General features: G+C 43.3%; 6 protein-coding genes across 7 annotated transcripts in view; 3 read left to right on the forward strand and 3 right to left on the reverse strand.

Moving 5' to 3' along the window:
- The window catches only part of LOC310876154 (retinal guanylyl cyclase 2-like), a 36064-nt gene extending 34493 nt beyond the window's left edge, over positions 1-1571 (forward strand). The window contains exons 25-26 of the mRNA XM_083789599.1: positions 319-407; positions 1442-1571. Coding sequence (XP_083645725.1) covers positions 319-407; positions 1442-1532 — 180 coding nt within the window. The 3' untranslated portion in view covers positions 1533-1571. The remainder of the gene's footprint in view (positions 1-318; positions 408-1441) is intronic.
- Positions 1572-4871: 3300 nt separating this feature from the next.
- LOC310876155 (V-type proton ATPase subunit H-like) lies at positions 4872-7235 on the forward strand (the record flags this gene model as incomplete). Its single annotated transcript, XM_083789600.1, has 3 exons — positions 4872-5838; positions 6648-6878; positions 7216-7235. The coding sequence occupies 3 exons, from the start codon at positions 4872-4874 to the stop codon at positions 7233-7235; spliced, it is 1218 nt and encodes a 405-aa protein (XP_083645726.1).
- A 6178-nt stretch (positions 7236-13413) lies between these two features.
- Positions 13414-20433, reverse strand: LOC310876157 (E3 ubiquitin/ISG15 ligase TRIM25-like). The gene is made up of 3 exons (XM_083789602.1): positions 20159-20433; positions 18686-19818; positions 13414-14059 (listed from the first exon to the last, which is right to left on the reverse strand). Exons 1-3 carry the CDS (start codon positions 20406-20408, stop codon positions 13595-13597), a joined length of 1848 nt encoding a protein of 615 aa, XP_083645728.1. The 5' UTR covers positions 20409-20433; the 3' UTR covers positions 13414-13594.
- A 25888-nt stretch (positions 20434-46321) lies between these two features.
- On the reverse strand, positions 46322-52363 carry LOC310876158 (tripartite motif-containing protein 16-like). Its single transcript, XM_083789603.1, has 3 exons — positions 51911-52363; positions 47098-48021; positions 46322-47002 (listed from the first exon to the last, which is right to left on the reverse strand). Exons 1-3 carry the CDS (start codon positions 52158-52160, stop codon positions 46434-46436), a joined length of 1743 nt encoding a protein of 580 aa, XP_083645729.1. The 5' UTR covers positions 52161-52363; the 3' UTR covers positions 46322-46433.
- Positions 52364-57134: 4771 nt separating this feature from the next.
- On the forward strand, positions 57135-105952 carry ctsa (cathepsin A). 2 transcript variants are annotated; one of them, XM_083788478.1, is made up of 15 exons: positions 57135-57188; positions 60049-60221; positions 64221-64332; positions 65095-65145; positions 69060-69146; positions 75490-75645; positions 78034-78210; positions 84262-84353; positions 89061-89139; positions 89345-89445; positions 90987-91034; positions 91690-91765; positions 99426-99515; positions 101849-101950; positions 104703-105952. In XM_083788478.1, the coding sequence occupies exons 2-15, from the start codon at positions 60055-60057 to the stop codon at positions 104784-104786; spliced, it is 1422 nt and encodes a 473-aa protein (XP_083644604.1). In that variant the 5' UTR covers positions 57135-57188; positions 60049-60054; the 3' UTR covers positions 104787-105952. The 2 variants fall into 2 exon arrangements, with proteins under 2 accessions (XP_083644604.1, XP_083644603.1); XM_083788477.1 differs by having other exon boundaries at positions 57135-57183.
- Positions 105953-111633: 5681 nt separating this feature from the next.
- Positions 111634-117500, reverse strand: part of LOC310876159 (E3 ubiquitin-protein ligase RNF182) — a gene marked incomplete at both ends in the record, with an annotated part of 12416 nt that continues 6549 nt past the window's right edge. Inside the window, 2 exons of the mRNA XM_083789604.1 lie at positions 111634-111816; positions 116323-116582. Of these exons, the coding sequence (XP_083645730.1) occupies positions 111634-111816; positions 116323-116582 (443 nt within the window). The remainder of the gene's footprint in view (positions 111817-116322; positions 116583-117500) is intronic.

Here is a 117500-nt window from a genome sequence, read left to right on the forward strand (position 1 = left end):
AAAGGTAAGAAAGATAAGAAAGCATTCTAGCATGGAATTCTCCTTTAATGTAGTCATTGGCAGTCTCTGAAGTCTGAACGGCATGTTCACAGCACGGTATATGTAACAATGTTTTGCCGTCTATGCACTTAATTTGTAACTGTCTGTTCTCTTATTGTCTGACTGCACTGGCAGTGCTCATGTTCATTGTACAAGTTATTCCTGTACTTCTGATTATGTGGACCTAAATAAACATTCCGTGTGTGTGTGTGTGTGTGTGTGTGTGTGTGTGTGTGTGTGTGTGTGTGTGTGTGCGTGTGCGTGTGCGTGTGCGTGCAGGTTCTTTCCCCAACAGAAGACACTTACTTCCTGGTTGGTAGAGATGGATTCGACAAAAAACTTCCTATTCCTCCTGATGTCCTTGGAGGGTATGTTGTTATGTATATTTTGGATACATATTAACTAATTATGAATATTAAATAACCCAACACAATAATGTCAGCGTCATCACTGCTTTATAATGGAAGTAATTAAAGTAGGATACTCTAAAACCCTTCCGGCGTACAAAGCCATGAATCATGAAGGTAACGTTTGAATTAGGAGAACATAAATCTAGTTGTATAGAGACCGCTGTAAGAGGAGTTGACCAGCACCAGCGTATGATTCCAAAGGATTATAATCACCATAATATTTTCGTGGGAGCAGAAAAGACGTCCAAATACAAGCATCGGAAAAGTACTCCCACGGACAAAATGTCCGTGCACATATTATATACCATGTACAGTAATCCTACAGTCTTTGACATGGGAAGTAGTACATGTATCTGTGAAAACATGTTTTCATACAGATAGGCTACATGGGAGAAAACAATTCTTTATCTAAACGCTACGGGAGAAGAAATACAGGACATGGGGCATATGTAGATTTATAATCATGCAGGGCACATGTAACACTCCATGCACAAACAATTAAAGTCTTAAAATATTATCCATCAACAGTATTATTATTATTATTATTGGCAGGCTTCCGTCACCTCATAGCTGTCAGTGCTTTTTTTGCATGACTGTGTTGTTTAACACACTATACTAGTCTTGCGTTACCAGACTGTTGCCTCTCGCAATTTCCAAATGCTTCCAAAATACATCTATACAGTATCCGGAGATTGTGGAATAGTCTGCCTACAGTACACGATACTACAATAATACTAATCACTGTATTCGTAGTAGTACAGTAGTCTTACCGTGCATTCCTTTCGGTCGTAAGTTGATTGATTCGGATACGTGCCCCCTGGGCCCTGGCGGCCTCATTCCGTTGAGCCGCCCCTCGCGTCTGAAACCGTCAAAGAATGACAGAGTTACAGTGTGGGGGTCCCCGGGACATCCCGTCCCCCAGGAATGACCTTTCTTTACACACCATTTCTAACCTGTCTGTCTGTCTGTCTGTCTGTCTGTCTGTCTTAAAGGAAAGCTACCCATGGTATTAGTGTCGATGAAATTCCTGTGGACCGGAGACAGAAGTTCCTGGACCGACAAGCCAAGAATAACGCGAAATAACGCACGCACACACGCATACATACACACACGCACGCACGCACGCACGCATACATACACACACGCACGCACACACACGCACGCACGCACGCACGCATGCATACATACATACATACACACACGCACGCACGCACGCACGCATACATACATACACACACACACACACGCACGCACGCACGCACGCATACATACACACACACACACACGCACGCATACATACATACACACACGCACGCACGCACGCACGCACGCACGCATACATACATACACACACGCACGCACGCACGCACGCACGCACGCATACATACACACACGCACGCACGCACGCACGCATACATACACACACACACTTTTGGACTCATTTTAAATATAGGAAGGTATTGCGGGCAGGGATTTTTACCAAAAAGCCCCCCCCCCCCCCCCCCCTTTTAAAATACACACACACATACATACCTACATACATACATTTCAGAAGTTTTAGCAGTTTTTAAGGACCCACTTTTAGGCCAGTGCACCAGAGCAAATTCTTGCCTTTTTTTAAACCCTACCCATTCCAACCAAATACATACACACACACACGCACGCACGCACGCACGCATACATACATACACACACACACACACACACACACACGCACGCCCACACCACACACACACACGCAGGTCTATATATTTGCTTTAGAAGTTTATGATACAATTAGAATGAGACTATAAGACAATGTATAGAGATACCAATTATAATGGGACTATCAAATGACTTTATTTTGCGTTGATAACTTAGTTACATATGAATGATGCTTATAAATGCATATGTCTTGTAACCTTGAAGGGGGAGGGGGGGGGGGGGATTTGTCACGTCAAACGTTTGATGCATCTCCCACTGTGTCAGGGTCCCCGGCGCCGCTGTGTCAGGGTCCCCGGCGCCGCTGTGTCAGGGTCCCCGGCGCCGCTGTGTCAGGGTCCCCGGCGCCGCTGTGTCAGGGTCCCCGGCGCGGCGGCGCCACTGTCATATACGATGGCGGTAGCAGCCATAGAGTTATTATTATTATAACTCTATGGTAGCAGCCTACATTTAACGGCAGCTGTCGTAAAAGCTCAGCTCAGCAGATACTACGTATGATGGATAATGATATGATATGATATAGTACTTTATTGTCAGTTCACACTGAAATTTGTCTTGCGACACAGCAGCCAAGTATGCAGAAACACATAACAAAACACAAACGGGACAATTTACATACATAAAGACATGAGCAATATCCAGCGCTTAGATTATCCTGTGGCTACTACAACTCCTGATTAAGCCTCAAGGTCGACTGGTAGACAAAGGACCTCTTTAGTCTGACCTTATTGTATGCTGGTACACCATATCTCCTTCCTGAAGGTAGCAACCTATATTCTCCATACATCACATGCTTAGTATTAGAGGTGATATTCCTTGCTAACCTTAGGATGCTGTTATCATACGTGGATGTATAAAGTTTCTGAAGTTGTTGTCCAACAATCTTTGAACAAATGTTCAGTTGTTGCAGCAGTTGTGACTTTAGGGCTGCAGACAAACATCCATACCAGGTGGTACTACAGTACTGATTAATAACAGTAGTATACAGTACAGTACTGAAGAACACTCATAATATCAGAAGTGAAAAACAAAAGAAGAATCCGTCTACTAGCACAATGTAGCGGTCTGTATGTTATCTGTACCTTAACGTGCATCGAGTGACGACAGCTGGACAGCAACAAACCCCAGAGCAGTGGACACAGGGGTGGCTTTGCTTGTCCCCGTTGGAAGGGACATTTAGATTTAACCCATTCTGACCTGAGATCAGATTCATACGAGGTTTTCCACTGGACACACGCTTGTCTGATGAACCCATTCTGACCTGAGATCAGATTCTAAAAATGTCAGTCGTTCTTCGATTTTTCAAAAATAGCAGACCTACAAGCTCGTATCGCGCCACTCGGTGGCGCGATACGAGCTTGTAGATCTGCTATTTTTCAATAGCTAAAGCATAACATGATGCTGACACCAAAATGGGTGCCCGGTCAGAATGGGTTAAAGCGGTATCCGATGGAAGCGTGGATGAAAGCACGCTTGTGTGCAAATTATGCAATAAAGAATTTGCTTATCATGTCAAGCCTCCGGTATCACCTTAATGCGTTGAAGCTTAGACTGGTTTCCAGTCTGCTTTGCTATAATGTTCCGTGAATTTGTTTTTGTCACTTGAGTAGAAAGGTGACCAAACGCTGGAAAGTGGAAACCAGGCTAGTGGAGTCTTTCTAGGCCTATTATGCTGAAATGTTGGTATTGGTAAATCTGTTATGGATAGAATAGATAACATCACACCTGCTAGTGATTACATCCACAAACAACTCTGTAGCTCAGCTACTGTGTAGGCTACTGTAGGCCTACATCTATAAACTCAATGAATATTAACCCATTCTGACCTGAGATCAGATTCATACGAGGTTTCCACTGGACACACGCTGGTCTGACGAACCCATTCTGACCTGAGATCAGATTCTAAAAAATGACAGTCGTTCTTCGATTTTTCAAAAAATAGCAGACCTACAAGCTCGTATCGCGCCACTCGGTGGCGCGATATGAGCTTGTAGATCTGCTATTTTTCAATAGCTAAAGCATAACATGATGCTGACACCAAAATGGGTGCCCGTTCAGAATGGGTTAATTAATGAATGGATAGAAACCCCAATTGAATACTTTTAGTTTTGATAAATAGTTTTGATATACTGTATGTCCAGCGTTGATGGTTTGTGTAAGAACAAACCATCACAAACCAAGAGGGACCTATAACCCAGTTTGGGTTATAGGATTCTGTCCAGAAAGCCACATTTAGTAATATAGGAGGATGGGTCCCTCATGCACATTTTTGAAACCAACCGCAGTCAATGTAGTCAGGGAGCCAGTCACCCCAAATGTGAGAGGTCCTGTGATGTCATGCCGTACTATTTATTTGTGTTTTTGGGGGGCGCTAGCCCCTCCTATATTCAGCTATACTGTATCTTCGTCTTACACAAACATTAAATTCCCATTGACAATGAATGGACAATTTACGTCATATGTGGACGTAATATAGAGCCTGTTGAACTCCATATTTGGACGTCAATATGGCACTGTACTGATGACACCAGATTCTCTGGCAGAGATATACACTCCACTGGGCATCACTTTTCTAGTTGTAAGTGTTTTTATGAAGATAAAGTTCCGCATGGGCACATAAAGAAACCTCCCAACCTTGAACAATTTTCAACCGGTCACTCAGGGAAGTGGGTGGCGTGACATTTCTATCGGGACACCTTGTGTCAGTTGACATATTCAAAGATGGACGTTCGTGATGCTGTGGCCGCCGCAGCTTCCTCAAACAGCATCGCGGCAGAAGTAAGCGAGGTTCGAAACGCTGACATCTACTGGCAGTCCTACAAGGGTGAACTGTCCGCGGAGGACGTTGAGTTCATCACAAGGTTCGATGAGGCTCGAGCTCAGCCTGACGTGCAACAGGAAATTCTGAACAACGAAGGACAAAAGAGTGTGGAGACCTTTCTGAACCTGGTTACAAACATCTCAGATGAGAAAACGGTCCAGTACATCCTGACTATGATTGACGACGCTCTGGATGAGAATTACCAAGAGAGGGCCAACATCTGGATTGACTATGCCAAAGAGACGGGGAATATCGCATGGTCCTACTTCCTTCCCACGCTGAACCACAAGGACCCATTCATTGTCCACATGGCCGCAAGGATTATCGCCAAACTGTCAGCCTGGGGACGTGACACGATGCAGGGAGGCAACCTCGACGACTACTTCTGTTGGGTGAAGAATCAACTTGCACCAGAGAACATAGTTCAAGATCCAGAAACGGGTGACTGCTCTCTTTACGTCCAGTGTGCAGCCGGGTGCCTCCAGCTGATGCTCAAGGTGAATGAGTATCGTGCTGCCTGGCTCGAGGCCGAAGGCATCCAATGCATCAAGGCTGTTCTGAGCACCAAGTGCGGCACCCAGCTTCAGTACCAGATGATCTTCTGCATTTGGCTCCTGGCCTTCAACCCCCAAATGTGTGAGCAGATGAAAAGTCACGACATCGTGCCAGGATTGGCCAACATCCTAAAGGAGACCAACAATGACAAAGTAAAACGCATCATTGTGTCCGCCTTCCGAAACGTCCTGGATAAGTCTACAGAGCAGGAGACGTGCCAGGAGTATGCCCAGGCCATGATCAAGGGCAAGGTGCTGAAGACTTTGGAGAAGTATGACAACAACAACGACAATGTCAAGTTCTTGCTGAAGCGTCTGGGAGAGCATAAAAAAAAATACAAAAGATAAGTAGCCTTCGGAACTAATGGTTCAAGTACACCATTGGGACATTTGTTCGTATATCATGGGGTCATGTCCCCAATCAAACCTTTGGTGTTGAGTGGCAAGCAGGGACGCATTTGGTACCATCCTTATGGACGCTCTAACCACAAAGCCACATCTCGGATAGCACGCTGGACCCTAACTCCTTCATTTAGTAGTCTGGTCATCTGGAAGGGAGTGCACGTCTGAACAGTTCTGGGTTAAGAATGTCTTTAGAACTATGAACTCCTTAAGAAACCAAGCTGTTAGCGGCGTCAGATGCCCCTCATCGTGGTGGCAGCACAAGACATTGGCTAGTCTGTGTGACACTATCCCCGTGATTGAGCACCTGACCGGAGCTCAAGTGCTGATGAACTAGCCTGGTTAATAAACCAGACCGAATCAGCCGTTGGCAAAAAAAAATTGCCTACCAGCGGATTTCGGTCTGGAGAGGCTCAATTTTATGCCCATTTCCTACACAGGAGAATGTGTGCGCCCAATAGGGACACGGTATGCAATATGGGCGGGCTTTGGTACAGTGACGTTCAATGCTTGAGACCTTTGACTGACAGTAGCTCTGACCAATTGCGTCAAAGAGAAAATGTTTCCCTGGAAATGAAATCCAAGCCGAGCCTCCCCAGACTAATATCCCGCGGATCCGTGCGATATTTGTCTGGTTTATTAACCAGGCTACTGATGAACTACATGCGCCATGAGGATCAGATGGTCCATTGCAACGCTGCCCCCTGCTGGGCTGTGCAGAAACCCCTGGTCCATACTCGGAACATCTGGAAACAAGTTGTCTACTGATCGACAGCGACCTAAAGCTGTGTCTACTGATCAACAGCGACCTAAAGCTGTGTCTACTGATCAACAGCGACCTAAAGCTGTGTCTACTGATCAACAGCGACCTAAAGCTGTGTCTACTGATCGACAGCGACCTAAAGCTGTGGCGGCCGGAAGCCAAACTGTTCTTGTGCTCGATATGTCACCGTGTGGATGCACGTTGTGCCGTATATGTTACCGTGGTTACTGCGTCTAGACATCGTCGTCATAATTTTTGTTTTTATCTTTTTAATACATTATGTTTATACGTACGCATTTATTTATTTCCCTTTATGTCCAGCTTTCAGGGTTTTTGGGTAAACGCAAGCATTGCATGCCATTGACAATGAAATGGCCAGCTTTGAGGGTTTGTGTAAACGCAAACATTGAAGACAAAAGGTGAGGACACAAATTGTCATTGGCCGGAATGAGATGATGATGATGATGTATGAGGATAAGAGCGCCTTCACTTCACACAGGTGTGATTTTATTTATTTTGTTTCAGGTTTGTTCAAGGGCTTTTGATGAGAAACAAAACTTGGAAATTGCTTCATGGTATATGGTGGATGTGCGTGTCCGGTATTAATACATCCTCGGCTTGTGTACTTAATATCTACGAGGGGTGTAATGATAGCCTATATACATTCGTTTTTAACCCTTCGGTATGAGGCTGCGAGCACTATGAACTGAATGGAACACTCTTTTTGTTTTAATCAACTATACACTCAACCAGACCTTGTAAGAAAGCCCTCCCATGGCTAGCCCTGGTCCAGAGCGTTAGCGAGTTGGCGAGACATGGACAGAAAGATTCCACTTCCGTGCAGTGGTTCTCGACCTCTTCAGGCCGTGGCCCACCCAAATCATATTTTATCCGGGCCACCCGACCCTGACAGGCATTTGATACAGCTTTTTTCCCCCCTCACGTCTCATATTTTGCCATTGACAATGAAAGGAGAAATTAGGTCATTATGTCTGTCAATTATGATGTAAATTTGTGGCAACACCAACATTAACGTCATATGTAGACGAGCAAATTGGCTAACCAATCACATAAATTCAGTTCATGAGGTGATGTATGATGATTTATAATGATAAGACCGCCCCTCACTTCACACGGGTGTGATTTTTTTTTAGGAATTACCATGGCCTAAAATTGTCACTTCACTGTCATCTGGGGACCCCCCCCCCCCCCCCCCCAAAAAAAAAAACCTTGTGTGGACGACCCACAGGTTGAGAAGAAATTATTTTGAGGTAACAGAGTGAGAGATTTTTACCTGTGCTTTTAAACAGAGGGAGATTTTTACATGTAGCTGTTATGTCTCACTGACAGCTGACAGCTGACACCAGAATGGAATTTCAAGTAGGCCTACTGTACTTTTAGGCAGACATACAGTAGCAGAATAGTACAAGTCAACAACAACTAATTTCAGTAACAATGGAGTAGGCCTACTGTACTTTTAGGCAGACATACAGTAGCAGAATAGTACAAGTCAACAACAACTAATTTCAGTAACAATGGAGTAGGCCTACTGTACTTTTAGGCAGACATAGAATATACAACAATAGTACAACAACAACTAATTTCAGTAACAATGGAGGAATGGAACACCTTTCCAGAAAGGAATTTCCAGAACAATGGCGGGAGTGAGCCATTCATTATCCATGCATCATTTTCATTTGACCAACAACAACAAACTGGTTATAAATGTTCTCCTTTGACAAACATTGATTCTAAATGTTCTAATATGAGAAATAAGGTAAGATAAACATGGGGCGAGATATCCGTGCTTTGGGGCGATCGAGATATCCACGCTGTGGGGCGAGATATCCACGCTTTGGGGGTGAGATATCCACGCTTTGGGGGGCGAGTTATCCACGTCTTGGGATAGCCGTCTTCACTTTTCGAAATTCCTGGGGCGAGCCGTCTTTTCGCGGGGGCGAGTTGGCAAAGGGGCGAGATGACCTGTTACCGTTGAGGACCACTGCTTTAATGGACCGTTATGCTAACTGTACAAATGATATATGCACATTGAAAGGTACATTTGAATTAAATAAAGTAGCCTGTACAAAGTCCTTTTCCCTGAGCAATATTTGTGGTGGATTTGGAGACCAATTTAAAGGTATATTCAGTGATTTCACTTAATTCAAATATCACTTATTGTTTTGTTTTGTTGTGATAATCCTCCCTACTATAGAGTGTGCTGACCATATAAGGAGTTCCTCCCTGTCCCCAGTTAACCCCTGGGGGTCAAAAAACCTTAGGTTTCGTTTTTGACTCTCTATCCTGATTGGACGAAAGGCTGGGTCCCACAGCCAAAAACGAAACCTAAGGTTTTTTGAGTGAAATCACTGAATATACCTTTAAAGGATTTGCAGACCAAACCCCAATGCACAGAGACGGCTTGTGTTCTGTCCTGAAGAAGGCAGATTTTCTGGTGAAACGCATATACATTAAGTTTGAATTGCAATTATGAATGTGTGATATGTAGGCTACAGCCCCAGCAAAATGATCCAAGTCTAAAACATACAGTAGACCCAGTTGCAGCCATTTTGTAAATGATGTGTGCCCGGGGTTGATTATCAATTACTGTGGTATAAAGGTGATCTGTGCCAACTGTTGATTAACCATACATTTATGCAATTTATCGGCAGCCATATTGGAAAACATGCTGCCATATTGAAACCTAATGTTAATTATCTAATGTTACCTAATGTTAATTACCTGCTATATAATTACCTCCAGAACATAATTATGTTATATCAAAATGAGGGGCAAATCAAATATGTACAGCACCAGCAAAGTAATATCCTTTATATTCTCACAAAGACTGCAAATGATGGAGCACACACAGGCAAAGAAATAATAATCTCGCCCACTTCTAAACCTGTGATGTTGCCAATAAATATGATTCTATAATAATAATAATAGCTATAATACTGGACTACTCGCCCCGGTGCTTGCCCGTTTTTCCTCCCGGAATCTTCCCCAGTGAGGGGGATAACTTTGTAACATGCTATTGGCTGTTTGTATTCTTTTTGGAAAAATATAAAAAGATACTCCTGTGGAAAGGCTATATTATTTGACTTATATTGAACCTATAAACAATTTAGTATTATTTAGTATATGTACAGTAAGGTTTTGCCCCCTCAAATGGTACCTCGTCAGATAATCCCCACATATCCTACAACAACTTCTGTGAATAGACTTCACTGTAGTAGCTTTTCATAAATTATATTTGTACTTATTTGTTCTGCTGTCATGAAAGTTTATAGTTAGAGAAATTCAAAGTCCAGCCGTCTGCTGTCCAGCCTCTCCCACCCCTCACTGGGGAAAATTCTGGGAGGAAAACAGAAACGGGGCGAGTCTTCTTGTTACCCGCAATTCCCCAGGTGGCGTAGTAGGCTACCTTAAGCAATACCACCTTAAGCAATACCACCTTAAGCAATACCACCTTACCACGCACGCACACCGTGTAGTTGGCATGTAGTGGATTAATAAATTTTATGTAGCGTGTTCTACCATGTAACTAAAGTTTTCAAATAATTGTAGTAATATTTGCCTTTGAGGTGTATAGTGGAGTAGAAGTAGGCCTAAATGTAGGCCTACAGAACATTGAGGTGTATAGTGGAGTAGAAGTAGGCCTAAATGTAGGCCTACAGAACATTGAGGTGTATAGTGGAGTAGAAGTAGGCCTAAATGTAGGCCTACAGAACATTGGAAATGTAAGTAAAGTAATTAAAATACCTGAAAATTGTACCCATTAAGGACAGGAACCACTTTTTGGTGTTTTATATTAAGCATTATGTCATACTTTAGATGGCAGATTTACAAGCTCGCGGCACTAAGCTTGTAGATCTGCTATTTTTGGAAAATTGTGAAATGTTGCAAGAACCTAGATGCATTCTTTCAGAGCGAACGTTTTGAACTCAAATCTTTGCTTCCTGGAACAACATATTTTCAGATGGGGTTCGGAGGCCAATTACATATAATTCTGGGGGTCGTTGACATCAAAACGTTTTTTACAACCACTGTCATGAACGGTACAATTATGGATGGACTATAATGTGATTATGTGAGTCAGAGTTGTAAACAGAGGCAACGCTGCCCCCTGATGGTCAAACATCTCAGTGCGTCATGTTTCTGTTTGACCTTGCATGCACGCAGCCATCTGTCAGGGTGAAACCATGATGCATGCGCACACGCACACGCACACGCACACACACACACAATCTACTAAAGTTATACGCTCAATCGATTGGCTGGAGTGGAGATGTATATATATATATATATATTTAATTGCATGTATTAAATAATAAAGTATTGTTGAATCATAACTTAGATATAAGTCTGTTGAGATGTGACACGATCATGTAGGTTTACTAGGAAGACTGTTAGTGCCCCCTAGGGGTCACAACCAGATGTTTTTACATGGAGAGACTTCACTATACTCACTAGACAGGCAGGCAGGCAGGCAGACTTTCATCTTTTGATGAATTGAACAATGTGGACCCTGTTGTAAACAAGTGTAATGCTTAATTGGGTCGTCCACTCACAGTTAACAGTCTTTGTATTGAGTTTGTGCTTAAAATGTACTGTAAATTCTACAAACTGTTAATAAATATTTCAATCAATCAATCAAAGACAGACAGACAGACAGACAATATCATTATACTATTTGCTTCACTTTTGAGAGAATGTGGATAGGCTAAGCCTAACCAGGTGAGCTATGCATTTCATTAGTTTAAATAAATGGTAAAGAATAACACTAATACAATAATAAACATATTATTTATGCGACATGTTTATTGTGAAAATTGTGCCAGGGAGATCATATAACACATGTTTGATTATAACAAAAATAACGTTAATCTTAAAAAGTTACACATGATTACTGTTATGATGTAATGGTTAGAACACCTGGTCTCTGGTTGCATTCCCATAACAACCATGTGCCCTTGAGCCAAACTCTCTCTGCACTAAACCCTACATCACTACAAAAACAGACATACATACATTTTACAAATAGCTCAAAACAAAGATGCCAGATTAGCTCTCCAGTGTTCCAACAGGACACACATTGCAGAAATGCACAGAAATCTATCATGGCTTACTGTTGAGAATAGATTACATTCACGTATTCTTACGTTTTTCAGAATTGTATTAATGGACAAAAAACCCACAGTATTTCTTTGAACAGGTAGCACATGTAAGAGACGAACATAACCATATGACTAGACAAGCCAGTTGGGGTGTTTTGGTGGCACCTAAACCAAGAACAAATATTCTTAAATTTTATATTATCTATAGAGCAGTAATAGGTTGGAATGCACTACCAAAGTGTATAACCAATACAAATACAAAATTCATCTTTAAAATCAAGTTAAAAGAACACCTTATGTAAATCATAATATATAATGCAGTAACCCTGGGAAAATAATAATTAAAATGTATAATGTGTTGAAAGTGATTTTTTTGCTATGTTTTTCTTTGTTTTTGTATTTCTCCTATGTTTTTTATTTTCTTATTATTATTTCTTTTTTTAAGATATTTTTTTGTGGCTTACGCCTTTTATTGATTTTTGAAGGGACAGACAGTAGGCTGACAGGAAACGGGAGAGAGATGGGGGGACGACATGCAGTAAAGGCCGTGTCGGGTCCGGGAGTCGAACCCGCGGCACACTGCGACTGGATTACCAGTCCGGTGCCCAGACCGTTACGCTACGGCCTGGGCCTTTATTTTCTTATTTAATTTTTTATTTTACTATGTTTTATTTTGAGTTAGTGTTTGTAAACAATTGTAAGTATTGCCTTTGTTAAATGTTAAATGTTTGTCTGTGTCGGACCCCAGGAAGACTAGCTTTTGTCAAGGCAAAAGTTAATGGGGATCCTTAACATAAACAATAAACATTAAACTACAAGAGTGTGTATGAATACAAGAGGAGAACGACACATTAAAATAGATTATTAACCACTTTAAGAGTGTGTATGAATACTTGAGGAGAACGACACATTAAAATAGATTATTAACCACTTTAAGAGTGTGTATGAATACAAGAGGAGAACGACACATTAAAATAGATTATTAACCACTTTAAGAGTGTGTATGAATACAAGAGGAGAACGACACATTAAAATAGATTATTAACCACTTTAAGAGTGTGTATGAATACAAGAGGAGAACGACACATTAAAATAGATTATTAACCACTTTAAGAGTGTGTATGAATACAAGAGGAGAACGACACATTAAAATAGATTATTAACCACTTTAAGGCCCATTATGCCAGGGACGTGCACACACAGACATCAAAGGGGGCTTCAGCCCCTGCCCTTTTACCCGTCTGTAAAACCACTGCCCTCTCCAGACCGAATGCAGCGTTTACTACATGGTGAAAGAGATGCAAAACGCCCTCCTTTCCTCTCCATGCCATGTAGGAAGGAAGGCAGCGTTCTAGGAGAAATGTCTCCTGAACTTGAACACAGTATTTTACTATTTTGCGTTGAACGAATTTGTTTCTAAATCCATGTCGTCACACCTGCATCTCCACTAGCTAAAGTGCTAAGTGCTGGGTTGCGCCCCGAAAATAGCAGATCTACAAGCTCTCAACGCGTCGCAGCGCGACGCGTTGAGAGCTTGTAGATCTGCTATTTTCGCTATGTTTTTGGTCAAAAGTGCCCTCTTACGGGATTTCAGCCCCTGCCCCTCTGACACTCTCTGCACGTCCCTGCTATATACTTTTATATACTTTTATATACATCATACGACGCACCATCAAACATAGCTGATCTACAAGCTCACAACGCAGGCTGAGAGAAAAACAAGAACATTACAATGAAACTATTCTGCATGCTGACATGAGAGACTAAAAAAACAAACGTGTGATCTACTTGAGGTCACACAACTCAGCAGTGGCTCCAGTGTCATAATAAAGCCAAACTCCAGCATGGAGGTTGTGTGTGAACGTGGTGCGGACGGTGTGGAGGAGAGTCATGGTGTCGTCAGACACGCTGTAGAAGGACAGAGTACCTGCACTGTGGTCCAGGTACACTCCTACTCTGGAGGAGGACACACGGCCTGGGATGGGAGTATCAATGCCTCTGTGTCTGAAATTATAACCTCTGCTGGTACGGTCTAAACACCATGATTTATCATTGGATCCAAATCTACATTCAGGACCAGACCCTGTTCTGCTGATATCTTTATATGAGACTGCTGCATAAGCAGATCCACTGATCTCTACCTCCCAGTACCAGCGTCCACTCAGAGCCTCTCTACTCAGAACCTGCCAGTAGACAGTGAATCTCTCTGGGTGATCAGGATGTGATTGTGATTCGTTCATCCTTGTTACTTTCCTTTTTTTTTTTTTTTTTTTTTTTTTTTTTTAATTTCCCCTCCCATGTGGAGTCCTTATACAAGTCATATACATTTGTTGATACAGTATGTACATCTTAAGGCACCCCTCATTTTCCTCCCGTCCACCCACTGAGCCCACCCACTCTTCCCCAATGCAGAGACAATACAGCTGGAAAAGGGGAAAATTACAACAACAAAAAAAAAAATACAGAACAAAAAAAAAAAAAAGTAAATTAAATTAAAAGAGGAGAAGGGGGAGGGGAAAAAGTAGAAAGGAGGAGAGGGGGGGGGGGGGGGGGGGGACCACCTGTGTGTGCGCACAGCCACCGGTTTGCACGACGCATATGCAATGCATAGGCATAATGCGTTCACCATTATATAGTTAATATTAGTAATATTTATAGTAATAGTATAGTAATAGTAATAGTAATAATATAGTAATATTTCATATATCGCTCATCTCTGGGACAACTGTCAGGGTTCTTACGTGTTCAACAAAGGGCGTCCATGTTTGCTGGAAAGTTGTCATGGAACCATTAAGTGCGAATCTAATCTTTTCAAGTTTAAGATAAAATAGTACGTCCTTTATCCATCCATTATGTGTGGGTGGGGAAACTTGTTTCCATTTCAGGAGTATGAGACGTCTGGCTAGAAGAGAAGTAAAGGACATTATTCTTTTAAGGTGTAGGGGAATGTTGGTCCCTGGGGGAATACCAAACAAGGCCGTTAACGGGTTGGGTGGGATAGGTACACCCAATATGTCAGAATATGATTGAAATATGGCTGTCCAAAAGTCCACCAACCTAGGGCATGACCAAAACATGTGTGATAGGCTAGCAGCGGGTTGTCTGCACCGGTTACATGCGTCATTAATGTCTGGAAATATCTGTGCTAATCTTGCATTTGTATAATGAACCCGGTGGATGATCTTGCATTGGATGAGATTATGTCTAGCACAGATTGAGGAACTGTGAACCAGTCTCAGAGCTGTCTTCCATGTCGGGTCGGGCAATTCTAGCCCCAGGTCCTGCTCCCATGCCGTTCTAAGATGGTTGAGAGTTTCTGGGTTTATTGAGTTGAGTTCATTATATATTGTTGAAATTAAGCCCTTTGTATTGGGGTTCAGAGAAAGTAAAGAATCCACTGCAGAATGGTTGGGTTGGTTTGGAAAGTTTGGGAATTGTCTTTGTGCAAAGTGTCTGATCTGAAAGTAGCGAAATAGGTGAGAGCCAGGTAAATGGAATTGCTCTGTTAAGTATGAGAATGGTGCCATAGTCCCGTTGCTGTACAGGTCTTTAATAGTTCTGATCCCCTTATCAAACCAGTTACGGAAGACAGGGTCCGAACATGAGGGCTCAAACAAATGATTCCGGTATATTGGAGTTAGGTAAGATAAGCTTTTAAGACCGAAATGCCTCCTGAATTGTGTCCAAATTTTAATAGTGTGTATGACGGAAGGCATGGAGCTGACTACAGGGATAAGTGGAAGGCCTGAGCATATTAGTGAAGAAAGAGAGTGTTGACTGGAGGATAACTCCATTTGGGTCCACAGAGAAGTATTATCTGGGTTGACCCAGTGGATAATCTTTAAAATGTTGCATGCCCAGTAGTAATTGATGACATTTGGAAGGGCCATCCCACCCAGCAGTTTAGGCCGTTGAAGATAAGACTTCTTAATGCGATGTGGTTTGCTGCCCCATAGAAAAGATGTTATCATCTGATCGAGTTTTATAAAAAAGCTCTTCCGAATAAATACTGGGATATGCTGAAAAAGATATAGGAATTTAGGTAGGACAGCCATCTTGACAAGGTTGATGCGGCCGGCTAGTGACAACGGCAGAATAGACCAACGATTTAAATCTTTCTTACAGCGTTCTAGTAGTGGAAGAAAATTTTCCTTAAACATGTGCGGGAGTGAATTAGTAATAAATATACCCAGATATTTAAACCCAGTGTCCACCCATTTAAAAGGGAGGAGTGACTGGGGGATTCTTTTAGCTGCTGGAGTTATTGGGAATAGTTCACTTTTTTGAAAGTTAAGTTTATACCCTGAATATCTGCCAAATTGCTCCAGTATGGACATAATGACAGGAATGGAAGACGTTGGGTTTGATATGTATAGAAGTAGGTCGTCTGCGTATAATGATACCTTGTGAGTGATCCCGCCTCTCGCAATACCCTCAAACCTTGCTTCAGTGCGGAGCCAGATAGCTAAAGGCTCAATGGCGATCGCAAAGAGCAAAGGAGATAATGGACAGCCTTGTTTCGTACCCCGTTTAAGGGGGAAGAAGTGTGAGTGGAGGTCATTTGTAATGATTGAAGCCACTGGAGCTGCATATAAAAGTTTAATCCATGAAATGAAGTCTGAGTTGAAACCCATTTTCTCCAATACAAAGAAAAGGTAGGTCCACTCGACCCTATCAAAGGCCTTTTCCGCGTCCAACGAGAGGACAACTTCAGGGAGTTCAGAAGGTGGTGTTTGAATTATATCCAGCAGGCGCCTGGTATTTGAGAAGGAGTGCCTCCCTTGAATGAAACCAGTTTGGTCGTTTGCTATTATTTCAGGGACCACAGTAAGTAAACGGTTATAAAGAACTTTAGCTAGGATTTTTTGGTCCACGTTTAAGAGAGAAATTGGTCTCCTACTGCCACAGAGAAGTGGGTCTTTGTCTTTCTTAAGTAACAGTGAGATAGATGCTTGATATAGAGTTTCGGGTAGTTTGCCTTTCAGAAATGACTCCTTGTACATACTTTGCAGTTCCGGACAAATAAGGTTAGAAAATGTTTTATAAAACTCTGCAGTGTATCCATCGGGGCCTGGGGATTTTCCGTTTTGCATTGATTGTATAGCTTCTTGGATCTCCGACAAAGAAATTGGGTTGCCAAGATTCTGGGATAGTGTTTGGTCTATTACCGGATAGGGTAGATTATCCAGAGGGTTGTCATTTTCCCAGAGAGCTGGAGGGCATTCAGAAGAGTAGAGTTCGGAGTAAAATTTAACAAAAGTTTCATTTATGTCTTTTGTGTCTGAGAGGACTACACCTGTGGCAGATTTTATTTGGGTAATTAATCTAGAGGCCGCAGCCGAGCGGGCCTGGTGTGCCAGGAGTTTACTGGCTTTGTCTCCCATCTCAAAAGTGCGTTGTCTAGATTTAAGCAGGAGGCGTTCTGCCTGACTTGTTGAAAGCATGTCAAATTCTGCCTGAAGTTGAAGGCGCCTATTGTACAAAATCGGCGTGGGAGCCATTGCATATAGGTTGTCTATTCTTAAGACTTCTTCAGAGATCTCGGAAAGTTTCAAAGTTTCTGACTTTCTGGCATGTGAAGTATAGGAGATTATCTGGCCGCGTAAACTAGCTTTGAGTGCTTCCCACACTGTGGAACAAGAGACGTCTGGGGTTTTGTTAATTTCGAAATAGGATTCAATTTGAGATGACAGGAACTCTTTGAAGTCATTGCGTGCAAGCATCTGAGAATTAAAGCGCCATTGTCTACTTGGAGTGTAACTTCTGGATAAATTAATCTCCAGAGAGGTGGGAGCGTGGTCTGATATTACAATGCTATGGTATTCACATGTTTTAACCTTGCCTAAGAGTCTGTTGTCCATAAGAAAAAAGTCGATTCTGGAAAATGTATGGTGTGGGTGCGAAAAAAATGAGTATGCTTTGGCTGTAGGAAAGAGAAACCTCCAGGGGTCAGACAATCCCATCTGCTCCATGTAAGTAGCGAGAGCATTAGCAGAGGTAGAGGGGATTGCAACTCTGGTAGACGACCTATCCAGAGTGCCATTTTGGACCATATTAAAGTCACCACCGATAATTAAGAAACTGTTATCAATAACTGGTAGTTTGGAAAAAAAGTTTGAGATAAACTGAGTGTCGTCCCAGTTAGGGGCGTACACACAAGCTAGAATTACAGGAGTATTATAAATTAAGCCTGACACAATGACATATCGGCCGTTGGAGTCTGCAGTAACATTATGTGGGTCAAAAGAAATGTTTTTATTAATTAAAATGGCCGCTCCCCTGGCCCTTCCATTGAACTTTGAGTGAAATAGGTGCCCGACCCAACCCTTTTTAAGTCTTAAAACGTCACCTGGCTTCAGATGCGTTTCCTGAAGGAAGGCTATGTCGGCCTTCAGATGTTGTAAGTGAGATATTATTTTGTTTACTTTAGTGGCCTTGTTTGACCCTTTGACATTCCAAGAGATGAAGCGAATATTATTTGGAATGGTATTTAAATTAGTCATATAGGATTTGGATGAAGCAAGCCATAACGCATTGATGTTGCGACCGAACCAGTGATCGTGTTGTGCACACACAGGTGGGGGAAAGGTGAAAAAAAGAAACTAGGATAGACAAAACAAAAAATAAATAAAAAGGCACACAGGTCTCTGCCCCAGGGACCCTCCCACCCTCCCCGAATGCCCTCCCAGTGAAGGCATGTCAACCCCAAAAACCTATCACTATAAAGGACTGCGTTGATATCACAGTCTATCATGGAACCAACAGAATACCTTTCCCCCCATTTGAATCTTTATCCATATTCTAATCGTTTGTTTTGTAGTGGAAAATTAATTGTAATACCCATTCTTAAACCCAAAAACGGTAGGCAGCCGTACTTTCCTGTTCCCTTTAGACAGAGACAGCTCTTGATGAGCTGTGTTTGGATCCAGTGTGATCGGACGCGAATACTGTAAGAACTCAGCTCTGGTCTTGGGTTCTGCTGGTGCTGACGGTGAAACCAGTGGCGGATTTACCAATCTGGGGGCTCCCGGCAAAGCTGAGGCGGGGGGGCGGAGGGTGGGCCGCGGGCGGACGGCGGGCGGGCGGCGGGGGCCCCCCGCCTCGGGGCTCTGCTCAGCCGCGCGGTCTGCGTGGTGCAATAAACTGTCCCGGAGTGAAACATCCACTCTGTTCACCGTCTCCGAGACCTTTGTCCCTTCCTCTGTGAGAATGTCCTCCAGTCTGTCCCTCATCCTGGACACGGCCACAGTCACATCTTCAAAGTGTCTCAGAGGACGGACATGGCTGCTGACTGGGTGTGTAGAGTCACCGGTGGTGGAGAGGGAGGAGGTGTAACGCTGTAGGAAACGGATGTGATCCTCTGTGAGTGAGAGCTGCTCCAGCTCAGCATGTCTCCTCCTCAGTTCAGTGACCTCCTGCTCCGCACGCCTCCTCAGTTCTTCGGCACGACTCACTTGGTGTTCCTGCTGGTCTCGGATCAGCTGCCTCACCTCAGACCGTCTTCTCTCCACGGAAGAGATGAGCTCAGTGAAGACGGTGTCGCTGTCCTCCACTGCTCTGTCGGCACCGTGGTTAATGGACTCCACCTCCTGGTGAAGCCCCTTCACGTCTTTCTCTCTCTCCTGGATTCTCTGCCGGATGTTCTGCTGACTCGTATCGAGCTCTTTCTGTCTCTCGGCCCGTTCTGCTGCAGCTGAGATGGTATCGTGACCTTTGTGTTCGTCCATGGAACACAGAGAGCAGATAAGCAGCCGATCGGTACGACAGAAAACCTTCTTCACCTCGACGTGACGAGAGCAGATGTTCTCCTGAAGCTCTCCGGAGGCTTGGACCAGCTGGTGTCTCTTAAAGGCAGGAGACTGATAGTGAGGCTGGAGGTGAGCGTCACAGTAAGAGACCAGACACTGAAGACACGTCTTCACAGCTTTCAGTCTCCTCCCAGTGCAGAAGTCACAGGCCACGTCTCCAGGTCCAGCGTAGCAGTGATCAGGAGGAGCAGCTTGGAGTCCTGTTGATATCGATTGACAAACATGCATTTTTCAATCTGATAGAAATGTATTTCATTTGTATGTGCCTGTACCCTCATATTTGGTAGCCTACTGTAACAGCATGTCTCCGCTGCCTGATAACTATTGTTTTTGTTACCGCCTATCTTTGTTACCGTCTATCTGCCTTTCCATCAATCTGTGTTAGATTATTATTGTTTCCCCTCAAAATATCCTGACACACTTGTTGTTAGCCTTCAATATTCTTGTAATAAGACATTTCATCTCTTTATTGGTTTATAAATGTACATCTGACAGACAGTGAGTGAGCTGTATTTACAAGATAACTTAAATCAGTCTCACCTGTCTTCCTCAGGGTCTCCACCACCTCAGCCAACATGGTGTTTTTCTTCATAACAGGTCTTGGGTTGAAGACCTGTCTGCATTGTGGACAGCTGAACCTCCCCCTCTGGTCGTCCTGGTTCCAGTGTACCTCGATACACCTGCTGCAGTAGCTGTGTCCACAGGGAACAGTCACTGGATCCTTCAATAGATCCAGGCAGATAGAACAGCACAACTGTTCCTGATCCAGTTGAACTCCCTGCTGCGCCATTTCTGTCTTTCTGTCTGTCTGTCTGTCTGTCTGTCTGTCTGTCTGTCTGTCTGCCTGCCTGCCTGCGCCTGCCTGTCTGTCTGTCTGTCTGTCTGTCTGTCGACTGACTTAAGGTTGGTTTAACACATGATACGAGAGATCAGATATAATAACCAGAATATCTGGTTATTGGTTCCTCAGAGGTCACATGAGATGAGACATCCTTTCTGATTGGTTCGTACGGACAAAACCACACTGAACCTTGTCCCTTGTATTTCTATTGCGCTGATAAGAAAAGGCTTGTCAGGAATCTGGTTCAAGGTTCATCTTTATTTCCTTGTGTACAGCAGGAGATTATAACACATGCATTATATCTTGGGTTCAGGTACATACGATTAAAATTCAGTCGAATTCAGAGCCGGATGCGAACAAAAATAATAGCGTGGGTACCGAGGGCGAACAGGGTGTTATCCTCGGGTTGAGTACAGAGTGACGTAGAGGGTGTGCTGTGACTGGCCAGTCGCTGTGATTGACAGCCTACACCTAAACCTAACCCTAACCTTAACCTCAGTAAAACTATACCTAACCCTAACCCTAACCTTAACCTCAGTAAAACCATACCTAAACCTAACCCTAACCTCAGTAAAACTATACCTAAACCTAACCTTAACCTCAGTAAAACTATACCTAACACTAACCCTAACCTTAACCTCAGTAAAACTATACCTAACCCTAACCCTAACCTCAGTAAAACTATACCTAAACCTAACCCTAACCTTAACCTCAGTAAAACTATACCTAAATCTAACCCTAACCTTAACCTCAGTAAAACTATACCTAAACATAACCCTAACCCTAACCTTAACCTCAGTAAAACTATACCTAAACGGCTAATCCTAACCGTAACCTTAACTTCAGTAAAACTATACCTAAACCAGTAAACTATACCTAAACCAGTAAACTATACCTAAACCTAACCTCAGTAAAACTATACCTAAACCCAACCTCAGTAAACTATACCTTAACCCAACCTCAGTAAACTATACCTTGGCGTTTCCAAGAACCCGAATCCGAGGATAAAACCCTTTTAGCGTACCGAGGCTACAAAACATTTGACCTGGAGGACTTTGTGGTCGAGGTCAAATGTCAGACTGCTATTTCCTTTTACGTACTTTTTTTAAAGGCCAAAGCTAAAATAAAGAGGCTTTCTTTTCCTGCGTCGCACTTCATTTCCAACGGGAGTCAGGTGGTTTTGACGAGACAAGCTTGCTCCATGGCTGTCTTCATGCCCTCCTCCCCCCCCATGGAGCAAGCAGGGAGCAAGCTTGTCTCGTCAAAACCACCTGACTCCACGTGACACCAAAGTAGACTTTCTTCATCACAAAACCCTCTTTGTATTGGTGAGTAGCGAAATCACTGTTTTTATTTAAAACCGTCTTTGTATTGGTGAGTAGTGAAATCACTGTTTTTATTTAAAACCGTCTTTGTATTGGTGAGTAGCGAAATCACTGTTTTTATTTTTTAATATATTTTTTATCCCACGATTTTGTAACCCATTATTTTTCACCCCTATGTCAATCATCTAATGTGATCCTGGGCTCTACACACCCTCCACCAACCTGGGGAGAGCAACGGACTTGAACTCATGCTTCCTTCATGCCTGAGTGTCCAAGTTGCTCCTTTACACCTGACAGGGGGGAGTGTCCCTGGTTGGACGTAGCGCGTGGAAGGAACACGTTATTCCAACCAGTTCCTTTCCCCTCCATCAGGCGCCCCGGCTGGCCAGGGGGAGGCAGTTTAGTGACCAGGATTACTGCATGTTTTTGTGAGGGTACCTACCCTATAGGGGACACGGGGAGAACATGCAAACTCCACACAGAAATCACAGTTTTTATTCTTAAGTGGAGAGGCTGCGCTGCATTTCATGCGAGGGCCGGAGGCTATAAGGATATTGAGACTCCCATATAGCCTTATAGTCTATGGCCTACAGAGCTACTTCTGGAGCCTGGAGTAAATAAATAACTGCACACACAACCCATAAATGACAGCTAGTTTACAGCAGGGTGTTGGCAACCTTTGGCACCGGTGGCGACATCGGCACAAAGGAGGAGGGTGATCGCTGGCAAGCGCATGTGAGAGAGAGGATACTTGGTTTAAAATAAACTATTAAAAAAATATGTAGTCAAATGAAGTACCTTATATTTGGACCATAGTAGCATAATTTATTCAGATGAGACACAAACCAGTGAGACTGATAATTGCACACACACACACACACACACACACACACACACACACACACACACACAGACACACACACACACACACACACACACACACACACACACACACACACACACACACATACACACACACCTATAGGGCTCTCGTATCTGTGGGGTTGGGAGAGTTTTTAGGGACACGGAGACAACGCAGTGACCTTAAGAGCACTGCAACACTTTTCATTTCAACAGATGTGATTTATAAATAAATTCCCATTGACTCGATTAGTTGCCTATAACTGAGTCCAAGGAATTCCTCTAATATACTTATACTATATACTACACAAGAATGAAACCGTGACGGACATCCATTGGACTGGGAGCATGTATAACATTCTTAAATAGTTGTATTTTCTTTTTTTAATACCCACATTTCTCACTGATTACAACGCCCTATATCAGCGGTTCCCAAAGTGGGGTCCGCGGACCCCTAGGGGTACGCGACGCATAGCCAGGGGGTACCCAAGCCCCCTCAAAAAAAAAAGGGGGCTAGTGAATCATGGTGTGTGTGTGATATGAAATGTCCAGTACCTCCCCAGTGCCTCCCCAAGTGCCACCCCAGTGTCTGCCCAGTGTCTGCCCAGTGCCTCCCCAGTGTCCGCCATGGTGCCTCCCCAGTGTCTGCCCAGTGGCTCCCCAGTGCCTCCCCAGTGTCCCCTCAGTGCTGCCCCAGTGCCTCCCCAGTGTCCCCCTGAGTGCCTCCCCAGTGTCCCCCCAGTGCCTCCCCAGTGTCCCCCTGAGTGCCTTCCCAGTGTCTCCCCAGTGCCTCCCCAATGTCTCCCCAGTGGCTGCAGTTTCTCCCCAGTGCCTCCCCAGTGCCTTCCCAGTGCCTCCCCAGTGTCCCCTCAGTGCTTCCCCAGTGCCTCCCCAGTGTCCCCCTGAGTGCCTCCCCAGTGCCTCCCCAGTGTCCCCCTGAGTGCCTGCCCAGTGTCTCCCCAGTGTCTCCCCAGTGTCCCCTCAGTGCCTTCCCAGTGCCTCCCCAGTGTCCCCTCAGTGCCTTCCCAGTGCCTCCCCAGTGTCCCCCTGAGTGCCTCCCCAGTGTCTCCCCAGTGTCCCCTCAGTGCCTTCCCAGTGCCTCCCCAGTGTCCCCTCAGACCCTTCCCAGTGCCTCCCCAGTGTCCCCCTGAGTGCCTCCCCAGTGCCCAGCCGAGTGCCTCCCCAGTGCCTCCCCAGTGTCCCCCTGAGTGCCTCCCCATGCTCCCCAGTGTCTCCCCAGTATCTCCCCAGTGCCTCCCCAGTGTCCCCTCAGTGCCTCCCCATGCTCCCCAGTGCCTTCCCAGTGCCTCCCCATGCTCCCCAGTGCCTTCCCAGTGCCTCCCCAGTGTCCCCTCAGTGCCTTCCCAGTGACTCCTCAATGTCCCCTCAGTGCCTCCCCAGTGTCCCCCTGAGTGCCTCCCCAGTGTCTCCCTGAGTGCCTCCCCAGTGTCTCCATGAGTGCCTCCCCAGTGTCTCCCCAGTGCCTCCCTGAGTGCCTCCCCAGTGTCCCCCTGAGTGCCTCCCCAGTGCCTCCCCAGTGTCCCCCTGAGTGCCTCCCGAGTGCCTCCCCAGTGTCTCCCCAGTGCCTCCCCAGTGCCTGCCCAGTGTCCCCCAGTGTCCCCCCAGTGTCTCCAATAGCAATACAAGAGCAATAATACAAATTAATTAATTATTGAATCAAATTAATTAATTCATCAAAATGTTCGACGCAAGAAGGCCCCCCTGCGGCCTGCGCCCAGCACCATGCCAAAGCTTTTTCCTGCAGGAAACACTGCGTGTGGTTGTAAATATATTGTTATCTGTGTTGCGAGGATGAGGGGGTACCTGGAAAAATATCTACCCCAAAAGGGGTACCTGGTCCAAAAAAGTTTGGGAACCCCTGCCCTATATATAGGGCCCCTCCATGATATATATATTTTGTTTTATTCAATCTTTCCCATGTTGAAATAATAAAGAAGAGTACCTCAAATTGCCATGTATTGCTGCACTTTAATATATTTTGATGAGACACACACACACACGCACACACACACACACACACTGCAGCGACCAATATCATCTAGCCTGGGTAAACCACTCCCCCTGCTGGACAACATTTCATTCTGCCCGGAGGGTTTGCAAATCTAAATGCTAAATATATCATCTATAATCCATTGCCGTGGAGAACTGTGTGACCCATTGAAATACTTTAGGCTACTGCTTTCCACAGTGTTGCATAGCCCTGGTCCAGTGCTTACAGCGAGGCTCTAGCATTGGATATGTCTGTGTTGCACAGATAACTGTGACCCATTAAAAGTAGTTACTTCTTCCCAACATGCATTGCACTGTTTCAGACAGACAAAAAAAAAAAAGAAAAACGGGACTAACTTTTCTGGGAGTCGATGGGCACTGATGCTCATTCCACAGACAAACAGCGGCGTCCATTAGCTTTAATTAGCTCTGTTACAGTTAGATTAGTTTAGCATTCAGCACTGTTCTAACTTCTGTTCTCTGTTGATCTGGGAGAGTTTAGTCAGGAAGCAACACAACATGTCAGCGAGTAAAGTCACATCCCAGACGGTAAGAGCGGACCTCAAACGGACTGGACCGTCAGAGCGGACCGAAGGAGGAGACGAACTATTTGGGCTTTTTAAGAGAGAGATGTCGGAGGAACAGATCTACCAGACCTCCATGCTGAAGCAGCCTGTGATAAAGTTACACAGAATAGAGAAGGAACAGATCTACCAGACCTCCATGCTGAAGCAGCCTGTGATAAAGTTACACAGAATAGAGAAGGAACAGATCTACCAGACCTCCATGCTGAAGCAGCCTGTGATAAAGTTACACAGAACAGAGAAGGAACAGATCTACCAGACCTCCATGCTGAAGCAGCCTGTGATAAAGTTACACAGGATAGAGAAGGAACAGATCTACCAGACCTCCATGCTGAAGCAGCCTGTGATAAAGTTACACAGAATAGAGGAGGAACAGATCTACCAGACCTCCATGCTGAAGCAGCCTGTGATAAAGTTACACAGGATAGAGAAGGAACAGATCTACCAGACCTCCATCCTGAAGCAGCCTGTGATAAAGTTACACAGAATAAGTAAGTGCATGTTTACATGTCACTGTACACTACTACACTTTGATTTCATCTTCAACAGAACGCACATGTACACAAATGTTGTCGCTACGGAGTAATGCTTCCTCCTAGTCCTAGCGCTAAAATGTATAGTTATTCTCCACCAGGCCAGACTAAAGTGGACTAAAATACAATAGAATATAAAATAATACAGACAAGGCATTGAAAGTTACAAAAAAATACCTTTTAATTAATCATTGCTAATATAACAGTGTACACTTTCAATGGAAAGAAAAGGTCATACAGTTTGCTTACGGTGTTTCTCATTCACTGTCTGTTACACAGAAGAAACATTCACTCTGCAAAAAAAGTTTCCAAATCCCTACAATATGTTTTTAAACGTAATTTGTCTTAAGGTGGACTGAGAAGCTACTTGAATAGTTTAGTAGTCACAGATTTGATCAATTTACTGTATGTGTGTGTGTGCATCTGTGTTAATACAGCAAACATTATTCAAACGCATGCAAAACATGCAAAAACTACAAACGTCAATCAGTGCAAACGTCACAAAAAAATTCAAAATGATACTAAGTGAAACGTACCTATAAGTGCATTTGATGAATTGAACAATGTGGACCCTGTTGTAAACAAGTGTAATGCTTAATTGGGTCGTCCACTCACAGTTAACAGTCTCTGTATTGAGTTTGTGCTTGAAATGTACTGTAAATTCTACAAACTGTTAATAAATATTTCAATCAATCAATCAATACATTACTCAAATGTATAAAAAGTGAAGACGTGCAATGTACCAAGTGCAAACGTTACTCAAAAGTATAGGTCGGCCTACAACATGCAATGTACCTCAATGCAAACATCACTCAAATGTATAATATGGTACCATTCTTTATTTATTTTTGTCCAGTGTCCACTTTAGTCTGGAAATGGGATGTTTTTTTACCTTTCACCTCGCTGTATTGCTTGCCAATTATTTTTTACACCTGTGCTGCTTAGCTGAGGGTGTGGTGTTGTAGAGGAGGTCTCTGCTGCTTAGCTGAGGGTGTGGTGTTGTAGAGGAGGTATCTGCTGCTTAGCTGAGGGTGTGGTGTTGTAGAGGAGGTCTCTGCTGCTTAGCTGAGGGTGTGGTGTTGTAGAGGAGGTCTCTGCTGCTTAGCTGAGGGTGTGGTGTTGTAGAGGAGGTCTCTGCTGCTTAGCTGAGGGTGTGGTGTTGTAGAGGAGGTCTCTGCTGCTTAGCTGAGGGTGTGGTGTTGTAGAGGAGGTCTCTGCTGCTTAGCTGAGGGTGTGGTGTTGTAGAGGAGGTCTCTGCTGCTTAGCTGAGGGTGTGGTGTTGTAGAGGAGGTCTCTGCTGCTTAGCTGAGGGTGTGGTGTTGTAGAGGAGGTCTCCTCTGCTTAGCTGAGGGTGTGGTGTTGTAGAGGAGGTCTCTGCTGCTTAGCTGAGGGTGTGGTGTTGTAGAGGAGGTCTCCTCTGCTTAGCTGAGGGTGTGGTGTTGTAGAGGAGGTCTCTGCTGCTTAGCTGAGGGTGTGGTGTTGTAGAGGAGGTCTCCTCTGCTTAGCTGAGGGTGTGGTGTTGTAGAGGAGGTCTCTGCTGCTTAGCTGAGGGTGTGGTGTTGTAGAGGAGGTCTCCTCTGCTTAGCTGAGGGGGTGGTGTTGTAGAGGAGGTCTCTGCTGCTTAGCTGAGGGTGTGGTGTTGTAGAGGAGGTCTCTGCTGCTTAGCTGAGGGTGTGGTGTTGTAGAGGAGGTCTCCTCTGCTTAGCTGAGGGTGTGGTGTTGTAGAGGAGGTCTCCTCTGCTGCTTAGCTGAGGGTGTGGTGTTGTAGAGGAGGTCTCCTCTGCTGCTTAGCTGAGGGTGTGGTGTTGTAGAGGAGGTCTCCTCTGCTGCTTAGCTGAGGGTGTGGTGTTGTAGAGGAGGTCTCTGCTGCTTAGCTGAGGGTGTGGTGTTGTAGAGGAGGTCTCTGCTGCTTAGCTGAGGGTGTGGTGTTGTAGAGGAGGTCTCTGCTGCTTAGCTGAGGGTGTGGTGTTGTAGAGGAGGTCTCCTCTGCTGCTTAGCTGAGGGTGTGGTGTTGTAGAGGAGGTCTCTGCTGCTTAGCTGAGGGTGTGGTGTTGTAGAGGAGGTCTCCTCTGCTGCTTAGCTGAGGGTGTGGTGTTGTAGAGGAGGTCTCTGCTGCTTAGCTGAGGGTGTGGTGTTGTAGAGGAGGTCTCCTCTGCTGCTTAGCTGAGGGTGTGGTGTTGTAGAGGAGGTCTCTGCTGCTTAGCTGAGGGGGTGGTGTTGTAGAGGAGGTCTCTGCTGCTTAGCTGAGGGTGTGGTGTTGTAGAGGAGGTCTCCTCTGCTGCTTAGCTGAGGGTGTGGTGTTGTAGAGGAGGTCTCTGCTGCTTAGCTGAGGGTGTGGTGTTGTAGAGGAGGTCTCCTCTGCTGCTTAGCTGAGGGTGTGGTGTTGTAGAGGAGGTCTCTGCTGCTTAGCTGAGGGGGTGGTGTTGTAGAGGAGGTCTCTGCTGCTTAGCTGAGGGTGTGGTGTTGTAGAGGAGGTCTCCTCTGCTGCTTAGCTGAGGGTGTGGTGTTGTAGAGGAGGTCTCTGCTGCTTAGCTGAGGGTGTGGTGTTGTAGAGGAGGTCTCTGCTGCTTAGCTGAGGGTGTGGTGTTGTAGAGGAGGTCTCCTCTGCTGCTTAGCTGAGGGTGTGGTGTTGTAGAGGAGGTCTCCTCTGCTGCTTAGCTGAGGGTGTGGTGTTGTAGAGGAGGTCTCTGCTGCTTAGCTGAGGGTGTGGTGTTGTAGAGGAGGTCTCCCCGGAGTGGAGTGTGCGTATGTCACACTAGTCGATACATAGAAGGCATTTCTGTCCAGCGTCCACATTATAAAGTCCATGCACTCCAGTGAATAGCATTTATCCATTTAGATAACTGTTTTACGTTATTGAATTACTTATCTTTACACAGAAACATAATGTGTGTCTTTACAATAACTGTAATGTAATAATAATACTAATAATGTAATGTAATAATGATTTAATTAACGACACTTTTATTCTGAAATCAAATGGATGTCTTAAGCTAAATTCCAATACCGCAACTTTCACACTCGCTCACTCTCCTCGCGTCCTCCACTCGCTCCTCGGCTCCGCCACCAGCGAGGAGGAGAGGATTCGATGCGAGGACAGAGTGGTGGTCGAATTTTCCTCTAGAATCGGAATGTACTACGCTGTCATTTCAAAGCGACGGCACATTCCGCGATCACTAATGACGTGTATCAATTCAATTAAATTCAAAGGGCTTTATTGGCATGGGAAAACATACGTTAACATTGCCAAAGCAAAAGTGGTGGAACAATACAGTGTCACACAGCTGGATCACTGTAGCTTTGATTGATTGATTGAAATATTTATTAACAGTTTGTAGAATTACAGTAACATTTCAAGCACAAACTCAATACAAAGACTGTTAACTGTGAGTGGACGACCCAATTAAGCATTACACTTGTTTACAACAGGGTCCACATTGTTCAATTCATCAAAACATTTAGAGACATACAAATAGACACTTCTATGTAGTTAAGCTCTGATCCATATAAGCCTTCTACTGCTTCTACGATTCTTGCCCTCTGAACTCCGAACAGAGCCGTATAGTCTACAGAATAGACAATTCATCATTTGGTGCATGTAACCGAGGCCAATGTGTATGTATTGGTAACATGTGCAAGGCAAGGCTATTTATTCCTGAAATAGTGAATAAGCGCCAGGATGCGCACACGTATAAATCACCCCCCCCCCCCCTCCGACAGTCAGTCCTCCTCCGACGGTCTTTGCAAATAACGGACACTATAACAGGAATTAGGTATAGTCTCTCGGACTTACATATTCAGTTCAGTCCACATATAAATAAATACATTTTTGTCACCCATTCATAGCAGTCTGTGCATTCAGGGGGGGGGGGGGGCATAGTATCGGGTTTCAAGCAGTGTTTTTGTGCCCATGTGGAGGAGGCGGACTTATGTCACTGGAGAAGGAAAAAAACATGTACACGTGATGCGGAAATCCGCTGCGAGGAGACAAAATACCCCACCGAGCCTGTACCTGATGTACACTCGCTCTATGCGGTCTCGGAGAGCCCACTCGGCTCCTCCACTCGACTCCACTCTCCTCCTCGATGGAGCACTTTAACAAATGGAACGTTAACCATTTCCGGGTCACGCTGGAATGACCCCGAGTGACCGAGTGGGAGTGAGCGAGTGGCCGAGATTTTGGGTATTGGAATTTAGCTTATGATTTGCTAGCTCTCAAACAGGAGCAGCAAGCAGCCTCAGGCTTGGTTACCACCACCACCAGCAGCAGCTGCTAGCAGCCCTAGACTGGGCCACCTCCAGCAGCAGCAGCTAGCAGCCCCAGATTGGGCCACCTCCAGCAGCAGCAGCTAGCAGCCCCAGACTGGGCCACCTCCACCAGCAGCAGCAGCTAGCAGCCCCAGACTGGGCCACCTCCACCAGCAGCAGCAGCTAGCAGCCCCAGACTGGGCCACCTCCACCAACAGCAGCAGCTAGCAGCCCCAGACTGGGCCACCTCCACCAGCAGCAGCAGCTAGCAGCCCCAGACTGGGCCACCTCCACCAGCAGCAGCAGCTAGCAGCCCCAGACTGGGCCACCTCCACCAACAGCAGCAGCTAGCAGCCCCAGACTGGGCCACCTCCAGCAGCAGCAGCAGCTAGCAGCCCCAGACTGGGCCACCTCCAGCAGCAGCAGCAGCTAGCAGCCCCAGACTGGGCTACCTCCACCAGCAGCAGCAGCTAGCAGCCCCAGGCTCCAGGTCAGAGTCGGTGAAATGGCCAAGACAAGAAGCGACGATGCTATTACCAAATCAATGGTTTATGAATTACTCGATCTACAGAAGTCTTATTTTAAAGACTTAATTGATCAGCAAGAAAAGAGCTTTAAGGCATGTCTACAAGTTTTTGTGGACTCCACAGTCTCTCGTGTTGATAACCTGGTGAGGGAAGTGGTAAACATGTCTAGGAATGTTGATGATTTAAAAGCTAGCCTTCAGTTTTCTCAGGCTGAGCTTGATGGCCTAAAAATCAGTAATGCAAAATGCATGGAGGTTGGGAAAACCATATCTGAAAGGCTGTCGGCCTCTCTTACCTCCACAAATGATGTGTCAGCAAAGCTAGATTACCTGGAAAACCAATCTAGGCGAAGCAATGTGATAATTGACGGCATTCCTGATGTGAAATCAGAATCTTGGTCTGAAGCTGAGACCAAGGTTAAACATCTGTTTTCCAACCACCTTGAAATTGAGCCTAAACTCATTGAAATTGAGAGAGCACATCGCGTCGGCAAATATGATCCTACAGGACGCCCAAGATCAATAGTGGCAAAGCTCCTCAGATTCAAGGACAAGGAAGAAATCTTCAAACGTGCTAAGAAACTGAAGGACACAAACTTTTATATCAACGAAGACTACTCTGAAAGCGTCAGGCAAAAACGAAAGGATCTGTTGCCACAAATGAAGGCTGAACGTCTGAAAGGAAACATTGCCTACTTGAAGTTTGATAAGTTGATTGTTCATCCCCCTCGCGAAGCTTAGATCCTTTCTATTGCTTGTTGTTTTTTTTTTAATTTTAGCAGTCTCTCTAATTTGATTTTTCTTTTTCTTTTATCATGACTGATCATACTTATGTGCCTTTACAACCCATATCTAGTCTACCAGCATTTAATCCTTTTGAGTTATGTATTGATAAGGATAGCATTTATGATGAGTTCTTTAATCCTGATTCAAATCATGTTGACCTGAAAAATGTAAAATTATCTTGTGAATATTACACTGAAGATCAGTTTAGTAAATCTGCTCAAGTAAAAGCACCAAATACATTCTCTTTTTTGCACCTAAATATTCGTAGTATACCTCAACATTATGATCAATTAACAGATTACCTATCTATCCTAAACTTCTCATTTTCAGTAATGGCCTTTTCAGAAACATGGCTTCACGATAATATTACTTGTCTCTATCCTTTGGAAAATTATAATGCTATTCATTCCTGTAGAAACACCACACCAGGTGGTGGTGTTTCCCTCTATGTTTCAGATCAGTTTAATTTCAAGGAAAAAAAGGAGCTAAACCAATATTTTGATAAGACCTTAGTGGAAGCTGTGTTTGTAGAAATTCCATCTTGCTTACCCTTTAATGGGGAAAGCATTATAATTGGGTGCATTTACAGACCACCTGAGTCAGATCTTGCCATTTTTAATGATGCCCTTTATCACACGCTTGAAATGATTTCTAAGGAGCGGAAAAGGTGTGTATTATTAGGTGACTTCAATGTAAACCTTCTCAACAGTAAACAGTCAGCTACTGTAGATTTTCTTAATGTTCTTTATTCTACCTATTTTTATCCTTCAATTCTCAGACCCTCCAGAATAACTACTACTTCAGCCACACTTATTGATAATATTTTATTAAACTTTTTGAACCTTGAAATTACTTCTGGCCTCTTGTTAAATGATATTTCAGATCATCTCCCAGTTTTCCAAATAATTCATATAAATGATAATGCACTTAGTAATAACTTGGTACAAGAGGAAATTAGTTATCGTAAATATTCCAAAAGGAATGTAGAATTCTTCATATCTTCTATAAAGTGTGTTTCATGGGATGGTGTTTTAGGGCTGCAAGATGTGAAGAAAGCTTACCAGCTGTTCTTAATGTTTTTTAATCCTGTCTTTGAAAAATGCTTCCCAATGATAACTTCTATAAAAAAGAAAAAAGCTCATAAAGCAAACCCTTGGTTCACCACAGAATTAAGAAAATATTCTCTTCTAAAAAATAAACTATATAAAAAATCTATCCTAAGTCCCACGCCTCTTAATGTGGACACTTATAAGAAGTCCAAAAATTCTTTCACTCAATCTTTAAGGAATGCAAAAAAGAAATATTTCTCAGATAAATTCATCCATGCATCTAATGACATTAAGTCCACGTGGAGTGTCATTAATCAACTGTTACAACGAAAAAAACTAAAATTAATTGTTCCAGTTGAGGTACTAGGAAATGAAGGCTCTCCTCTCAATCAGAGAGAGATAGCAAACGGTTTAAATGATTTCTTTGTCAATATTGGCCTCTCGCTGGCAGCGAACATAAATGTTTCTGATGAAATACCAGCTAGTTTGATTAAGGGTCAGTTTTCTCCACTCTGCAGTTTTCATCCCCCTAGTATTGCTGAAGTGAGAAGCATTGTCTTAAACTTAAAAGATTCTGCTGAAGGGCATGATGGGTTCAGAAGTAGTTTCATTAAAGAAATAATTGATTTTATTATTCAACCTTTAACTCATATTTTTGGTTTATCTTTACTATCTGGTGTCGTTCCGCATGAACTCAAAATAGCAAAAGTTGTGCCGCTACACAAATCAGGAGACTCAAACAATTTTAGCAATTATCGTCCTATATCAATTCTTCCCTGTTTTTCAAAGATTTTGGAAAAACTTATTTACTCCAGAATCTCAGCTCACTTACTTCAGAACAACATCCTCTATTGCCACCAATATGGATTTCGCAAGAAATACTCAACTGAACAAGCTCTGTTACAGCTTGCCAACAATATCTCTTCTGCTCTAGAAGACGAGAAATTTGCTCTTGGGGTTTTCTTGGATTTAACCAAAGCTTTCGATACTGTTAATCATAAAATTCTTGTTTCTAAACTTAATAGATATGGCCTACAGGATGTTGCTCTCAAGTGGTTTTCTAATTATCTAGAAGACAGAGAACAATACGTATGTATCAATAGTTGTATATCTGCAAAGTTGAAAATATCAGTCGGAGTGCCACAGGGCTCCATACTTGGTCCTTTATTATTTTTGATTTATATTAATGATTTAACCATGAACTGCAATAAGTTTCTTCCTATTTTATTTGCAGATGATACTAATCTCATTGCCTCACACAGGGATTTAAACACTCTCGTTAAACATGTTAATGATGAATTGTTGGATGTCTTCAAATGGTTTCAATTGAATAAGCTTACCCTCAATATAAAAAAATGCAACTTCATGATTTTTAGTAATATAAACAAAACATTTCCCAAAGAAAAACCTAGAATTTTAATCAATGGCTCTGAAATTTGCCAGGTTCGCCATACTAAATTCTTGGGTGTCATTATAGACGAACTTTTAAATTGGAAACAACATATTGATGCTGTATGTATGAAGTCTATGAAGATGCTTGGTATATTGAGAAAAATCTGCCCTTTTGTTCTTCCTTCATGTCATTTAACACTCTATTATAGCTTAATTTTCCCTCATATTAATTACTGTAATATTGTCTGGGCTGCTACATACTCATCACATCTCACTAAATTACTGATCATTCAAAAAAGGTTTCTGAGAATGATTTCACTTTCAAATCGGTATGAGCCGTCTGCCCCGCTCTTTATTAAATATTCACTATTACCCATTGACAAAGTAAACGTTTTTCAGACCTGTTTATTTATGTTTAAATTCAAAAAATGCATACAAGACATTCCGTCTTCTTTTCACAATTTCTTCCGTGTTACTTCTGACATTCACTCCTACCCCACAAGGCAAAGAGATCATTTTGAATTACCCTATTGTCGCACATCCAAACATCAATCTTTCATCAAATTTAGAGGCCCTCATCTATGGAACTCCCTAGATGATTCACTTAAATCCTCATTATCCTTGCCAATATTCAAAAAACATCTAAAGAAATATCTTATTTTTTCCTCTCTGTAGATTACATGTTTTACTTTGATGCGTTATATTTTCTTTTGTGTGTTTGTTGTTGTATTGTTTATTTCTTATAACTCTGTCTGTGTTTTTATTTCTTTACTGCACAGCTGCCCCCCTTTGCCAATTTATGTACTGTACTTTATGAACTTTTAATCTTTTAAACCAATGACCTCTTCCTTCAGGAAAGGATTCCATATAAGCCTTCTGGCTTCTTCCTTTCCTTGCATTGTATTTTTGTTTCTTTGATATGTTATTGTCTATTTTTTGTACCACATGCTAAATAAATAAACCTAAAACCTAAAACCTAAAACGAAGCTCTAGGTGTAGCGTAGTAACTAAAAGTATTTTTTTAATTGTAGAGAGAGAGATGCAGTCATCAGGCATGCCATGAATCAGCCTGAATGTTCCAACTGCCATCCTAAATTCAGAACATTAGTTGCTAATACAATTATTTCTATGGATATGCGGTACTTACGATTTATTTTTTGGTTCCTGTATACTTGGAACTAGGGATGGATATCATTAAGATTCATGAGTCCGATAACGGATCCGGTTCTGCTCATCGATTCCGGTTCCTAATGGTTCCCTATTTCAGTTGCAACTACCAACCATGTGTTCATTCGGTTCCTACTTGGAACCGAATGTCAGTACCCAATAACAATCCCTAAATACAACACAGCTTGCATGTTGTTTTAAACATTTTATTTAGCCTATGTTTCTCTCTCCTTCTCCATCCCAGATGTCCTTCCTGCCCAACTCAAACATCTCTACAGCAGAAATAAACATCTCAACCAACACCAGAGAATTCATACAGGAGAAAAGCCCTACCACTGTGACCAGTGTGGGAGTAGGTTCAGCCAGAGTAATTCTCTCAAACTACACCAGAGAATTCATACAGGAGAGAAGCCCTACCACTGTGACCAGTGTGGGACTAGGTTCAGCCAGAAAAATAGCCTCAAAATTCACCAGAGAATTCATACAGGAGAGAAGCCCTACCACTGTGACCAGTGTGGGACTAGGTTCAGCCGGAGAAGTCATCTCAAATATCACCAGAGAATTCATACAGGAGAGAAGCCCTACCACTGTGACCAGTGTGGGACTAGGTTCAGCCGGAGAAGTCATCTCAAATATCACCAGAGAACGCATCCAGGAGAGAAGCCCTATGCCTGTGACCAGTGTGGGAAACGGTTCAGCCAGAGCAGTCATGTCACAACTCATAAGAGAATTCATACAGGAGAGAAGCCCTACCACTGTGACCAGTGTGGGACTAGGTTCAGCACAAAAAGTGATCTCAAAGTTCACCAAAGAATTCATACAGGAGAGAAGCCCTACCACTGTGACCAGTGTGGGACTAGGTTCAGCCAGAAAAATAACCTCAAAAGTCACCAGAGAATTCATACAGGAGAGAAGCCCTACCACTGTGACCAATGTGGGACTAGGTTCAGCCAGAAAAATAACCTCAAAAGTCACCAGAGAATTCATACAGGAGAGAAGCCCTACCACTGTGACCTGTGTGGGACTAGGTTCAGCCAGAGCGGTCATCTCAAAATTCACCAGATAACTCATACAGGAGAGAAGCCCTACGCCTGTGACCAATGTGGGAGTATGTTCAGCCAGAAAGATAACCTCAAAATTCACCAGAGAATTCATACAGGAGAGAAGCCCTACGCCTGTGACCAATGTGGGAGTAGGTTCAGCCAGAAAGATAGCCTCAAAATTCACCAGAGAATTCATACAGGAGAGAAGCCCTACCACTGTGACGAGTGTGGGAAACTGTTCAGCAGAATCGGTGAGCTCACACTTCACCAGAGAATTCATACAGGAGAGAAGCCCTACCACTGTGACCAGTGTGGAAAACGGTTCAGCAGCAACAGTGGGCTCAAACACCATGAGAGAACTCATAGAGAGGAGACCAGCTACCACTGACAGTTGGAGACTTTGAGTAAAACTCTTCTCTGTAAAGTCTCACCTCAAACAACATCCCATCGTAAGATACTTTGGGCATGATGGTGCACACTTACGTTTTGATACAACACACACACACACACACACACACACACACACACACACACACACACACACACACACACACACACACACATTCTCCCATTAATACATCCCATGAAGAACGAAAATTGTATATTCTAGGCTACCACCCAAAGTACTTTATTACATCATAACTTCCAGCGACAGCAGTGGATTAAAGTTACCATGGAAACAATGATGCAATGATGATGTAACTTTGCTCGTTAAGGTCAGGTGTAGCCAGGTGTCAGGTGTAGCCAGGTGGGTCACATGGTTCAGCCTGTGTTTTTGCGACCGCTACATTTACAGAGCAAACGTTTACAGAAAACGTTCAGATTTATTTTCTTTTAAAAGGGGAAAATGTTTTATCCCAGTATTTTGTAACACATTGTTTTCACCCAGTGTCAATTATCTAATGTAATCCTGGGCGCTACCACTTCCTCTGCCAACCTGGAGAGAGTAACGGACTGACCTCATGCCTCCTTCAATGCATGAGGAGTCCAAGCCGCTTCTTATCACCTGACATTGGAGAGTTTCCCCGGTTGGACGTAGCGCGTGGAAGGAACACGTTATTCCAACCAGTTCCTTTTCCCTCCATCAGGCGCCTCGGCTGGCCAGGGGGAGGCAGCACCAGGATTAATGTATGTATAAAATGTATTATTATTAAATTTACATTTTAAATATAAAGTACTCTCCCCGGGACCACAGATGGTAGAATTTATCTGGGAACGTTTATTAGCACCCGTGCATTCCACGTTGTTAAATTTTAAAAAAACATTTTAATACGACCACCCTGGCTATTTTTTCTCACAATGGGGTGCGTTTGGAAATTCACAGTTGCAAACCTATTAGCTTGTGTTGACAGTGCGGTCAGTGTGCCTATATATCGAACGCACCCAGAATCAGAATCAGAAGACTTTATTTCCATGACATGTAAACATGTTTAGGAATGTGGTTTAGTGGGACAGCAGAGTGCAGTTTTTACAACAACATTAGGACAAGTGCAAAACAGGACAAGACGGTGCAAAGAATAGTGAATAAAATAAAGTGCAGAGAGTTGAAGTGATCCGTTCAGAGCACAAGTCAGTCCATTCCACTCTGAGTGGGGGTGGAGGGAGGATAAGGGGGGTCGGGGGGGGGGGGGGTGGAGGGAGGATAAGGGGGGTCAGGGGGGGGGGGGGTGGAGGGAGGATAAGGGGGGTCAGGGGGGGGGGGGTGGAGGGAGGATAAGGGGGGTCAGGGGGGGGGGGGTGGAGGGAGGATAAAGGGGGGTGGGGGGGGGGGTGGAGGGAGGATAAAGGGGGGTGGGGGGGGGTGGAGGGAGGATAAGGGGGGTCAGGGGGGGGGGGGGGTGGAGGGAGGATAAAGGGGGGTGGGGGGGGGTGGAGGGAGGATAAGGGGGGTCAGGGGGGGGGGACACCAGCAGCGTTGAGGAGCCGGATATCCGTGGGGGAAAGCTGTTTGAATGTCGGGCCTTCATAGTCTTTGTGTGTATCCGAGTGCAACACACCTCCCAAGTCCAACCGATCGTGACGCGTAGTTGGAAGCCTATGGTGAAAAAACTGACAACTATTTTGTACAATTTTGAGGTTGTTTTTTTATGAATTCTTACTGGAATATTTTCATGTTTCAATCCTTTTACTCCACTGTTTTTTGACTCCTTCAAAAGCGCTCTCAAAGGGCACCTGCGGACGGCTGCAATTCGAAACCTGGCCCCCGTCAAATCTGAACCCCCCACCCACCCCTTTTTCCCCTCACTGTATATGTGTTTTCCACTTTTTACCCCTTTTATGATTATTTCCTGTTTTTTCCTATACACAGATTTAATGTTTGACTTTAGTTCAATGTTTGTTTTGTAAACGCCGTTTACAAACGTTTACAATGAAGGGAACGTTTACAATGAAGGGAACATTTACGTAATAATGTGTCATTATATTGTCTCTTCATTGTTAATGGCATTTAATGTTTGTGTTTGCACCGTTTGTTTTACATCACCTAATCAACATGAGTTAGACTTTAATATATTAGCGCCCCTCACTTCACACGGGTGTGATTTATTTTATATGTATGCCATACTTTTCCCCCAAAGTCTCCTGAACTTTTGAACACAGTATTTTACGTTGAACTAATTTGTTTAGAAATCCATGTCGTTACACCTGCATCTAAACTACTAAAGAGTGCTGGGTTGCACCCCGAAAATAGCTGATCTACAAGTGCTCAACGCGTCTCAGTGCGACGCCTTGAGAGCTTGTAGATCAGCTATTTTCGTCCAAAAGTGCCCTCTTACGGGATTTCAGCCCCTGCCTCTAACACTCTGTGCACGTCCCTGGGCATATAGGCCTGTCACTGACCAACAGGTTTGTGTGTTTTAGTCGTTTTAATCGAGACTTTGACGTGTAGTTTAAAGGTGATTAAAATATACATAAATGTATTTTGTTGGCCATATTTCCCTATCTTTCCCTATATTATGATGCTGAGGTGTTCTCCTCCACTCTCCCTTTGCCCCCCTGTGGCTGAATGCACTGTTTATATCCACTACAGTTTACTGTTCTCCTCTGGCTGAATGCACTGTTTATATCCACTACAGTTTACTGTTCTCCTCTGGCTGAATGCACTGTTTATATCCACTACAGTTTACTGTTCTCCTCTGGCTGAATGCACTGTTTATATCCACTACAGTTTACTGTTCTCCTCTGGCTGAATGCACTGTTTATATCCACTACAGTTTACTGTTCTCCTCTGGCTGAATGCACTGTTTATATCCACTACAGTTTACTGTTCTCCTCTGGCTGAATGCACTGTTTATATCCACTACAGTTTACTGTTCTCCTCTGGCTGAATGCACTGTTTATATCCACTACAGTTTACTGTTCTCCTCTGGCTGAATGCACTGTTTATATCCACTACAGTTTACTGTTCTCCTCTGGCTGAATGCACTGTTTATATCCACTACAGTTTACTGTTCTCCTCTGGCTGAATGCACTGTTTATATCCACTACAGTTTACTGTTCTCCTCTGGCTGAATGCACTGTTTATATCCACTACAGTTTACTGTTCTCCTCTGGCTGAATGCACTGTTTATATCCACTACAGTTTACTGTTCTCCTCTGGCTGAATGCACTGTTTATATCCACTACAGTTTACTGTTCTCCTCTGGCTGAATGCACTGTTTATATCCACTACAGTTGAGTAGTCGGGACGTCGGAGGGGATTTAAACGTTTAGCCAATTGCAGCGCGAGGCTGTGACGGTGTGTTCAACCCAGCAGTATTATAATGAAAACGCGATGTATAATATTATTATCCCCATATCTTAGTTTCACCAACATTGTTCATGGGAAATAATATATGTTCATGATTTAATATGTAAGCCTATTGAAATGATGAGAATCGCTATAATGTATAGCGCATGGTTGGGTGGTCCGGCCGGCTCGAAGCATGCATTCAACCCGTGCTCGCCAACGGTGACAAGCTAGCCGCAGCGGATCAGCATATAGCGATTTTTGTTCATTGCAATGAATAACCGTGGACAGAGTAGTTCACATGAACGATGCTGTAGTGGCATGGGGCATTTGAGGGGCAATGTGTTTTATATGCACGATTACAAATAAAAGATAATTGAATTGAGAGCCAGTGAGTCTCCTCTACTACTTCCTACTTCCTCATTTGCGGGACTCGTCGTGTCAGTCGTGTGATATTGTGAATAATATGCTACAGTTACCCTTAAAAAACATGTCAACTCAATGTCATTGCTGTAACTAAGATATCGATAGAAATTCATAATTTTTGAATGTCATATTTAGCCATACGAGCGCAATATCCATAGCGTCCCTCCCAGCAGCAACAACAACAACCCCATAGCCTGAAGTGACCAGGGGCCTGTTTCACAAAACTTGGATTAGAGATTAAGCCGGGCTTTAACACATATCCTGGCTTAATATCCTGGATCAGTGTTTAACCGGTTTCATGAAAGCTGGTTGATCTTGCCAGATTCATTTAACCAGTTAACCTGGATATGTTGAGGCTTGATTCGGTTTCATGAACGTGATGCTACATTAGTTACCATGGAAACTAATGCTTTGGATTTAGCCTGCTCCGGACCAGGCTAACAGCCAGGTTTAACCTAATCCTGAATGTCTTTACTGTTCATTAAGCAGTCAAACTGATCACAAACCAATGATGTTTTCCAGATTTATTCAACTATTATGGGTTTATGTTGCCTTATTTGTATCGGTCTGCATTAAAGGACTAATTTAAGCACTATATAAAATCAAATAACCAAAATATATAGGCTGCACAACATCATGAGCTTGTAGATCAGCTGCTTTTGGTGAATGTTCCCCATGAATAGGTTTGCTGTCGTGCAAGTGCATGGTTAAGAAGAATTATTATTAGGGCCGGGACTAATTGCGATTAATTTAGATTAATTAACTACAGAAAAATTAATCACGATTAACTACAGATAAATTAATCGCACCTTTTTTTTCACCGCGGAACGTTTCTCACTGGGCGCTTTTCTATAGTAGCTACTGAAAACTGGAAATAATAAAAAGTCACCCCATTTTGTGTTGCCTAGAACTGGAGGTCTGACAAAAAACAGTAACAATATGAAGTAAGTACAGCTTTGTGATGTCACTGAGATGTACTTGTTACTGTTACTAATTGTTTTTTCAGACCTCCAGTTCTAGGCAACACAGAATGGGGTGACTTTTTATTATTATTTCCACAACAGGTATATTAATGACAGTAAAATGTTGAAAATGAGTGGTATCCTGTAGTCACTATTCGTTGATTCACTGGGATACCAAAAAACATTTTAAAAAAAGGTTTCTCGCTGTTCTCGGGTTGAATATTGATATGCGATTAAAATGCGATTAATCTAGATTAATTAATCGCAAAGCCTCTGATTAATTAGATTATTTTTTTTAATCGAGTCCCTGCTCTAATTATTATATATTATTATTATTATTATTATTATTATTATTATTTGTAAAAGTGAAAACCACTAAATATCATTACTCATTGTTTTACAACATATTACCATTGTAACGTTTCACCCACTACTAGTCCTACATACTTACACCTAGAAACCCCATTCAAACCTATTTAGGTTCATCCTACGGTGGACATGATTGTGTGCCTGAAAAGGAATCTTTGAAATGTTTCATAGTTTTAGAAATATAGTGCTTTCAAATTTGAGACATTTATAGGCAGATAGTGGCACTTCAAAAAATCACTTTCACCTAGAAACTCCATTCACACTTTGTGAAATTCAGCTTACTGTGGAGACACATGCTGGAACTTTTTACTTTGAAATGTTTTGTAGTTTCTGAGTTATTTAACTTAAACGCCCAATGCATTCTCAATGGCAATAGCACAAACTTTGGCATATGCTACATGAACCCATGACCCTCACCAGTCTGGCCCCTGTCTGGACAACAACCCCCTTCCCCAAAGGTAGCTCCCTCAGAGGAGGGGAGAGAAGGCTTTTGATTGATTGATTGAAATCATTATTAACAGTTAGTAGAATTTACAGTACATTTTAAGCACAAACTCAATACAAAGACTGTCAACTGTGAGTGGACGACCCAATTAAGCATTACACTTGTTTACAACAGGGTCCACATTGTTCAATTCATCAAAACATTTAAAGACATACAAACATTTAGAGACATACAAATAGACATTTCTCTGTAGGTAAAGAACAGAACAGGAATTCATCATATGGGAAGCAAAAAAGGGAAAAGATACAATATACAGTGAGGGAAAATGGGGTGGGGGGGATTCAGATTTTACAGAGGCCAGTTTCGAATTGCAGCCATCCGTAGGTGCCCTTTGAGAGCAGTTTTGAAGGAGTCAAGGGATTCACATGTCTTAATGACTGTTGGTAGGGCGTTCCACATTTTGGTGGCATAGGAGCGAAAAGAATTTAGTCCCTTGTTTGTGCCGAATCTGGGTTGTACATGGTTTGTTGCACTCTTGGCTCGTGGCTTTGATGTGCTCTACAGTCTACACCAAAGCGCCCAGAGTGGGGGGGGCAGTTTGTTAACCAGCATTGTTGCAATGTTTGTAAAGAAGATGTTCCAGTGGTTGGCTACATCAAGCTTGTCAGTGATGAGGGTGTTATTTGATTTGATGTTTATGTTAGTAAACCTGGTTTTTAGTTTCTGACCACAGCCTAGTTGGTTGTTTAGTAGCTTCCAGAGCTCCCGAGGATTGTTTTTGATTTCCTCAGCTTTATCATTGATAAAGTTACTTTTGGGTGATTTGGTCATGGCAATTACACCGTTTCTTAGCTTGTTACATTGGGTTTTTAGGATGCACAGTTTGGTTTGGAGATCACTGTCGAAGCGCTTGCGCTTGGCTAGGTTGGACTTGCATTTAAGAAGTTCAGAGCATTTGTTGTCTCTGGCTTTCATTGCAGTCAGTATGTCCGAATTCATCCATGGCTCCGAGCGGGTTTTGACCCTGATGGTTCTCAGAGGAGCCATGATGTTTAGTACTGATGTAAATTTGGTTTTAAAGCCAAGCCATGCTTCTTCGACTAGTGAGCTCCTGAGCACTGTAGAGGGTCCATTTGGTTCCATTGGTAGGGATACAGACCTGTAAAGGGTCCATTTGGTTCCATTAAGGGACACAGACCTGTAGAGGGTCCATTTGGTTCACGGTACCCTGCGGGGGTCCGTGGACCAACGCTTTGACAACCACAGAACCACTGTCATGAACGATACAATAATATGGATGGACTATAATCAGTCAGAGTTGTAAACAGAGGCAACGCTGCCCCCTGTTGGTCAATCATCTCAGTGCGTCATGTTTCTGTTTGACCTTACATGCACGCAGCTATCTGTCAGGGCGAAACCATGATGCACACACACACACACACACACACACACACACACACACACACACACACACACACACACACACACACACACACACACACACTCTACTAAAGTTATACGCTCAATCAATCGATTGGCTGGAGTGGAGATAGATATTTAATTGCATGTATTAAATAATTATAAAGTATTGTTGAATCATAACTAAGATATAAGTCTGTTGAGATGTGACACGATCATGTAGGTTTACTAGGAAGACTGTTAGTGCCCCCTAGGAGTTACAACCAGATGTTTTTACATGGAGAGACTTCACTACTCACTAGGCAGACAGACAGACAGGCAGGCAGACAGACAGACAGGCAGACAGACAGACAGACAGACAGACAGACAGACAGACAGACAGACAGACAGGCAGACAGACAGACAGACAGACAGACAGACAGACAGACAGACAGACAGACAGACAGGCAGGCAGACAGACAGACAGACAGACAGACAGACAGACAGACAGACAGACAGACAGACAGACAGACAGACAGAGAGGCAGGCAGGCAGACAGACAGACAGGCAGACAGACAGGCAGGCAGACAGACAGACAGGCAGGCAGGCAGGCAGGCAGGCAGGCAGACAGACAGACAGACAGACATACAGACAATATCATTATACTATTTGCTTCACTTTTGAGAGAATGTGGATAGGCTAGGCCTAACCAGGTGAGCTATGCATTTCATTAGTTTAAATATATGGTAAAGAATAACAATAATACAATAATAAACATTATTTATGCGACATGTTTATTGTGAAAATTGTGCCAGGGAGATCATATAACAAAATAACGTTAATCTTAAAAGGTTACACATGATTACTTTTATGATGTAATGGTTAGAACACCTGGTCTCTGGTTGCATTCCCATAACAACCATGTGCCCTTGAGCCAAACTCTCTCTGCACTAAACCCTACATCACTACAAAAACAGACATACATAAATTACAAATAGCTCAAAACAAAGATGCCAGATTAGCTCTCCAGTGTTCCAACAGGACACACATTGCAGAAATGCACAGAAATCTATCATGGCTTACTGTTGAGAATAGATTACATTCACGTATTCTTACGTTTTTCAGAATTGTATTAATGGACAAAAAACCACAGTATTTCTTTGAACAGGTAGCACATGTAAGAGACGAACATAACCATATTATGACTAGACAAGCCAGTTGGGGTGTTTTGGTGGCACCTAAACCAAGAACAAATATTCTTAAATATTCTATTATCTACAGAGCAGTAATAGGTTGGAATGCACTACCAAAGTGTATGAACCAATACAAATACAAAATTCATCTTTAAAATCAAGTTAAAAGAACACCTTATGTAAATCATATAATGCAGTAACCCTGGGAAAATAATAATTTGAATGTATAATGTGTTGAAAGTGATTTTTTTGCTATGTTTTTCTTTGTTTTTGTATTTCTCCTATGTTCTTTTTTTTTTTATTTTTTTTTTTATTTTACTATGTTTTATTTTGAGTTAGTGTTTGTAAACAATTGTAAGTATTGCCTTTGTTAAATGTTAAATGTTAGTCTGTGTCGGACCCCAGGAAGACTAGCTTTTGTCAAGGCAAAAGCTAATGGGGATCCTTATAAACAATAAACAATAAACTACAAGAGTGTGTATGAATACAAGAGGAGAACGACACATTAAAATAGATTATTAACCACTTTAAGAGTGTGTATGAATACAAGAGGAGAACGACACATTAAAATAGATTATTAACCACTTTAAGAGTGTGTATGAATACAAGAGGAGAACGACACATTAAAATAGATTATTAACCACTTTAAGAGTGTGTATGAATACAAGAGGAGAACGACACATTAAAATAGATTATTAACCACTTTAAGAGTGTGTATGAATACTTGAGGAGAACGACACATTAAAATAGATTATTAACCACTTTAAGAGTGTGTATGAATACAAGAGGAGAACGACACATTAAAATAGATTATTAACCACTTTAAGAGTGTGTATGAATACAAGAGGAGAACGACACATTAAAATAGATTATTAACCACTTTAAGAGTGTGTCTGAATACAAGAGGAGAACGACACATTAAAATAGATTATTAACCACTTTAAGAGTGTGTCTGAATACAAGAGGAGAACGACACATTAAAATAGATTATTAACCACTTTAAGAGTGTGTATGAATACAAGAGGAGAACGACACATTAAAATAGATTATTAACCACTTTAAGAGTGTGTATGAATACAAGAGGAGAACGACACATTAAAATAGATTATTAACCACTTTAAGAGTGTGTATGAATACAAGAGGAGAACGACACATTAAAATAGATTATTAACCACTTTAAGAGTGTGTCTGAATACAAGAGGAGAACGACACATTAAAATAGATTATTAACCACTTTAAGAGTGTGTATGAATACAAGAGGAGAACGACACATTAAAATAGATTATTAACCACTTTAAGAGTGTGTCTGAATACAAGAGGAGAACGACACATTAAAATAGATTATTAACCCTTTAAGGCCCATTATGCCAGGGACGTGCACACACAGACATCAAAGGGGGCTTCAGCCCCTGCCCTTTTACCTCGTCTGTAAAACAACTGCCCTCTCCAGACCACGAATGCAGCGTTTACTACATGGTGAAAGAGATGCAAAACGCCCTCCTTTCCTCTCCATGCCATGTCGGAAGGAAGGCAGCGTTCTAGGAGAAAAGTCTCCTGAACTTGAACACAGTATTTTACTATTTTGCGTTGAACGAATTTGTTTCTAAATCCATGTCGTTTACACCTGCATCTCCACTAGCTAAAGAGTGCTGGGTTGCGCCCCGAAAATAGCAGATCTACAAGCTCTCAACGCGTCGCGCTGCGACGCGTTGAGAGCTTGTAGATCTGCTATTTTCGCCATGTTTTTGTCCAAAAGTGCCCTCTTACTGCCCCTCTGACACTCTCTATATACTTTTATATACATCATACGACGCACCATCAAACATAGCTGATCTACAAGCTCACAACGCAGGCTGAGAGAAAAAACAAGAACATCACAATGAAACTATTCTGCATGCTGACATGAGAGACTAAAAAACAAACGTGTGATCTACTTGAGGTCACACAACTCAGCAGTGGCTCCAGTGTTACACCAAACTCCAGCATGGAGGTTGTGTGTGAACGTGGTGCGGACGGTGTGGAGGAGAGTCATGGTGTCGTCAGACACGCTGTAGAAGGACAGAGTACCTGCACTGTGGTCCAGGTACACTCCTACTCTGGAGGAGGACACACGGCCTGGGATGGGAGTATCAATGCCTCTGTGTCTGATACTATAACCTCTGCTGGTACGCTCTAAACACCATGATTTATCATTGCCTCCAAATACACATTCATCACCAGACCCTGTTCTGCTGATATCTTTATATGAGACTGCTGCACCAGCAGATCCACTGATCTCTACCTCCCAGTACCAGCGTCCACTCAGAGCCTCTCTACTCAGAACCTGCTGCCAGGCAGTGAATCTCTCTGGGTGATCAGGATGTGATTGTGATTTGTTCATCCTTGTTACTTTCCTGTTCCCTTTAGACAGAGACAGCTGTTGATGAGCTGTGTTTGGATCCAGTGTGATCGGACGTGAATACTGTAAGAACTCAGCTCTGGTCTTGGGTTCTGCTGGTGCTGACAGTGAAACCAGTGGCGGATTTACCAATCTGGGGGCGGGGGGGGGGCGGGGGGGGGGCGGAGGGTGGGCCGCGGGCGGACGGCGGGCGGGCGGCGGGGGCCCCCCGCCTCGGGGCTCTGCTCAGCCGCTTGGTCTGCGTCGTGCAATAAACTGTCCCGGAGTGAAACATCCACTCTGTTCACTGCCTCCGAGACCTTTGTCCCTTCCTCTGTGAGAATGTCCTCCAGTCTGTCCCTCATCCTGGACACGGCCACAGTCACATCTTCAAAGTGCCTCAGAGGACGGACATGGCTGCTGACTGGGTGTGTAGAGTCACCGGTGGTGGAGAGGGAGGAGGGGTAACGCTGTAGGAAACGGATGTGATCCTCTGTGAGTGAGAGCTGCTCCAGCTCAGCATGTCTCCTCCTCAGTTCAGTGACCTCCTGCTCCGCACGCCTCCTCAGTTCTTCGGCACGACTCACTTGGCGTTCCTGCTGGTCTCGGATCAGCTGCCTCACCTCAGATCGTCTTCTCTCCACGGAAGAGATGAGCTCAGTGAAGACGGTGTCGCTGTCCTCCACTGCTCTGTCGGCACCGTGGTTAATGGACTCCACCTCCTGGTGAAGCCCCTTCACGTCTTTCTCTCTCTCCTGGATTCTCTGCTGGATGTTCTGCTGACTCGTATCGAGCTCTTTCTGTCTCTCGGCCCGTTCTGCTGCAGCTGAGATGGTATCGTGACCTTTGTGTTCGTCCATGGAGCACAGAGAGCAGATAAGCAGCCGATCGGTACGACAGAAAACCTTCTTCACTTCGACGTGACGAGAGCAGATGTTGTCCTGAAGCTCTCCGGAGGCTTGGACCAGCTGGTGTTTCTTAAAGGCAGGAGACTGATAGTGAGGCTGGAGGTGAGTGTCACAGTAAGAGACCAGACACTGAAGACACGTCTTCACGGCTTTCAGTCTCCTCCCAGTGCAGACGTCACAGACCACGTCTCCAGGTCCAGCGTAGCAGTGATCAGGAGGAGCAGCTTGGAGTCCTGTTGATATAGATTGACATACATGTATTTTTCAATCTGATAGAAATGTATTTCATTTGTATGTGCCTGTACCCTCATGTTTGGTAGACTAACCCATTCTGAACGGGCACCCATTTTGGTGTCAGCATCATGTTGTGCTTTACCTATTGAAAAATAGCAGATCTACAAGCTCATATCGCGCCACCGAGTGGCGCGCTATGAGCTTGTAGGTCTGCTATTTTTTAAAAATCAAAGAGCGACTGACATTTTTAGAATCTGATCTCAGGTCAGAATGGGTTCATCAGACCAGTGTGTGTCCAGTGGAAACCTCGTATGAATCTGATCTCAGGTCAGAATGGTTTAACAGCATGTCTCCGCTGCCTGATAACTAAGGCCAAACGGAATCCGCTGGTTCTTTTCTGTTTTTCTGCTGTGATTCCGGAGGAAAATCTGCGGGATTCTGTGGAGTGTTTTCTTTTAGACAGTTATCCAGGACTATAATCAATGTGTTTAGAGCAAAAATAACTCTAAATATGCTAAATAAACCTTAAAGTACCACAACAAAGTAATTAAGATCTATTAGTCAAACCTTCGACTTCATCCATTTTTATTCAATAATAATTCACTCCTTCATGAACATTCTTTAGTACAAAACAAATAACAAATCAAATAGCCAGCCAGTGGCTTTCAGCCAGCCAGCCAGCCAGCCAGCCAGCCAGCCGCTCAGTCCACTAACCAGCCAGCCAGCCAGCCAGTCAGTCAGTCAGTCAATTAGCCAGTCAGCTATATAGCCAGTCAGCCAGCCCCTAAGTCCGTTAACCAGCCAGCCAGTCAGTTAGCCAGTCAGCTATATAGCCAGCCAGTCAGCCAGCCAGCCAGTCAGTCAGTCAGTCAATTAGCCAGTCAGCTATATAGCCAGTCAGCCAGCCCCTAAGTCCGTTAACCAGCCAGCCAGTCAGTTAGCCAGTCAGCTATATAGCCAGTCAGTCAGCCAGCCAGCCAGCCAGCCAGCCAGTCAGCCAGCCCCTCAGTCCGTTAACCAGCCAGCCAGTCAGTTAGCCAGTCAGTTATATAGCCAGTCAGTCATCTGCCTCAACCAGAGCCTTTATGAAATACAACGCAAACGTCTTCCTCTCAGCAGTATATGGGCCTTGGAGAGGCAGGCAGCCAGGGTTTCAGTCCTATAGAACATACTGCAAAACTAAGACAATTTGTTAAAACCCTAGCATCCCTATTCTGAGGGTAACATTAGTCGAAAATAGCAGATCTACAAGTTCACAAACGATGGCTCATGCTGTGACTAAGTGGGCGTCTAAAAATACTGAACATGAATCCAACACAACACTGCCATGCGCATCAAAACAGAGTGGGCACTAGGGAAAGGTGCATGGGCAGACTGGGCACCATGCAGGGAAAGGTAGGTACCAAAACAGAGTGGGCACTAGGGGAAGGAGGGCAGACTGGGCACCAGGGAAAGGTATAGGCACCAAAACAGAGTGGGCACTAGGGGAAGGAGGGCAGACTGGGCACTAGGGAAAGCTGTAAACAGATGTGTTACATTAATATTTTGAGTAATACTATCTTGTGAAACTATAAAAAAAATCATATTCTCTCTCACATGCTCTCTCTCCACGGCACACACACACACGCACAAACACACGCACAAACACACACACACACACACACACACACACACACACACACACACACACACACACACACACACACACACACACACACACACACACACAACTCTCTCTTTCGCACGCACGCACGCCCTCTCCAAACACGCAGACACACGCACACACACACACACACACACACACACACACACACACACTTTCGCTCTCTCTCGCACGCACATCGCATGCAGTCTCTCAAACATACACTTTCTCCCTCTCTCTCTCAGGCCTCAGCTCTCTCTCGCCTCTCGGAGCGATCGAAAGTTAACGCTGCCCAATTCTTTTTAATTCAGTCCAGCATGTTAACCAAACAAGCTACCAAATAGCTAGCAAATAGGCTATTTAATGAGATCAGTGCAGATTTGCAAAAAATAATGCTCAGTCTTGAGAATGTTTTTGGCTTTAAGCCCTGGAATCAAGGAAGCAGGCATGATGGCTGCAATAATTCATCTTAATATCTCTGAGCATTTTATCGGTTGCACGGTCTGGGAAGAACCTGTTAAACAAGAGTGTTGAGCGACTACAGGAGATGAATGTATAAATAAGTGGCTGAGAGGCGATGGGATGGGCCAGGTTGTCAGACGCGCTCCGCAAACAAAAGGATTTCGCCGGGTCCAAAGCAATGCGTTTAAGTTGTTTTATTAAAGCAAGGCGCATAACTCAAAGGGTCTAGTCACAGCGATCAAACGTAAATAAAGTAAATAAAAGAAAGCAAAATAAGCGGTATAAAGCGGTCAACAAAAGTGCGGCCTCCCACACACACACCCCCTCTCTCTCACTGTGTCTGAAGCAGGTAGAATAGGTGAGGTATTGAATGAATCAGGTCCGCCCCTATGCCCGTCAATCATCCACGTTAACCACCATGGTGACAGCCCACTCTTTTCATAGACCAAAACAATTCATGGCTCCTACAAAGAGAATACCAGCACTCACGGAACTGTCCTTATCCCATTCTGACCGGGCACGCATTTTGGTGTTAGCATCATGTTATGCTTTAGCTATTGAAAAATAGCAGATCTACAAGCTCGTATCGCGCCACCGAGTGGCGCGATACGAGCTTGTAGGTCTGCTATTTTTTTTAAAATCGAAGAACGACTGACATTTTTAGAATCTGATCTCAGGTCAGAATGGGGTTAATCAGACCAGTGTGTGTCCAGTGGAAACCTCGTATGAATCTGATCTCAGGTCAGAAGGGTTAAAGGAACTTTATTGTTTCCATAGGTTTTTAATCTGAGCATTTCCCAGAGTATAGTTTTTCAGTGTTCCTTGTATATATATTTTTTACCTTAAATGTGGTAATGTGTAAAAAGGCTGAGTCACACTTGTTGTTCACAGCACACACCTGACAAAAGACCATTGATATGAAATATTGAGACTGTATACATGACCAAGACGTCTCCCTTCAGGAAGGGTATGGGTATTGGTGACATGGAGTGCCGGAGCTAAAGGAAACCCTATTACTAAAGTGCGGCTTTCCCAGTGGATTGCGGAGGCCATCCAACTGGCTCATGCCAGTACAGGGTTTCAGCCTCCTGAAGGCCTGAGGACACAGGATGCTGCCATACCCTGCGTAGAGCAGTGCACTAAGGGCACTATTCAAGGGTGTTTCCATACAGGATGTGTCATGTGTGTACGGTTGCAAGTTGGTCATCCTTTTTCAAGATTCTATAACCTGGACGTGGCAGAGCTTGCTATGCCTCACGTAGTCCTGGGTGTGGCCTCTAGACGAGGCAGGTCACGTACATAGACTATTAGGTTCGGGTAACTTATGTGAGTTGACCCTGGTACCTATATAGGGCATAGGGCATACCCCGGAGCATTTAGGTGGACCAGGACTGTCAGCTCAGATAGCCCTTGGAGCATAAGGTATATAAGGTTTTCGCATGGCGAGTATACGTGCATGTATATATATACAATACCACAAATCTCCTGCAACATATTAATGAGCATGTCATCCTGACACTATGGGCTGTATTTTGCGTGTCTTAAGTACCAGGTCTTATTACTTAACTTAAGACCTGGAGGCGTGATCAATGCCATTTGGCTATTCTGAGTGGCCAAAGAGCATTGACCACGCCTCCAGGTCTTAAGTTAAGTAATAAGACCTGGTACTTAAGACATGAAAAATACAGCCCTGAATATTTAAAATTGTGAATATTAAAAAAATAATATATATGTCCATCTCAGGGAGTGAGCTGTATTTACAAGATAACTTAAATCAGTCTCACCTGTCTTCTTCAGGGTCTCCACCACCTCAGCCAACATGGTGTTTTTCTTCATAACAGGTCTTGGGTTGAAGACCTGTTTGCATTGTGGACAGCTGAACCTCCCCCTCTGGTCGTCCTGGTTCCAGTGTACCTCGATACAGCTGCTGCAGTAGCTGTGTCCACAGGGAACAGTCACTGGATCCTTCAGTAGATCCAGGCAGATAGAACAGCACAACTGTTCCTGATCCAGTTGAACTCCCTGCTGCGCCATTTCTGTCTGTCTGTCTGTCTGTCTGTCTGTCTGTCTGTCTGTCTGTCTGTCTGTCTGTCTGTCTGTCTGTCTGTCTGTCTGTCTGTCTGTCTGTCTGTCTGTCTGTCTGTCTGTCTGTCTGTCTGTCTGTCTGCCTGCCTGCCTGCCTGCCTGCCTGCCTGCCTGCCTGCCTGCCTGTCTGTCTGTCTGTCTGTCTGTCTGTCTGTCTGTCTGTCTGTCTGTCTGTCTGCGTTCTGTCTGTCTGTCTGCGTTCTGTCTGTCTGTCTGTCTGTCTGTCTGTCTGTCTGTCTGTCTGTCTGTCTGTCTGTCTGTCTGTCTGTCTGTCTGTCTGTCTGTCTGTCTGTCTGTCTGCCTGCCTGCCTGCCTGCCTGCCTGCCTGTCTGTCTGTCTGTCTGTCTGTCTGCGTTCTGTCTGTCTGTCTGTCTGTCTGTCTGTCTGTCTGTCTGTCTGTCTGTCTGTCTGTCTGTCTGTCTGCCTGCCTGCCTGCCTGCCTGCCTGCCTGCCTGTCTGTCTGTCTGTCTGTCTGCGTTCTGTCTGTCTGTCTGTCTGTCTGTCTGTCTGTCTGCGTTCTGTCTGTCTGTCTGTCTGTCTGTCTGTCTGTCTGCGTTCTGTCTGTCTGTCTGTCTGCGTTCTGTCTGTCTGTCTGTCTGTCTGTCTGTCTGTCTGTCTGTCTGTCTGTCTGTCTGTCTGTCTGTCTGTGCCTGCCTGCCTGCCTGCCTGCCTGCCTGCCTGTCGACTGACTTAAGGTTGGTTTAACACATGATACGAGAGATCAGATAATTATAATAACCAGATATTCTGCTTATTGGTTCCTCAGAGGTCACATGAGATGAGACATCCTTTCTGATTGGTTCGTACGGACAAAACCACACTGAACCTTGTCCCTTCTTGGTACCTTGGTATTTCTATTGCTGTCAGGGCTGACGTCACGCCTACCTAGTTGTGATGTCATCCCCTCCTTATATAAGGCATCTTGTGATGTCATCCCCTCCTTATATAAGGCATCTTATACCTAGTTGTGATGTCATCCCCTCCTTATATAAGGCATCTTGCCAGAACCGTTCTCTGTCGGATTATAAACTTCAATCAAGTCTGTATGAGAATCTAAACCTAAGCCTTGCAACTTAAGCTTTTCTTAACTTGTCCATCTTTAAAGATATCGCCAAGACCTATACTCTGCAAAAGAGTTCCATCTGATCAGCACTTCCCGCTCTTGTGACAAAGAACATTCTCAACCCTTACAATTGGGCTGATACGAAAAGGCTTGTCAGGAATCTGGTTGAGCAGCTAGCTCACACTTAATTTCCAACGGGAGTCACGTGGTTTTGACGAGACAAGCTTTCTCCATGGCTGTCTTCATGCCCTCCTCCCCCCCCCCCCCCATGGAGCAAGCAGGGAGTAAGTTTGTTGTTGTTATTTTCTTATTTTTGGTTACTGGACCATTCTCACGAGTACCAGGAATGGGTGGACCGAAGGAGACGTTGAAATTCTTCGTCCACCAAAGTTCTTTTTCTTTGAGGGAACACAAACATTGAATGCTATTAACAATGAATGGCCAGCATTGAGTAAACACAAACATTGAAGACGAAGGTGGGGACGCAAATTCTGATTGGCCGGAATGAGATGATGTATGTACGATGGTATAAGAGCGCCCCTCACTTCACACAGGGGTGATTTTTTTATGCAGCTTTTAATGTATGGTCATGGTCACAAACATTAAACTCCCATTGACAATGAATGGAGAATTTTACTTCATAGTGTCTGAGCAAATAGGCTTAGTATCTATTGTATGTAATGATGATGTAGGATGATGAGAGCGCCCTAGAACTCATTTGGTTCCATGTGTTAAAACGGGGGTCCGTAGCCTAATGCATGTCAAACCTGCAGGGGGTCCTTGAAATGAAAACGGTTGAGAATCACTGCCAGAGCCGTACAAATGGGGGTCCGCACTCCGCACTTCCGCAGGCTGATTAATGTCAATTTGGGGGTCCTTGACACGAAAAAGGTTTGAGAACTAATGATGTATAATATATACTTATATAGTGTATATAGTGGCAGCGGTGGCCGAGCGGTTTGCGGAGCGGTCTTGATATCGTGAAGGTCGCTATAGTTCGTTTCCCCGGACCGACACGTTAAAATTACCACCGCTGAAGTGCCCTTTGAGCAAGGCATTGAACCCCTACCATGAAATGTTCTATGAGCAGGGCCTGGCTGTAAACAAGTTCTTGAGCTTAGTCCAGTTACCCTGGGTAAACATAGTACCTTTCCTTTCCTTAGTCCAGTTACCCTGGGTAAACATAGTACCTTTCCTTTCCTTAGTCCAGTTACCCTGGGTAAACATAGTACCTTTCCTTTCCTTAGTCCAGTTACCCTGGGTAAACATAGTACCTTTCCTTTCCTTAGTCCAGTTACCATGGGTAAACATAGTACCTTTCCTTTCCTTAGTCCAGTTACCCTGGGTAAACATAGTACCTTTCCTTTCCTTAGTCCAGTTACTCTGGGTAAACATAGTACCTTTCCTTTCCTTAGTCCAGTTACCCTGGGTAAACATAGTACCTTTCCTTTCCTTAGTCCAGTTACCCTGGGTAAACATGGTACCTTTCCTTTCCTTAGTCCAGTTACCCTGGGTAAACATGGTACCTTTCCTTTCCTTAGTCCAGTTACCCTGGGTAAACATAGTACCTTTCCTTTCCTTAGTCCAGTTACCCTGGGTAAACATGGTACCTTTCCTTTCCTTAGTCCAGTTACCCTGGGTAAACATAGTACCTTTCCTTTCCTTAGTCCAGTTACCCTGGGTAAACATAGTACCTTTCCTTTCCTTAGTCCAGTTACCCTGGGTAAACATAGTACCTTTCCTTTCCTTAGTCCAGTTACCCTGGGTAAACATAGTACCTTTCCTTTCCTTAGTCCAGTTACCCTGGGTAAACATAGTACCTTTCCTTTCCTTAGTCCAGTTACCCTGGGTAAACATAGTACCTTTCCTTTCCTTTCATGTGATACCATGTGATAGGCCTACATATAGGCCTATTATTTATTTTGTATTTCTAACCATTTATATGATTTATTTTGCATATTACTGTAGCCTATTTGTATGTCATTAAGTATGTGTGTCATTGAGTATAAAGGACTGCAATGGAAACAAGCTATAAGCGTTCTTGCATGCAGACCTATACTGAACTGTACTTTACTGCATGTGCTTTTTTATGCAAACTGTTAATAAAGTAATCAATCAATCACACCCTCTATTATTCTTTTGATTCTACTGTCATTATCGTTATATTTTTAAGGTGCCAAGCATGATTGTTTGTCTACTTATTAAGGGACCAAGAAGTCCAGAAGGGGACTTAATTAAAAGTGCACATATTCGTGAGGAACACATGTGGTATGGGGACGTATGACCTTATGACCTTATGACCTGTGATCCTTAGATCTCCCTCCAGTGAATTGAATTATATGTTAAAATGTAGATTAGGCTACTGAGGGTAGGTTAATATAGTGTCAGTTATTTAAAATGCTAATCTGATCTCTTCTCCTGCACAGACTCCATGCACTAGTCCCTCCATATTACATGTTATAGTCTATACAATTACAATGTAGGCATTTAGCAGACGCTCTTAATCCAGAGCGATTTACATTAAGCAAGAACGGAATGCATGGCAATAGCAATACACATAAAAAGTAGTTTACATGAAACATGCGTAAAATAAGAACGGTTTAATATATATAATTAAACTATACATGACTATATAGTCTAGTTTAAAATGACTTGTCTGATCTCTTCTCCACTAGTCCCTCCTCCACATTACATTTTAGTCTAGTTTAAAATGACTGTGAGTGAAAGAGATGAGATTATTTATTCACCATTTGAACCACGGACCACTATTTTATTTCGGTAATAGCCTACAGGCAAACGTTGATCAAAATAACAATTATTCTACATTCTCTAAATCGTGTAGACTTCTTGTAAATTAAGTAATGCAGATGTTTAACAATATGTTAAGTCTTGAGAGAGTAAAAGAGTAAAAAAAAAGTGTAAAACTAGAAAAAGTGCCCTTCCGGGCACAGGTCTCCACCAGGTTATCCACAGATCCGTGCAGTTAGAGGTAAAAACACTTTTGGGCCAGTTATAGCGCCACCTTGAGGCTGAGTTGAAATTGTTCATGTGGCATTTCGTCCTCGGCCTAGTGGGAATGTGGGTGCACAATTTCACGGAAATCACGCGATGTGTTCATGATTTGCAGCATTTTGTTTGAAACTGAGCACTCCTGTGAACTTTGGAAGCCAATCTTAACCAATCAGGATGGAGTCTGATAAATCTGAAAGACCCGTTTCGTTGAATGGCTCTAGAGAGACTGTGTACCAATTTGCGTGATGTTTGGACAAAATCTGTAGGTGTACTGTGCAAAAACTTGTTTTGCACAAAGCGGCCTTCTGGTGGCGCTATAACAGGCCGTTCTGGAAAGTTTGGGGCAGAGGTTCATCGTTGGCATCCAGGGAGTGTGTGTGCAAAATATGGCATCGACCAACTTGTTTTGCACAAAGCGGCCTCCTGGTGGCGCTATAACAGGCCGTTCTGGAAAGTTTGGGGCAGAGGTTCATCGTTGGCATCCAGGGAGTGTGTGTGCAAAATATGGCATCGACCGGGTTAACGGTGTCCGAGATTAGCTGTTCACGGACACACGGACGGACACACAAACGGACGGACGGAGTGCAAAACATACTCTCCCCACATGCCTTCGGCCTGGTGGAGACAATGAAACCAAATTCTATAAGGTTTTAATACCAACTCAAGAGTGGTTACAATTACAACCATGTAGTTTTAGTGTAGGGAGGGAGGGAGGAAGTGTCCATTCCTTCTTTACATCCAAAAAACACTTCCCCAGCTGATGACGTACATGTCCACTCCTTCACTCACCTCACGTGGTCACGTGATCCGTGTCATATGACCGCAGTGATTTCCGCGTTAATAAAAGCAGCTGCGAGGAGTCAACAACAGAACCTCTCCTCTCCTTCAGTCTCTCTAGTCTGGTAAGAATTAATCACTTTAATTCAACTCAACCTTTTCATTAAACGTTAGGCGTGTATTTCAACGAAGCGCCATTGTTTCGAATTAAAGTTTAGTACACTTGAAAGTGCTGTTAATTAACCCATTCTGACCTGAGATCAGATTCTTAAAATTCGATTTTTCAAAAGAAATAGCAGACCTACAAGCTCGTAGCGCGCCACTCGGTGGCGCGCTATGAGCTTGTAGATCTGCTATTTTTCAATAGCTAAAGCATAACATGATGCCGACACCAAAAGGGGTTCCCGTTCAGAATGGGTTAAAAAAAGAACATGTTTTATTATAAAGTGGTGTTAATTAAATTAAAGTTACCCATAATGAGGAAATACTATGCTTATTGTCTGCTCATTTCTTTGTCATCACTTTAATACAATTCCACTTGTTTAAATCTGCCTCTCTATCCTGAATGGATAAAATTGGTATCCCGTTTCATAAAAAGCTGGAGAGACATGGAGACTCCTGTTACTGGACAAACGCACTACAGCACTGTAGACTACTGTCACAATATGGAGCTTTTAACACTTATTTTAAGCAAAGAAAACCACTTAACCTACCCTTTAAATGTCTGAAAATACACATTAACATGATGCCAGCCAATCTATTAGAAATTATTGTACAAAACGATAAAACATTTGTTTCCCCCAAAAAAGGATGGTGTTGCTGACAAACATGTCTATGATATGATGCTATCTATGAGATGGTTTAATTTGCAGCACAATTGTGTACAATGTCTAGGCCTGCTGTATCTCACTCGGCCGAGTGAGATACAGCAGGCCTAAAACATGATCAACAGGTGGTATTATTATTAATTTATATAAGGATATTTTGCATCTTTTCTCACTGAGTGTCGAGTGGGTTCCAAACTACATAGGCCTACATTGTATGTAGTCCTAGTACGTCATAGTACAAATGTACAGTATAGTATAGTATAGTATATATGTATAGTTTATATAGTTTCATTATATAGATATTCCACTGTTACTTTCTTAGCTTACGCATGTTTCATGATGTGATGTTTCATTATGTGATGTATTCCCATGCTTTTTTGTTTTTGCTTAAAGGGACACTTCACCCTTTTTGCAAAAAAATATATGTTAACTAGAAAAAGTGCCCTTCTGGGCACAGGTCTCCACCAGGATAGGAATGTAGGACATTGCAGCTTGCCTTCATCTGGTGGTTGGATAGAAGGGCAACAAAAGTAAACTAGAGAGACTGTGTACCAATTTGCGCAATGTTTGGACAAAATCTGTAGGTGTATTGTGCAAAAACTTGTTTTGCACAAAGCGGCCTCCTGGTGGCGCTATAACAGGCCGTTCTGGAAATTTTGGGGCAGAGGTTCATCGTTGGCATCCAGGGAGTGTGTGTGCAAAATTTGGCATCGACCGGGTTAACGGTGGCCGAGATTAGCTGCTCACGGACGGACGGACACACGGACGGACGGACACACGGATGGAAGGACAGACGGAGTGCAAAACATACTCTCCCCACATGCCTTCGGCCTGGTGGAGACAATGACATTTAGAAGCTTTAGAATACTTTCCTGGGGGTCTTTATGTGTGTAATATGTGGTTTTAGTTATTTTAGATTGTAGCAGTGAGCCCAGTGTCTCTGATGTCATGGACACTGGTCTCACTACCTTCCTGGACTACAATTCCCACCATTCTTTGGTGCACTGCTCCTCCTTGTGGATAGGGGGAGGGCTGTCTTACTGAGACAACATGTAGTCCAGGAAGGAAGTGAGCCCAGTGTCCATGACATCAGAGACACTGTGCTCACTGCTACAATCTAAAATATCTAAAACCACATATTACACACATAAAGACCCCCAGGAAAGTGTTCTAAAGCTTCTAAATGTCATTAACATATATTTTTTTGCAAAAAGGGTGAAGTGTCCCTTTAATGTAAGTCGCTCTGGATTAAGAGCGTCTGCTAAATGCCTAAATTGTAAACCAATGACCCCGGTATGGCTGTGTAACCCGGTGTACAAATGGTCCATTTGGTTCAATTATTTATACACTTTAGTTACTGTGTTCTAATGAAGGGTGCTACAATTGAGGAACGGGTATATTTAAAAAGTGAACATTTTTGCAAGTGTTTGACATTTCTAACTCTGCAAATCTTGTAAAAGGTTTATATAATATACCCTATTTACAACATGTATGAGTGACTCCGTGTGTGACAACGCTGTACTGTACAGCTGTAATGCAGCCTGTACACACCCTCCAACTGCATATACTTTCCCCATTTTCAATGTTGACACTTGCTTTGGCAATGTAGATTAATGTTTTCTCACGCCACTAAAGCTAGGATATGATAACAGACATGTCGTCTACATGGAACTTGGAAGTTATCATTTCCGTTTCACTTCCTTCAGATTGTGCTTCCTGTGGGTTTTGATGTAAGACACTCACATTTGAAATGAACGGCTGAAATAGTTTCGTTCACAGCACAGATCTTTTCACTGTATTGCTGTTCTATTTACAGTCCACTAACTTGTCCAGTAGCCTATAGCCAAATGTAACTAGGTGTGAAAGGGTCACGTAATTGGCTGTAGTGTTTGTGATTTAACCCATTCTGACCTGAGATCAGATTCTAAAAATGTCTTCTACATCCTGACAGTTTTCTGAAAAAGCTATGTTTCTATGTCAGTCGATTTTTCAAAAATAGCAGACCTACAAGCTCGTAGCGATGAGCGTATGAGCTTGTAGATCTGCTATTTTTCAATAGCTAAATTATAACATCATTTTTTAAAACACAAAGGGTCTCCCTCCCCCAAAATGGGTTTTTAACTAACCGTGCCGCTGTGGCTTCTCTTCCTTATTCTAGGTGAAGATGTGTGGTGTAGTGGCATTGGTTGTCCTGCTGGGGTCACTGCTGGGCAGTGAATGTGCACCAGAAGCGGACGAGATCAAGTTCCTACCAGGGCTGCAGAAACAGGCCAACTTCAAACAGTACTCTGGTTATCTGAGCGTTAGCGATGGGAAGCACCTGCACTACTGGTTAGTATTATTAACTAGTCTCTGGTTATCTGACCGTTAGCGATGGGAAGCACCTGCACTACTGGTTAGTATTATTAACTAGTCTCTGGTTACCTGACCGTTAGCGATGGGAAGCACCTGCACTACTGGTTAGTATTATTAACTATTCTCTGGTTACCTGACCGTTAGCGATGGGAAGCACCTGCACTACTGGTTAGTATTATTAACTAGTCTCTGGTTACCTGACCGTTAGCGATGGGAAGCACCTGCACTACTGGTTAGTATTATTAACTAGTCTCTGGTTACCTGACCGTTAGCGATGGGAAGCACCTGCACTACTGGTTAGTATTATTAACTAGTCTCTGGTTACCTGACCGTTAGCGATGGGAAGCACCTGCACTACTGGTTAGTATTATTAACTAGTCTCTGGTTACCTGACCGTTAGCGATGGGAAGCACCTGCACTACTGGTTAGTATTATTAACTAGTCTCTGGTTATCTGACCGTTAGCGATGGGAAGCACCTGCACTACTGGTTAGTATTATTAACTAGTCTCTGGTTATCTGACCGTTAGCGATGGGAAGCACCTGCACTACTGGTTAGTATTATTAACTAGTCTCTGGTTACCTGACCGTTAGCGATGGGAAGCACCTGCACTACTGGTTAGTATTATTAACTAGCCTCTGGTTACCTGACCGTTAGCGATGGGAAGCACCTGCACTACTGGTTAGTATTATTAACTAGTCTCTGGTTACCTGACCGTTAGCGATGGGAAGCACCTGCACTACTGGTTAGTATTATTAACTAGTCTCTGGTTATCTGACCGTTAACGATGGGAAGCACCTGCACTACTGGTTAGTATTATTAACTAGTCTCTGGTTACCTGACCGTTAGCGATGGGAAGCACCTGCACTACTGGTTAGTATTATTAACTAGCCTCTGGTTACCTGACCGTTAACGATGTAAAACACCTGCACTACTGGTTAGTATTATTGTTTATTAATTGTGACCAGATTTGACTGAGACTGCCATCATACAAATTCCAGCTTTTCACCAGAGGAGAAACTTTTTTTTTTGTAATCCAAAATGAGTTTATAGCACAGGCATACTCTTCAAGTACTAGAGCATGTCTGAAACAAATGTCAGAGCTGAAACCGACATGTAAATATGAAATAAATGCCCAAACATGTATCTAGGTGTAATGTTAGACCACAAAAGTTAACCTTTTCAAGCCTGTTTTCTCAACTCGCTGTTTCTCTGCAAGACATTACTCTATAATCTCCAAAACTGGTGGGTCAAACTGAACAACCAATGTCAATTTGAAGCTATGATTCCCTGCTTTCATATGACATGAAAAAACGAAAATTCCAAAAAATCCAATGGCAGTCCCTCAGTCAAATTTAGTCATAATTATTACATTTAGGGATAGACATTACTGGCCCCACAACATTGTTCAGGTATTGCTATGTTAACGGGTACGCTCGCCTCTGTTCCAACTCGCCACACTACTCTAGCTAGCTGTAAATAACAAACATAATTCATGTTTGTGATTATTTAAAAGGTGTTATCGTATTAATTTATCATTGTTGGGTTCATTCTGTATATCCACGGGCATAATGGCATGATGATGCCATTACAAAACATGGGCTACATGGAAGAAATGTGATTAATAAAACGACATTAACTGCTAGAAGGTCCTAAATTAAGCAGTCACCGTCTCTGTAAAATTTAGAAAGAACATCACGTCACAGAGTATAGAGATCGAAATGAGAAAAAGAGGTTGCGCATCAGCAATGGCTTTCAGTGGAGTGCCAAACTCAAATCAAGTATACATAAAAAAATATAGGAATAAAAATTCCAAAAAGGTAGCACATCCAAAAATTAACCAAGCGGGGGGACAAGGTACTCACATTTCCATTTCTTTATTGGCAAACACCAAAAGGTTACGCTGATGCGTTTGGGCTGTGCAGCCTTCATCAGAGCATTCACATCAACTGAATTCAAGTCAATTTATACAAAATGGGGTCAGAGTTCACCTACAGCTGAAATCTCAAGTTAATCAACAGGGTCCAATCACAAACTGCTTTGAATAAACATTTTGAGGCATAGTATATATCTCAGTGGCATACGTAGGGCAAACTAAACGACCCCTCAAACAGAGAATATCAGAACACAAAACTGCAATCCGTACAGGAAATATGGATTATGCCATTGCAAAACATTATGCTGAAGCAAACCATGGTTCACCTTCTTCATTAAGATTCTGTGGGATTGAGAGAATGGAGATGCCCAGCAGAGGGGGTGATATTCTGTAGAGACTAGCCCAAAGAGAAATGCAGTGGATATACACACTCCATACTATGACACCCAATGGACTGAATGAGGGCTATATCTTAAAATGCTTTCTGGGTTAAGATTGGCTTTAACCCATTCTGACCTGAGATCAGATTCATACGAGGTTTCCGCTGGACACACACTGGTCTGATGAACCCATTCTGACCTGAGATCAGATTCTAAAAATGTCAGTCGCTCTTCGATTTTTCAAAAATAGCAGACCTACAAGCTCGTATCGCGCCACTCGGTGGCGCGATATGAGCTTGTAGATCTGCTATTTTTAAATAGCTAAAGCATAACATGATGCTGACACCAAAATGGGTGCCTGGTCAGAATGGGTTAATGCCTGGATGTGTAACCGAGATATATATACTATGCCTCAAAATGTTTATTCAAAGCAGTTTGTGATTGGACCCTGTTGATTAACTTGAGATTTCAGCTGTAGGTGAACTCTGACCCTTTTATATAAATTGACTTGAATTCAGTTGATGTGAATGCTCTGATGAAGGCTGCATAGCCGAAACGCGTCAGCGTAACCTTTTGGTGTTTGCCAATAAATAAATGGAAATGTGAGTACCTTGTCCCCCGCTTGTTAAATTTTTGGATGTGCTACCTTTTTGGAATTTTTTTATTCCTATTTTTTGATATAGAGATCGACTACTATGCAATCAAATACATCTGTATAGAAGATAATTTGAGAGGGAGGGAAATACTACATACAAAAAATATTGATGCCTCTTGTAAGGAAAACTACCCTTTTTTATTTTAGGTGGAAAGTTTTGATCAAATTTGTTAATGTTTCAAATTGTAAGAACTGTGTGAAAGCACATTCCTCACACATTGTTTCAGCTCTGACTGAGACCTTCACTCCCAGATAAGATTGAACTTGTAGATTGGCTATTTTAGCCAAAGAGGTTTGGTGTGTGGGGGGGGGGAGGAGGAGAAGAGTGGACTAAGTACACGGTGAAAGGCTAAGCATTGATCGTTGAAGTGGTTTAATGGGCAACATCCATCCATCTTCAACCGCTTATCCGTAGTCGGGTCGCGGGGGCAACAGCTCCACCAGAGGGCTCCAGACTTCCTTCTCCAGAGCAACATTGACAGTGACTTCCTCCTGGGGATCCAGAGGCGTTCCAAGGCCAGTGAGTCAATGTGTGAACTCCATCTGGTCCTTGGTCTGCCCCGGGTCTCCTCCCAGTGGAGATATAATCCATCTGGTCCTTGGTCTGCCCCGGGGTCTCCTCCCAGTGGAGATATAATCCATCTGGTCCTTGGTCTGCCCCGGGGTCTCCTCCCAGTGGAGATATAATCCATCTGGTCCTTGGTCTGCCCCGGGGTCTCCTCCCAGTGGAGATATAATCCATCTGGTCCTTGGTCTGCCCCGGGGTCTCCTCCCAGTGGAGATATAATCCATCTGGTCCTTGGTCTGCCCCGGGGTCTCCTCCCAGTGGGACGTGCCTCGAGGACCTCCCTAGGGGCATCCTCTCAGTGGTACGTGCCTCTAGGACCTCCCGAGAGGCATCCTAACCAGATGCCCTGAACCACCTAAGCTGGCTTCTCTAAGGACTCTAGCGAGTCTCTCGCACGTGACCATATGTAGAGTGTTTCCCTGCTTCATCTCTTCCTCAGCTAAGGATAATAGGTTTGTGTAATTAACGATGATAAATAACTGTTGTTATTTCTCTAGGTTTGTGCAGTCTCAGAGCCAGCCCTCTCAGGACCCCGTGGTGCTGTGGTTGAATGGAGGTCCAGGTTGCAGTTCTCTGGACGGCCTGCTCACCGAACACGGACCTTTCCTGGTAAACATGTTCAACCCATTCTGACCTGAGATCAGATTCTAAAAACGTCTTCTACATCCTGACAGTTTTCTGAAAAAGCTACGTTTCTATGTCAGTCGCTCTTCGATTTTTCAAAAATAGCAGACCTACAAGCTCGTAGCGCGCTATGAGCTTGTAGATCTGCTATTTTTCAATAGCTAAAGCATGACATGATGCCAACACCAAAAGGGGTTCCCGTTCAGAATGGGTTCATTTGATCCACTATTCATCATAAAACCATGTTTAATATGATCCACTATTCATGATAAAACATGTTTAATATGATCCACTATTCATCATAAAACCATGTTTAATATGATCCACTATTCAAGATAAAACTTTTTTATGTGATCCACTATTCATGATAAAACATGTTTAATAATGATCATCTATTCATGATAAAACTGTTTATGATTCACTATTCATGATAAAATAATGTTTAATAATGATCGACTATTCATGATAAAACCATGTTTAATGTGATCCACTATTCATGATAAAACCATGTTTAATGTGATCCACTATTCATGATAAAACAATGTTTAATATGATCCACTATTCCTGATAAAACCATGTTTAATGTGATCCACTATTCATGATAAAACAATGTTTAATATGATCCACTATTCCTGATAAAACCATGTTTATGATTCACTATTCATGATAAAACCATGTTTATGATTCACTATTAAAGTTTGTTTAAAGTTCATAATGCTAGATGCGTTTTATTAATTAATGTTTCAGATCCAGGATGATGGAATGTCTCTAGAATACAACCCTTACTCCTGGAATATGGTCAGTGTTACAACTGTGTGTCACATGTAGCCTACTGTGTGTGTGTGTGTGTGTGTGTGTGTGTGTGTGTGTGTGTGTGTGTGTGTGTGTGTGATATCTTGATGAACTCGGATGAACACAGACTTATAGCATGTTATGTAGACGGCACTATAATTGCATTGTATGTAGTCATAGTACATATGTATAGCATAGTATAGTATTGTATGTATAGTTTCATTATATAGATATTCCACTGTTACGTTCTTAGCTTACGCATGTTTCATGATAGATGCTTTTTATGTGATGTATTCCCATGCTTTTTTGTTCTTGCTTAATGTAAGTCGCTCTGGATTAAGAGCGTCTGATAAATGCCTAAATTGTAACTGAACTCTTGCGGTATGTGTGATCCTCGTCTGACTCTGCGATCGTTTAGTGTGAAAAATATAATAATAGCAGACTTCAAAAAGAGACTCCTGTTTAACGACTAATACTTTAACGACTACCATGACAACCTGACTGTAGAAAGTAGCAGTACAGTAAAGAACTGTTGATTCTGTTTAATTCACACATTAATCATGTTACCAAGATTGCCTTTTTTCACCTTAGAAATATTGCACTAATCGGAGCCTATTTGTCATTGGACGATGCAAAAACGCTAATCCACACCTTTGTTTTTTCTCGGCTTGATTACTGCAATGCACTTTTTTTTTCTGGACTGCCTAAACAACTGACAGATTATAACTTGTCCAAAATGCAGCAGCCAGAGTTTTAACTAGAACTAAGATGAGAGAACATATTACTCCAGTTTTAGCCTCACTACATTGGCTTCCGGTTGTTTTTAGCATTTATTTAAAAAAATATTTTACTTGTTTATGAAGCTCTCAATGGTCTCGCACCTTCCTACCTACATGACTGCCTGCCTAAATATGTCCCAAACCTTCCTACCTACATGGCTGCCTGCCTAAATATGTCCCAAACCTTCCTACCTACATGACTGCCTGCCTAAATATGTCCCAAACCTTCCTACCTACATGGCTGCCTGCCTAAATATGTCCCAAACCTTCCTACCTACATGACTGCCTGCCTAAATATGTCCCAAACCTTCCTACCTACATGACTGCCTGCCTAAATATGTCCCAAACCTTCCTACCTACATGACTGCCTTCCTAGATATGTCCCAAACCTTCCTACCTACATGACTGCCTGTCTGAATATGTCCCAAACCTTCCTACCTACATGACTGCCTGACTAAATATGTCCCAAACCTTCCTACCTACATGGCTGCCTGCCTAAATATGTCCCAAACCTTCCTACCTACATGACTGCCTGCCTAAATATGTCCCAAACCTTCCTACCTACATGACTGCCTGCCTAAATATGTCCCAAACCTTCCTACCTACATGACTGCCTTCCTAGATATGTCCCAAACCTTCCTACCTACATGACTGCCTGTCTAAATATGTCCCAAACCTTCCTACCTACATGACTGCCTGCCTAAATATGTCCCAAACCTTCCTACCTACATGACTGTCTGCCTAGATATGTCCCAAACCTTCCTACCTACATGACTGCCTGTCTAAATATGTCCCAAACCTTCCTACCTACATGACTGCCTTCCTAGATACGTCCCAAACCTTCCTACCTACATGACTGCCTGCCTAAATATGTCCCAAACCTTCCTACCTACATGACTGCCTGCCTAAATATGTCCCAAACCTTCCTACCTACATGACTGCCTGCCTAAATATGTCCCAAACCTTCCTACCTACATGACTGCCTGACTAAATATGTCCCAAACCTTCCTACCTACATGACTGCCTGCCTAAATATGTCCCAAACCTTCCTACCTACATGACTGCCTGCCTAGATATGTCCCAAACCTTCCTACCTACATGACTGCCTGCCTAAATATGTCCCAAACCTTCCTACCTACATGACTGCCTGCCTAAATTTGTCCCAAACCTTCCTACCTACATGACTGCCTGCCTAGATATGTCCCAAACCTTCCTACATACATGACTGCCTGTCTAAATATGTCCCAAACCTTCCTACCTACATGACTGCCTGCCTAAATATGTCCCAAACCTTCCTACCTACATGACTGCCTGTCTGAATATGTCCCAAACCTTCCTACCTACATGACTGCCTGCCTAAATACGTCCCAAACCTTCCTACCTACATGACTGCCTGTCTAAATATGTCCCAAACCTTCCTACCTACATGACTGCCTGCCTAAATATGTCCCAAACCTTCCTACCTACATGACTGCCTGTCTGAATATGTCCCAAACCTTCCTACCTACATGACTGCCTGTCTAAATATGTCCCAAACCTTCCTACCTACATGACTGCCTGCCTAAATATGTCCCAAACCTTCCTACCTACATGACTGCCTGCCTAAATATGTCCCAAACCTTCCTACCTACTTGACTGCTTGCCTAAATATGTCCCAAACCTTCCTACCTACATGACTGCCTGACTAAATATGTCCCAAACCTTCCTACCTACATGACTGCCTGACTAAATATGTCCCAAACCTTCCTACCTACATGACTGCCTGACTAAATATGTCCCAAACCTTCCTACCTACATGACTGCCTGCCTAAATATGTCCCAAACCTTCCTACCTACATGACTGCCTGCCTAGATATGTCCCAAACCTTCCTACCTACATGACTGCCTGCCTAAATATGTCCCAAACCTTCCTACCTACATGACTGCCTGCCTAAATATGTCCCAAACCTTCCTACCTACATGACTGCCTGCCTAAATATGTCCCAAACCTTCCTACCTACATGACTGCCTGCCTAAATATGTCCCAAACCTTCCTACCTACATGACTGCCTGTCTAAATATGTCCCAAACCTTCCTACCTACATGACTGCCTGCCTAAATATGTCCCAAACCTTCCTACCTACATGACTGCCTGTCTAAATATGTCCCAAACCTTCCTACCTACATGACTGCCTGCCTAAATATGTCCCAAACCTTCCTACCTACATGACTGCCTGTCTGAATATGTCCCAAACCTTCCTACCTACATGACTGCCTGTCTAAATATGTCCCAAACCTTCCTACCTACATGACTGCCTGCCTAAATATGTCCCAAACCTTCCTACCTACATGACTGCCTGCCTAAATATGTCCCAAACCTTCCTACCTACTTGACTGCTTGCCTAAATATGTCCCAAACCTTCCTACCTACATGACTGCCTGACTAAATATGTCCCAAACCTTCCTACCTACATGACTGCCTGACTAAATATGTCCCAAACCTTCCTACCTACATGACTGCCTGACTAAATATGTCCCAAACCTTCCTACCTACATGACTGCCTGCCTAAATATGTCCCAAACCTTCCTACCTACATGACTGCCTGCCTAGATATGTCCCAAACCTTCCTACCTACATGACTGCCTGCCTAAATATGTCCCAAACCTTCCTACCTACATGACTGCCTGCCTAAATATGTCCCAAACCTTCCTACCTACATGACTGCCTGCCTAAATATGTCCCAAACCTTCCTACCTACATGACTGCCTGCCTAAATATGTCCCAAACCTTCCTACCTACATGACTGCCTGTCTAAATATGTCCCAAACCTTCCTACCTACATGACTGCCTGCCTAAATATGTCCCAAACCTTCCTACCTACATGACTGCCTGTCTGAATATGTCCCAAACCTTCCTACCTACATGACTGCCTGCCTAGATATGTCCCAAACCGCCCCTAAGCTAAGGTCTTCCACTGCTGGCCTGCTGGCTTTGCTTAAAATAAATGGCAAATAAAAAATACAGTTAAAGAAAATTTGTGCTTCTATGGGCTGACTGTGTGGAACAAGCTCCCACTGTCCTTACCCAACCCTGGTTGGTCACATGTTCCTGTCCTTAACCCTGGTTGGTCACACATGTCCTCTGTCCTCTGCTGCTGTTAGATTGCCAACGTGTTGTACCTGGAGTCACCAGCAGGGGTGGGATTCTCCTGGTCGGACGACCGCCGATACACCACCAACGACACAGAGGTCAGTGACCTTTAATATTCAACCAATGAAATCCTCCCCATTGTCAGCCGTTATCTTCATGTGAAACGGTCCACGCTAATGCTCATTGGTGTGGTGTATTTATTAGGGATGCACCGAAAGGGAAATTCTTGGCCGAAACGGAATACCGAATATGTTTAATATTATACATCTCTTTTTCCTACCATTGCTGTCATGGCCGTACCTTAAAGCTACCTGATTTATGGCAAAATAAATGGTTATGGCAAAACTTAACTTAAATAATAATCACTATTATGGGTCCATAAAACATTTATTCAGCTCTTTTGAATGCATTAATTTGCATACACTATTCGGTGATATATTTTCTGCCTATTCAGGCCGAAACCGAATAGGCCGAAAATTATTTTTAGCCATTTTCTGCCGGATATTTTCTGCGGCCGAATATTCGGTGCATCACTAGTACTGTATATGCATGTTATGTACTGCTGCTGTAACACATTGTGAATGGATCAACAATAAAGTAAAACTAGAAAAAGTGCCCTTCTGGGCACAGGTCTCCACCAGGTTATCCTCAGATCCGTGCAGTTAGAGGTAAAAACACTTTTTGGCCAGTTATAGCGCCACCTTGAGGCCGAGTTGAAATTGTTCATGTGGCATTTCTTCCTCGGCCTAGTGGGAATGTGCGTTCACAATTTCAGGGAAATCACGCGATGTGTTCATGATTTGCAGCATTTTGTTTGAAACTGAGCACTCCTGTGAACTTTGGAAGCCAATCTTAACCAATCAGGATGGAGTCTGAGAAATCTGAAAGACCGGTTTCATTGAATGGCTCTAGAGAGGCTGTGTACCAATTTGCGTGATGTTTGGACAAAATCTGTAGGTGTGCTGTGCAAAAACTTGTTTTGCACAAAGCGGGCTCCTGGTGGCGCCACAACAGGCCGTTCTGGAAAGTTTGGGGCAGAGGTTCATCGTTGGCATCCAGGGAGTGTGTGCAAAATTTGGCATCGACCGGGTCAACTGTGGCCGAGATTAGCTGCTCACAGACGGATGGACACACACGGACGGACGGACGGAGTGCAAAACATACTCTCCCCCCATGCCTTCGGCCTGGTGGAGACAACAACATTTATAAATGCATTACCGTACCATATTCCAGGTGTCTCAACAACCACCTGGCCCTGAGGGAGTTTAGTTTAGTGTAGTTTTGTACAGTTGTGTAGTTATTGTGGTGTTATGTTGAGAGTGGTTTATGCTTTGGTACGCCCTGCCCCTCATGTTAAAACAATGTAGAGTCTGTAGACTGCTTTGGAACGCCCTGCCCCTCATGTTAAAACAATGCAGAGTCAGTAGACTGCTTTGGAACGCCCTGCCCCTCATGTTAAAACAATGCAGAGTCTGTAGACTGCTTTGGAACGCCCTGCCCCTCATGTTAAAACAATGTAGAGTCTGTAGACTGCTTTGGAACGCCCTGCCCCTCATGTTAAAACAATGCAGAGTCAGTAGACTGCTTTGGAACGCCCTGCCCCTCATGTTAAAACAATGCAGAGTCTGTAGACTGCTTTGGAACGCCCTGCCCCTCATGTTAAAACAATGTAGAGTCTGTAGACTGCTTTGGAACGCCCTGCCCCTCATGTTAAAACAATGCAGAGTCAGTAGACTGCTTTGGAACGCCCTGCCCCTCATGTTAAAACAATGCAGAGTCAGTAGACTGCTTTGGAACGCCCTGCCCCTCATGTTAAAACAATGCAGAGTCTGTAGACTGCTTTGGAACGCCCTGCCCCTCATGTTAAAACAATGTAGAGTCTGTAGACTGCTTTGGAACGCCCTGCCCCTCATGTTAAAACAATGCAGAGTCAGTAGACTGCTTTGGAACGCCCTGCCCCTCATGTTAAAACAATGTAGAGTCAGTAGACTGCTTTGGAACGCCCTGCCCCTCATGTTAAAACAATGTAGAGTCTGTAGACTGCTTTGGAACGCCCTGCCCCTCATGTTAAAACAATGCAGAGTCAGTAGACTGCTTTGGAACGCCCTGCCCCTCATGTTAAAACAATGCAGAGTCAGTAGACTGCTTTGGAACGCCCTGCCCCTCATGTTAAAACAATGCAGAGTCTGTAGACTGCTTTGGAACGCCCTGCCCCTCATGTTAAAACAATGTAGAGTCAGTAGACTGCTTTGGAACGCCCTGCCCCTCATGTTAAAACAATGCAGAGTCAGTAGACTGCTTTGGAACGCCCTGCCCCTCATGTTAAAACAATGCAGAGTCTGTAGACTGCTTTGGAACGCCCTGCCCCTCATGTTAAAACAATGCAGAGTCAGTAGACTGCTTTGGAACGCCCTGCCCCTCATGTTAAAACAATGCAGAGTCAGTAGACTGCTTTGGAACGCCCTGCCCCTCATGTTAAAACAATGCAGAGTCTGTAGACTGCTTTGGAACGCCCTGCCCCTCATGTTAAAACAATGTAGAGTCAGTAGACTGCTTTGGAACGCCCTGCCCCTCATGTTAAAACAATGCAGAGTCAGTAGACTGCTTTGGAACGCCCTGCCCCTCATGTTAAAACAATGCAGAGTCTGTAGACTGCTTTGGAACGCCCTGCCCCTCATGTTAAAACAATGTAGAGTCAGTAGACTGCTTTGGAACGCCCTGCCCCTCATGTTAAAACAATGCAGAGTCAGTAGACTGCTTTGGAACGCCCTGCCCCTCATGTTAAAACAATGCAGAGTCTGTAGACTGCTTTGGAACGCCCTGCCCCTCATGTTAAAACAATGCAGAGTCAGTAGACTGCTTTGGAACGCCCTGCCCCTCATGTTAAAACAATGCAGAGTCTGTAGACTGCTTTGGAACGCCCTGCCCCTCATGTTAAAACAATGCAGAGTCAGTAGACTGCTTTGGAACGCCCTGCCCCTCATGTTAAAACAATGCAGAGTCTGTAGACTGCTTTGGAACGCCCTGCCCCTCATGTTAAAACAATGCAGAGTCAGTAGACTGCTTTGGAACGCCCTGCCCCTCATGTTAAAACAATGCAGAGTCTGTAGACTGCTTTGGAACGCCCTGCCCCTCATGTTAAAACAATGCAGAGTCTGTAGACTGCTTTGGAACGCCCTGCCCCTCATGTTAAAACAATGCAGAGTCTGTAGACTGCTTTGGAACGCCCTGCCCCTCATGTTAAAACAATGCAGAGTCTGTAGACTGCTTTGGAACGCCCTGCCCCTCATGTTAAAACAATGCAGAGTCTGTAGACTGCTTTGGAACGCCCTGCCCCTCATGTTAAAACAATGCAGAGTCTGTAGACTGCTTTGGAACGCCCTGCCCCTCATGTTAAAACAATGCAGAGTCAGTAGACTGCTTTGGAACGCCCTGCCCCTCGTGTTAAAACAATGTAGAGTCAGTAGACTGCTTTGGAACGCCCTGCCCCTCATGTTAAAACAATGTAGAGTCAGTAGACTGCTTTGGAACGCCCTGCCCCTCATGTTAAAACAATGTAGAGTCAGTAGACTGCTTTGGAACGCCCTGCCCCTCATGTTAAAACAATGTAGAGTCAGTAGACTGCTTTGGAACGCCCTGCCCCTCATGTTAAAACAATGTAGAGTCAGTAGACTGCTTTGGAACGCCCTGCCCCTCATGTTAAAACAATGTAGAGTCAGTAGACTGCTTTACTCTTTGGAACGCCCTGCCCCTCATGTTAAAACAATGCAGAGTCAGTAGACTGCTTTGGAACGCCCTGCCCCTCATGTTAAAACAATGTAGAGTCAGTAGACTGCTTTACTCTTTGGAACGCCCTGCCCCTCATGTTAAAACAATGCAGAGTCAGTAGACTGCTTTGGAACGCCCTGCCCCTCATGTTAAAACAATGCAGAGTCAGTAGACTGCTTTGGAACGCCCTGCCCCTCATGTTAAAACAATGCAGAGTCAGTAGACTGCTTTGGAACACCCTGCCCCTCATGTTAAAACAATGCAGAGTCAGTAGACTGCTTTGGAACGCCCTGCCCCTCATGTTAAAACAATGCAGAGTCAGTAGACTGCTTTGGAACGCCCTGCCCCTCATGTTAAAACAATGTAGAGTCAGTAGACTGCTTTACGCTTTGGAACGCCCTGCCCCTCATGTTAATAAAATGTAGAGTCAGTAGACTGCTTTGGAACGCCCTGCCCCTCATGTTAATAAAATGTAGAGTCAGTAGACTGCTTTGGAACGCCCTGCCCCTCATGTTAAAACAATGTAGAGTCAGTAGACTGCTTTGGAACGCCCTGCCCCTCATGTTAAAACAATGCAGAGTCAGACTGCTTTGGAACGCCCTGCCCCTCATGTTAATAAAATGTAGAGTCAGTAGACTGCTTTACCCTTTGGAACGCCCTGCCCCTCATGTTAATAAAATGTAGAGTCAGTAGACTGCTTTACCCTTTGGAACGCCCTGCCCCTCATGTTAATAAAATGTAGAGTCAGTAGACTGCTTTACGCTTTGGAACGCCCTGCCCCTCATGTTAATAAAATGTAGAGTCAGTAGACTGCTTTAAGCCAATGCTAAAGACACATTTATTCCGTCTTCATTTCCCCCATGTAGTTCTTACCTGACTTATTCTTACACACGTGTTGTGATTCTGCCCATGTTTTGAGCTGTTGCCTTGTTAATTGGTTTACTTTACTACTTTATTGTGCTCCGTTTTCCTGTTTGGTTTTAACTTGTTGATTTGCTTTATTCTGTGTTGTGTTCAGCACCTTGTGACTTTGTCTTGAAAGGTGCTTTACAAATAAAATGTACTTACTATATTCTAGGTGTCTCCCCTGAAGGAGTTTTGTAGTTATTTTAGTGTAGTGTTAACTTTGTGTTGAAGGAGTTAGTTTTGGTGTAGTTGAAGGAGTTAGTTTTGGTGTAGTTATTGTCAGTAGTGACAACTTTGATGTGTTGTACATTTGTATAAGTGTTATATGTTGTGTTGTATATTCCAGGTGTCAACAACTACCTGGCCCTGAGGTAGTTTGGTGTAGTTATTGTAGAGCAGTGATAACTTTGTGATGTGTTGTACATTTGTATATATGCATTATATATTGTGTTGTATATTGCATTTCAACAACTACCTGCAGGCGCTGAAGGAGTGTAGTTTATATTGTGTTGTCATGTTAACGTTGTGTTGTGTTGTATATTCCAGGTGTCTCTCAACAACTACCTGGCCCTGAGGTCGTTTGGTGTAGTTATTGTAGAGTAGTGACAACTTTGTGATGTTGTGTTGTATATTCCAGGTTTCTCTCAACAACTACCTGGCCCTGAGGTCGTTTGGTGTAGTTATTGTAGAGCAGTGATAACTTTGTGATGTTGTGTTGTATATTCCAGGTTTCTCTCAACAACTACCTGGCGCTGAAGGAGTTCTGTGTAGTTTTGTAGAGTTGTGTTGTCATGTTAACGTTGTGTTGTGTTGTATATTCCAGGTGTCTCTCAACAACTACCTGGCCCTGAGGTAGTTCTGTGTAGTTTTGTAGAGTTGTGTAGTTATTGTGTTGTTATGTTAACGTTGTGTTGTGTTGTGTATATTCCAGGTGTCTCTCAACAACTACCTGGCCCTGAAGGAGTTCTGTGTAGTTTTGTAGAGTTGTGTAGTTATTGTGTTATGTTAACGTTGTGTTGTGTTGTATATTCCAGGTGTCTCTCAACAACTACCTGGCCCTGAAGGAGTTCTGTGTAGTTTTGTAGAGTTGTGTTGTTATGTTAACGTTGTGTTGTGTTGTGTTGTATATTCCAGGTTTCTCTCAACAACTACCTGGCGCTGAAGGAGTTCTGTGTAGTTTTGTAGAGTTGTGTAGTTATTGTGTTGTTATGTTAACGTTGTGTTGTGTTGTGTTGTGTATTCCAGGTGTCTCTCAACAACTACCTGGCGCTGAAGGAGTTCTGTGTAGTTTTGTAGAGTTGTGTAGTTATTGTGTTGTTATGTTAACGTTGTGTTGTGTTGTGTATATTCCAGGTGTCTCTCAACAACTACCTGGCGCTGAAGGAGTTTAGTGTAGTTTTGTAGAGTTGTGTAGTTATTGTGTTGTTATGTTAACGTTGTGTTGTATATTCCAGGTGTCTCTCAACAACTACCTGGCCCTGAGGGAGTTCTGTGTAGTTTTGTAGAGTTGTGTAGTTATTGTGTTATGTTAACGTTGTGTTGTGTTGTGTATATTCCAGGTGTCTCTCAACAACTACCTGGCGCTGAAGGAGTTCTGTGTAGTTTTGTAGAGTTGTGTAGTTATTGTGTTATGTTAACGTTGTGTTGTGTTGTGTTTTATATTCCAGGTGTCTCTCAACAACTACCTGGCGCTGAAGGAGTTCTGTGTAGTTTTGTAGAATTGTGTTGTTATGTTAACGTTGTGTTGTGTTGTGTTGTATATTCCAGGTGTCTCTCAACAACTACCTGGCCCTGAAGGAGTTCTTCCGCCTGTTCCCGGAGTTCAGTCAGAACGAGTTGTTTCTGACCGGGGAGAGTTACGGAGGAATCTACATCCCTACGCTGGCTGAGAGGGTGATGGAGGACGGCCTCTTAAACCTCCAGGTAATTAACCAAATGAACCCTACGCTGGCCGAGAGGGTGATGGAAGGACGGCCTCTTAAACCTCCAGGTAATTAACCAAATGAACCCTACGCTGGCCGAGAGTGATGGAGGACAGCCTCTTAAACCTCCAGGTAATTAACCAAATGAACCCTACGCTGGCCGAGCGGGTGATGGAAGGACGGCCTCTTAAACCTCCAGGTAATTAACCAAATGAACCCTACGCTGGCCGAGAGGGTGATGGAAGGACGGCCTCTTAAACCTCCAGGTAATTAACCAAATGAACCCTACGCTGGCCGAGAGGGTGATGGAAGGACGGCCTCTTAAACCTCCAGGTAATTAACCAAATGAACCCTACGCTGGCCGAGAGGGTGATGGAAGGACAGCCTCTTAAACCTCCAGGTAATTAACCAAATGAACCCTACGCTGGCCGAGAGGGTGATGGAAGGACAGCCTCTTAAACCTCCAGGTAATTAACCAAATGAACCCTACGCTGGCCGAGAGGGTGATGGAAGGACAGCCTCTTAAACCTCCAGGTAATTAACCAAATGAACCCTACGCTGGCCGAGAGGGTGATGGAAGGACGGCCTCTTAAACCTCCAGGTAATTAACCAAATGAACCCTACGCTGGCCGAGAGGGTGATGGAAGGACGGCCTCTTAAACCTCCAGGTAATTAACCAAATGAACCCTACGCTGGCCGAGAGGGTGATGGAAGGACGGCCTCTTAAACCTCCAGGTACATTAATACTGTAACTAAACCAACCCTACGCTGTAGTGTAATATTTATGTAACGATACACTCAACTCGCGATACAATACGTATCACGATATGAGGTTCACGATACGATTTTTCACGATATTTTCAACACAATGATTTTCCAGACAAATGACCAATTTTCTTTTTTATGATGCATCTTCCCCCCCCCCCCAAAAAGCTTTTTTCACAATTTTTATTTAACTACATTGCAAAGATAATTGCCTTCCTTGATGTATTAATGAGCATCAATAACGACCATCACCTGGGCACAGTCACAGACACATATACAGCTCCCCTCTGCAGGCCTCTACTGTCTCATTTCTCTCCAAAATCATGTGAATAATTATGATGGAATATGATTACAGCTGACATTTATTATCACACACTAGCCCCCCCTAGCCCCCCGGGATATAATATTGATATATCGCGATATACGCTATATCGTTGCATGCCTAGTAATATTGCATTACAACCGTTACACCCTTACAGATGGATAGAGTTTTTATTAAAGTGTCCTACATCATAAGATGCCCAGCCCGCACGGGCTTACAAGACACTCAATTGTACATATATATTAATAATACATTATACACACATAGACAGTTATTCATGGATACATCATTCTCCAACGTAACTGCCCCGCCTTCTCTATGAACTTTCCAAAAAATAAAGACGTCATTACTGAACAACCAATTTAACCCATTCTGACCTGAGATCAGATTCATACGAGGTTTCCGCCGGACACACACTGGTCTGATGAACCCATTCTGACCTGAGATCAGATTCTAGAAATGTCAGTCGCTCTTAGATTTTTCAAAAATAGCAGACCTACAAGCTCATATCGCGCCACTCGGTGGCGCGATATGAGCTTGTAGATCTGCTATTTTTCAATAGCTAAAGCATTACATGATGCTGACACCAAAATGGGTGCCCGGTCAGAATGGGTCAACATAAAACACTCAGACATCCATACAAAACAGATCTGGGTTCTTATCCTGAATTCTTTTTCAAATAAAGTTTCTTAAATCATGGTATAGTGGACAATGGGGAAAACAAAATGAAACTCATCCTCTACAACTCCCAGGTCACAAAGAACTATGATTCACCACTTATTTTTTTATTTTTTTATGCCACTTGCGACCACATGTCCCTAGAAACTAGCTAGCCTAGCCACCCAGTCTGCTGCTCTCTGGGAGACTAGAGCAGCTGATTTCTTTGTTTTCATTAGGTGTTCCTTTAACGATGTGGTTTAACCCATTTTGAACCCCTTTTGGTGTCAGCATCATGTCATGCTTTAGCTATTGAAAAATAGCAGATCTACAAGCTCATAGCGCGCCACCGAGTGGCGCGCTACGAGCTTGTAGGTCTGCTATTTTTTTGAAAAATCGAAGAACGACTGACATTATAGAAACATAGCTTTTTTTCAGAAAACTGTCAGGATGTAGAAGACCTTTATAGAATCGTTCCCAGGTCAAAAATGGGTTTAAGGCACGTCTTTGAAAGCCGTTTCAACCAATCCGATTGCTTCCTCCTTAATCAGACCAGTGTGTGTCCAGTGGAAACCTCGTATGAATCTGATCTCAGGTCAGAATGGGTTAAATGACCCGCGTAATGTTTTGTTGTTCCGTTGCCAGGGCGTTGCCGTGGGCAACGGCATGGCCAGCTACGAGATGAACGACAACTCCCTGGTGTACTTTGCATATTACCACGGCCTGCTGGGCAGCGCGCTGTGGGCGGAGCTACAGGCCTCCTGCTGCCCCGAGGGGAAGTGTGACTTCTACAACGACCACGACCCCAACTGCTCCGACGCCGTGAGTCTGACCAATCGGAAACTTCCTCCCGTTTAAATCTGACCAATCACTGCCCTGCACCCATGCAAGTCTGACCAATCAATCACTGCCCTGCTCCTGTGTAATTCCCAGTACCCAATCAGGCTGGGTGAATTTCCAGCCTGGTAACAAAAAAAAAACTGGTCCAAACGTTAGTTATCTAAGTTGCATTAACCCATTCTGACCGGGCACCCATTTTGGTGTCAGCATCATGTTATGCTTTAGCTATTTAAAAATAGCAGATCTACAAGCTCATATCGCGCCACCGAGTGGCGCGATACGAGCTTGTAGGTCTGCTATTTTTGAAAAATCAAAGAGCGACTGACATTTTTAGAATCTGATCTCAGGTCAGAATGGGTTCATCAGACCAGTGTGTGTCCGGCGGAAACCTCGTATGAATCTGATCTCAGGTCAGAATGGGTTAAAGCATTCCCACACCCCCCTCTCTCTGTTAATCATGTAATTGTACTGGAATCTGCGGACATATGCTCAAAAGACAAATCACAAGCGTGAATAATGAGGCAACACAAGAATTCTGAAGTTATAGAGTATAGAGATTTTACTCGAGCAAGGAGACAAGACTTACATGAACCAACCCCATGTATGGAAACCCCAGTCTGACTCCCAGAGTGACAACCAACGACAGCTTTTATAGCTCTTCTCTTCTCCCACACGACAACCCCCAACATAGCCACAAGGCATTCACCACATGGGCAGTGACGTCATAAAACACTTGGAGTATTCTTACAATGTTTATCTCTAAACTTCCACGACATTACCCCACTTTTAAACATTTAAAAACTCATAAACACCATTTTATCAGTACATTGCAGATGCAGGCAAAAACCTGGAACACAAAATAAACACTCACTCGTATCGTACGGGCAGGCGAAAAACCCCTTTTCATACAACATTATCTCGTAACGTTCTGGGAAAATTCCTACACCGGCCTATCTCATAAGAGAAAACGACCACCACATGGCTTACGACATGATAAAAACATAAAATCAACAACATAGTATATACAACAAAACACATCAGAATACACAGGTATTCAGGCACAAACATAAATCAATATACAGTGACACAATGGTTTTATAACAACAAACAAATAAGGCAACGCCAAATTAAACATACAATAACCGTTGCCGACATTGGACCCAAGAAAACATCTCAGCACCATAGTGTGTCCATTCAGAATTGTCCATCAGCCCACTTTGAGGAGCAAGCCAAGTTTTTTTAGTTCTTTCACAATGTGCAGGGGCCAGACATGTTGCGAATTTGCAGATTGGCCATTTTCAACAGAACAGCACACGTCCCGGCTTCTCAAAAGACCAGAAATTGTCACCCCACAGGTGACATTCCTGGGGCACATGACCGCACATGATCGCCGGATTCAGAGTTCAGAGTGCTAACAGCACTCTCATTTAGGACCCTCAGTGTCATAGTAGCAGACATGATCGCACATCATCATCATCATCATCATCATTCATCATCATCATCATTCATGTTGTCGTCTTCATAGGATCATATGGAGCTGGAAAAAACATACTACAAACCAATTTTTTAAAAGGCCCTACTCTATCTAGTCTATCTAGAGTGTTGACGGTGGACTCAACACTTTGTAATATGACGGGAATATGATAATACTTTTATCATGGACACATATATATATACCAGTCAGCTGTTACTTTATAGACTGTTGATTCCTTACTTACAGAAGGTGTAAGTGGCACCTTGACTTATTCAGCCTGCTTTTTTACTAGCCTACCCTGCTCCTGATTTTGTCATAACAAGAGCCAGCCATGACAATATAACTACAATATAACATACAGCAGTATCAAGGAAATCTCTTCAGAACATCAAAATGTTGCATTTAATACTTACAGATCTGATTTCCACAATCCAATGATACTCTTTCCTGCAATCACAGCAATATATATATACACTTTCGACGCGCATGCACAATTAGGTTAGCCATTCCATTAGTAATCATGCTACACACATGTGAGGGATCAATAAATCAATCTCATGACACAACACGCATCTGCTCGCCTCCTCCTTCTTGGACCTAATCATAAACTGAATCAAAACATAACATTTGTACAGGAAACACACATGTATTTCCATACTTTGTCTTTATTTCCGGGGCGTCCCCCGAACAATGACTTGCCAGACATCAGAATCTTACTCACAGGCCTCATCACGGATTAGAGCATCACGACCGTGATCCACTATTATTCCCTGTTTTTATTATTTTCCCGGATATTTCCCTATGATGACACAAAACAGCTTACAGAGCATCAACCATTATTTAAAAAATGTTCACACCAGCCATATGTGGTCAGACCAATATGTAATGCTAAAACACTTTCCTAACTTAGGTCCCTTATCTAATCTGTGGTATACAGCCCCTTATCGGACCTTTTGAATAATCGAACAATGTATAACTCATAAATATAAGCCTAGCCTATTCCGGCTTGATCATATTGACCATGTAAACAGGTTATCCTAGTACAGTACGTTTCAAATTTTACTCACACAATAGTAGTCCTTTAATCACTATTATTTTCTTGCCCTGATGTCAGTGTCTTTTCCCTTATAACCGTTAATTGGACCACCGCAGCATCAGGCTCTCATCCACATGATTCACTCAGCCAATCACAGCTCACCCAATCTCTCAGGGTTTTGCATTCATCCTCCTGCTTGCTCGCTTACTGTTGTTGTATCAGCGTGCTGCTGTCACACAACCTGCACTCAATTCTGCTTTCGTTTTGGATCTACTGTTTAGATACGGGGGTTTCAGAGTCCCTATGGTCGGGACTGATGCGCTTGACCTGAGTACCTAAAAAAACAGATCCAATACATCGCCAAACCATAACAGATATATTGCATTGATTATCTTACATCAATAAATATATATATTACATCCTCCTTGAGTTGTCTGACTGAACTGTATTGAAGTTCCGCTTCTGTGACACACATTACACTAATACTATTCAAATCACTTGTTATTTAACAAAACTATGCCTCAATATACTGTACTTATCCTAATTAATTCTCTAACCGATCCAATACTATGTAGAGTTTGACTGATTTTATTCTGTTCCATTGTTGATGACATAACAGGGACGGATCACTATACAACCCCATTTTGTGATTATGTGACGGATTTTGATCCAACATTTCCGCAAAATGGTACACCGCCGCTTTCCCAGCGGAATCAAGAAACATCTGCAGCGCCCCTGTCTTAGACTCAGCTGCCTTTTTTCCATAGAGTCTGCAAACCAATTTCCCTCTGATACTGTATGGATAATGACTGATTATTTTACCTCGACGTGACCTATATGACTGCAGTAGAATTCTAACTGTTCAACTTCTTATTTGAGTGCACACACATACCTATTTCTCATGTAATACTGTAGCTACTATTGAACTGCACTAATTTATATTAGTATTGTAATATCTAAACTCTGACCAATTCAGTTCAGTGGCCTTGTGGTTAGGTGAAACTGAGAGGTCGGGGTTCAATCCCCGGCCGGGTCATACCAAACGACACACTAGCGTCATGTCCAGGGGGTGTACTTGTACATCAAGAACTCACGCTACAGACACAGGAGTTAGGCTCCCGCCCCTATGGCCTCATGGCTCAGCAAGCCTAGCTCTGAGCAGCTGATTATGCCTTGAACAAGTTGTAAAATCATTAACATTCAGGGGGGGGTTTTACTGTCTCCACTATTAACCATGTCGGAGGAACTCAGACAAGTGCCTTGCGACAGCTGGAACCCCCCAGTTCTCTTTTAAGATAAGTTTACGTCCTGTCACTCACAGCAACCACAACCTACTGTTTTCCATAGCAGCTACAACTACACAAACGCAACTCTACTCACTCACTATCATTTTGATCCCAATGTACACCTGTCGGCTTCACCTCATCCCTCCATCACTGCAGAGAAACACGATCAGTCACAAAAATAGCTTCCTTTGCACTCAGCTGTCACAAGCCTCCCAGTTTTTCAGCGATTCCCAGTCCGCCAGTGTTTTCCATCTCACAATGTCAGTTCATCAATGTCCATTTAGTGACCAATGTTCAATGTTCAGTACGTTGTATCAACCCTCCTCATACTGGAAAAAAACAAAACCAGTAGGTTGGATTTGATCGTGGTATCCTCTTCTCAACGGAACAGGATGAAGCTTTGTTGACAGTTGTACATTTATCTTTCCATAATATTGCAATCCTTTGCATACTAAATTTTGCAATTTGTAGTTGTAGCTGTTATGTCCCCTCCCGTATTTTAACTTTTGGGTTCCTGTCCTTCAAATAATCTCATAATACTGTTACATGCTCATTAAATGTAGTTTTTCATGTCGGCATATCTGGTTTATTCATCTCTGCATTCACTAACTAGTGATTGTGACCCTGAGAGGGCACATGCGTTCTACAACAACAAGACCCTCCCAACTGGCAGTGTTGCCAGATTTTGGAAGAGAAACAAGCAGCCATGTCTATGGAAACAAGCCCAAAAGAAGCCTGACTAGGCTATTATAATACAAGCCCAAAAACGCTTATAATAAGCGGACATGGCAACACCCAACTGCTCCGTCTCTGTGACAGTGGGGTTGCCCACACGACAACCCCCAACATAGCCACAAGGCATTCACCACATGGGCAGTGACGTCATAAAACACTTGGAGTATTCTTACAATGTTTATCTCTAAACTTCCACGACATTATCATCATGTCATCATGTCATCACTCCCAATCTTCCGCCGTAGTCTGAAAACCCACCTTTTCAGACTACGGCCCATAGCACTTACCCTATACCCCCTTAGATAGCATTTCTGTAGACTTAGATAACCATTTGATACAGACTTATAGCATGTTATGTAGACAGCATTATAGAGCGTCGCAGTCCCTCCCCCTTTCAGAACGACGAGTGGCCCAGGAAATTATTCTCCGTTCATTTTCTCCATAGGCTTTTCAAAAAGTATTTATTTAAAGACGGTTACGCCGCGGACAAAGACAACTCGGATCGTGACAAATCATGACAATGAACACAATATTTTGGGCCGATCAAATCATTAGAAAGAAGAAAATAAAGGCAGGAGACAACACTATTTGTTTTGTTTTTCTTCTTATAAATTATTTGATCGGCCCAAAACATTGTGTTCATTGTCATGATTTGTCACGATCCGAGTTGGTTTTGTCCGCGGCGTAACCGTCTTTAAATAAATACTTTTTGAAAAGCCTATGGGGAGAATGAATGGAGAATCATTTCCTGCGCCACTCGTCGTTCTGAAAGGGGGAGAGACTGTGACGATCTATAATTGCATTGTATGTAGTCATAGCACGTCATAGTACATATGTATAGCATAGTATAGTTTACATGTATAGTTTAATTATATAGATATTCCACTGTTACGTTCTTAGCTTACGCATGTTCAATGATAAATGCTTTTTATGTGATGTATTCCCATGCTTTTTTGTTCTTGCTTAATGTAAATCACTCTGGATTAAGAGCGTCTGCTAAATTGTAAATCATGTCTTATGTATCTTCTGTTGTCATGGTGAAGTGCTTTAAATAATATTTACTACATATAAAACCATCGGCATCTCATGGCATTTTAGATGTTGCCTACATGTTCTTTTGTATTTGTTTAACCCATTCTGACCTGAGATCAGATTCATACGAGGTTTCCGCCGGACACACACTGGTCTGATTAACCCATTCTGACCTGAGATCAGATTCTAAAAATGTCAGTCGTTCTTCGATTTTTCAAAAAATAGCAGACCTACAAGCTCGTATCGCGCCACTCGGTGGCGCGATACGAGCTTGTAGATCTGCTATTTTTAAATAGCTAAAGCATGACATGATGCTGACACCAAAATGGGTGCCCGGTCAGAATGGGAACAACTCTTAGGATAATGACAAATCTATAGTCATTGTTTCCTATCTGTGACTGTCTCTACCTGTCTACCTGTCTACCTGTCTGTCTACCTGTCTGTCTGTCTGTCTGTCTGTCTGTGTCCAGCTGTCTGAGGTGCAGTACATCGTGTACAGTTCAGGGCTGAACATGTACAACCTCTACGCCCCATGTCCCGGAGGGGTGAGACAGAAAGTCAGGTATGTCTGTCTGTCTGGAGGGGTGAGACAGAAAGTCAGGTATGTCTGTCTGTCTGGAGGGGTGAGACAGTCGGGTGTGTCTGTCTGGAGGGGTGAGACAGAAAGTCAGGTATGTCTGTCTGTCTGGAGGGGTGAGACAGAAAGTCGGGTATGTCTGTCTGTCTGGAGGGGTGAGACAGAAAGTCAGGTATGTCTGTCTGTCTGGACGGGTGAGACAGAAAGTCAGGTATGTCTGTCTGTCTGGAGGGGTGAGACAGAAAGTCAGGTATGTCTGTCTGTCTGGAGGGGTGAGACAGAAAGTCAGGTATGTCTGTCTGTCTGGAGGGGTGAGACAGAAAGTCAGGAATGTCTGTCTGTCTGGAGGGGTGAGACAGAAAGTCAGGTATGTCTGGAACTGCCATTTTTCACCTTCCAGCCCAGGTCCTATTGTCTCCTTTGCAGTTACGTCACAGTATCTTTCTGTGTGTACTGCGTAGGATCACTCCATCATATGGATGTCCAGTCTTTGATCCAGTTTGAGTTATTTATTGAGCAGTTTAAATGACAAACGTACCAGTTATATTGAATAATTATGGTTCTTTCCTTTCCGTCAGTTTGTGGTTGCTGAGTGCTGCTGGTAGGAACCTTTCTGTTTGTGGCTGAGTGCTGCTGGTAGGAACCTTTCTGTTTGTGGCTGAGTGCTGCTGGTAGGAACCTTTCTGTTTGTGGCTGAGTGCTGCTGGTAGGAACCTTTCTGTTTGTGGCTGAGTGCTGCTGGTAGGAACCTTTCTGTTTGTGGCTGAGTGCTGCTGGTAGGAACCTTTCTGTTTGTGGCTGAGTGCTGCTGGTAGGAACCTTTCTGTTTGTGGCTGAGTGCTGCTGGTAGGAACCTTTCTGTTTGTGGTTGCTGAGTGCTGCTGGTAGGAACCTTTTTGTTTGTGGCTGAGTGCTGCTGGTAGGAACCTTTCTGTTTGTGGCTGAGTCCTGCTGGTAGGAACCTTTCTGTTTGTGGCTGAGTGCTGCTGGTAGGAACCTTTGTTTGTGGCTGAGTGCTGCTGGTAGGAACCTTTCTGTTTGTGGCTGAGTGCTGCTGGTAGGAACCTTTGTTTGTGGCTGAGTGCTGCTGGTAGGAACCTTTCTGTTTGTGGCTGAGTGCTGCTGGTAGGAACCTTTCTGTTTGTGGTTGAGTGCTGCTGGTAGGAACCTTTCTGTTTGTGGCTGAGTGCTGCTGGTAGGAACCTTTCTGTTTGTGGCTGAGTGCTGCTGGTAGGAACCTTTCTGTTTGTGGCTGAGTGCTGCTGGTAGGAACCTTTCTGTTTGTGGCTGAGTGCTGCTGGTAGGAACCTTTCTGTTTGTGGTTGAGTGCTGCTGGTAGGAACCTTTCTGTTTGTGGTTGAGTGCTGCTGGTAGGAACCTTTCTGTTTGTGGCTGAGTGCTGCTGGTAGGAACCTTTCTGTTTGTGGCTGAGTGCTGCTGGTAGGAACCTTTCTGTTTGTGGCTGAGTGCTGCTGGTAGGAACCTTTCTGTTTGTGGCTGAGTGCTGCTGGTAGGAACCTTTCTGTTTGTGGCTGAGTGCTGCTGGTAGGAACCTTTCTGTTTGTGGCTGAGTGCTGCTGGTAGGAACCTTTCTGTTTGTGGCTGAGTGCTGCTGGTAGGAACCTTTCTGTTTGTGGCTGAGTGCTGCTGGTAGGAACCTTTCTGTTTGTGGCTGAGTGCTGCTGGTAGGAACCTTTCTGTTTGTGGCTGAGTGCTGCTGGTAGGAACCTTTCTGTTTGTGGTTGAGTGCTGCTGGTAGGAACCTTTCTGTTTGTGGTTGAGTGCTGCTGGTAGGAACCTTTCTGTTTGTGGTTGAGTGCTGCTGGTAGGAACCTTTCTGTTTGTGGTTGAGTGCTGCTGGTAGGAACCTTTCTGTTTGTGGCTGAGTGCTGCTGGTAGGAACCTTTCTGTTTGTGGCTGAGTGCTGCTGGTAGGAACCTTTCTGTTTGTGGCTGAGTGCTGCTGGTAGGAACCTTTCTGTTTGTGGCTGAGTGCTGCTGGTAGGAACCTTTCTGTTTGTGGCTGAGTGCTGCTGGTAGGAACGGTTAGGCTCCCCAATCCCTGTGTCTAGCCCTGCTCAGTGCACCTGTGTCACCTTATAAGTAGGGATGTGTAAATGTGTCCAAAATGAAAATCGATTTGTATAATTCAATATTAACGATTAATCGTTTTTGGGGGGGGATTTTTTTTTTCCTTTTTTTTTTTTTTTTTTTTTTTTTTTTTTTTTTTTCTTTTTCTTTTAATGAACCCTACAAATAAAAAAACCTTCCCAAGGGGTACCTAAGTCAAAAAAGTTTGGGAACCCCTGATGTAGTTGATTAACAATAATTGTAACTCTTGAGAGTTAATAAGGGTCCATTTGGTTACTAACTCCATCTTTTAAATGAGGACCACTGGTGGTCCCTGGACCACTGTTGATCCAATTGATCACCATAGCAACCCCAGCCTAGGCCTGATTAGGTAAATTCCCAACACCTGCTAAATCCTCCAAACCTGTATCTTGATTGGAATCAATCTCCACTCACACTCCTCTCAGTCATGCAGCTACACAGACACATCCCAGGCACACTTTGGTAGGCCTATAGCCCTGTCCTGTTTGGATGACAATATTGCCTTTCCAACAGATTTTAATTTTTTTTTAAAAACAGAAAAAACCCAAAAACAACGATTATTGATTATTAATTTTCATAATCGATTTCGGGTCCTATCAACGATAATCGATTAATCGGACCCATCCCTACTTATAAGTGCTCCTACAGAACCCAAACCATCTGTGTCACCTTATAAGTGCTCCTACAGAACCCAAACCATCTGTGTCACCTTATAAGTGCTCCTACAGAACCCAAACCCTCTTTGCTGTCTCTTGACCATAATGCAGAACGCATCCATCTTGCCAGCAAGGTGCTCCCATAGAAATCCCATTCATCCAAACAGAAGTCCTGTCTGATTGTATTAAACGACGTTGAACTCGCCAACATTGCGTGCAAAAGAAAAACTCACCATGTTAATGTAATTATAGATTCTTGAAGTGTGCTTTACACGCTGACTATTTAATTTGACCGTATGCTAAACTGAGCCAGCGGTAACTTAACCCATTCTGACCTGAGATCAGATTCATACGAGGTTTCCACTGGACACACACTGGTCTGATGAACCCATTCTGACCTGAGATCAGATTCTAAAATTGTCAGTCGCTCTTCGTCACTCTATCGGTGGCGCGATATGAGCTTGTAGATCTGCTATTTTTAAATAGCTAAAGCATAACATGATGCTGACACCAAAATGGGTGCCCGGTCAGAATGGGTTAAAGGACAACTTTAGTTTTTTTCAACTAAGGTTCATGTTTTAGGTTGTTATTAGAGAAACTAAAGTGTGAGTGTTCATTTTCTTTCATTTGCTGCCTGCTCTTGTTTTTGGGATTTTAGCAGTTTTTGACAGGGGGCGGGGGCATTCGAGCATGGGGCTAAATATGTGGTTTTTTTACAAAATATTATGGCAATTTTTTTATTTTTTATTCACTATAGTCCTAATAAACCCCAAGAAATGACAGCTGACCACAAAAGATCACAGGATCTACTGAATGTGACAAACTGACATATTGACCCTATATACACACAGTATTAGCCTCCCCCCCCCCCCCCCCCAGTAGGCTACCTTCAGTAGATCCTGTGATCTTCTGTGGCCAGATGTAATTTCCTGGCGTTTATTAGGACTATAGTAAATAATACAAAAATAAATCACCATAACATTTTGTAAAGAAATACATATTTAGCCCCATGCTCGAATGCCCCCGCCCCCCTGTCAAAAAGAGCTAAAATCCCTAAAGCGAAAGATGGCAGCAAATGAAAAATAATGAACACTCATCTTTTACTTTCTCTAATAACAAGCTAAAACATGAACCTTAGTTGAAAAAAACTAAAGTTGTCCTTTAAGGCTCCATAAGCGCTATGCTTCCCCTTTGTCGGCATCTTGGACGCCTTATTGTGTCACATGAACAACATGTCAACAACATGTCAACAACATGTCAACAACATGTCAACAACATGTCAACAACATGCCTTGGACACATTATTTTGAGATTTCTAAATGTACTGATGCACATAACCGACAGTCATGTTTATCTTGTGTTGCCCCAAAGTGCTGAAAATGTCACTGAACGAACGGGGTATTGGTAATCAATGCATTTCAGTATTGACATGGATATTGATGATCAATGTGTTTCAGTATTGACATGGATATTGATGATCAATGTGTTTCAGTATTGACATGGATATTGATCAATGTGTTCCAGTATTTACATGGATATTGATCAATGTGTTTCAGTATTGACATGGATATTGATGATCAATGTGTTTCAGTATTGACATGGATATTAATGATCAATGTGTTTCAGTATTAACATGGATATTGATCAATGTGTTCCAGTATTTACATGGATATTGATCAATGTGTTCCAGTATTTACATGGATAATTGGATATTGATCAATGTGTTCCAGTATTTACATGGATATTGATCAATGTGTTCCAGTATTTACATGGATATTGATCAATGTGTTCCAGTATTGACATGGATATTGATCAATGTGTTTCAGTATTAACATGGATATTGATGATCAATGTGTTTCAGTATTGACATGGATATTGATCAATGTGTTCCAGTATTGACATGGATATTGATCAATGTGTTTCAGTATTGACGCCGATGGTCTGGTGATCAGCTTTCTGGGGAACAATTTCATCAAGCATCCGTCGATCCAGCTGTGGAAGCAGGTACTGTTTATCGATCAATGACTCTGATCTTTATTCATCTCGTCTGATGTGTTGTTTATCTAATGGGTTTGTTGTTGTCCTGCAGAAGCTGATGTGTTGTTTATCTAATGTGTTTGTTGTTATTCTGCAGAAGCTGATGTGTTGTTTATCTAATGGGTTTGTTGTTGTTTATCTAATCAGTTTGTTGTTGTTGTTGTTGTTGCAGAAGCTCCGCGGTGTGTCTTCCTTCTACCAGAAAGTGCGCCTGGACCCTCCGTGTACAAACTCCACCCCCTCCACCCTGTACCTCAACAACCCCTACGTCAGGTCAGATAATATTAATAATCATCATTATTAACCCCTACGTCAGGTCAGATTATATTAATAATCATCATTATTAACCCCTACGTCAGGTCAGATTATATTAATAATCATCATTATTAACCCCTACGTCAGGTCAGATTATATTAGCCACGCTACAAGCTTGTAGATCTGCTATTTTTTTGAAAAATCGGTTCAATAAATCAGGTCAGCTCTCAGTTTATTATAATAATCATCCTTCTCATCCCCTGTGTCAGGTCAGTTTATTATAATAATCATCCTTCTCATCCCCTGTGTCAGGTCAGCTTATTATAATAATCATCCTTCTCATCCCCTGTGTCAGGTCAGCTTATTATAATAATCATCCTTCTCATCCCCTGTGTCAGGTCAGTTTATTATAATAATCATCCTTCTCATCCCCTGTGTCAGGTCAGCTTATTATAATAATCATCCTTCTCATCCCCTGTGTCAGGTCAGTTTATTATAATAATCATCCTTCTCATCCCCTGTGTCAGGTCAGCTTATTATAATAATCATCCTTCTCATCCCCTGTGTCAGGTCAGTTTATTATAATAATCATCCTTCTCATCCCCTGTGTCAGGTCAGTTTATTATAATAATCATCCTTCTCATCCCCTGTGTCAGGTCAGATTATTATAATAATCATCCTTCTCATCCCCTGTGTCAGGTCAGATTATTATAATAATCATCCTTCTCATCCCCTGTGTCAGGTCAGTTTATTATAATAATCATCCTTCTCATCCCCTGTGTCAGGTCAGTTTATTATAATAATCATCCTTCTCATCCCCTGTGTCAGGTCAGTTTATTATAATAATCATCCTTCTCATCCCCTGTGTCAGGTCAGATTATTATAATAATCATCCTTCTCATCCCCTGTGTCAGGTCAGTTTATTATAATAATCATCCTTCTCATCCCCTGTGTCAGGTCAGATTATTATAATAATCATCCTTCTCATCCCCTGTGTCAGGTCAGATTATTATAATAATCATCCTTCTCATCCCCTGTGTCAGGTCAGTTTATTATAATAATCATCCTTCTCATCCCCTGTGTCAGGTCAGATTATTATAATAATCATCCTTCTCATCCCCTGTGTCAGGTCAGATTATTATAATAATCATCCTTCTCATCCCCTGTGTCAGGTCAGTTTATTATAATAATCATCCTTCTCATCCCCTGTGTCAGGTCAGTTTATTATAATAATCATCCTTCTCATCCCCTGTGTCAGGTCAGTTTATTATAATAATCATCCTTCTCATCCCCTGTGTCAGGTCAGTTTATTATAATAATCATCCTTCTCATCCCCTGTGTCAGGTCAGTTTATTATAATAATCATCCTTCTCATCCCCTGTGTCAGGTCAGCTTATTATAATAATCATCCTTCTCATCCCCTGTGTCAGGTCAGTTTATTATAATAATCATCCTTCTCATCCCCTGTGTCAGGTCAGTTTATTATAATAATCATCCTTCTCATCCCCTGTGTCAGGTCAGTTTATTATAATAATCATCCTTCTCATCCCCTGTGTCAGGTCAGCTCTTCACATCAGCTCTGACGCTCTGGACTGGGTCATCTGCAGGTAACGACTTCTTTATACGACCCCCATTATAGACCCCCATAATAACTCTGTTATAGGTATAGGACCCCCATAATAACTCTGTTATAGGTATAGGCTTTAGTTCCCGACACTATTATTGGTCCGACAGTCATTAGACCGACAACCTACCTCAAACTATAAGCACGGGAGCAGTGCATGTCCGACTGTTGTTCCCACATGTCGGACTAATGCTCTGTTGGAATTACCATCGGATCCCAGGTATAGGACCCCCAGAAGAACTGTTATTATAGCTTTAGGACCCCCATAACAGAGTGTTCTTTATAGCAGGGGTTCCCACACTTTTTTGGCCCACCTGACACCTGCTCCTTGAATTCATTTTCCAAGTACCTCCTCATCCTCGTCGACGCCGATAAGCATACTACTGTAGCAACCACATGGACATTTAGACGCCATTGGAACTATAATTTTTGTATTTCAAACTTTTCAATCTAACTCATTCAGGGAATTTCTGACTCATTTCATTGTCCTAAACGGAATAGACTTTCATGGTTGTGAGCCAGTGTAAACACACTCTGAGGTGGTTCTATATTGGGGCTGAACCGGTTCCACCCGGTGGAGAGAAGGCGTCATGACCTCCGACTACTAATCGAGCCATTTTGTCTCCTTCCCGTTTCAGCTCGGAGGTCAACCTGAGCTACGGTCGGGTTTACATGGACATGAAGCAACAGTACCTCAAACTACTGGGCAGTTTGGTGAGTACTGTAAAAACTACACCTCAAAGTACTGGGCAGTTTGGTGAGTACGATAAAACTACACCTCAAACTACTGGGCAGTTTGGTGAGTACTATAAAAACTACACCTCAAACTACTGGGCAGTTTGGTGAGTGCTATAAAACTACACCTCAAACTACTGGGCAGTTTGGTGAGTACTATAAAACTACACCTCAAACTACTGGGCAGTTTGGTGAGTACTATAAAAACTACACCTCAAACTACTGGGCAGTTTGGTGAGTACTATAAAAACTACACCTCAAACTACTGGGCAGTTTGGTGAGTACGATAAAACTACACCTCAAACTACTGGGCAGTTTGGTGAGTACTATAAAACTACACCTCAAACTACTGGGCAGTTTGGTGAGTACTGTAAAAACTACACCTCAAACTACTGGGCAGTTTGGTGAGTACGATAAAACTACACCTCAAACTACTGGGCAGTTTGGTGAGTACTATAAAAACTACACCTCAAACTACTGGGCAGTTTGGTGAGTACTATAAAAACTACACCTCAAACTACTGGGCAGTTTGGTGAGTATGATAAAACTACACCTCAAACTACTGGGCAGTTTGGTGAGTGCTATAAAACTACACCTCAAACTACTGGGCAGTTTGGTGAGTACGATAAAACTACACCTCAAACTACTGGGCAGTTTGGTGAGTACTATAAAACTACACCTCAAACTACTGGGCAGTTTGGTGAGTGCTATAAAAACTACACCTCAAACTACTGGGCAGTTTGGTGAGTACTATAAAAACTACACCTCAAACTACTGGGCAGTTTGGTGAGTACTATAAAACTACACCTCAAACTACTGGGCAGTTTGGTGAGTACTATAAAACTACACCTCAAACTACTGGGCAGTTTGGTGAGTACGATAAAAACTACACCTCAAACTACTGGGCAGTTTGGTGAATACTAGAAAACTACACCTCAAACTACTGGGCAGTTTGGTGAGTACTATAAAAACTACACCTCAAACTACTGGGCAGTTTGGTGAGTACGATAAAAACTACACCTCAAACTACTGGGCAGTTTGGTGAGTACTATAAAAACTACACCTCAAACTACTGGGCAGTTTGGTGAGTATGATAAAACTACACCTCAAACTACTGGGCAGTTTGGTGAGTACTATAAAAACTACACCTCAAACTACTGGGCAGTTTGGTGAGTACTATAAAAACTACACCTCAAACTACTGGGCAGTTTGGTGAGTATGATAAAACTACACCTCAAACTACTGGGCAGTTTGGTGAGTACTATAAAAACTACACCTCAAACTACTGGGCAGTTTGGTGAGTATGATAAAACTACACCTCAAACTACTGGGCAGTTTGGTGAGTACGATAAAACTACACCTCAAACTACTGGGCAGTTTGGTGAGTAAGATAAAACTACACCTCAAACTACTGGGCAGTTTGGTGAGTACGATAAAACTACACCTCAAACTACTGGGCAGTTTGGTGAGTAAGATAAAACTACACCTCAAACTACTGGGCAGTTTGGTGAGTACCATAAAACTACACCTCAAACTACTGGGCAGTTTGGTGAGTAAGATAAAACTACACCTCAAACTACTGGGCAGTTTGGTGAGTACTATAAAAACTACACCTCAAACTACTGGGCAGTTTGGTGAGTACTATAAAACTACACCTCAAACTACTGGGCAGTTTGGTGAGTGCTATAAAACTACACCTCAAACTACTGGGCAGTTTGGTGAGTACTATAAAAACTACACCTCAAACTACTGGGCAGTTTGGTGAGTATGATAAAACTACACCTCAAACTACTGGGCAGTTTGGTGAGTACTATAAAAACTACACCTCAAACTACTGGGCAGTTTGGTGAGTACTATAAAAACTACACCTCAAACTACTGGGCAGTTTGGTGAGTATGATAAAACTACACCTCAAACTACTGGGCAGTTTGGTGAGTACGATAAAACTACACCTCAAACTACTGGGCAGTTTGGTGAGTAAGATAAAACTACACCTCAAACTACTGGGCAGTTTGGTGAGTACTGTAAAAACTACACCTCAAACTACTGGGCAGTTTGGTGAGTACGATAAAACTACACCTCAAACTACTGGGCAGTTTGGTGAGTACTATAAAAACTACACCTCAAACTACTGGGCAGTTTGGTGAGTACTATAAAAACTACACCTCAAACTACTGGGCAGTTTGGTGAGTATGATAAAACTACACCTCAAACTACTGGGCAGTTTGGTGAGTGCTATAAAACTACACCTCAAACTACTGGGCAGTTTGGTGAGTACGATAAAACTACACCTCAAACTACTGGGCAGTTTGGTGAGTACTATAAAACTACACCTCAAACTACTGGGCAGTTTGGTGAGTGCTATAAAAACTACACCTCAAACTACTGGGCAGTTTGGTGAGTACTATAAAAACTACACCTCAAACTACTGGGCAGTTTGGTGAGTACTATAAAACTACACCTCAAACTACTGGGCAGTTTGGTGAGTACTATAAAACTACACCTCAAACTACTGGGCAGTTTGGTGAGTACGATAAAAACTACACCTCAAACTACTGGGCAGTTTGGTGAATACTAGAAAACTACACCTCAAACTACTGGGCAGTTTGGTGAGTACTATAAAAACTACACCTCAAACTACTGGGCAGTTTGGTGAGTACGATAAAAACTACACCTCAAACTACTGGGCAGTTTGGTGAGTACTATAAAAACTACACCTCAAACTACTGGGCAGTTTGGTGAGTATGATAAAACTACACCTCAAACTACTGGGCAGTTTGGTGAGTACTATAAAAACTACACCTCAAACTACTGGGCAGTTTGGTGAGTACTATAAAAACTACACCTCAAACTACTGGGCAGTTTGGTGAGTATGATAAAACTACACCTCAAACTACTGGGCAGTTTGGTGAGTACTATAAAAACTACACCTCAAACTACTGGGCAGTTTGGTGAGTATGATAAAACTACACCTCAAACTACTGGGCAGTTTGGTGAGTACGATAAAACTACACCTCAAACTACTGGGCAGTTTGGTGAGTAAGATAAAACTACACCTCAAACTACTGGGCAGTTTGGTGAGTACGATAAAACTACACCTCAAACTACTGGGCAGTTTGGTGAGTAAGATAAAACTACACCTCAAACTACTGGGCAGTTTGGTGAGTACCATAAAACTACACCTCAAACTACTGGGCAGTTTGGTGAGTAAGATAAAACTACACCTCAAACTACTGGGCAGTTTGGTGAGTACTATAAAAACTACACCTCAAACTACTGGGCAGTTTGGTGAGTACTATAAAACTACACCTCAAACTACTGGGCAGTTTGGTGAGTGCTATAAAACTACACCTCAAACTACTGGGCAGTTTGGTGAGTACTATAAAAACTACACCTCAAACTACTGGGCAGTTTGGTGAGTATGATAAAACTACACCTCAAACTACTGGGCAGTTTGGTGAGTACTATAAAAACTACACCTCAAACTACTGGGCAGTTTGGTGAGTACTATAAAAACTACACCTCAAACTACTGGGCAGTTTGGTGAGTATGATAAAACTACACCTCAAACTACTGGGCAGTTTGGTGAGTACGATAAAACTACACCTCAAACTACTGGGCAGTTTGGTGAGTAAGATAAAACTACACCTCAAACTACTGGGCAGTTTGGTGAGTACGATAAAACTACACCTCAAACTACTGGGCAGTTTGGTGAGTACTATAAAAACTACACCTCAAACTACTGGGCAGTTTGGTGAGTACTATAAAAACTACACCTCAAACTACTGGGCAGTTTGGTGAGTAAGATAAAACTACACCTCAAACTACTGGGCAGTTTGGTGAGTACCATAAAACTACACCTCAAACTACTGGGCAGTTTGGTGAGTAAGATAAAACTACACCTCAAACTACTGGGCAGTTTGGTGAGTACGATAAAACTACACCTCAAACTACTGGGTAGTTTGGTGAGTACGATAAAACTACACCTCAAACTACTGGGTAGTTTGGTGAGTACTATAAAACTACACCTCAAACTACTGGGCAGTTTGGTGAGTACTATAAAACTACACCTCAAACTACTGGGCAGTTTGGTGAGTACTATAAAAACTACACCTCAAACTACTGGGCAGTTTGGTGAGTACGATAAAACTACACCTCAAACTACTGGGCAGTTTGGTGAGTACTATAAAACTACACCTCAAACTACTGGGCAGTTTGGTGAGTACTATAAAAACTACACCTCAAACTACTGGGCAGTTTGGTGAGTACTATAAAAACTACACCTCAAACTACTGGGCAGTTTGGTGAGTACTATAAAAACTACACCTCAAACTACTGGGCAGTTTGGTGAGTAAGATAAAACTACACCTCAAACTACTGGGCAGTTTGGTGAGTACCATAAAACTACACCTCAAACTACTGGGCAGTTTGGTGAGTACGATAAAACTACACCTCAAACTACTGGGTAGTTTGGTGAGTACGATAAAACTACACCTCAAACTACTGGGTAGTTTGGTGAGTACTATAAAAACTACACCTCAAACTACTGGGCAGTTTGGTGAGTACTATAAAAACTACACCTCAAACTACTGGGCAGTTTGGTGAGTACTATAAAACTACACCTCAAACTACTGGGCAGTTTGGTGAGTACTATAAAACTACACCTCAAACTACTGGGCAGTTTGGTGAGTACTGTAAAACTACACCTCAAACTACTGGGCAGTTTGGTGAGTGCTATAAAACTACACCTCAAACTACTGGGCAGTTTGGTGAGTACTATAAAAACTACACCTCAAACTACTGGGCAGTTTGGTGAGTACGATAAAACTACACCTCAAACTACTGGGCAGTTTGGTGAGTGCTATAAAAACTACACCTCAAACTACTGGGCAGTTTGGTGAGTGCTATAAAACTACACCTCAAACTACTGGGCAGTTTGGTGAGTACTATAAAAACTACACCTCAAACTACTGGGCAGTTTGGTGAGTACGATAAAACTACACCTCAAACTACTGTGCAGTTTGGTGAGTACTATAAAACTACACCTCAAACTACTGGGCAGTTTGGTGAGTACTATAAAACTACACCTCAAACTACTGGGCAGTTTGGTGAGTACTATAAAAACTACACCTCAAACTACTGGGCAGTTTGGTGAGTACTATAAAACTACACCTCAAACTACTGGGCAGTTTGGTGAGTACGATAAAACTACACCTCAAACTACTGGGCAGTTTGGTGAGTACGATAAAACTACACCTCAAACTACTGGGCAGTTTGGTGAGTACTGTAAAACTACACCTCAAACTACTGGGCAGTTTGGTGAGTACTGTAAAAACTACACCTCAAACTACTGGGCAGTTTGGTGAGTACTATAAAACTACACCTCAAACTACTGGGCAGTTTGGTGAGTACTATAAAACTACACCTCAAACTACTGGGCAGTTTGGTGAGTACTATAAAAACTACACCTCAAACTACTGGGCAGTTTGGTGAGTACTATAAAACTACACCTCAAACTACTGGGCAGTTTGGTGAGTACGATAAAACTACACCTCAAACTACTGGGCAGTTTGGTGAGTACGATAAAACTACACCTCAAACTACTGGGCAGTTTGGTGAGTACGATAAAACTACACCTCAAACTACTGGGCAGTTTGGTGAGTACTGTAAAACTACACCTCAAACTACTGGGCAGTTTGGTGAGTACGATAAAACTACACCTCAAACTACTGGGCAGTTTGGTGAGTACTATAAAACTACACCTCAAACTACTGGGCAGTTTGGTGAGTACTATAAAAACTACACCTCAAACTACTGGGCAGTTTGGTGAGTACTGTAAAACTACACCTCAAACTACTGGGCAGTTTGGTGAGTACGATAAAACTACACCTCAAACTACTGGGCAGTTTGGTGAGTGCTATAAAACTACACCTCAAACTACTGGGCAGTTTGGTGAGTACGATAAAACTACACCTCAAACTACTGGGCAGTTTGGTGAGTGCTATAAAACTACACCTCAAACTACTGGGCAGTTTGGTGAGTGCTATAAAACTACACCTCAAACTACTGGGCAGTTTGGTGAGTGCTATAAAACTACACCTCAAACTACTGGGCAGTTTGGTGAGTACTGTAAAACTACACCTCAAACTACTGGGCAGTTTGGTGAGTACTGTAAAACTACACCTCAAACTACTGGGCAGTTTGGTGAGTACTGTAAAACTACACCTCAAACTACTGGGCAGTTTGGTGAGTACTATAAAAACTACACCTCAAACTACTGGGCAGTTTGGTGAGTACGATAAAACTACACCTCAAACTACTGGGCAGTTTGGTGAGTACGATAAAACTACACCTCAAACTACTGGGCAGTTTGGTGAGTACGATAAAACTACACCTCAAACTACTGGGCAGTTTGGTGAGTACGATAAAACTACACCTCAAACTACTGGGCAGTTTGGTGAGTACGATAAAACTACACCTCAAACTACTGGGCAGTTTGGTGAGTGCTATAAAACTACACCTCAAACTACTGGGCAGTTTGGTGAGTGCTATAAAACTACACCTCAAACTACTGGGCAGTTTGGTGAGTACGATAAAACTACACCTCAAACTACTGGGCAGTTTGGTGAGTGCTATAAAAACTACACCTCAAACTACTGGGCAGTTTGGTGAGTGCTATAAAACTACACCTCAAACTACTGGGCAGTTTGGTGAGTACTATAAAACTATACAGTTTATTTTTAGTTGTGTGTTTTGGGTCAATGTATTCATTCATGTTAGGTAGCCATGTAATAAGCGGGATAACGGGATAATATCTGGCTAGGTGGTCGTTGTCGGGATATAATTAACATTGTGCTTCACCTCGATGGTTAACCCATTCTGACCTGAGATCAGATTCTAAAAATCTTCTTCTACATCCTGACCAGTTTTCTGAAAAAGCTATGTTTCTATGTCAGTCGTACTTCGATTTAAAAAAAAAAATAGCAGATCTACAAGCTCATAGCGCGCCACTCGGTGGCGCGCTATGAGCTTGTAGATCTGCTAAATGTTCTGGTGTATTAACAGGGACATATATATGGATATATGGATATACACACTCAATACCATGACACCCAATGGACTGAATGATGACTATAGCTTAAAATGCTTTCTGGGTTAAGATTGGCTTTAATGCCTGGATGTGTAACCGAGATATATACTATGCCTCAAAATGTTTATTCAAAGCAGTTTGTGATTGGACCCTGTTGATTAACTTGAGACTTCAGCTGTAGGTGAACTCTGACCCCTTTTGTATAAATTGACTTGAATTCAGTTGATGTGAATGCTCTGATGAAGCCTGCACAGCCGAAACGCGTCAGCGTAACCTTTTGGTGTTTGCCAATAAAGAAATGGAAATGTGAGTACCTTGTCCCCCGCTTGTTTAATTTTTGGATGTGCTACCTTTTTGGAATTTTTAATTCCTATTTTTTGGGGGACATATATATGTCTGTGTGTGTTCTGTGTGTTTCAGAAGTATCGTGTTCTGGTGTATTAACGGGGACATATATATGTCTGTGTGTGTTCTGTGTGTTTCAGAAGTATCGTGTTCTGGTGTATTAACGGGACATATATATGTCTGTGTGTGTTCTGTGTGTTTCAGAAGTATCGTGTTCTGGTGTACAATGGGGATGTGGACATGGCCTGTAACTTCATGGGAGATGAATGGTTTGTGGAGTCGCTGAACCAGGAGGTAGGTTAAAACCAGGGGGGCAGTCAGACAGATATTTAACCAGGGGGGCAGTCAGACACATATTTAACCAGGGGGGCAGTCAGACAGATATTTAACCAGGGGGGCAGTCAGACAGATATTTAACCAGGGGGGCAGTCAGACAGATATTTAACCAGGGGGGCAGTCAGACAGATATTTAACCAGGGGGGCAGTCAGACAGATATTTAACCAGGGGGGCAGTCAGACAGATATTTAACCAGGGGGGAAGTCAGACAGATATTTAACCAGGGGGGCAGTCAGACAGATGTTTAACCAGGGGGGCAGTCAGACAGATATTTAACCAGGGGGGAAGTCAGACAGATATTTAACCAGGGGGGCAGTCAGACAGATATTTAATCAGGGGGGCAGTCAGACAGATATTTTGTGAAGCCTGAAACTCCTGAAAGTTCATATAATGGCCTGTTGTGGCGCTGTCACTGGACCCAAAAAGCCCCATAGCTCCATAGAGGCCCATGTATTTGGGCCAAACTTCACCTAGACTGTATTACCTTAATAAACATGGTCATGAATACTTTCTGCTTCCAGTCACTAGTTTAAAGTCTCATTTCTAATGTCATAATATTCTTTTTGGAAAATTATGGTCCCATTAATTAAACAAATTAAAGTCGCGTATGTTCTGAGGGGCGTGGCTACCGTTACAGTCTATGATCGGGAGTCCCCACCCACTCGAGTCAAAATAAAAACCAACGGAGAAGAAGGGGGGGAAGTCCCGCCTCGTTGTCTGGGCCAGCCAATGGCCAGCTGGGCCCAAACGAAGCCAGCCAATGGGCCAGCTGGGCCCAAACGGATCTAGAAAGATGGCGACTTACAGTGCAGGAATAACAGGCTTCATTTTACGTCCATGTTAGACCCGGGGAACGCTTTGTCCATATTTTTTACAGTCTATGGTTAACAGTTTGACTGTCAAACGATTTACACAACTTTTAATCAACCCCCCTTCACTGCCGAGATTGTTGTATTACCTTTAGAGCATACGCTGAATTTTTTGGGCTTTTAATCCGCGAAAATCGAGCGAAAAAACCTCCCCCCGTTTGTTATGAACGATCGTACCACCCGCCATCTTGGTACACCCGGGAGAAGCAGCACAGGAGCCTCCTCCATGAGGCGTTGAACCCCATTCGTTTACATTGGCCTCAATTTCCCAGAAGCCCTAGCAGCCCACAGCATGTGACGATTTCCGGTTTCTCATCACAACGGATGCATCTAATCTCTATCTCTGCGGCGAAGAAGGATTTTCTTTTTTTTGTTTACATTACGGCGGATTAAACACATAAAACAAAACTCCCGTATGTTGTATATGGCAGCGACATTAACCTGGAGTAATCCATTCCTGGCAGTAAAACCTAACCCATGTTGGGCGGGAACCCCTTTTGGTGTTTTAAACATTATGTTGTAATTTAGCTATTGAAAAATAGCAGATCTACAAGCTACGTTCTTGTAGGTCTGCTATTTTTGAAAAATCTTGACTATTTATTTCAGAAAACTGGAGGATTTAGAAGATTTTTTTTTTTTTTTCTTTTTGACGTCAAGCTTAAATGGTTTAGCGTGGATGCTGAACCGTACGTAGGTTAAAATGTTAAAATAGTCCTCCACATAACCTCTGAGAAAGTATCCAGTGACAACAGTACTCGAGTTGTTCATTCATCTTCTTTAATATTCTGAAGAAACTTGTGCAAAGTATTTTCCTACAGTGTCATATCGTTGTTTATTTGCCAATGAATTAGCCTTTCATTAACCCATTTTGTGAAGGGAACCCGTTTTGGTGTTCGTGTTATGCTTTAGCTATTGAAAAATAGCTATCTGTTCTCAGGTCAGAATGGGTTAATCAGACACAGTGTGTGTCCAGTGGAAACCTCTTATTAATCTGATCTCAGGTCAGAATGGGTTAACCCATTTTGGGCGGGAACCCCTTTTGGTGTTAGCATCATGTTATGCTTTAGCTATTGAAAAATGGCAGATAGCAGAACGACTGACATAGAAACATAGCTTTTTCAGAAAACTGTCAGGATGTAGAAGACATTTTTTAGAATCTGATCTCATGTCAGAATGGGTTAAAATAAGTAAAAGTAGTCCGTCACATAACCTCTGACATAGTACTGAGTGTTCATTCATCTTGTTTAATATTCTGAAGAAACTTGTGCAGAGTATTTTTCCACAGTGCCATAGCGTTCGTTGTTTATTAGCCCTTCGCTAAGGCCCTCCCCAACCCCGTCCGCGTCCAATACGCACGTTAGCGAACACCATTTAGCGGTCCTTTGACATGAAAGGGTTTGAGAACCACTGGTTGTTTTCAGGTGGAGGTGAAACGTCGGGCGTGGACTTATAAAGACGGGTCCTCGGAGCAGGTGGGAGGATTCGTCAAGGAGTTCAGTCAAATCGCCTTCCTGACCGTCAAGGTGCGTCATAGACTGCTGAGACCAACGGCAATTACTTACATCTTACTTTTTTGGTGGTGCAACCACTTTTGATTGATTTTATTTACTAGCCCTTACCCGTTGTGAGATATTTGCCCCCCCCTTGTGGCCGTGAAGGGTTCTGCGCCTGGGTGCGTTTGTAATTGACTAATAAATTAATTAATGATCATTAATGTGTCAAATCGAAAAAAAGGGCTTCGTTACGCCCTCCGTATTCATATGGTCAATGCCTGTGTGAAAAGTGGGAGTGATTGGTGCAGGCAGTAAGGAGCTACGGCAATGTTTCTGACAGACAGACACACGGACAGACATTCGGTTAATTATAGTATGATTAACAGTTTTCAGAATTACAGTACATTTCAAGCACAGACTCGATACAAAGACTGTTAACTGTGAGTGCACGACCCAATTAAGCAATACACTTGTTTACAAGAGGGTCCACCTTGTTCAATTCATCAAATGTCCCACAAGGAACAGCTTTGTCCTTGTGGGACTATGTTTAGAGTACCAATAGGGGGTGCAGTTACACCACTCGCTTCAGACTGGTCTCATTTTTGTTTTTATAGATCTTTAACCCATTCTGAACGGGCACCCATTTTGGTGTCAGCATCACGTTATGCTTTAGCTATTGAAAAATAGCATATCTTTTTGATTGATTGATTGAAATATTTATTAACAGTTTGTAGAATTTACAGTACATTTTAAGCACAAACTCAATACAAAGACTGTCAACTGTGAGTGGACGACCCAATTAAGCATTACACTTGTTTACAACAGGGTCCACATTGTTCAATTCATCAAAACATTTAAAGACATACAACCATTTAGAGACATACAAATAGACATTTCTATGTAGCTAAAGAACAGAACAGGAATTCATCATATGGGAAGCAAAAAAGGGAAAATATACAAGCACTGGGAAAATATACAATATACAGTGAGGGAAATGGGGTGGGGGGGATTCAGATTTTACAGAGGCCAGTTTCGAATTGCAGCCATCCGTAGGTGCCCTTTGAGAGCGGTTTTGAAGGAGTCAAGGGATTCACATGTCTTAATGACTGTTGGTAGGGCGTTCCACATTTTGGTGGCATAGGAGCGAAAAGAATTTAGTCCCTTGTTTGTGCCGAATCTGGGTTGTACATGGTTTGTTGCACTCCCTCTGGTGTTGTGGGTGTGGACTTCGTTTACATTAAGGAAGTATTTAGACAGGTACATGGGTATCTTGGTGGTGTATCGAATCTTGTGGACCAGACCCATTGCAAGATGCTGTACTCTGTCGACGACCCTAAGCCATCCCAGCCTGTCAAAGTGGGCAGGGGTGAGGTGGGTTCGGGGGGTGAGGCCAAGTAGGAGCCTGACCAGTTTGTTTTGGGAGGTCTGGAGCCTTGTTTTAAGGGCCTTTGAGGTGCTGTGGTACCAAGAGGTGGATGCATAGTCAAAGAAACCTTGTACGAGGGCTCCTGTTAAGGTCTTCAAGGTGTTTTTGCTGACCAGTGAGGAGATCCTGTAAAGGAATCTTGTTCTTTGATTTACTTTTTTGATTACGTTGGTGGCCATTTTATCACCGGAAAGATTAGCCTCCAGGATGGAACCTAGGTAGGTAATTTGATCTTTTCGTGTGATAATATTGTCACCCACTCTAACCAAGAAGCCATCTGCCTTGCTGAGTTTACTATTTGATCCGAAGAGGATGGATTCAGTTTTTCCCAGGTGTAAGGATAGTTTGTTATCAGCGAGCCAGGTGCAGATTCTACCGAGTTCAGAGCTGAGGGTCTTTTCAACCTGCAGTTTGTTCCTGTCCGAGACCAGCAGTGCTGAGTCATCTGCGAACAGGAACAAGTTGCAGTCACAAGCTGAAGTCATGTCGTTAACATAAATTAGGAACAGTAAAGGCCCTAGTATGCTTCCTTGTGGGACGCCACAGCTCACTGGGAGGGGAGGGGACAGTGTTCCGTTCACCTCCACCATCTGTTCTCTCCCCTCCAGGTAGGATTGCATCCAGCTCACTGATGTGCTCATCCACAGTGCTCATCCACTGATGTGCTCATATCGCGCCACCGAGTGTCGCGATACGAGCTTGTAGGTCTGCTATTTTTGTAAAAATCGAAGAACGACTGACATTTCTAGAATCTGATCTCGGGTCAGAATGGGTTAATCAGACCAGTGTGTGTCCAGTGGAAAACCTCGTATGAATCTGATCTCAGGTCAGAATGGGTTAACTCTTGAGAGCGTAAAATGGACCCTTGCGGGTCAATTTGATTTCATTTTACGCTCAAGAGTTAAATGATTGTTAAACATCTGCATTACTTAATTTACAAGAAGTTCCAGTAGTCTACACAATTTGAGAATGTAATAAAAGTGTTATAATTTTCATTCAACAACAAAACTTAGTTTCGGGTCTGAGAGGCTAAATGTCATCAAATGGTGGTTCTGTCGCTCAAATGTCGAATAGATAATGGACCCTCGAAATGAAAAGGGTTGAAAACCACAGGGTTCTGGTCAACATGCTTTCTTCATTAATATTCACCTTGTCATAACTCTTGTATTTTCAGGGTTCTGGTCAACATGGTTCCCTCATTAATATTCACGTTGTCCTAACTCTTGTATTTTCAGGGTTCTGGTCAAATGCTTTCTTCATTAATATTCACCTTGTCATAACTCTTGTATTTTCAGGGTTCTGGTCAACATGGTTCCCTCATTAATATTCACGTTGTCCTAACTCTTGTATTTGCAGGGTTCCGGTCACATGGTTCCCTCGGATAAACCAGCCGCTGCCTACGCCATGTTCACTCGCTTCATCAAGAAACAGCCTTACTGAAGACGTACACCACCTTTGCTCGGACTGCAGTGCAATTAGATTCATTATTGTTTCTCAAATCGTTGGAACTCTCCGCCCGCCCAACCTGTTGTTTACAACTATTTTGAGCAAAGCCACACCTTCGTAGAACACATTTCTAAATCTGACTTTGTTGTCCAGACTTTTAGAAATCGCACTCCAATTTCAACCATCGAAGGAATGCGTTTCACTGTAGACATCTGACTCATTGGAATCGGTTTTCCATTTGTTTTTTCTGCTGTTCACACCGTGATAAAACACATTCTAATTACAGTCCGATTTGTACTGACTGTGTGAACGTAACCTCAGTGAGAGCTCCATCCTACTGCCATCAGTGACTATCAACCCCTGAAGCCAAAATCTGTGCCACTCTCTCACTCCTTCGCTCCAGCACGGTGGTGTTACGGTGAAATCGATGACCTGCCGAAATCTGTGACCATCTTGTGAACTTCACACAAGTTGCATTCAGGTCTTTAAATACCGCTATAGGCAATGATTTACGTTCGGACGTTATGTGAAGTCTACACGATTGTCACACATTTCACCAGGTCACCAATTCCACCGTAACACTCGGGAGTGACCCGAGTGTGTGAGAGAGCTGAGATTATGTGGTATTTTCTTTTTTAGAATTCAGCTCTAGTGATTCTTCCAGTGTTTCTTTCTTGACATTAAGTCCAACTCCAGATGTTTGTGTACTGCTGGTTCTGTACAAGTTGGAACATCTGGCAAATGATAGAAATATTGAACATTTATAAAAAATGAATAGAATCAAAATAGTGTAAAAGTTGATCAAATGGACAAACGGTGGTTGTCTTCATGGTTTCACAGACTAGACGGACGGACGGGTCTTGTGTTAGCCAGTATTACTATTAAATATAGACATGTGGGAGTGTGGACCGTATGCCTTAAATTTACAACCAATCATATTTGGGTCTCTCACTGCCTCTGCACTGATTGGTCACTGTAGCGACGCCGTGGTTGTCATCATAGCGACACATTGCTGTATTGTATTTGATTTCCTTTCCTGTGGTTTGATTGGACGATGTTGATTGACGCCACTGTAGCTCGGTTTCCATGGAATCAAAGGGAATTGTTGTTTATGTTCTGTCTTTTTTTTTTTTTATCGGATCAATAAATGTGATCAATAAATAATAGTGTTATGAAACGTTAAGTAAACGTCTTACTTGAATCATTTGATTCCTGACCGTGCACAAAGTTACTTAATTTATTTTTTTTACTTCCAATGATTCCGTTCATGTAGTTCCGGTTCCACCCTAAACTTGACTTTGCTTCCGGTACAGAATCCGAGAGAAGAGAATGGCTAGTGTTTCAGTTGCTTGCTGCCCTATAGAAACAACGAGTGGCCCAGGAAATTAATCCCAATGCATTTTTCCCATAGGCATTTCTTACATTATTAATTTAAAGACCTTTTAAGCGTCGTACGAAGCCAACTCTTGTCGTGACAAATCATGACAACACACACAATATTTTGGACCAAACGAATAATTACAAAGAAGAAAAACAACAAAGTGTTGTAACCTGCCGTTTTTTTCTAATTCCAAGAGTTGGCTTCGTACGTAAAATGTCTTTAAATTAATAATGTAAGAAATGCCTATGGTCAAAATGCATTGGGATTCATTTCCTGGGCCGTTCGTTGTTCTGAAAGGGGGAGGGACTGCGACGCTCTATAGTCCTACTGCTTTGTATAAAATATATGGTTTACTCTCTCTGACCGATTAACCCCAAACGGACATGTAATTTGACAGTATAGGCTATAAATGGTATATATATATATATATAAACCTGAAATAGACGTATAAATTCAGGTTATGTCTATACTACGCCGTATAGTTCAGATATGCACCATGAAAGTCGTTTTTTATTATCAATATTTATTTAAATAATGTATTACCCGTTTTGGTGTTTTAAACATGTTATAATTTAGTTATTGAAAAATAGCAGATCTACAAGCTCGTAGCGCGCCACTCGGTGGCGTGCTATGAGCTTGTAGATCTGCTATTTTAGCTTTTTAGAATCTGATTTCAGGTCAGAAAGGGTTAAACGGGAAATTAATATGGATCTAAAAATACCTAAAGAATATAGCTGACCTACAAAGCTCGTAGCGCGCCACTCGGTGGTGCGCTACGAGCTTGTAGATCTGCTATTTTTCAATAGCTAAAGCATAACATGATGCCAACACCAAAATGGGTTCCCGCCCCAAAATGGGTTAAAATAAGCTTGAACTCTCAGTTTCCAAATGGACCCGGTACATTGTCAGAGATCCATTTGGTCCCTCGTAGGACCCCAGAATGTTGAAACGTGTTATAAATGCATTGAAACCGATAAATGCATTGATCTATATAATATCGACAGTTAGGAATGTCTAAATGGCAAAGATATTCATATCAACACACAATTATGTTTATTGTTTTATTCATAATCATAAAATAACCATATGTTTATTATTATACTATTAGTCATAATCACAACAATATGCCATTATTCATAAAAATAAAATAATATTAAACATAATATATATTTGTATATATTCATAATGATTATTCATATTCATATATATATATATATATAATAAACGCCTCTGAATTATGTGACAGCGTGCGACTCCAGTTATAATAAAATGTGTTAAATTGTTTTTATGATCGTTCTGAACATGTTTAGTTAAGAAACGAAGGGCTCTATCTTGCGCCAGCCCTTACCCCGTATTCCTACAGAGGTCAGGGGTCACCAACATGTCCTCATAGAGCACCGAAGGCTGACGTCAATATCGGTAGAGGGCGCTATAAATCCACGGGTTCATGTACTTTTTATCTGCATTGTAATCCCCATAGGGGGGATTTTAGATCGCCTCATATAAGAACTGTAGAACTGTATAAGAAACAAATCATCCCGGCCGCTTCACTCATATGGATATGAAGAATCAACTGACTGAGAGAAAACGCTATTGTTACTGCTGCTGAATTAGTTAGATTTTTCGCTAGAAACGGATCATATGAGTGACTGCCTTGACTGTCGCAAACATAATACAGAGACAACTCCCTGACAATAATGCAGAGACAGCTTGTTTATTTTTGGAGCACAATGCTTGAGATGATTTTAAGACGAGACCATGTTGTTCTCCATCGAGAAAGTACTTCCGTGAACCAGGGGAATCGAGGGGACGAGCGAGTGACGTCAGGACTTTAGAACCAGGGGACGAGCGAGTGACGTCAGGACTTTAGAACCAGGGGACGAGCGAGTGACGTCAGGACTTTAGAACCAGGGGACGAGCGAGTGACGTCAGGACTTTAGAACCAGGGGATGAGCGAGTGACGTCAGTGACTTTAGAACCAGGGGATGAGCGAGTGACGTCAGTGACTTTAGAACCAGGGGATGAGCGAGTGACGTCAGTGACTTTAGAACCAGGGGATGAGCGAGTGACGTCAGTGACTTTAGAACCAGGGGACGAGCGAGTGACGTCAGTGACTTTAGAACCAGGGGATGAGCGAGTGACGTCAGAGACTTTAGAACCAGGGGATGAGCGAGTGACGTCAGGACTTTAGAACCAGGGGACGAGCGAGTGACGTCAGGACTTTAGAACCAGGGGACGAGCGAGTGACGTCAGGACTTTAGAACCAGGGGACGAGCGAGTGACGTCAGTGACTTTAGAACCAGGGGACGAGCGAGTGATGTCAGGACTTTAGAACCAGGGGATGAGCGAGTGACGTCAGGACTTTAGAACCAGGGGATGAGCGAGTGACGTCAGGACTTTAGAACCAGGGGATGAGCGAGTGACGTCAGTGACTTTAGAACCAGTGGATGAGCGAGTGACGTCAGTGACTTTAGACCAGGGGATGAGCGAGTGACGTCAGTGACTTTAGAACCAGTGGATGAGCGAGTGACGTCAGTGACTTTAGAACCAGGGGACGAGCGAGTGACGTCAGTGACTTTAGAACCAGGGGATGAGCGAGTGACGTCAGTGACTTTAGAACCAGGGGATGAGTGAGTGACGTCAGGACTTTAGAACCAGGGGATGAGCGAGTGACGTCAGTGACTTTAGAACCAGGGGATGAGCGAGTGACGTCAGTGACTTTAGAACCAGGGGATGAGCGAGTGACGTCAGTGACTTTAGAACCAGGGGATGAGCGAGTGACGTCAGAGACTTTAGAACCAGGGGATGAGCGAGTGACGTCAGGACTTTAGAACCAGGGGATGAGCGAGTGACGTCAGGACTTTAGAACCAGGCGATGAGCGAGTGACGTCAGTGACTTTAGAACCAGGGGATGAGCGAGTGACGTCAGTGACTTTAGAACCAGGGGATGAGCGAGTGACGTCAGGACTTTAGAACCAGGGGATGAGCGAGTGACGTCAGTGACTTTAGAACCAGGGGATGAGCGAGTGACGTCAGTGACTTTAGAACCAGGGGATGAGCGAGTGACGTCAGAGACTTTAGAACCAGGGGATGAGCGAGTGACGTCAGAGACTTTAGAACCAGGGGATGAGCGAGTGACGTCAGTGACTTTAGAACCAGGGGATGAGCGAGTGACGTCAGTGACTTTAGAACCAGGGGATGAGCGAGTGACGTCAGAGACTTTAGAACCAGGGGATGAGCGAGTGACGTCAGAGACTTTAGAACCAGGGGATGAGCGAGTGACGTCAGTGACTTTAGAACCAGGGGATGAGTGAGTGACGTCAGAGACTTTAGAACCAGGGGATGAGCGAGTGACGTCAGTGACTTTAGAACCAGGGGATGAGTGAGTGACGTCAGAGACTTTAGAACCAGGGGATGAGCGAGTGACGTCAGTGACTTTAGAACCAGGGGATGAGCGAGTGACGTCAGTGACTTTAGAACCAGGGGATGAGTGAGTGACGTCAGGACTTTAGAACCAGGGGATGAGCGAGTGACGTCAGTGACTTTAGAACCAGGGGATGAGTGAGTGACGTCAGTGACTTTAGAACCAGGGGATGAGTGAGTGACGTCAGTGACTTTAGAACCAGGGGATGAGCGAGTGACGTCAGTGACTTTAGAACCAGGGGATGAGCGAGTGACGTCAGTGACTTTAGAACCAGGGGATGAGCGAGTGACGTCAGTGACTTTAGAACCAGGGGATGAGCGAGTGACGTCAGAGACTTTAGAACCAGGGGATGAGCGAGTGACTTTAGAACCAGGGGATGAGCGAGTGACGTCAGTGACTTTAGAACCAGGGGATGAGCGAGTGACGTCAGTGACTTTAGAACCAGGGGATGAGCGAGTGACGTCAGAGACTTTAGAACCAGGGGATGAGCGAGTGACGTCAGAGACTTTAGAACCAGGGGATGAGCGAGTGACGTCAGGACTTTGGCACTCTACATAGCATACACGCACAAACGTCTCTGTGGCAAATAAATGGTCTTGTCCGTGGCTAATGTTTGATTATCTTTTTTTAACACACCATTATAATGTTCTTATTTTGATCGTAAGACACAATTACTGAACGTTAGTCTCCAGATTGTCTATTTTTATTTTCTATATTATTGACTGTCCACTCATTTAGTCATGTTGCATGCTATTTTAAAACATTTTAAAATAGTTCAACTATAGTCCATCTACATCGGCACGTTGTGAGCTTGTAGATCGGCTATTTGAACTACTTTGTTTTTAAATGTTTTTTTCTCATTTATTTTTCCTAAATAGTAAATGATGTCAAATAGGTTTCGGGATAAGCGATGGCGCAGGTTATAGACAGCCCTTACTTTGCTATAGTTCAACTGTCTGCATGACATCACAGAGAATGGCGTGATGTCACTGCTATGACATCATCGTGATGTCATCGCACAGAGCAAGTATAGTTCTGACCAATGCTGGTGTTGTGAGGGGGGGGGGGGGGGGGGTTTACAGGTAGGCGCTATGGTCATGTCTATTGAGATGGTGTGTGTGTGTGTGTGCACGTGCGTGGGTGTCAGGTGTGTGCGTTAGTGTGTGACCGGTCAGTGCGTGTGTGTGTGTGTGTGTGCAGGTATCAGGTCAGTGCGCAAGTGTGTGTGTGTGTGTGTGTCAGGTCTGAGGTCAGTGCGTGTGTGTGTGTGTGTGTCAGGTCTGAGGTCAGTGCGTGTGTGTGTGCGGGTGTCAGGTCAGTGCGTGTGTGTGTGCGGGTGTCAGGTCAGTGCGTGTGTGTGTGCGGGTGTCAGGTCAGTGCGTGTGTGTGTGCGGGTGTCAGGTCAGTGCGTGTGTGTGTGCGGGTGTCAGGTCAGTGCGTGTGTGTGTGCGGGTGTCAGGTCAGTGCGTGTGTGTGTGCGGGTGTCAGGTCTGAGGTCAGTGCGTGTGTGTGTGCGGGTGTCAGGTCAGTGAGTGTGTGTGTGTGTGTGTGTGCAGGTGTCAGGTCAGTGCGTGTGTGTGTGTGTGCGGGTGTCAGGTCAGTGCGTGTGTGTGTGTGTGTGCGGGTGTCAGGTCAGTGCGTGTGTGTGTGTGTGCGGGTGTCAGGTCAGTGCGTGTGTGTGTGTGTGTGCGGGTGTCAGGTCAGTGCGTGTGTGTGTGTGCGGGTGTCAGGTCAGTGCGTGTGTGTGTGTGTGTGTGCGTGTGTGTCAGGTCAGTGAGTGTGTGTGTGTGTGTGTGCGTGTGTGTCAGGTCAGTGAGTGTGTGTGTGTGTGTGTGTGCGGGTGTCAGGTCAGTGCGTGTGTGTGTGTGTGTGTGTGTGTGCGTGTGTGTCAGGTCAGTGCGTGCGTGTGTGTGTGTGTGTGTGCAGGTGTCAGGTCAGTGCGTGCGTGTGTGTCAGGTCGGTGCGTGTGTGTGTGTGTGTGTGTGTGTGCGTGTGTGTCAGGTCCGTGCGTGTGCGTGTGTGTGTGTGCGTGTGTGTCAGGTCCGTGCGTGTGTGTGCGCGTGCACCAGCTCCAGGACCTCGGTGCACACACACTGACAGAAGCCGTAGATCACACAGAGCAGCAGAGTGGACGGAACCAGGCTGACCAGAACCACGCCCATCCACATCCTCTGGATCATCAGCAGGTAGATGCCCAGGGGCAGCGACGAGAAGTACACCTGGAACACACAACACCTGGTCAGGACTACACCTGGAATACACAACACCTGGTCAGGACTACACCTGGAACACACAACACCTGGTCAGGACTACACCTGGAACACACAACACCTGGTCAGGACTACACCTGGAACACACAACACCTGGTCAGAAATACACCTGGAACACACAACACCTGGTCAGAAATACACCTGGAATACACAACACCTGGTCAGGACTACACCTGGAATACACAACACCTGGTCAGGACTACACCTGGAATACACAACACCTGGTCAGGACTACACCTGGAATACACAACACCTGGTCAGGACTACACCTGGAATACACAACACCTGGTCAGGACTACACCTGGAATACACAACACCTGGTCAGGACTACACCTGGAACACACAACACCTGGTCAGGACTACACCTGGAACACACAACACCTGGTCAGAAATACACCTGGAACACACAACACCTGGTCAGGACTACACCTGGAATACACAACACCTGGTCAGGACTACACCTGGAACACACAACACCTGGTCAGGACTACACCTGGAACACACAACACCTGGTCAGAAATACACCTGGAATACACAACACCTGGTCAGGACTACACCTGGAATACACAACACCTGGTCAGGACTACACCTGGAATACACAACACCTGGTCAGGACTACACCTGGAATACACAACACCTGGTCAGAAATACACCTGGAATGCACAACACCTGGTCAGGACTACACCTGGAATACACAACACCTGGTCAGGACTACACCTGGAATACACAACACCTGGTCAGAAATACACCTGGAATACACAACACCTGGTCAGGACTACACCTGGAACACACAACACCTGGTCAGAAATACACCTGGAATACACAACACCTGGTCAGGACTACACCTGGAACACACAACACCTGGTCAGGACTACACCTGGAATACACAACACCTGGTCAGGACTACACCTGGAACACACAACACCTGGTCAGAAATACACCTGGAATACACAACACCTGGTCAGGACTACACCTGGAACACACAACACCTGGTCAGGACTACACCTGGAACACACAACACCTGGTCAGGACTACACCTGGAACACACAACACCTGGTCAGAAATACACCTGGAACACACAACACCTGGTCAGGACTACACCTGGAATACACAACACCTGGTCAGGACTACACCTGGAACACACAACACCTGGTCAGGACTACACCTGGAACACACAACACCTGGTCAGAAATACACCTGGAATACACAACACCTGGTCAGGACTACACCTGGAATACACAACACCTGGTCAGGACTACACCTGGAATACACAACACCTGGTCAGGACTACACCTGGAATACACAACACCTGGTCAGAAATACACCTGGAATGCACAACACCTGGTCAGGACTACACCTGGAATACACAACACCTGGTCAGGACTACACCTGGAATACACAACACCTGGTCAGAAATACACCTGGAATACACAACACCTGGTCAGGACTACACCTGGAACACACAACACCTGGTCAGAAATACACCTGGAATACACAACACCTGGTCAGGACTACACCTGGAACACACAACACCTGGTCAGGACTACACCTGGAATACACAACACCTGGTCAGGACTACACCTGGAACACACAACACCTGGTCAGAAATACACCTGGAATACACAACACCTGGTCAGGACTACACCTGGAACACACAACACCTGGTCAGGACTACACCTGGAACACACAACACCTGGTCAGGACTACACCTGGAATACACAACACCTGGTCAGGACTACACCTGGAATACACAACACCTGGTCAGGACTACACCTGGAATACACAACACCTGGTCAGGACTACACCTGGAACACACAACACCTGGTCAGGACTACACCTGGAACACACAACACCTGGTCAGGACTACACCTGGAACACACAACACCTGGTCAGAAATACACCTGGAATACACAACACCTGGTCAGGACTACACCTGGAATACACAACACCTGGTCAGGACTACACCTGGAACACACAACACCTGGTCAGGACTACACCTGGAACACACAACACCTGGTCAGGACTACACCTGGAACACACAACACCTGGTCAGGACTACACCTGGAACACACAACACCTGGTCAGGACTACACCTGGAACACACAACACCTGGTCAGGACTACACCTGGAATACACAACACCTGGTCAGGACTACACCTGGAATACACAACACCTGGTCAGGACTACACCTGGAATACACAACACCTGGTCAGAACTACACCTGGAATACACAACACCTGGTCAGAAATACACCTGGAATACACAACACCTGGTCAGAAATACACCTGGAATACACAACACCTGGTCAGGACTACACCTGGAATACACAACACCTGGTCAGGACTACACCTGGAATACACAACACCTGGTCAGGACTACACCTGGAACACACAACACCTGGTCAGGACTACACCTGGAACACACAACACCTGGTCAGGACTACACCTGGAACACACAACACCTGGTCAGGACTACACCTGGAACACACAACACCTGGTCAGAAATACACCTGGAATACACAACACCTGGTCAGGACTACACCTGGAATACACAACACCTGGTCAGGACTACACCTGGAATACACAACACCTGGTCAGGACTACACCTGGAATACACAACACCTGGTCAGGACTACACCTGGAATACACAACACCTGGTCAGGACTACACCTGGAATACAGAACACCTGGTCAGAAATACACCTGGACACTAATCATGTCACTAGCAGGTAGATGAAATGCACCTGGAAATAAATCACATCGTCATCATTTTTTGACCGCGGTCGAGATCATGGATTTCACAACAACGCCACGCCAGACTTCCCGGTCCTTCATTGCCATCCCCAGTTCCTAGTGCTCACTGATGCATGTGTAGCAGGGGGGACATTCAAGGGAATCATAATAAAATATACTTATTGCCTACTAGACTACGCCACCTTTTTCTAGAATCTAGAGGGAAGGTCCGCTCTCATTAGAAGGCGGGTGTAGAGGCAAGCTCAAACTATACTTTGCCTCTCGGCTGGGCACATGCATACAGAAACTGTTTTTGACGTGTATATAATATATTGTCCAGGCATTGACTGCTGTAGGGTGAGGTTCCCATTTATTGTACACGTTCTGTAATACAGCAGTTTTCGTTATACAAAATACAGCGATACGGTACAAACCGTGTGATCTCTTCTGTTGTGCCCATACCTAACCAAACCATTCAACCTGGCTTGTTGCACCTGTGTTCTCATATGCCAATCCTGTGTGACACACTGACACACCCCCCATGGTGAACCCGCCCATCAAACGGGTTAAAGGCACACACAGGCAGAAATGGCTCCTTCAGCGGGTGTAAGGTGCCGTCCAGCCGTTTCTCTCTAGTTTCTTTGAAAGTGTCCATGTCTCGGAGCCATAGAGGAGAATCGTCTCAACGGTCGTCCTAAATATTCTTTTACTTTTAACATCTTACTAAGCTGGGATGACCAGATCGTATGTCATTGCAGGCTGACCAGGCCATACGCTTCCTAGTTTGAAAGTCCTTTTGGGAAGAAGAAGTGTATATATGAACCCAAATACTTCAACCTAGTTTAGTTTAGTTTAGTTTAGTTTATTTGCACATATGTAAAATAATAACAATATGGTAAAATAAAATAAAATACAGAAAGCAAATATTTCAAATAGGAAACAAGATTAATTAAATGCATGATGTGCTGGAAGTGCCAAACAAAAACCCCAAAGGGGCTTATCGAGTGGCCTTCCTATAGAAGCTACCAGCTGAGCTTAAATAACAGAAATTAAGATATTAATAATATTGGTAAACCTAAGGATTGTAAATAATAATAATAATGAAAAAAATTAAGATATTCTAATAATAAATATCAAATAATAACATGACTATAGGGCGTGTTGCCCTACTACATCAACCTGGTTATTGCTGGATGTGCATAATATTTACGTATTCAGTTAACACTGACCAGTGTTGTTTTCGTCGACTAAAACTAAGACGAAGAATGTCCGTCGACTACCTTTTTCCACTGACAAAAACAAATGGAAACTAAATGAAAACTAAGCTATGATGACTAAAACTAAGACTAAATATACTGACAATTTTGTCGGCAAATAAAAACTAGACTAAAATGTTAGGAAGGGACTAGTGGACAAGAGATCAAGAGTCATTTTATATTTATGCTGAAAATAGCAGATCTACAAGCTCACAACGCGTCGCAACGCAAGTGTAAAAACACTCATTACGACGGCATCAAGACCGTCGTAAATACATTTTAGTCGACTAAATCAACTGTAGATTTAGTCAACTAAAATCTTATGACATTTAGTCGACTAAAACTAGCCTAACACTAAGACATTCCAGGCGACTAAAATGTGACTAAAACTAAATGAAGTTTCAGTCCAAAGACTATGACTAAAACTAAAATAGAAATCTGCTGCCCAAAAACAACTCTGATACTGACCAGACAGAGCGCCCCCAGCAGGCAGCGCGGGACACTGCGCTGACACTTGTGATTGGCCAGGTTGCAGGTGGGCGCGGCCTCCATGTGATGATGGTGATGATGGGGGCGGTACACGCGCACCATGTTGAGCATGCTCAGTGAGTCCGAGGAGGAGGGGCTAGAGGCGGAGGAGGAGGCGGGCAGCTCCATGATGGTGATGACCAGGCAGTCTGAGGACCCCACGGAGGGCCCCGAGCCACTGCTTTCACCTCCCTCTGTACCTGTACGGTAAGAACACAGTTATTATTATGTACGGTAAGAACACAGTTATTATGTACGGTAAGAACACAGTTATTATTATATGCGGTAAGAACACAGTTATTATTATATACGGTAAGAACACAGTTATTATTATATACGGTAAGAACACAGTTATTATTATATACGGTAAGAACACAGTTATTATTATGTACGGTAAGAACACAGTTATTATTATATACGGTAAGAACACAGTTATTATTATATACGGTAAGAACACAGTTATTATTATGTACGGTAAGAACACAGTTATTATTATATACGGTAAGAACACAGTTATTATTATGTACGGTAAGAACACAGTTATTATTATGTACGGTAAGAACACAGTTATTATTATATACGGTAAGAACACAGTTATTATTATATACGGTAAGAACACAGTTAAATCTGTACCTGTACGGTAAGAACACAGTTATTATTATATACGGTAAGAACACAGTTATTATTATATACGGTAAGAACACAGTTATTATTATGTACGGTAAGAACACAGTTATTATTATGTACGGTAAGAACACAGTTATTATTATATACGGTAAGAACACAGTTATTATTATATACGGTAAGAACACAGTTATTATTATGTACGGTAAGAACACAGTTATTATTATGTACGGTAAGAACACAGTTATTATTATATACGGTAAGAACACAGTTATTATTATGTACGGTAAGAACACAGTTATTATTATGTACGGTAAGAACACAGTTATTATTATGTACGGTAAGAACACAGTTATTATTATATACGGTAAGAACACAGTTATTATTATATACGGTAAGAACACAGTTATTATTATATACGGTAAGAACACAGTTATTATTATGTACGGTAAGAACACAGTTATTATTATATACGGTAAGAACACAGTTATTAT

The sequence above is a fragment of the Protomyctophum parallelum genome (assembly GCF_964188405.1).
Source record: "Protomyctophum parallelum genome assembly, chromosome: 18".
Lineage (NCBI taxonomy): Eukaryota > Metazoa > Chordata > Actinopteri > Myctophiformes > Myctophidae > Protomyctophum > Protomyctophum parallelum.

What these genes read in the sequence shown, in the direction of transcription:
- LOC310876158 (XM_083789603.1), bottom strand. Translation starts at nt 52,160, where the DNA reads ATGGCGCAGCAGGGAGTTCAACTGGATCAGGAACAGTTGTGCTGTTCT. An exon ending in GGAGACCCTGAAGAAGACAG is followed by an intron (nt 48,022 to 51,910) that starts GTGAGACTGATT and finishes CTATATCAACAG; the next exon opens with GACTCCAAGCTGCTCCTCCT. An exon ending in CGAGGCGGGGGGCCCCCGCC is followed by an intron (nt 47,003 to 47,097) that starts GCCCGCCCGCCG and finishes TTTCACTGTCAG; the next exon opens with CACCAGCAGAACCCAAGACC.
- LOC310876157 (XM_083789602.1), bottom strand. Translation starts at nt 20,408, where the DNA reads ATGGCGCAGCAGGGAGTTCAACTGGATCAGGAACAGTTGTGCTGTTCT. An exon ending in GGAGACCCTGAGGAAGACAG is followed by an intron (nt 19,819 to 20,158) that starts GTGAGACTGATT and finishes CGATATCAACAG; the next exon opens with GACTCCAAGCTGCTCCTCCT. An exon ending in TGTCTAAAGGGAACAGGAAA is followed by an intron (nt 14,060 to 18,685) that starts GTACGGCTGCCT and finishes AAAAAAAGGAAA; the next exon opens with GTAACAAGGATGAACGAATC.
- ctsa (XM_083788478.1), top strand. Translation starts at nt 60,055, where the DNA reads ATGTGTGGTGTAGTGGCATTGGTTGTCCTGCTGGGGTCACTGCTGGGC. An exon ending in ACCCTTACTCCTGGAATATG is followed by an intron (nt 65,146 to 69,059) that starts GTCAGTGTTACA and finishes TGCTGCTGTTAG; the next exon opens with ATTGCCAACGTGTTGTACCT. An exon ending in ACGGCCTCTTAAACCTCCAG is followed by an intron (nt 75,646 to 78,033) that starts GTAATTAACCAA and finishes TTCCGTTGCCAG; the next exon opens with GGCGTTGCCGTGGGCAACGG.